Source organism: Panthera tigris, chromosome E2, assembly GCF_018350195.1.
Source record: "Panthera tigris isolate Pti1 chromosome E2, P.tigris_Pti1_mat1.1, whole genome shotgun sequence".
Lineage (NCBI taxonomy): Eukaryota > Metazoa > Chordata > Mammalia > Carnivora > Felidae > Panthera > Panthera tigris.
The window spans coordinates 17,593,569-17,730,509 of record NC_056674.1 but is presented as its reverse complement, the minus strand read 5'-3'; the positions used below and the strand labels follow the sequence as shown (position 1 = coordinate 17,730,509).

Here is a 136,941-nt window from a genome sequence, read left to right as displayed (position 1 = left end):
GGCCACATGTGGCCAGTAGTGGTGGCTCTGACACAGATGCTGCTGACACTTCTCACCCAAGTCTAACTTGCACGGATGGCTATGGACGGTTCCCTCTTCCCGCTGCCAGGCTAGGCCAAGGGTGCAGTCCCTGAGGCCTGGCTGTAGAGGATCGGGCTTCCCAGGGCCTGGGGTGTGCACCTTATAAACCCGGTTCCTGGGTCCACTTTCCTTCCCCAGGGGCCCACATCTCAAGAGATCGTCAACTGATTTCCCTTTCAGTCCTGGAAATCTAGTGAGCTATTCTGTTCCTTTTCTCAGACAGCAGCACTCCATGTAGGGAGAGTGGGCTCCATGGAGGGCCCCACACCTGATAATCACACAAATCCTGTCCACCTTGCCTGGCGAGGATGAGACAAGTGCTCTTCTAGATAGCCACCCTCTCAGAGACAATCACAGAGTTCCCTGTAACTCCCTCATTAAAGCAGTTGAGGAATAAAGCAGGTTATACAACAAGTTAAATCTCCCACAAGGTGCTCTGCTGCAAAAGGAAATAAGTAGAGTTGGGTGCTAAGGATAAAAGGAAATGGGAGAGGTAAGGATAAATAAGAACCAGGCAACAGAGATAAGAAGGGAATCAAGAGACAGAGCTGGAAGAAGAAATAAGGCAACAGGGAGAAAAAGAAATCAGCTGTGATGACTGAAGCACATCAGTTTCATGAAAACGGAGTCAGCTGACAGGGCTCACTGGAAAGCAGGCCCTAGATACAACAATAATAATAATAAGGCAATGGGGCTAGGGGGACATTCATTGGCAGGTTAGAAGGAAATCAGGCATCAGCAGCATGGGGGAATCGGGTGGTTAGATTAGAGAATTCTAGCTGTACGCTGGAGGAAAGTCAGGCAGTTGGAAAAGGGAAATCAGGCCCAGACTGGAGGAGAGGCAGATGGGAAAGATGGGAAGTTGAGCGAGGGTGTAGAGAGAGACTGGGGGGTGGGACTGGAGGGAAGTTGGGCAGTGAGGCTCCAGTGAAACTGAGCAGCAGAGCAGAGAAGCAGTGGGCAGCAGCCTGGGAGGGAATCTGGGCACTGGGGCTGGAGGGAGATTAAACTGGGGGATTTGAGCAGCAGGCGCCAGGAGCATAAGATGACCCAGAGGTTATCAGTCAGGCAGCTGAAGGGTATCAGATCAAAGGGAATTTGAGCAGTGGTGAGAGGGAACTCGGGGTAGCAGCAGACTGGTGGAAGGGGCGGGGGGAATCCGCCAGACTGCAGGGTTGGGGTAGAGTGCAGGGTGGGTGCCGGGCAGCCAGAGACCTGACCCCTGCCTACCTGTCCCTCCAGGATGATTCCCGCCGACAGCCGCTCCTTCCTGTTGTCGGACCTGGCATCTGGCCGCACCTATGACCTGTGCGTGCTAGCGGTGTACGAGGACGGCGCCACCGGGCTGACGGCCACACGGCCAGTGGGCTGCTCCCGCTTCTCCACTGAGCCGGCGCTGCGGCCCTGTGGGGCCCCGCACGCACCCTTCCTGGGCGGCACCATGATCATCGCCCTTGGTGGAGTCATCGTGGCCTCGGTACTGGTCTTCATCTTCGTGCTGCTCATGCGCTACAAGGTGCACGGCGGCCAGCCCCCCGGCAAGGCCAAGGCACCTGCACCCGTCAGCAGCGTTTGTTCGCAGACCAACGGCGCCCTGGGCCCCACGCCGGCCCCGCCTGCCCCTGAGCCTGCTGTGCCCAGGGCCCACACCGTGGTCCAGCTGGACTGTGAGCCCTGGAGGCCCAGCCACGAACCCATGGGACCCTAGCCTCGCACCCACCTCTACGGCCCTTCTGGCCCCAGGGGTGGGAGGACCCAGGCACCCTGTGGGTCCTGGCCTCAGACTCACCAAATTGCTCACGGTTTTTAAAACTCTGATGGGGAGGGTGTCGGGGGCACCGGGGCACAACAAGAAAGTCCTATTTTTCTAAGCTTGGGCCTAGGCCCTTGCCCTTGTCTCTGTCTGTGGGGTTTGGGGGGGGGGATTGTGCAGGGGTCTGGAGTTGGGAATGCCTCCTCTGGGGAGAGACCCCTGCTCCATTCTGTCTGAGGTTCCTGGATGAGGCTAAGGATGGTCATCCATTCAGTCAACAGAATTCCCTGAGCGTGCTCCCTGGGCATGCCCTGTGCTGGATGATGCTGCCATGACCCAGACAGCCTCAAGCCCTTCTCAGACAGTGACAGTTTGGAGCGATCCAAGATGTGGTGATGAGGGAAGCCTAGGAGATTACGGGAGCCCAGGAAAGGTGCCAGACTCAGCCTAGGGTGTGGTCAGGGAAGCTTCCTGGAGGAAAGATGAGATCTGAGCATGACCTCCGAAGGAGATAATTAGGCCAAGAAGAAAGGGAAAGCTGTTCCCAGCACAGGGCCCAACACAAGCAAGGACTTAGTAAATGCCAGGCAGTGGAGGTACTGTGGTAGAAACAAGGCAGGAGAGGTGAGCAGAGTCCAGAACCTCCAGGCTGAAGATATCAGACTGGCCTGATAGTATTGGTGATCCATGGAGGATCTATGCAGAGGAGGGACAAGGGCGGGACTGGGCTTTAGGAAGATCTTTCCAGCTGTCATGAGGAGGGTGGACCAGAGGGGAAGACTGAGGCTGGGAGCCTGGGGGAAGCCAAGGCAGGCACCCAGGTGGGTAAGGACAAGGCTGGAGTGGGACAGGGCTGGGGGAAAAGAGCAGGGGGTAGGTGAGAGAGGAAGCTGAATGGATGGGTTATGGAGCTGAAGGGCTTGTGGGGGAGGGAAGTGTCCAGGGTGAGGCCCAGGGCTCTGGCCAGGGGAGGGGACAGTGGAGCCACCTGATACAGAACCAGGAAGGAGGTGCAGGTTTGGGGAAGATGCTGAAGCCAGGGGGGGACTTGGTGAATGCGGGGGGTGGGGACAGAGGACGTCCAAGGGGTGGTGGCCAGGAGACCTCGGGACCCTGGTCTGAGGCTGGAGCTGGGAACAGAAAAGAGGCTCTATCATCCGAGATGGGGAATGGGGAATGGAGACCATCAGGGTCATGGGACAGCCTATGGGACTTCCCATATTTAAGGGACAGGGAGAAAAACCTGACAGAGACTAAGCAGGAGCAGCAGATGGAGGGACAGAGTGAAGCAAACCAGGCAAGTCAGACCCAAGTGACAATTGTGTTTAATGATACCAAGGCCACAGTGACCTCAGTGAGAGCAGTGTTAGGGGGCTGGTTGGGCAGGTGCCAGATTCAGCTGATTTGAGGGTAGGAAGTAAGAAAGTGTAATTAGGGAGTGTAGACCCTGTGATTCTGTGGGCCTAAGGCCTGGTCCAGATTGATCTGGACCTTTCAGCCCTATGTCTCTGCAAGGCTGGTCCTCACTCTGTCTTGGGCTGCCCTAGGTCCCTCTCAGGCACCAGACCTGGAGGTTTGGAAGCCCAAACCCTGGGCCTTGGTAACACCAGGCCTCATTGGAGATCCAGGAATGAGATGGGCAGTAAAAGGAATAGTGTTCTCTGGCCCCAGTCCACCTGTGGTGGTGGGTCCAAAGGCAGAGATGGGGGTGGGGGAGAAGGACTTAAGACCTCTGAGTGTTCTCTGGAGTGATGCTAGTGTGAGGGGCATGGTGAAGAGGGCCCAAGACTGGGCTGGCGATCCGCATGACCTGGTGCACATGACCTCGTCCTCATGGGATAGAACCCTAGATTCTTTAAGTTTTCTTGGTGGGTGTAGGCTTTGAAAATGATCTTCCATTGGCCGTGGGAACAACCTGAGTCCCAGGGACCTGATCTGACTCCCGAGCAGCTCCTCCAGCAGCATAATGAGGTCCTTGTTTGTTACCCTTGGTGGCTGAGGTCAGGTGAAGCCAGCAGGGAGCGTGAGGTGTCTTGGCCAAGGGGGGGCCTAGGGAGGGGGAAGATTGGAGATCTAGTGCCAGCTACAAAATACCAGTTGCTGGCATGAGGGGGAGCCAGAGCGCACCATTCCTCAACCCTTTTTTTAAATCTAAACAATTTAGTGTGTGCCTACTCGTGCAGTGTACTGGGAATTCAGTACTGAGAAAATATAGGCACAGGTCCTGACCTCACATATCTCACCATTTGGTGGGGAAACAAATGTTAAATAATCACACAAGCAAGTGTAAAGCCGCTGTGGTGACGGGGAGGGGAGCCTTCAGGAGAGATTCACGGGAACTGTGAGACCCTATAACCAGGAGGCCTGACCCAAGAAGAGAGATTGAGAGAGGCTTCCTGGAGGAAGTGACTACTCAGCTGAGATCTGAAGGATGCTCAGGTTGGAGTCAACTACACAGGGGGTGGAAAGGGTACCTCGTGCACATGCTGTTCAGAAGTGTAGGGGCTGAGGGATGCATGGTGAATAAAAGGGACTGAAGTGGGTGCTGAGGAGGGGTGAGGGAAGGATGCTGTGTTGAGGCTGGAAAGTGTGAAGGCGGAGATGATGCAGGACCCTGTAGACTGCTGGGAAGAGTCCAGGTTTTCTAAGTGGCATGAGAAGCCATTGGAGGTTTTGAACAGAGTCGTGCCCCCTGATCTTCAGGAAGCTCCAGTGGTAGGTCTATTTGCACACGGGGGACAGAAGTGAAGAAGGGAGCCCAGGGAAGGGGCCACTGTGGTAGTCCAGGCGGAAGGCTGACCCAGATCAGGTTGGGGCCTGAAGTGGATGGACTGGAGAGAGACTTGAGGCTACCTCACCAGAGGCCTCTATCCCCTATACGGAGGAGGACAGTGTGGACCCTATCCAATAACCTAGCTCTTAGGCAAGACTGCAGAGACTGGCAGGGAGAGCTGTAGGGCCCTGGTGTCTGATACCAAGGATCCAGCCCTTAGATGAGGAAGCGTGGGAATTAAGAACCTTTTCCAGGTTCAGGTACCAAGCAGACAGTGGACGTCGGCTCTCCAAGGCAGAGGCTGTGGCTGGTTGGAGGGAATGTGGGCACGAGGAAATGCAGGCCTGGAAGGGGCCGCACACCAAGCGGTAGCTAATTACAAGTTTGGAAGACAGGAATGTGGGAAAATATACATGCGGGCAGGCTAGTTCCTCTAGCATGGATCCCTCTGCCTCCGCAAGAGGGTGCCTGGACTATCCCCCAGCACCATGCAGGAACAGTACTACTATGGACAAATGGTCACATGTATCTAGACTTTAAAGTTAAAATGTAGCTTGTCCAACACTGCCCAGCGGGGTGCACCAATTTCCTGAACGTAGGGAGGGCTACTACTCCTTCCGCGGCCCACCCCCTGTGTGGCTTTCAGAATGCCTTGCATATTTTTGAGACCAGGTTCCCTGAAACCAAAGTTCCAGGCTATTGGAGCGTTTTCTTCGAAGTAACTGTAGTCCTGATACCAGGACACTCCCCCGTCTGCATGCAACCTATGTGTCTGGGTGTGGCTAATCTAACTCAGGCCCCGAGTGTCTCGGTGTCTGTGATCCCTTCCTTGCCGGGCCTGAGCTAATGCCAGGCTTTCACAGCTCTGTCCATGGGCACATATACGGGAGAGTCAGATAAAGGGATCCTCCGAAAAGGGATGTTTCTCTTCCAGGTTGAACATGAGCATGGCCTCTGCCTTTGATTCCTCCCTAGTGTCTGTCATGCTTCACAAAAGCAAGGATGGGTGGTCAGTGCTTGGTGTTGCCCAGACCTGTACAGGGTGATGCCGGGAACACGGTGGTGACCAACACAGCCCCACACCCCACCTTCACATAGTTCCAGTCCAGTGGAGGAAATACATCCTCACCAGGCAATGGCATCCCAGGGTGGGGGAGTGCCAGGATGGGGGAAGCACAGGCAAGATTGATTAGGACCTGTCTAAACCCAAAGGACTTTGGGAGCCCAGAACGGGCTCCTTACTGGGCCTGGCATAGGAGGTGGGGAGAGTCTATGATTTCCCGAATGCAGGGCCAGCTTCATAGCAGTATGACCTGTGCAGTCCCATAGCACCTCACATTTAGAAGGGCCCTGTGCTTGGCTGAACGCCCTGCTGTCGCCATCACAAAATTCTTAACAATTTTTGAACAAAGGACTCCACATTTTCATTTTGCACTGGGCCCTGCGTACGTGAGGAATATACAAAAAGAGCCAGGAGAAGAGAGGGTCTCCCAAGGAGAGAGAACATCGTGTGCAAAACACAAGAAAGGGAGAGAGGGTTGTACTCTTGGAGAGCTGGCCGAAGTTCTGTGTAGCTGGAGCACAGGGTAGAAGAAGGGGGGGGGGGGGGTTGGGATGAGTGAGCCCGAGGAGTGGGTGGATGCCAGCCACCATGCTGAGGAGCTGTGACTCCTTTCCAGAGGCACTAGAGAGCCACCGGGGAGGAACTGGGTCAGGTTTGGACTTTAGAAAGATCTAGCTGTCTGTGATGGGAAGGGTGGCTAGGGACACGTGGCAAAGAACAGGCAAGCCAGGGTGGGAGGCTTGGCTGCCTCTGGAAGGGGTCACTGTGGGCAGGCTATGAAGGGCCTTGAATACTTGGGTGACAGACATCCCAGTGCACCAGGAGACTGGCCAGGAGGCTCAGTGCCACAGACTGAATCTAGAGCTCCATTTTCACTTGAAGATTTTCACTGTTGGGGGTTGCACAAGGGTAGGTTAATGGGTGTCACCGGTAAGTACGTGAAAATCTTTATATGAGAACTCACATGGATAGGCTGATGAAAGTGAATGCAAAATTGGCAAGAATGGAGAGTATAAAATGTGAGACTTCAAAGGACTTTATTCTGGGTATATTCTGGCTTCAACTCTGTGGAACCCCTGGAGTGCACTTCAACCCTCCCCAGTCCTCTGGTTAAAACGTCAGATCTTTGGGAACTTCCTCTTCATCCTAAATGCTGTGGCCCCCAGGGCTGGGAACTGATCCCCTTCCTGCTTCCGCGGTCACCTCCTTCTGGGGCGTCACCTCTCCACGTGGCCCCAAGCTTCCGTTTTCCTTCTCTGCTGATGACCCCCACATCTCTGTCCCCAGCGCTGGCCCCTCTCCTAAACCTGGCTTCCCTCGGCTTCCTGGACAGCCCCCAGGCCTCTCACATCCACTGGATGCCTCATTGGCCTTAACCTCTTCCCAAACCTGCCCCTCTTCCCAGGTCCTCTCAGGGCAACCTCCACTCAGCCTCCTGAGCAGCCTTCCCACTTATTCTTCCTCCTTTTTCAACCCACCCCATTCTAGCTCTGGCCTCAACCACCTGGGTCCCTGTGTCTCCCCCTCCTGGGCCCCTGGCTTCAGTCTCCCACTCTGGTTCATAGAAACTTCGTAGAGCCAAACCTGACCCTTCTCCACACAGAACCCTCTATGGCTCTCCTGGGTTCCTGGGACAAGAGTTCCAGCTCAGCCTGGCGGTTTAGGCCTTCCCCCCCTGCCCCACTCCCCCAGCAACCAGCTCCCGGCTGCATCTCCGGCACATATGTTTCCCACCTCAGGCTGGAAGGAAATAAACACTCCCTGAAAGGTCCACCCTTTTACACACCAACGCTGTCCCCTGTGCCCTTGGTGGAGCCTTCCCTCACCTCCTCCGCTGGTATTGAAGAGCAGGGGAAGGATCTCAAGCAGGTGAGAAATGAAGCTATTGAGATAATTCCTTCCTGAATTCTCCCCCTACACTCCCTACCAAAGGCAAGGATTCTGGGGGGAGAAGGGAGCTAGGGCTGCAGGCTCCCAGAACCTGGGGGAGAGGGGGCTGGAAACTGTACCCAAGGTCCCTTGCCTTTCCTTGTCTGGAGTTCTAGCCTTGTCCGTCCTCCCGGATCCTCCACGGAGGGTGCAACTGCATTGTCCTCCAGCTCAGGACGTTCTGGAAGGAGGGGAGTCACGTGGAAGCCATTGTCTTCCCTTGGGGAGCTCCACCCCATATCCTCCAGACCTCTATATCCAGCACATGGTGTCCTCTCTTGCCTCTGTCACTTTCTCTGCCACTTCTGCCACCTAGGAGTTCAGGTCCCCGGTCCCCTCCTCCCTCAGACACAGAAGTCCGGTGTCTATTCCCCTTCTTCCTCAGAATCTAGGAGTCCAGGCTCCTGCCCCCTCCTTCCCAGGACCCCAAAAGTTCAAGCCTGAAGCCTCTCTGTCCTTGGCAGGCTCAGGAGTCCTGTCCCTCTTTTCTTGGAAGCCATGGTAGTCTTGCTCTGCCCACTTTGATTTCCTAATTCACCTCCCCATATCTGTCCCTCCCCTTTTTTCTCTGTCCCTCCCCCTCTATTCCTCCATCTGCCCCTTCTCCCCGCTCCCACCCGCATAATTAGACCTCATTACAATCGATGGCACCAAGTCAGAACGGAGCCAGTACTGATGGGGACATCCGGGTGTTGACCCAGGGAGGATGCTGAGGGCCAGGCCCAGGCATCTGGGACTATAAATGTCCCCACACTGTGGCCTCAGTCCAGCTCCTGCAGGTGAGACCTCCAGCCTTGCCTTTTTTTTTCCTGGGCTCTGAAGCCTGAGCCCTTCTCTGGGATTCCCCTTGTACCCTCTTCTGCTGCTGCAGTGCAAGGGTTTGGAGGCAGACTGGCAGGAGAGACAACCGACTGACCCATATCTGTCCATCCCCCCGCCCGGCCATGGATGCCCTCACACCTGCCCTTCTGTGCCTTGGTGCCCTGGGTTTCCTGTGGGGTAAGTGATCCATGAGGGATGCAGAAAACTGGTGAGCTGGTCTGGATCTGCAGCAGGGGACTGGCTGTGCTGGCTGGGGTTTGGGGCTGTCTGACATGGTTCTGTTAACAGAAAATTGACCACGGTGGAGCTTCGTGGGCCCTGGCCAGCTGAAACCAGGGACTATTTTGGTAGACTCTGTGGCAGGGAATTGGCCGAACCAGTTGTGGGAAGGGGGCTGAGCAGGCCTTTCTGTGACAGATGGTTCAAAGGAAGCAACATTACTTTAATATTTACCGGATATTGTTCCATGGCCTTTACATATATTATCTCATCTAATATTTTCATAGCTCTGCCGAGACCTCCTTTTACAAATGAAGAAACTAAGGCCCAAAGAGGTTAGGTACTTTGCCCAAGTTGACATGGCTAGTGAGTGGCAGTCAGGATTAGAACCTGATGTATTTGGTGGCCAAATCCAACAGATTGTGCTGACTCCCTCCTTTACTCTCAGGCCCAACGGCTGCAGTTGTGGATTTCCAGGGCCGTTACTTCATCACGGCTTTCTTGGAGAATGGGGGCGCCGACAAGCCCAACTTCCGGCTGTACGTGTCGCCACCCACGAAGGGGCCCCCGACGGCTGTGCAAGTGAGGGCGTACCCGGTGGGGGGACCGCCCTTTCGGCGCGCGCTGAGCCTGCTGCCAGGCATCACTGCATTGGTGCGGCTGCCCGGCGCCGTGGAACTGCAGGGCTCGCGGCGGGAAGCGGGCGGAGCGGTGCGCTTAGCAGCGTCGCGGCCGGTGGGAGTGACAGTGGTGAACGCACGTGGACGCGCCTCCCTAGACACGGCACTAGCGCTTCCGCGCCGCCTGCTGGGTACTCGCTACGTGGTGGTGACGCCGTCGCTGCAGCCCCACGACCGGCACAAGGAGTTTGCGGTGGTAGCCGGCGCTAGGCCCACGCGCCTGCGCCTCACGCCTCCCGTGCCCATCCTGCTGGATGGCGTCGAGCATGCTGCCAGCCGGCCCCTCCTCGTACATCTTGAGCCCTTCCAGGCGCTGCAGGTGCAGAGCGCAGGTGACCTGTCAGGCACCCGCGTCGTGGCCACTCATCCCGTCGCGCTGCTGGCTGGCCACAGTTGCCTGCAAGCGAGAGATAAGGCCTGTGGCCACGTGTCCGAACAACTGCTGCCCCAGGATTACTGGGGCCGCGTCTACGCCGTGCCCCCGTTCGCGCCCGCGGCTCCTGGACCCAGAGATCATGTGTACGTGGCTGCTGACAGTTTGGGCAGCCTGAACTTCTGGGGGGGCGGTGCCAAAGGGGCGCGGGCTCTGGGCCTTGGAGCCGTGCTGCACTTCGCGGTGGACCCAGTGCGCCCCCTGGTGCTGCGCTCCTCCGCCCGCCTGCAGGTGCTTTTCCTGGCTGCGGCTGCGGCCCGCGGGGGCGTCGCATACAATCCCTTTTTCGCTCTCTTGCCCCCGGTGGACGCGTTCAGCCGCAGCTTCGCGCTCACCGCGCAGCCGGGCTTTTCCAACGTGGCGGTGCTCGTGGCGCGTGAGCCCACCCTGGTGCTCCTAGATCGGCAGCCGCTGCCCAACCTGCACTGGCGCCTCATCCCCGGCGGCCCCGAGCCGCATCACGGGCAGCATTCTGGTCAAAGCCAGGCCCCCACTCAGGGTTTCGCCTGGACTGAGGTGGCATATGGGCCTGGGCAAGGAGTAGTGCACTTCCTGGAGACTCGCGGGACGCCCGTGGGCGTGCTTAGCTTCGGCACCGCCCCGGGCGCTGGCTTCGGGACCCAAGCTGCGCGGCAGCCAAGCGTGAGTGAGCAGCGCTCGCGCCCAAGGCAATCGGAAGGTGAGCAGGCGATGGGATTCCAGGATATCAGGGGCGGAGAAAATCATAACACTCCCTTCGATTGCTGACATAGCAGCCAGAGAGGCAGGTTTTAAATGCAAATCACTCCCTCCTCTACTCAGAATCTTTCCACGCAATTATTATTATACCCAGCAAAAGCAAAGTCCTTACAGTGTTTTATGTGGTCCCATACAATCTGCTTTCATTACCTTTCTGATCTTATCTCTTCTCACTCTTGCCCTTCCCTCACTCCATTCCAGCCATACTAGCCACCTTACTTTCTTCTCCCTCCTCCAGGGCCTCTACACTGACTGTCCCCATGATGTCTTTATGATAGCTCCCTCACCTCCTTCAGGTCTTTGCTCAAATGCCACCTTCTTATTGAGCTCAGATTGCTCAACTTAAAATCGTAATTTCTCATCCCTTACAAACTCTGGCCGTTCCCTGATTTCTTTCACAAGTCATATCACTTTCCATATACTTACTTATTCTTTTCCTCTGCCACCCATTAGTTCCTTGAGTTCAATGCTTTTTTATTTTAAGTAGGTTCTAAGATACACAATTAATTGTACAATTTTAAGTATACAGTCTGATGAATTTTTGCTCCCTGGAATTAGGGAGCTCCCCCCCCCCTCAATCTCTCCCAGTCTGGAAAAACAGTGGGGGACCAGGGAGGTGAGAGAAAAGAGAGAGGATAGTCAGAGAGAGACTGGAGTTTCTTAGAAATGAAAATGTGGACTTCAAATCACTTATTAATTGACTCAGAGTTGGATTTTGGAGCCAAAAGGTCTGGATTCAAATCCTACTACAAGCTGTGTGATCTTGGGCAAGTCAGGTCACCTCTCTGAACCTCAACTTTCTCCTCTATTAACTGTGGATAATAATACCAACACCTTCATAAGGTTGTTGTGGCATTAAAAAAAATGAGTTAATTGGGGCGCCTGGGTGGCTCAGTCAGTTGAGTGATCTACTTTGGCTCAGGTGATCTCACGGCTCAGATCATGATCTCGCAGTTCCAGCCCCACGATGGGCTCTGTGCTGACAGCTCAGAGCCTGGGGCCTGTTTCGGATTCTGTGTCTCCCTCTCTCTCTGCCCCTCCCTGCTCATGCTCTGTCCCTGTCAAAAATGAGTAAGTGTTAAAAAAAAATATTTTTTTAATGAGTCAATAGAAGAGTGCCTGGCATGCATAAATGTTTGCTATTATTAATTTTCCACATTTTTTTTTAGATTTACTTTAGGCTAGACCTGTTCTAGGCGCTGGAGATGCAACAATGTACAACGTAGAAATATTCCTACCCTAGGGAGCTGTTACTTTAGTTCATATTCTAATCCATTCCAAAACTCTGTATTCCATTTGAATGGGAAATATGCAAACCCCTCAGAACAAAGTTATTTCTTAAAAGTTCACTTTGTATATATCTAGCTTCAGGCATCAATAGCTATGAAAAAATAACTCCTCTTCCTGGGAAATAGGGTGATGGAGTGACTATCCTCACAGAGCACACATGCGCACGCACACACACACACACACACACACAATTCTTTTGTTGTTGTTGTTGTTGTTGTTGAAATGAATAGGTTTTTTTTATTTTTTATTTAATTTATTTTTTTAATTTACATCCAAGTTAGTTAGCATATACTGCAACAATGATTTCAGGAGTAAATTCCTTAATGCCCCTTACCCATTTAGCCCATTCCCCCCTCCCACAACCCCTCCAGTAACCCTGTTTGTTCTCTGTATTTAAGAGTTTCTTATGTTTTGTTCCCCTCCCTGTTTTTGTATTATTTTTGCTTCCCTTCCCTTACGTTCATCTGTTTTGTATCTTGAAGTCTTTATATGAGTGAAGTCATATGATATTTGTCTTTCTCTGACTGACTAACTTCGCTTAGCATAATACTCTCTAGTTCCATCCACATGGTTGCAAATGGCAAGATTTCATTCTTTTTGATCGCCGAGCAATACTCCATTGTGTATATATACACCACATCTTCTTTATCCATTCATCCATCAATGGACATTTGGGCTCTTTCCATACTTTGGCTATTGTTGGTAGTGCTGCTATAAACATTGGGGTGCATGTGCCTCTTTGAAACAGCATACCTGTATCCCTTGGATAAATACCTGGTAGTACAATTGCTGGGTTGTGGGGTTAGTTCTATTTTTAATTTTTTAATGACTTATTTTTTTAATGTTTATATTTGAGAGAGAGACAGAGCATAAGCAAGGGAGGGGTAGAGAGAGAGGGGGACACAGAAACCAAAGCAGGCTCCAGGCTCTGAGCTGTCAGCACAGAGCCTGATGTGGGGCTCGAACCCATGAACCGTGAGATCATGACCTGAGCTGAAGTCAGATGCTTAACCAACTGAGACACCCAGGCACCCCTCTATTTTTAATTTTTTGAGAAACTTCCATACTGTTTTCCAGAGTGGCTCTACCAGTTTGTATTCCCACCGGCAGTGCAAAAGAGATCCTCTTTTCTCCGCATCCTCCCCAACATCTGTTGTTGCCTGAGTTGTTAATGTGAGCCATTCTGACAGGTGTGAGGTGATATCTCATTGTGATTTTGATTTGTATTTTCCTGATAACGAGTGATGTTGAGCATTTTTTCATGTGTCGGTTGGCCATCTGGATGTCTTCCTTGGAGAAGTGTCTATTCATGTCTTTTGCCCATTTCTTCACTGGGTTATTTGTGTTTTGGGTGTTCAGTTTGATAAGTTCTTTATAGATTCTGGATACTAACCCTTTATCTGATGTGTCATTTGCAAATATCTTCTCCCATTCTGTCGGTTGCCTTTTAGTTTTGCTGATTGTTTCCTTCGCTGTACACACACACAATTCTTAAGGCTGCTAGACGTGGCAGGCTGGAAGCCCTCACTGGCCAAAATCGACCCACAGATATGTTTAGATTTACTGGCACATAGACTTTTAAATAATTAATGCGGTGTCTTTAGAGGGAGTGTGTGCTCTCCAGCTCATCACAGCTCTGTTCTGTACCCACGTTGTGTTGGCCATTTCTGTATTGTCCTTCCGCCCCACCCTTCTCTTTCTGCCGATATAGGCCCACTTCATTTTAGATTTGGAACCCTGATAGCTTATGAATGTTGAGTCTCCAATTCCAGGAACCCTGGAGGCCTAGAGCATAGAGGCAGGAAGGGGATGAGGCTAAATGCCAGGATCCAGTTCTGTTGCATCATTTCATATCATCTCATCCCCAGATATTCTGAGTGAAGAAGATCTGAACCCTCCCACAGAATCCTATCCCCTCATAGAGTCTTCCCTGATGATGCCACTCCGGTTCCCAGGATCCTGTAAGGACCACGCATGCTCCGATGGGACCACATGTCATCTTGTAAAGCACAAACCTGAGTGTGTGGCCAGCACGAAGACCACATTTGAGTCTGACATCGTGTTCAGTTCCAAGACAATATCTCTGAAGGACCTCGAAACAGCATCCATCTCCGGCTCTAAAACCATGGCAGTGGCCAAACCAGGATCAGAAAGCACACCTGAACCAGAACCAGGACTTGTAGCAGTGACCATGGCTTATCCAGGGTTTGCACAAGGGGCTTTGAATGAACCTCAGCCTGAATCTATAGCTTTGGTTGAACCAGAACCTGGACTTCTGTCTGTAAAAGAACCAATTCCCGAAACCCTGACTGTGGCTTTATCGGCACCTGTACCTTTCCCCCTGCCAATGCCCATAGCTGAACCAGAGTCCAAACCCAAGACAGTGTCTGGGTCTAGGTCAGAAACGGTCTCAGTGGCCAAGTTGGGGCTCAAGGTGGTGGCAGGGACTGAACCAGGCTTAGAGGCTGTGACTATGGCAAAACAAGAACTTGAAACTGTGTCTGGGTCCAAAATGGCGTCTCAGGCCAAATCAGAGACAGTGGGTGTCTCTAGTAAGAGGCAGGGGGGCATCCCAGGGGGTACCTGCTGGGCTTCCGGGCTACCATACATCTACACTTTTGATGGCTACTCTTTCCCTGTGCCTGGGGGATGTACCTACATCCTGAGCCATTGCCCTCAGGCCCTACCCAGTGGCCTCCCTGCCTTCCAGCTGTGGATCGCCTGCTCTGGAGGGAGGCAGCCCGTGCGCTTTGTCACAATGCGCGCTTTTGGAATCACCATCACTGCTGTCAAACATGAGTTCGGCTTTGTCCGGGTAAGAATAATTATGTGTGGGATCCTGGGAAACTGTATCCTTCTCTGTCCCTCATTTTTGTCAGCTCTACAGTGGAGGCAATTATATAGGTCCACAGTCCCTTATCCAAAAGGCTTGGGGCCAGGTGCATTTCAGATTTTGAAATTTCAAATGGTCATACCGTGCAAATGCCATATGTTACATGATAATCCCAATGGATGTCACATAATTACAAACATTAATATCTCTGCAGTGAAATAGCCGAATATTCACACTAACTGGGATAAATTAAGACCATAAGCGGCCACGTCATGAGTTCAGGTGAACTTTTGGTGCCAATTACATTTTCACATCAAACGCACGAAACATCTTTCAGTCTTCAGGCCGCTTTTGCATTTGGGGATTGTGGATAAGGGCTAATGGATCTCTAGCCCTACCTTACCAGGTTCCTATGAAGCAGGAACAAGTTAACATATGAAAGGCACTTGGAACAGAGTCTACCTCATGGTAAGTGTCCTGTGAGGTGGGTTTGCTGTGTTTCTTGTCTCCTGACACTGACAACTGGAACCTCTAAATCCCCTGGGCTTTGGACATATCCTAGGACCACATGCAGGTATGGACACTGGCATGTCCACAGTTTCTCCTCGGGAAAGGTTTGAAGGCATTGCTCTGATTGGAAGGTTGTGGAGACTAGACTACATTTAATCAATCAGGATTGCTAGAGAGAGCAAACCCATGAGGTTATGGACATACTGAGTCACTCCGCAGTACCATGTTAGAAAGAATGTGATCTAGAAACCTGATGGCCTGAGTTCAAATCCCAGGTTGACCACCTGTTATCTGTATGACCTTAGGCAAGTCATTTAACCTCTCTGAGCCTTAGTTTCTTCATCTGTGAAATCAGGATGATACAAAGACCTAAGTCATCAGACTGTGGTATGGATCAAATAGGCTAATGTGGGGCGCCTGGGTGGCTCAGTCGGTTGGTTTGTCGAGTGTCTGACTTTGGCTCAGGTCATGATCTCACAGTTTGTGGGCTCGAGCCCCACATCAGGCTCTGTACTGATAGTGTGGAGCCTGTTTGGGAGGCTCTCTCCCTCTCTCTCTCTGTCCCTCCTCCACTCATGCTTTCTCTCTCTCTCTTTCAAAAATAAATAAATAAATAAATAAATAAATAAATAAATAAATAAATCTTTTTTAAAAACGTTAAAAAAATAGGTATGGAAAGCTTAGAAGCATATGATGCTAGGACCTGATGCATGAGCCATGATGCTCCATACTCCCCTCCATATGCCACTTGGGAGCCCACCCTGTCACTCAGGAGTCAGGAGTTCCCCAAGTGCTCTTATGGCTCTCCAGAATCCAGCACCCCAACCCAGGTATCCAGTACCTTCAAATTCTCAGGACCTCAGATTTACACTGTCATCAAATAAGCCCCCATCTCCCAAGTACCTGACACTCCTGAGTTTCTTCATCAACTAAGGAATTTTTTAATGTTTATTTATTTATTTTGAGAGGGACAGCGAGAGAGAGAGAGAGAGAGAGAGAGAGAGAGAGAGATCACATGCAGGGGAGGCGCAGAGAGAGAGAATCTTAAGCAGTCTCTGTGTTGTCAGCGCAGAGCCCAACACAGGGCTCATCATGAAACATGAGATCACAACCTGAGCCAAAATCAAGAATTAGACACTTAATGGACTGAGTCACCCTGGCACCCTGGAATGTTTTATTATTATGTACCAGACCTTGTTTAAGGCACTGAGGACATATCAGTGACCAAGACAGACAAAAATCCTTGTTCTCATGGTACTTATATTCTAGCAGAGAGATATCAGCAATAAATATAAGTTAATTATGTAGTATTTTAGCAGGTGGTACATGCTAAGGAGGAAAACATGGAGCAGAAAAGTGGCATCAGGATGTCTGAGAGTATAGTCTTAAGTAGGAGGGCCTCCCTGAGAAGATGAAACTTGAGCCAAGTCTTAAAAGAGGTGAGGGAGAGAGCCATGTGTGTATCTGAGAGAATTCTAGGCAGAGGGAACAGCAAATGCCTAAGGTGAGAATCTGACAGGCACGTTAGAGGAACAGCAAGAAGTCCAGGCTGAAGCAGAGGGAGGGATTGTGGTACAGAGGAGAGCGAGAGACCATGGGGGGCAGATTGCAACAACTTTGTCTTTTATTCTGTGTAAGGTGGAAGCCAAGGGAAGGTTGTGTGCAGAGGAGGGATGAAATACCACTTGGGTGTTAACAGGATCCCTGTGGCTTCCCTGTGGAGACCAGACTATGGGGCTTGTTCAGGATGCACTGAGACCAGTGAGGAGGTTGCTGAAATTGTCCAGGTAGGAGATGATGGTTGGACCAGGGTGGAGGCAGTGAATGAGAGTAAAAGGTGAGTTGGTAACCTTCTTGGTGAACTGACACAAAAAATGGAAGTCCAATCCACATGACCTGGAAGCTCTCGGTGAAGGCTCTTGGTAATTGGGGGAAAGACACTGGGGTCCTGGATGAAGGCTCTCCTATTAACTGAAGTGGAATTACTTATCAAGATTCCTGAAAGGAAGACTTCTGAGTTTTGCACGAGGTCACATCTGGGTATTGGAAACAAGGCTCCTGGTTAGTGCATCGAGTGACATTCCAGCCAGAACAAAGCCTAAGAACAACGCCTCCAAACGTTCCCTGAGGAGAAATTGCAGACATGCCAGTGGCTGCATGTGGTCCCAGGAAAAGTCCAAAGCTCACAGAATTTGGAGGTTCCAGATGCCAGGATTAGGGGACATCAAACATAGCAAATCCTCCTCTATGACACTTAACCATGAGGTGGACTCCGTTCCAAGTTCTTTTCATACGTTAACTCATTTCCTCCTTACAGCTCCCAGACCCCCACTCCCTCGGTATCCCAACATCCAACCCCCTCAGCTTTCATCCCTCACCCCACCTTAAATGCTTAGGAATGTACCCTTTCTCTGGTGATTCCTGCTCTTGGGTCACCCCTGCAGGTGAACCAGCAGCGGCTTAGGCTGCCAGTGACGCTGCTCCACGGGAGGCTGCGGTTGTATTTCCGTAGCTCAGAACTATGGGCAGAGGCAGGTCTGGAGCAAGAGCCACCCGCACTGCGCCTAGTGTACGACTGGCAGCACGCCCTGTCTCTGCAAGTAACCGACGGCTACCGTGCACACGTGGTGGGCTTGTGCGGCAACTTCAACAGTGACCCAATCGATGATGTGGGCGGTCCAGACCTGCGCGCCTTCTTGCGCACTTGGACCCTGCAGCCGCCTGATGACCCGTGCCACTCCCTCTGGGCTGCTCCCTGCACCAAGCCGTCGTCCCCACCGAAGACCCCGGGGCCCTGTGCCATCCTGACAGCTCTGAACGGGCCCTTTAGCCATTGCCACCATGTGCTGAGGCCTGCACCCTTCGAGATCAGCTGCAGTGCTTGGATCTGCCCCTTCTCCAACAACCGACCTCCTCTTTGCTTGATGCTCCAGGTCTATGCACATGCGTGTCAGCGCCTAGGTGTCAGCATCAACTCCTGGAGATCCCAGACTGGCTGCCGTGAGTGACCCTTAGATGCAAAAGGCTATGGGCTACTAGGGAAGGGGATTCTGGGACTTAGGGGTGGCACTCCCTGCTGCTGGCTGGAGTTGATTCCTAGGACAAGGCTGCAGGGTCCCTGGGATGGGACTGCAGGGGCTCAGGAGGCAGGGTTCCTTGGGTCTGGGGATGGAGACTCCTCCACCCAGTGGTGGGATTTCTTGTTTCTGGGGGCTGGAACCCCTAGGTCTTGGGGTCAGGATTCTTTGGGTCCTGAGGGTGAAGGCTTCCAGGCCCTGGGATCCAGAATTAGTTAATTCTAAAAGGCAAGATTCCTGGATTTGGTGTATGGAAAGGTCCTCTAGGTAAGGAGGACTCCAGGGTCTGGGGTGAGAGCTCTGTGTCCCAGGGCCAGACTTTTAAGGTTCTGAAAGAGGACTTCTGGTTTCTGATGATAGAAACTTCTTTACTCTGTGAGATGGAGATTGCTGGAAAGCCTCCATTCTAGGGGATGAGGACCCCCAGGATCCTGGGCACGACTCTTGGAAAATGAAGGCAGGAACATCTCCATTCTAGGGATGGCTAAATACTTAGGTCTCTGGAACCAGACTGGGAGGTCCTGATGTAAACACTCCTTCCCCCTCCATCTTTCTCCCCTTCTCTCCCCAGCTATCGAGTGCCCCCAAAACAGCCATTATGAGTTATGTGGCTCCTCCTGCCCAGAGACATGCTTGGGGCCCTTGGGGGCGTCCTGCCCACTGCCCTGCGGGGAGACGTGCACCTGCAATGCTGGCTATGTTCGCAGCGGCCCAGCCTGTGTCCTCCGGCGCCCAGGGCCTGGTGGCTGTGGATGCGTGCACCAGGGACGTCTGCTGGCCCCAGGCGAGGCTTTATGGGAGGGTGTGGGCTGTACTCGCCGCCACTGCCTCTGCCCAGCCTTAGGAGGGAGCGTGATCTGCACTGAGACGGGGTGCAGGCCACATGAGCGCTGCGTTCTGTCACACAACCTGCGCACGTGTGTGCCCTCGAGCATGGCCACATGCGTGGTGGCTGGCAGAGGCCACTACATCACCTTTGATGGGCGCCATTTTCGCTTCCCTGGCTCTTGCGTGTACCTGCTGAGCGGCCTCAGTTCTTCAGCGCCACAGGAGCTCGCTGACTTCCGTGTGCTCCTGGGCACCAGTCCTGATGGCGTCCCGAATAGCCTCGAAGTACACGTGTCTGGATTCCATCTGAGGCTGGACCCCAAGGAACCCGGTCGTGTCCTGGTGAGAAAATCCCAGCCCTGCCCACACATTCACCTTATGTCCTCTGACCCAGAGTCCTCATCTCAAGACTCCCAAACCTGATCCCAAGATCCCCCTAACCTGACCCTAGGGTCATACCTTGAGTTTTTGTCCTGTGACATTGGACCTTAAATACAGTATCTTGCACCTCCTCCCTCTTGCCCCGTGATCTCTGACCCAGCCACCTAACTTAAACCCCCCCAAAACTAACCCCCAAATTAGAACTCAAGCCTTAACACTTTAGGAGCAAACCATCAGTCCAGAAACCCCTTTCCCAGGCCTCCATAATTTCCCCAGGAAAAGAAGTTTTGGTGCTGTTGGAAAGGCCACTCGGGAGGCACGCGCGCTAGGTGCCAATGAAATAACACATAATGCACAAGAGTCCTTTTAAGGTAGATACAATAGGCATTACCATTTTCCAGATGGAGAAACTGCCCCAGAGAGGTGAGGCCATTGGCCCAAGGTCACACAGCTTATAAATACGAGAGTTAGTATTTAAACCTTGGCATTTTGGGCTCCAGGGTCTCTTATGCTGTCTCTGTAAATCATCAAAAAAATACATGACCTCAACTACTCATTTGTGAAATGTAATTCCAAGTTCCCAATGACTCTGACACCACTTCAACATGACAAATTTTCTCATCAAGGTAGGAAAGACAAATAAAGATAGGGGCACTGGGAGAGGAGCTGTGGGGCTGTGGGGGTGAGCACCGGCCACAGAGGACAGAACCCAGGGGCTGTCAGTAACCTTCTCTCTGCAGTTTGCCTTGGCCATATTTTAAATTTCTTACTGAATTACCATTTTTAAATAGAGAAGGCTGGACTTATGGTATCTCTTGAGAAACTAGAAGCCCTGGCAACTAGTCACCTATTCTCATGGCCACGTATGTTTGGGACTTCCCTCTCTAGCGAGGGGCACATACTTTCTCTCTAGTTTGTCACAGTCCCCAGCACATCCCATCCTCTCCACTTTACTCATTTAGTTATTTGCCTGGCCCCTGAGTGAGTGAGGACCAGGTTTTACGCTTTTCTTGGGACCAGGGGCCTAGCCCTGGTTACGGCTTTATGGGTGGCCCCAAGGGACCTTAATCCCAGAACCTAAGACCTCTCTACTGCCCCAAGGAACACGGCCTACCCCAACACGTGCCAGGCACAATTACAAATCCTTACTTGATCCTTACAACAATTCTTTCCAATGCATATTATTATTTCTCTCATTTTACAGAGAAGTTAAACAAATTGCCAAAGTGAGACAGTTAAACAAACCAGGCGCCAAGATTTGAGCCCAGACGACATGGCTCCGAAGTCAAAGGACACTTAACTACCACACGTCACTGTCCTGCACATGTAGTTATTAAAATTGGACACGAAGCTGCCAATATTTGGTGTTTTTTCCTACAAATGTGGCAATTTCATATAGTTCAACCTAAGTGTTTAAGACAAATACTCCTGGCCTGGATTGTCTTGGAACAAAAACTCCTAGCCTTGACTCAAGAATTCTGGAACCTTCATTGTGAGCCCCAGTACTCCAGAGCTTTCAGTCCTGATTCTGGGATCTTGAAACTCCAGTCCTGACCCAAGAATCCCATTTATTCATTCATTCATTCACTCACTCATTCATTCAACAATCACTTACTGAATACCTACTGTGTTCCAGGCACTATTCTAAGTTATATGTGTTAACTGAACTTTAGACCCAACTCTAGCCCCAGTCCCGGGCACCCCCTAAACCCAATCCAGGAATTCCAAATCCCCAACTCCAAAAGCTTACAAACCCTCTTCCCAAATTCTTATACCCCCAGCCCCAGATGCTGTGGGCAAATATGGTTAGACCATGGACAGCAGCCTCAACATTTATATATGCTATGGACAGACCTCCCTTCCCTGAACCATTTGCATAGTATCCTAGAGCCCCTGCCATACCTAGAAATCCCAGCATCCCTAGGACTCTACAGCCTAACTTGACCTATGAGCCTCATTCACTCATCCCTGCATTAGCTCAACAAATATTTATTGACCAGACATGTGCCAGACACTGCACATGTGTCACTTCCAGAAGCTGTGGCTTTCAACTCCCCAAATCTGATCCAGGAATACTATAGCCCACAGTTCTCACCATCCAAGTATTTGTTGGAAAAAGTATCAGTATTGTGGACAGCACCCCAAGCTTTTATTTGTTGGGGTGGGGGTGGTCATTGTAGACAGTCCTTCAAAAAGACCTTCTGGGGGCCCTGCTCTTCTACTCTTACCTAGGGACACTGGCATCCTTGGTAATGATACGGGGTCCCTAGAGCCCCACCTTGACATATCCTCTTTGCACAGGTGAATGGTGACTGGCAGAATCTACCATTCCAGGCTCTGAGCAACAATACACTCATCTTTCGCCATGGCTGGGACACTGTGGTCAGCTGCCCCTTTGGCCTGCGTGTGACCTATGCCCCTGGGATCCGCGTAGTACTGGATCTTCCAGCAGCATATCGGGGCCATGTGGTGGGGCTGTGCGCTGACTATAATGGGGACCCCATGAATGACCTCCAGGTGCCTGGAGTCGTGCTGGGCACCAAGCTGCCTGAGGATGCAATGGCCTGGGCCTTTGGCCGTAGATATTTGGTGGGTTCCTCGACTGGGTGCCTGGATGCTGCTGACAACATGCCGCCACTGCCACCATCTTGTGTCACTCTGCCAACCACCAGCAGCCCAACCCACTTTGCCCACCCTTGTGACATCCTTTTGGACCCTCTGGGGCCCTTCCAGCTGTGCCATGAGATGCTGGCACCAAGCCCCTATGTCCAAGATTGCATGGTGGATGTATGCCTGGGCACTGGACCCTGCCCCATGCTAAGCCTCTACTGTGAAACCTGCCAGCTGCTGGGTGGCCAAGTCTTCCAATGGCGGAATTCAAGCCTGTGCAGTGAGTGCCTAGGGATTCAGTGTAGCGTCTCTCTCCATCTTTGCTCGTCTGGGGAACCTGGCCCCACTCTTGACTGAGATGTGGCTCCTTGGCTGTTGCTCATCCCAGAGTGCCAGCTCCTCCCTGCACAGTGTATCCCTGAGACCCTGTACTTCCCACTGCACCAGCCTTCAGCCATCCCTCCACTCCCCACCAGACCCTCAACCTTTGCCCATGCTAAAGTGGCAGGTGTATTCTGATTTAAGTCCAGCCCCCCAGCTCTTATCCTTCCCTCTTCTCAGCCCTGATTATGGCCCAACCCTTCAGCTCTTACCTTTCAGGGACTCAGACCTGTTCATGGTCCAGCCCCTAAGCTCTTACCCGTCCCAAGCCCTACAGATTAGCTATGCCTCATCAGAGGCATGGTTAACCACCGCATCCTTAGCTATCTGAAGGTACCTGCAGCTCTGCCCAGGTAGAGCTTTGCCCCGGCAGGGCCCCAGATACCCCATCCTAGCCCCAGAGTTAGGGAGTGAGAGTCCCAACAGCCACAGACCGCAAAGTAACCTTCCATTCCTACTGGTTCCGCAGGCCCGCCGTGCCCCGCACACTCGCACTACACGCTGTGCGCTCCGGCTTGTTCTGTCACTTGCGCGGGGCTGGAGCCACCACCCGGCTGCGATCGCGCTAGGCACTGCCGTGAGGGCTGCGTATGCGACGCGGGCTTTGTGCTGAGTGGCGCTACCTGTGTGCCCACTGCTCAGTGCGGCTGCCTGAGCGCCGGCCGCTACTTGGAACCCGGCGCCCCGCTGCCGCCCCCTCCCACCGCGACCGGTCGCTGCTGCCGCTGTCACCCTGGCGGCCGGGTGGCCTGCAAACCCTGCCGCGCAGCCCGGGGCGGCCCAGGCCTCTGCCTTGCCACAGACGGACTCTATTATCGCACCTTCGACGGCACCACCTTCCACCTCCCGGGCGCCTGCACCTATTCATTGGTAGGCACGGGCACGGGTCGACTTCGGGGTGGGAGGCCCTTCGAGGTGGTGCTGGAGACAGGTCCACGGATGCCCAAACTCCGCCGCGTGCTGCTCCGCGCGCATGGCCACCGCTTCGGCCTAGACTGCGAGGACTGGGGATACATCACGGTGAGCCCCCGCCCTGTCACCCGCCTCCTTTCAGCTGCCTGGCAGTCTCTGTTCTGCCCGGTGGGATCTCTGAGTATCGCCTTCCGGTTTTCTCCTCTCTCCAACAACCTCATTTCCGCTATCCTCCCCCTTCTCCCTTCTCTGCTTCCTCCCTCTCTCTGCCCCTTCCCCTTTCAATCGCTCTCTCAGTAGCTGGGTCTGCACATCCCTGTTCCATGCTGCTCAGGCTGTCTCTCCATCTTCCCTCGCCTCTTTCTCTGTCTACCACCCGTACCTACACCCCACCTGTCCCTCTCTCCCACCCCACAGTCTTCATCTCTCCTCTCTGCCTTTTTTCCTCCTCCACCTGGATCTCCATGCGCCCTCTCAGGCTCCACGTCTGCCATTACCTCTTACCAACGCCCACCTAGCCTTCCCTGACCCCTGCTCCAGGCTGCCCAAACCCCCTCTCTGGTGCCCCTACCTCACCACTGCCCTTCCTCTCCAGCTTTCCCGCTCTTTTTCTCTCCAAAGTGGTCCCTCTTCCTCTCTCCTCCTCCTCCTGTCCCCACATCCCCTCCCTCTTCTTCCCCAGCTCTACTGCCCCAACCCCCAGGTCCACAGATGCCCTCAGATCTCTCTTCGGTCCCTGAGTAAGGAATTTCCCCTCTGTCCCTGCACTCCAGGCCCGCGTCACCACTCTCCCTCCCCTCACTCTCCTTCCCCTCTCCAGGTTTCCCCACACCTTCCCACTATACCCACACCCAAGCACTGCCTTGAACGCCCTGCCCCTTGACCCCTCTCCTTCACCCCATGTCCTTCTTCACACTCCAGCAGTCCCTGCCCACTCTTCCCCTGTTCTGGCGCACCCACTGTCCGCACTACTCCTCCCCACTAGTCTTCTCCCAGTTCTTCCGGACCCGGACCTCCCCCCTGACTCTAGGCTGCCCCACCCCTGCCCGCAGGTGGACGGCGTGCGGCGCTGCCTGCCCTTCGCGCTGAGTGGGGGCAGGGTGCGCGCCTTCGCGCGCGGCGCATCCGTGGTCCTCGCGGTGCGTGGAGGCCCGCGCCTGCTTTTCGGGCTCTGCTGCCACCTGAGCGTGGAGCTGCCTGCGGCCTACCGCGGCCTCACACGCGGCCTCTGCGGCAACTTCAACGGCAACGCGACGGATGACCTGCAGCTGCCAAGGCCCGGGCCCTGCGCCGCGCCGCGTCCCTGCCCGGGTTCGGGCTGCCTCCCGGCCACCGAGGACGCGGGTGCAGCGTGGCGTGGCGCTTGCGACCTCCTGCGCGAGCCCAGCGGCCCCCTGGCACCCTGCCACGCATTCCTGCCGCCGGAGCCCTTCTACCAGGCCTGCGTGGCCGACGTGGGCCGCGCCCGCGGGAACCACAAAGTGCTCTGTGCCTGCCTGCAAGCCTACGTGGCTGCCTGCCAGACGGCTGGTGCGGATATGCGGCCCTGGAGGGCTCCCAGCCTTTGCCGTATGTCCCCTGCCAGAGGGCTTTACGAGCCGCCGCCGCGGGGTGGGGTCCCGAGGCGGGAGACTAGTCTGGTCTTCAGTCATAACGCAGGTGTTAGTTGAGGACCTACTATTTGTCGGCCTATTTTAAGGATACAGCACCAAACAGGACAGAGTCCCATGCACACTATGGTTGGGAAAACAGATTTGATTTTATCCCTTAGGTAACGTTTACAGGCACTCATTCAATATCAGGCACTGCGTTAAAATTGTTGTCCCTGGACCAGCAGCATCAGCTTGTTTACAGGGCTTGTTTACAATGCAAAGTCTTGCCCTGCCCCAGACTTAATCAGAAACTCTGGAGTGGTAGCCACCAACCTGTTTTAACAAGCCCTCCAGGAGACCCGGATGCAAGGCTAGATCTGAGAACCTGTATTGCGTGCTTGAAATCAGCCCACTCCATCTTCGAACTTTTCTCGGAGATGGGATAATTGTCTACCTCCTGTAGTTGAGAACACTGAGGCACGAAGAATCCCCCCAGATCTCACAGCCAGTAGGGGGCAGAACTGGCCTTTCCACCTGGCTCCAGAATCCTCTCTCTCAACCCCTATGCTATAGTGTTTCTCCAACAATAATGCAAAAATAGTTCCAGTAATAACATGAAAAGAACAGCTGACCTTACTGAATACACGTTCGGTGCTAAGCCCTCAATTCTCCCAACAGCCCCATCAGGCAAGTACCTTTTATGGATGAGGGAAACCAAGGCATAGGTGGTTAAGGAAATTGCTCAGTATCACCCACCTAGAAAATGACTTAGCTGGCATCTGAATATTTGTTCACTTAACAGGTTCTCATCAACTTCACGTTTCTATGTCCACGTGTATCTTCCATGATCCTCATGGACTCTTGGCCCCACCTTAATTTATCATTTTGGTGTCAGTGTCTCTCTCTTTCTGCCTCCAGGTTCAAATGTTCTTGGAGGGAATGTTTGGCTTGCTCTTAAATTACAGACCAATGGCCACCCTCACCTCTGTCTGTCAGGGTCATTTATCCAGCCCTGACCCAACCAGCGAGTCATGGGTACACAATGTGGCCACTATATCCAGCAGGACTCTTAATAGCGATGTCAGAATCCTAACTCAAACTGAGGGGAGAAAGAATAAATGATTTGGAGCACATATAACTGCAAAGACTGAGGGTGTTTCTATCTTCAGTCTTAGCTAGATTAAGAATTTTCAACTGCAGATTTAAAAAGTCCATTTTTCTCCCTGTCCATCTTCTTCTTCCCTTCCATTCTCTCTCTGTTAGCTTTATTCTCAAGTAGATTCTCCTCTTGTGGTAGCCGCAAGGCTTTGGCAACTTCAAGCTGACAATTCTACCAGCTTCAATGCCTTTGCAAAAATGTAACATCCTTTTCCCAGTGACCCCAGCTAAAGTCTCAGGCTCGCCACCCAAGGCTTCGCCTGTCCAATTATTGTGAACCAGAGGAGGGAAGAATAATCTGATTAGCCAGCCCTGGGGTTCTGTACACAACCCTGGAACCTGGATGTGGAATCACCTCAGTCCACATGTTGAAAGTAAGGATGGATAGTTGCCAAAAAGCAAGCGGAGGTTATTATTGTCAGAAGGGCAGAGAGGCCAAGAAAAGACCTCCACCACTAGAATCCACTGACAGGTTCCTTATGGACCCAAACAAGCAGCATAGGAGGTGGGATCACTTGGTGGTTCAAGTAATGGTCAACCCTTTCAACAGGGGCTGGGATTGCCGGGGAAAGACCCCCTAAAAGACAAAGAGCAGGGAAGCCACATTAGTCATATCTAGGATACACTTAAGTAGCTAGCACACTGCATAGTGCGCAGACAGCGTTCAATCACTGCCGGTTGTTAACTGCTGTTAGGATTAATCTAAGGGGAGGTCTTCCGGGAACGATGCAATCTGAGGGTGCCGGGGAAGCGGAGGGCAGGCCCCTGGCTTACCTGAGTCTGACAAGCCACCTCTCCACAGCCATGCGGTGCCCCCCACACAGCCACTACAGCCTGTGTGTGAACCCCTGTCCCGCGGCCTGTGCAGGTGTTCGGGAGGTGGTACAGCTCCCCACTCCCTGCGCTGAGGGCTGCGAGTGCGATGATGGATTCTTCCCTGCCAAGGGTGACTGCGTCCCTGTGGACCACTGTTCTTGCTTCCACAATGGCCTGTACTTCCCTGTGAGCATCCTCTTGGGCCCTTGTTAGAGGTTTATTTGGATCCTCTCATCTCAGAACCTTTGGCTACACCTTCCCTTCAATACCACCTCACCTTTCACCGCCTCTCCCTTCCTCCACAGCCTGGCCAGACTATCCTCATCAAGAATTGCTCCTCCTCCTGTACCTGCCACCTAGGGGAAGGTGTGGCCTGTGTCCCCTTCAGCTGCCCTATGGAGGAGGTCTGTGGCATCACAGATGGAGTCCTAGGCTGTCGATTGCAAGGTGCCCAGCGCTATAGTCTCAGGGGTCAGAGACTGGGGCATGACTCCTGCATCCTGGGAAGGAGGGGACTGGTGACCCAGACTCCTGGGACTCATAGGTCCTTGATCTTCTCTCTCCTCCACAGCCACCTTGGCCCCTGCCCCTAGCTCTGTGGCCCCACCGCTGGTTTCCCCGCCATTGCTCCCCAGTCCCAGTCCCCAGTGCCCAGAAAACTCCCGCTTTGTTCCCTGTGGGTCTGCATGTCCAGCCACGTGTGCCAACCCCTCAGCCCCAGAGCACTGTAGCCACCCCTGTGCTCCTACCTGCCAGTGCCTGCCTGGCTACCTGCTGCAGGATGGCCAGTGCATGCCCCCTGCACACTGCTCCTGCTTCCTGCACCAAGGCCGTACTTTCTGGACAGACAACTGTACTTGGCACTGCCACTGCCCAACCCTTGGGGCCCTGGTGAGCAAACTTCCCCAGTGTTGGCCTGACAAGTGCCATGGTCACTGCAAGGCCTTCACGGGTGGTTGGTACCACTGCCTGTCAGCCCAGTCCTCACCCAGTCCCACTGTCCTGGAGAAGCCACTGGTGTGCACTGCCTCTGGAGACTTCTACTTCCACACATTTGGAGGAGCTCACTACGAATTCCCTGGCTCCTGTGTCTATCGCCTGGCGGGTCTCTGTGACACAGCCCATGCCGACCTTGAGCCCTTCAGCCTGGATTTGACCCCACTGCTGCGGCCACGTGGCTGGGCCAAGGCCCTGACCCTCTTAGCCTGTGGCCTGAGGCTGGACCTGAGTCCAGAAGATCTCAACCACATCCGGGTGAGTTTTCAAAGACTCCATACGTACCTAACGTCCCTCACCATGCCCATTACCCACAGGTAACCTGTAGACCGCTCTTTTCCTGCTGATACCCCCTTTATCAACTCTCTCACTGGTTCTCAGAGATGTCTACTCCAATTTCCTAGTGGCCCATTCATTGACTTGCCTGTTGATCCCTTCCCACAAACTTTCTATTTGAGACTTCTACCCTTGAGTCTCCTATTATTCTCCCATTAACCTTCCACTGAGTCCTCAGTTGACTCCCCTTTAACCCATAGACTCAGCCTTGACTTCCCCCTTGGCCCTCTTTCTTTCTTTCTTTCTTTCTTTCTTTCTTTCTTTTTTCTTTTAATGTTTATTTATTTTTGAGAGAGTGCAAGCTGGCAAGGGGCAGAGAGAGAGGGGGAGACACAGAATCCAAAGCAAGCTCTGGGCTCTGAGCTGTCTGCACAGAGCCCGAGGTAGGGCTCAAACTCACAAACCATGAGATCATGATGTGAGCCAAAGCTGAAGTCCGACGCTTAACTGACTGAGCCACCCAGGCACCCGACCCTCCATTTCTCTCCCACTGAAAATCCCACGAACCCATTCATTGCCCCTCCCCCACTGGTCCTACTACAGTTATATTGATTTGCCCAATTAACCCTATTTACTGTCCTCTTGACCTCACCCCACACCCCATAGATCTGTACTGAGCTATTTGTTGACCTTCCTAGTGATTCACTGACTGGCCCATTAATGCCATTTACATCTCTGTGGATTTTTCCATTGAGTTCCCAAGCCATTCCAATTCTCCCATTGAGCTTCCTATTGATATGGATTCCTCCACTGAATTCTCAGGGCTTTCTAATATCCCAATTGAGCCTGTCTTTGACTGAGTCTCACTCTTTAAGCCTTCCTGAGACTATAGCATTAATTCATTGACTCACCTTCTGACTCCACCCCCTCATTAACTCTAATCATCTAATCTCTACCACTGACACACTCACCCATCCGTGGGATCCTTTAACTCACCCTTCATTTAGCCTCTACTGATGTTCCATTGAATCTCCTTGCGATTCCTAATGACTACCCTGGTTAACCGATGTTCCCCTTGATCCTTCTCTGATCCTTCATTGGCATTTCCAAGAACTTCTGCGACAGCCACTACATCCTTCCCCTGCTGATACCTGCATGCCCTCCCTTGTAGGTGGACGGAATTCTGGAATCGCTGCCTTTCTTTCACGGCCACTGCCTCCGTGCCTACTACCAAGGCCGCCAGCTCTGTGTAGACACGGACTTCGGCCTCTCACTCACCTACGATTGGGACAGCCTGGCACGTGTAACGCTGCCGAGGCCCTACGGACCCTACCTGTGTGGACTCTGTGCCCAAAGAAGCCCGAGCAGCCCCACGGTGCCGTTGCCCGACATCTGGAAGGTGGCAGAAGTGCCAGGCTGTGGCCCAGTCTGCGGGCCCCTCTGCCACAACCAGTGTCCAGTGTCCACGCGCACTCGATTCGCTGGAGACGCGTACTGCGGGCTGCTGGCGGGGGCCGAGGGTCCCTTGGGGCCATGCTACGCCGCGCTGGACCCGCTCCCATTCCTGGACAACTGCCTGGACGACGTGTGCCGCCACCACGGAGCCCGTCCCATCGTCTGCCGAGCCCTGGCCGCCTTCACTGTCGCCTGTCAGGCTCTGGATGTGCACCTGCGGCCGTGGAGGACGCCTGACTTCTGTCGTGAGTGTGTGGGGTTTGGCATACATAGTGGGTGAAGCTCCTAAGAGCTGGGATTTGGGACACCGAGGGACGGACGCGGGAGGACCAATGAAGAAGTTCAGGCCTGGGTGGGTGGAGCCAGGTGAAGAAGGGTGGGACTTGAAGAAGAGTTAGACCTGGATGGGGCAGCAGTTTCATTAACGAGATCTTCCTGTCTTTCGTGTCCGTCTCTTTTTCTGTCTGTCTCTCCCGTGCCTCTGTGTCTCTCTGTGTCTCCCTTTCTGCGCCTCACTATCTCTACTTGGTGTTCCCACTTTCCGTTCCTCGTCCTCTCTCCCCTCCATGTTGCTCTTCCACTCACCCCCACCCTCTATCCTCCCTCCGTCTCTGTCTTCCCCTCCGTTTCTCTCTCCCGGCCTACCCCTTTCCTGTCCCCCGCTATTTCTTTCCCGCGTCTCTCCATCTCTTTCATTTCGCTCTGGCCCTCGCACCCCCGCGGGTCTCCCCAGCGTTACGGTGCCCGCCGCACTCGCACTATGAGCTGTGCGGCCCGTGCTGCCCGGCCACGTGCGCGGGCAGCGAGAGCCGCTCTGGCCGCGGCGCCTGCGGGAGCCGCTGCTGTGAGGGCTGCGTGTGCGACACGGGCTTCTTGCTAAGCGGCGCCGCCTGCGTGCCTGCGGCCCAGTGCGGCTGCTTTCGCGCGGGCCGCTACCGAGCTCTAGGCGCAGTCTGGTACCCGGGGCCAGGCTGCGCACGCCGCTGCCGCTGCCGCCCGGGCGGCGTGGTGACGTGCGCGCCGCGGCCGTGCGGGCGCGGGCGAGTGTGCGGCCTGCGCGGGGGCGTGCGCCGCTGCCTGCCCGACGGCCGAGGCAGCTGCGCCCTCGCCGGGACCGCGCACGTGCTCGCCTTCGACGGCCGCACGCACACGCTGCCCCCGCCCGCGCCTTTCTCTCCTGAGAGCTGCCTGCAAGTGCTCGCCCGCGCCCCACGCCGGGGTCCCTGTTCCTTCAGCCTGGACGTGGCCCGCGATGGAGCCGGGCTACTCAGTCTGCACCTCAACCTCTCCGGGCACCACCTGCAGCTAGACCGCGCAGTTGTCGGCTTCATCACGGTAGGGGTTCACTGGACCGCGCCCACACCCCACCCTCTTCCTCCTGGAGGTTCCTCTGTTTCCCCCACCATATGTAACGTGGGCGTGGCTGTCCCTTAAGACTTAAGAGACGGTGCAAATTTGTGACAAGGTGGAAGCATTGCGTGAGACACAGTAATGGCTCACTAAAGGGTAGCTGTTAGATATGCATTATCACCTACTACCCAGGATTGAATAAAATTAGTCATTCAGGATTATTTCAGTAAATTGTTTGGAGAGTCTCTCGGTGGTCCAGGAAAGGCCAGAGGATTTGATGATGACTAAGTCCTGGGAGAGCTCACATTCCTCCAGGGAAACAGATGATAAGTATATAAATAAGTAAAATAGGTGGTACATCCGATGATGAGTTTAGAACTGTAATGAAAAATAGGGGCACCTGGATGGGTCAGTGGGTTAAGCGTCCAACTCTGGTTTCAGCTCAGGTCATGATCTCATGGTTGGTATGAGCCCCGCATTGGGCTCCACTACTGGCAGTGCCAGAGCCTGCTTGGGATTCTTACTCTCTCCCTCCTTCTCTGCCCCACCCCCCCCCCCCCCCCGGCCCCACCTCATGCTGTCTCTGACTCTCTGTCTCTCAAAAAAAAAAAAAAAAAAAAAAAAGAGAGAAAGAAAACTATAAAGAAAAATAAAACAAGGAAGAGAGAGTACAGAAACAGTGTAAAGAGGTTTAGGATTTTGAATAAGGTGATGAGGAAGACTCTACTGACAAAGTAACATTTGAGTCACTGATCTGAAGGAGGTAAGGGAGGGGTCCATGTGAACATCTGGGAAGGAGCAAACCAGGCAGAGGGAACACAAAGTGCGAAGGTCAGGGAACTGGGATGGTGCCTGGTGCATTGGAGGAATAGGAGGAAGTCAGTGTAGCTTGTGAGTGAGCAAGTAAGTGAGTAAGGGGTTGAGGAAGAGATAATGAGGTTGGAGAAGTGATGGGGCCAGATCACTAGGGCCTTCTAGGATGGGTGGGGATGAAAACTGAGGCAAAACAGTAGCAGAGAAAGCAGGAGTGTGGTGAGATTCGGCAGCCAGAAGTAGAGAGAGCTTCAAAAAGAAGTGTGGTGAGAACTCATGAGGAAGAGAAGGCCAGAGAAAGGGCCCTGGGACCTATTTAGTGCTAATTATGTGCTAGGCACTGTTCTGAGCACTACTTGTACCATCTCATTTAATCTTCATAGCAACTGTATTAGTCAGCTAATGCTGCATAACAAGCTCAAAAAAAAATTCTCAGTGACTTACTCAGCCAGCTTTCTCACACATCTGTGAGTTGACTGGCATTTGGGTGATCTTGGCCTAGGTCATTAAGCACTTCCCACATGCTGAGCATTTTTCTAAGTACTTTTTGTTGATTTATTTAATTCTCCCAACAGCCCTAGGAAGTAGGTACTTTGATCCTCCCATTTTACAAATAAAGAAACTAAAGTTCAGAGAGGCTAACTTTTCTACCCAACTCTCACAGTTCATTTGTAGCACAGCTGGGAGGGATGTCCAGGATACTGGGAGGCGTGGGAGCAGGCTCAACCTTCTCAGCCTCAGTCTTGACCCCTTTCTTCCTCCCCAGGTGGATGGTGAACACTGCCGGCTGCCCTGGGTACTGCCGGGGGACAGGGCCTGGGCCACATTGGAGGGCCGCCACGTGGTGGTGCACACTGCCTGTGGGCTGCATATCATGTATGACTGGGGCAGCCAGGTGCGCCTAACTGTGCCTTCCACCTTCCACGGCCAGCTGGTGGGGCTCTGTGGGGCCTTTGGTGGCCAAGTTGGCCCCCTTGATGTGCCTCTAGACACAAGATCCTGGTCCAGGGGCCTGGTCACTAACCCCTGCCCACTGCCCCAGCCCAGTCTTGGCTTTAGCATCAGCTGCCCCACGCAACTTGCCCAGATCTTCAATGCTCCCAAACTGTGTAGACTCCTACAGGCACCAGATGGTCCCTTTGGCCGCTGCCTGGGCCATATCAGCCCCAAGGCTTTCCTCAGGATATGCCTGCAAGACGTATGTCATACCCATGGTCAGGACCTTGGTCTCTGTGATGCCCTCACAGCATATACTGCCGCCTGTCAGGAAGCTGGCATCCCTGTGAAGCTTTGGAGGGGACCCAAGCTTTGCCGTGAGTGCTCTGGCTGGGTGTGGGTTGCCTCTGGGGCAGGTTGAAGGCAGCAGGAAAAGCCCCTTCTCCTGATGGGGATCAGAGCAGTCCTGATGGTAGATGGAATTGGCTAAGCAGTGTTGGGGGGAAGGGCATCTAAGGGAGAGAGAACTGGAATTTCAAAGGTGTGGAAGTTGAAAAATATCAGTGGGGGGCACCTGGGCGGCTCAGTCGGTTAGGCGTCTGACTTCAGCTCAGGTCATGATCTCATGGTTTGTGAGTTTGAGCCCCACATCGGGTTCTGTGCTGACAGCTCAGAGCCTGGAGCCTGCTTCGGATTCTGTGTTTCCCTCGCTTTCGGCCCCTCCCCCACTCATACTCTGTCTTTCTGTCTTTCAAAACTAAATCAATGTCTTAAAAAAAATTTTTTTTAAAGCAGTGGGAAGCTAGCCTGACTGGGGCAAGAGGCAATAGGATTGGAGAGGGAAACTTGAGTCCTAAGCACCAGCCTTTGCCATCCACCTGCAGCTCTGACGTGTCCGCCTCGGAGCCACTACAGCATCTGCGCACGGACCTGTGATGGGGGCTGTGTCCAGCCTACCAGCCCTGCTCACTGTTCTACCCAGTGCTATGAGGGCTGTGAGTGTGACCCTGGATTCATTTTTGACGGCACAGACTGTGTGTCTCAGGACCACTGCGGCTGCTTTCACAGTGGACGCTACATCCCTGTAAGAGAGGTCCCCAGGCATGGGTGGGTGGGTGCAAAGTTTCCCATATCTTGTCATAAAATGTTCCCCAGGGGCACCTGGGTGGTTCAGTTGGCTAACCATCTGACTCTTCATCTCAGCCCAAGTCTTGATCTCGGGATCGTGATTTGAGCCACACATTGGGCTCTGTGCTGGGCATGAAGCCTACTTAAGAAAAAAAAAAAAAGTTCCCTGGACCACACTATATCAGTCAGCATTTGCCATTGTAAATGAAGAAAATGATGCCAAGTATCTTAAATACAACAAGGAACAGACCTACCTTTAATTGTTTAAATCTGAGGCTTTCACGCATGGCTGGATTCAGGGACTCAAATGATGTCACTAGAACTCAAGTTTCTTTCTGTCTTTCATCCCTGTCTTTTCCTTTTTCTATGATAGCTTCTATATCAAGTAGGCTCTAGGTCCAAATGCTATAACAGTCTCAAAATTACAGTGGCTTAAATTTGATAGAAGCTTATTTCTCTCTCATGAACAGTCCAAGAATAACCAGCTTGACTCATCCAAGTCAGGGACACAGGTTTCTTCTATCATGTGGTTCTACCTCCCCTGTAGTATTGTGATCATCTACTCCCCACCACATCTTCATTCAAGCAAGTTGGCCAGGAAAAAGAAGGGACAGGGAGGTCAGGCCCCGCTCTTTAAGGGCATAACCCAAAAGTAGCACATATCACTTCTGTTCATATCCCATTGGCCACAACTTCACGAAGGGACCCCATCTGGCTGCAGAGGAGGCTGGAAGATGTATCTTTAGCTGGGTATCCCTGAATGCAGCCAAAAATTCTAATTCTGGGGAAGAAATGGAGAATGGATATTTGAAGACATGCATAGCCTCATTTTCAAATCACTTCTGCATGTTGGGCAGTGGTGGTCCCCTTCTTCTCCAAGTTTATGATGTACAGTTTAGCCATCTCAGTGGAAGGACAGACCCCTCTCTCAATAGTTCCAGCAGAAGTCCCAGTGCTGACTCCTATTGTCCCACTTGCCCATCCCTAAACCAGAGAGGCCAGGAGATATGGGGTACTCAATCAGTCTCTGACTAGCCAGACCTGGGGCATGCGCCCAGAGCTGAAGCCAGAGGGTAGGTATATCACTTAAGAAACTCCACAGACAGAAAAGTGGGGCTAATTCCCCAAAGAAACTGGAAGGCTGTTACCAGAAGACCACAGATGGATGGACCCTCGGCAGGCAAAGCTTCCTCTTCAAGGCTTTGCAGCTCCTTGAATCCATTCAGAGGTAAAGAAAAGCCCCCCAGGGGATGACTGACATAGTTGTCTTGGAGATTCGAGGCCACCAGATACGAAAAAATGATTGGTTAAACCCTAGTGGTGCCTGGGTGGCTCAGTCAGTGAAGCTTCTGACTTTGGCTCAGGTTATGACCTCACGGTTCGTGAGTTCAGGCCCCACATCAGGCTCTGAACTGGTGGTGTGGAGCCTGCGGAGCCTGCTTGGGATTCTCCTTCTCTCTCTCTCTGTCTCTGTCTCTGTCTCTGTCTCTCTCTTTCTCTCTCTCTCTCTGCCCCTTTCCCACTTGCACTCTCACTCTCAAAATAAATACATAAACTTTAAACCCCAAACCAACCCCAGGAATGAATACATGCCCACACTGGGAGGAACAGGGCATAAGAGCTGCTACAGCTGCCATCACATGTCCCCTCCATGCTAGTACTGACACTGGCCACACATCAGAACTTGCAGAGAGCTCTTAAGGTTTTTCACACACCAGTGAAAAAAGCAGAGGGATTGTCCCAGATTGAAACAGACTTTAAAACCACAATAGTCAAATGCAGTACACAAAGCTTGATTATATACTAGTTGAAAAAGAACAGTTAATAGATATTTGGGGGACAATTGGAGAAATTCATCAAACATTTTTTATTTTTGCCCATCTCAGAGAAAAACAGCTCAATGGATTTTTAATTTGTATTTGTCTTGTTAGGAGGTTGAGCATCTTTTCAAATGCCTAAGAAACATATTTTTCTATTAACTTTCTGAATAGCTTTGTTCATGTTTTTATATTGACTTATTGGTCTTTTTCTTTTTTATTTCTAGGAACTCTTTATATATTAAGGAACTTAGTCCTTCATGATATGTTTTATACATGTGCTTAGCTGTTTGTTGATACGGTTTTTTGAATTTGATTTTGAGTCTCTCCCTCTCTGCAGGTTGGGGAGGCACTGGTCCTGCCTGGCTGCCAGGAACGCTGTATATGCTTGCATGGTCAAGGCCTCCAGTGCCAGCCCTTTTCCTGCCCACAGGGCACAGACTGCATCCTGGATGGGGGTGTGCGGTGGTGTGAGCCCAGGGAGGGTGCTACATGTCGCCTAGTGCCCGGGGGCCTCTTCACCACCTTTGATGGCTTCAGTGGGCTCACACCCATTCCTGTTATGTCCTGTGCCTATGAGCTAGCCACATTGGTGGGTTCCAGGCCCCAGGATCCTGACTGGTTCCACGTCATTGCTGACTTCCTGCCCTGTCCTAGCTGCACTGCTCTCAAACCACGAGTGATCATCGGCTTCAAGGATGGCTGTGCAGCTGTGGGAACCAATCAGGAAATATGGGTAAGGGACTTCCTCAGTAAGAGCCGAGACTTTTTTATAATCTGGCACTGATCTCTGGGGCCTTTTGATCCCTCACTGGCATTCCATACCCTTTTAACATAGAACTCTCCCATCACTGTGCTCTCACATTGACCTCTGTTGGCTAAATGTCCTTGTCATGCTCTCCCATGACCCTCTCTAGACCCTATATAAACTTCACCTTGGACTTCTCAGGACCCACTGATCCCCCACATTGACTCAAGTGCTGCTCAACTCCTGGGAACTACTGACTGAGTAGTCATCTACTACTACTACTACTACTACTACTACTACTACTACTACTCAGAGCTCTAATAGGGGAAGCCCAGGTAGCCCAGGTAGAGTGATCAGGGCTGGAATGGGAGAAGCACAGGTAGACTGTGGAAGCCCAGAGGAGATACTCTCAGTTCAGGAGACCAGTGAGGGCTTTCTGGAGAAGGTGACAAATGAGCTGAGACCTGATTTTAAGCTTGGGAAGAGAACAGAACAAGGCCAGGAAAACAGAGGGAGCATATTTGGGGAATAGTGGTGAAAATGAACTGTTGAGTTTAAAATAGCCCACTAAATGTCTTTGGGCTTAGGGCCAGGGAGGTTGTTAGTGACTTAAGAAATCACAGCAGGGGGACAGCTCCTGGACTGCAGGTTTGAGGAATGGAGACAGCAGGAATAGACAGCTCTCTTGACAAGTTGTACATACAAACTGCCCTTGTCAAACAGGTGAGAGTAGAGATAAGCCAGGAAGAGGCAGAGGCCTTTTAAAACTGGTTTACCATTACGATTTTGTGATGGGAAAAACCCTGGGATGTTTAAGTGCTGATGGGAAGAAGCCAGACAAGGAGAGGTTGGAGATCCAGTGGGGAGAGAGGCCAGAGTGGAGAGCACCTGGCTCCCCCAAGACACGTGGAAACCAGAGAACAGCAGAACTGGAATCTGGCAGGCAAAATGGATACTGTTTATAAGTAAGAGGGAAACAAACCTGAAACCCCATGTTGAGAAATAAAAGGAGGCTACTGGTAAGAGTGGGAGGATGGTCCAGCAAGAGAGCAGCTAGGATTCTGCCACAACCCAGCTCAACCACAAAAAGTGGTGATTAGAATAGTGCCACATAGGGTAGCTGTGAAGATTCATGCAGAGTGTGTGGCATATACGAAGTGCTCAATAAATAGAAGCTCTTGGGGCGCCTGGCTGACTCCGTTGGAAGAGCTTAAGACTTGACCTTGGGGTTGTGAGTTGAGCCCCATGTTGAGTGTACAGAGTACTTAAAAGTAAATAAACTTAAGGGGCGCCTGGGTGGCTCAGTTGGTTAAGCATCTGACTTTTGATTTCGGCTCACGTCATGATCTCAGTTTGTGGAACTGAGCCCCAAGTAGAGCTCTGCGCCGACATCATGGAGCCTGCTTGGGTTTCTCTCCCTCCCTCTCTGCCCCTCCCCAGTTCTCTCTCTCTCTCTCTCTCAAATATAAACATTAACAAAGTAAATAAACAAGAATTTTTTAAACTGTGATAGCAGGTGCCTGGGTGGCTCAGTCAGTTAAACATCCTACTTTGGTTCAGGTCATGATTTCACAGTTCATGAGTTCGAGCCCTGTGTCAGGCTCTGTGTGTACAGGTCAGAGCCTGGGGACTGCTTCGGATTCTGTGTCTCCCTCTCTCTGCTCCTCCCCTGCTCATGCTGTCTCTGTCTCTCAAAAATAAGTAAACGTTAAAAAAAAAAAAAAAAGCTGTGATTGCTCTTGTGGTCACTTTTATATTATTAATGGAGAGGCAATATATATAACAGAATGGTCAAGAACACAGGTCATGAAATCACACCCCTTTGGTTCAAAATTGGCTTTGCCACTTACCAGCTATGTGAACCTGGGCAAGCTATATTACTTCTCTGGGCCTCAGTTTCCTAATCAGTAAAAGGCAAGAGGCACCTAGGCATACAGGACTGATCTACCCTGTCAGAGTGTTGGTGAGGATTTAGTATCATTTATAAATTTAATATCATTAATTACATAATTAATTTAGGTGACAGTATATTAAAATATCAATTACATTATATAATGCAATATACTGTCATACATTATCTTATAAAATAAATAACCAAATATTAAAGCACTTGGAATAGTGCCTGGCACAGAGTATGTGGAAACGGTTATTAGATTATGAAGACACAGGTGAGAGAAATGCAACTGGTTCTAGAGACTTTGTTCTCTAAAGCTCCCTTTTAGGAAAGAGTTTATTATGGAAAAATTCAAGCATCACAAAAGAAGAGAGAATGGTGTGTCATGAAACTCTGTTACAGTTACAAATGTTTTGCCATTTTTGCTTTCATCTTTTCCTCCCACTCTTTGCTTTGTTCGCGCTGGAGGATTTGAAAGCAAATACCAGACCTTTTTCCTCTAGCAAAGACCTGGGTATGCCATTTTGATAGAGACACCCGACAGGATTCACAGTAGTTTCAGAGCCCCGCCTCCGGACTCGGGCCCTAATCCCCGCCCTTCAGTCGCCTCCTCTCTGCAGGTGAATGGACAACCCGCCAGCCTCCCGGCGCAAGTGTGCAGGGGCGTGGTCGCACGCTGGGCTGAGGGCTCCCGAGTTGTCATCGAGCGGTCCCCCATGCTGCGGGTGCTGGTGGGGCCCGAGGGGGCTGTGTCCCTACGGGCCTCCCCCGCGCTACGAGGACGCCTCCGGGCAGCCTGCGGGAACTACAACGGAATTGCAGCCGACGACCTGATACTCCCAGGAGGACTCCGGGATGCCAGCCTAGTCGACGTGTTCCAGTCGTGCCGGGTTCGGGGCTTCAACAACTGGTGAGAACTTTACCTTCTCCTGCCCGGGGACCTGACTTCTCTCGGCAGAGGGCGCGACCAGCGCAACTCCCTGCGCCACAGGCTGCCTTTGGGGACTTGGAGCCCATACCCTCTCTCTGATGGTCTTCCCACAGCACGGAGAAGCTTGTTATTCCACCGTCTCTCTGATGGTCTTCCCACAGCACGGAGAAGCTTGTTATTCCAGCCGTGACCCAACACTTCACCGCCTGACGCCGCACCTCAGCGTGTGCCCAGGGCTGGGACTCGTCCACCCCCCCACCCCACCCCCCTCGACGCACACCTGCCCTGGGGATGGGAACCCACGGACCTTCCTGAGACTGTTTTAATAAATAATTTATGACCAAAACCTGCTTGTGCCTATATCTTCTACTTCCCAGTGCCCCCGCGCCCTGGGGGACACAAAGGGTCTCAACCTATAGTTCTCGTTTCCCAAGACTCAGGAGTTAGGTCGGGACCCTGTCCCCTTCCGACCCAAAACCTGAGTCCGAGCACCTAGCTCCCTCCTCCTTCGGGTCCCCAGAACTGCATTCCCCTCAAGGACACAGATTCCCTCTGGGGCAGGCGGGGGAACCTGCAGCTCCGCCCCTGACCCACAATATTGTGACGTAACTGCATCGACAGCCAACCCGGCTCGACGGCGCCAGCTAGCCAAGGCAGGAAGCGGAAGTTTTGAAGCGCGCGGGCCGGAAGTGCCTGTTGCCTTGCACGGCCGTGTCTCGCAAAGGTGGTGCTGCGCCACTGTTCTTCGGGCATTACCTGTGTGCGCCCTGGGCCCAGCTGCGGCCATGAGCCGGCCCAGCCGGCTGCAGAGGCAAATTCTGAGCTTGTACCGCGAGCTTCTGCGCGCCGGTCGCGGGAAGCCTGGCGCCGAGGCGCGGGTGCGGGCCGAGTTCCGGCAGCATGCTTGCCTGCCACGCTCCGACGTGCTGCGTATCGAGTACCTGTACCGCCGCGGGCGGCGCCAGCTGCAGCTGCTACGGTCGGGCCACGCCACTGCCATGGGTGCGTTCGTGCGTCAGCGGAGTCCAAGCCAGGAGTCCAGCGGCGCGGGGGCGCCAGGGACCCAGCCTGACAATGGCGATGGTCCGAGGAATCCCCTTGACGGAATGAGGTCACCGGAGACACCCCCCGATGGACGGTGACAGGACGAGGAGCTTACCCGATAGCGCAGGGGAACCGGGGGCCCGCCTGACTGTGTGGGAGGACTAGGGAACCTGCCTGATGAAACGTGAAAGGTCTTAAGACCAGCTCAATGGATTGGGGAATCGGAGAGCCCTCCTAGCGACGTGGGGTGCCAGCGACCCCCGTGATAGATGGTGAGAGATGACCGACCTTGCACGATCCATGACAACGGGTCGAACTCTCATGAGGGTTTGGAGTGGCTTGGTTGCCGGCTGGCTGAACTGTGTCAAGCTGAGAGCTCCTTACCCTAAAGCATGGGGAACCAAGACGCCTGCCGTCGGACGGAAAGAAGAGACACCTTTCTATTTACCTCTGGCTCCCCTCTCCTGTATTTAACTCTGAGAAGAGCAGACTTTTTGCTGAGAATTTTGGGAAGATACCCTGATGGATGGTGAGAAGCCCCGAATCCCCTTTGGAAAACTTTCTTCCCGTTAATTGTGGCAGACTAGGACCTGTGGGGAAGGGGCTGGGGTATCTTACCCCATCTGATCAACTGAAGACCCGTCAAGACCTATACTTGATGGTTCTGAGGGGAAACCCTGACTCCTGGGCCCTTCTCCTCCCAGGACTGTTGAACAAAAGGAATAAAATTGGAGATGTGATTACTTCCCTCTTGGTGGTCTTAAAGAGTTCATGTATTTGGGGATTTTTTTTTAAAGGCCCTCACAAACCAAGAAGTGACCCTCTGGGGAGGGGGAGGTATGGGGAGCTATCTGTTCTTCTCTGGAGCCCTCTGGACTAGCAGATTGGTTGAAGCAGCCTAGTTCATGCCCCTGGGCAGATCCATTGACCCACCGTGGTTTGACCCCAAAGAAACCCCAGTTGACTCCTTAATAGAAGGTAGGGAGGTAAGAAAGAAAATGGTGGAGCTCAGGAGGCCTGCCTGGAAACCCCTGAGGCAGTACTGGGGACCTCAAACCTGGCTGAAGAGTCCAGCCTCAGCTACAGGCTAGGACTTTTGTCAGCAAGGACCAGGTGTTGGGGAGGAGAGGTAGACCCATAGGCCCCAGGCGTACCTCCTCCCATATCTCTGTCCATTACATCTCTCCCGCATCACTCACCTCTCCCTCTTGCTCACTCCTGGATCCAAGATCTTGAGCCCTAAGGAGCTCCAGGATGGGAGCTTCTGGCAGGGCTGCAGGCAGTGAGCAAGTTCCCACTGGGGCCGGGTGACCTGGGTCAGGAGAGATGTTCTACCCAGGTACTACAGATGAACAGAGTCTGTGTGGTAGAGGGAGTGAGGGAAGGGAGTGCCTGATGTGAGGGAGGCAGTTGTAGGTCAGTGGTGATTGAGAGCGTGGACTCTGGAACTGGAATGCTTTCATTTGGATCCCAGCTCCAACACGTACTACTAATTATACGATCATGGACCTGTGATTTAACCTCTTCGTGCCTCAGTACCCTTATCTGTGAAATGGGCATCATAATAGGGCCGTCCTCATGTGGCAGTTATAATAGAGTGAATTAAATACATGGTGTGGCACCAGATGATGTCCCAATTCTGTGACCCTCTCGCCTACTTGAGTCCACGTGGAGCTAAAGAAGAGGAGGCTTCCTGCTGTGAGCTCCTGTGTCTGCTCCTTTGCATGAGGGCTTTCTGGGAGTTACAGAATGTGGGTTAATGCGCTCGGGAGCAATCCTTAGCCTGGGGGGACAGCAGTCACTGGATGAGTGCTCCAGCCTGCCTGTTGTCTGATGAGACGAGTGCAGGTCTATTCCCCAAGGTTCCTCAGAGGCCCCCTGTGGGACTGAGCCCCGGTCGCCCACAGCAGTTACCATTTCATGAGCACCTTTTCTGGCATATCCCCTGGCCTGTCTCACTCTCCCCACTCCCTAACTCCTGTCTCCTGGGATCATATCCCAAATAAACCTCCCCCAAGCCTTTGACTCAGAGTGTGCCAATGTTTACATATGGTTGATACTCTCTGTATTTGTGCTGTGTCTTTTTTTACTCTGCTAAGGCCCAGGGTCAATGCTTCTCAATCCCTTAGCCCTGTCAAACAGGAACCTCCTGGTCTAAGAAAATCGCAATAAAGGACTTATGGGGCTTGGAGTAATTTGGAGTATGTATTGTGGATTAATAACAGAATTGAATGGAGTGGCTAAATTTCCTGATTCTGATAACTACACTAGTGTAAGAGAATGCTCTTGTTCCTAAGAACTACACACCAGGGGTGCCTGGGTGAGTTGGTTGAGTGTCCAACTCTGGACTTCAGCTCAGGTCAGATCCAGGGTCATGCGATCAAGCCCTAAGTTGGGGGCCCATGTTGATCATGGAGCCTGCTTAAGATTCTCTCTCTCCCTCTGCCCCTCTCCTCAGCTGTGCTCTCTCTCAAATAAAAAAAAAAAAAATTAAAAAGAACTATACACCAAAGTATTTAGGAGTAAAGAGTATCAATCATGTCTACAGTGTGCTTTCAAAATGGTCCAAAATATATGCACATACATAAATATACTAGCAAGAGTGTAAATGGTGAAGCACATGGGGTAAAATGTTAGCCCGTGAATCTGGGTGAAGGGTATATGGGAGTTTGATGTGCTAGTCTTAAAACTTTTCAGTAATTTGAAACAAAAAGTTACATGAACACAAAGGCCAATGATCATTTACATTTGGGCACCAGAGATCTTTACACACAGGGCACATTTTTACAGCAGATTTGAAAACAGTAAAGCCTGTTATTTTGAGACTTTATAAATCTCTTATGCATCGTTTAAAGGCGTAGCTTCACAGATCTAGCAATCAATTACAATTAAATTTCTGGATTTTTTACCTTTTAAAAAAAATTTTTAATTGTTTATTTTTGAGAGAGAGAGAGACAGAATCTGAAGCAGACTCCAGGCTCTGAGCTATCAACACAGAGCCTGATGCAGGGCTCTAACTCACAAGCCATGAGATCGTGACCTGAGCCAAAGTCAGATGCTTAACCGACTGAGCCACACAGGTGGCTTTTGTGAAATAATATCTGGTTTCCCTTACAGATTCTGATCTCCGTTCTATTGGGAACGACAGTTCACTAGAATATGTTCTTGTCTTGGGTCCCACACTCAGCTGTCCCAAGGGGCCGAGCCAGTGACCAGGCACGTGAAGTGACCTAGTGTGGCCTTAGGGAAGTGTGGGAAACTCACAGTACCTGATGACGAGCCACTAGCCACACCAGCAAGTTACCGCCATAATTATTTTTTTTTTAAGACTTTATTTTTGAGTAGTCTCTACACTCAATGTGGGGCTCGAGTTCATAACCCCTCAAGAGTCGCACGCTCTACCAACTGAGCCAGCCAGGCATCTTGTGTTACCACCACTCTTGCTCAGCTTCCTCCCTCATACAGCACTGGACAATTCTGGATATGAATTATGTGGAAGAATGACTAGGGTTTTCTTTACAGCAGTAAAAGTATTGTGATTTGATTTTAAAACAATCCTGATCTGGCAGTACTCCATGAATTGCTCATGAGTAAAAGGATATGATGTCTAGAATTGGCTTCAAAGTAATCTAGAGAGAGGGGAGTGGGTGCTTGGGAGGATTGGCCCTGAGTTGATAATAACTGGAGCTGGTGATGAGCCCATGAGGACTTGTAATGCTGTCCCTTCTCTTTTTGTACAAGTTCAAAAAGTATCAGAATTGAAGTTGGGAAAACAAACTCCAGTGGTCCCCAGCCTAACTCACATCAGAAGTCCTCTCTGTGATCCACAGGGTCTCACCTGATCTGGCCCTGTCACTTCTCTCACCTCACCTTCTCCCACGCTCCCCCTCCACCACTCATGTTCCAGACACGCTGGCCTTCCCACATGCCAGACACACTTCCATCTCTGGGCCTTTGCACTTTCCCCCTCTACCTATTATGATAACTGGGAGCAACCTGGGGCTTGAGCATTTGAAATGTGATTAGGGACTAGGGAATTTTTAAATTTTTAAATAAATTTTGGGGCACCTGTGTGGCTCAGTTGGTTGAGCATCTGACTTTGGCTCAGGTCATGATCTCACAGTTTGTGAGTTCGAGCCCCACGTTGGGATCTGTGCTGACAGCTCAGAGCCTGGAGCCTGCTTTGGATTCTGTGTCTCCCTCTCTCTCTGCCCCTCCCCTGCTTGTGCTCTCTCTCTCAAAAATAAATAAACATTAAAAAATTTTTTAAATAATAATAAGGATAAACATTTTATAAATTTTAAATAATTGAGATGTAAAAACGAGCAGTGTAAAATGTTTTTTCCATTAAACACAATTTTATTGTTTTGGTAGCATTACCAGATTTCAAAGGCTTTGTAAGAAAAAATTATAAAATATTACATTATTTCTATATTGGTTACATATTATAATGATAGTATTTTGGGTCTATAAGGTTAAACAGTAAAAACTCAATTATTAAAATTAATTTTACCTGTTTCTACTGTTGACTATTAGAAAGTTTAAAATTAAAGCAGCTACTGAGGATGAGACCTCTGCCCAAATGCCAAAGATTTATCATTGTCGATATGTCAGGAGGGAATGTTGAGGCCACTTTTTAGGCAACAGGCTTGAGCAGTGGAAACTTGAGTGAAGCGAAAAGGCCCACAGTGACCACCAAACTGAATGCAGTCTCATTAAGTGACCTGCCTAGAAATAATCATAGGCCCTAACTGACCAATGGGCTTCCCTCAACCAGGCACAGTTACCAAAAAAAGGAAAATTCCTTATGTCGCCATACTTCATCACTCCGCCCTGTAACTATAGTCCCTCACCACCGCCTCATGGCAGACAGTCTCTCCTTTGCTGTCCTGGCCGCTGCTCCCTTGCAGTGTATTCAATAAACATATCTCCTGTAAGAAATAATAATAATAAAATAAAATTGTATTTGTACCTCATGTTACATCTGTCTTGGACAGCATTACTCTAGGAGTCCTGTGGCTTGTTTCCTCACTACAATTTGCTCTAATCACTTAATTACAACATAATCACATAATTATCTCCCTGATGCCTTCCTCAACCACCCTAATTAAATTGTACCCCCTTTCCCTTTGGCCGCTTTAGTTTTCTCCTTAGCACTTAATCACCAACTGACCTATTACAGATTTTACCTAGTTTTTAAAATTAATTTATTATTATTATTTAGTATTATTATTTATTACAGATTTTATTTACTGTTGATCCCCCCTATAGAATGTTGGCCCCATGGGGACGAGAATTTTCACCTGTTTTGTTCACTGCCCTGGTCCTGCTCTTTGACCAGGAACTGACTCAAAGCAGACACTCAGTTTTGAATGAATGAATGAGTGGTACAGATTTGTCCCATTACTTGGTCAGTTGGGTCAGAATTGCCAAGACTCTGCTGGCCCTATTTATGGTGACGCCAGGGAGACCATGCCTTTTCTTGGTTGGGGACAGAGTCTTGGTGTGGACAATATGCACTTGATGTGAAAACAGGTCAGGTTTGTGTTCTGGTTTTTCCAGAATCTGCTGCTTCCTGCCCCTCTCCCTCAGTGTCCATTCCCCCTTCTGGACAGCTCCTTGGTTTTCTTTGGAGACTCACTTCTCCCCCATTTTCAGCGCATATGATTCAGGGAGGGCTGACAGCAGGTGACACGGGCCAGGGGAGCCAGCTTTGGGCTATAAGGGAAGAGTGATTGTCCTGTTGGCTGCTGAATTGGTGGGATGTATGCTTAGAGGTTTTGAGGGGCACTCTGGCTACTGCTAGGTAAGAGTGAAGCCAAACCAGAGGAAAGAACTGGGAGAGATATCATTTGTGCCCCCGGATCCAGCTGTCCTTGCAGCCTGAACTTTTCAGTTACTCCCCCAAATCAGTTCCCATTCCACTTAAATCAGTGGGAATTGGGCTTCAGCCTCTTGCTCCCTGTGTGGCCTCAGGCCAGGGCTTCCCCTTTATAGCCTCAGCTTCCATTCTGTTAAGTGGGGACACACCATTGGGTGGTTGTGAGCATTAAGGAAGGGATGTGTGTTTAGTGTACATCCAGGAGCCTAGCAAGGGTTCTGCCTCTGTTCTTGAGTCTAGTCTTGTTCTACCTCTTGTCCTGATAGCATAAACTCTGAGGAGAGGATGAGCTTAGACACCTGAGGCTGGGGACTAGACTACAGGACTGAGCCCTGACAATTCAGCTTGGTGTCATCAGGACCCTGGGGAAGGGGGGTTTCATAATCCTACACCAGGGATGGCCCAGCCTGGGAGCCCGCCATGTACAATGTTTGAATGGAGAACCTGTACGGATGCACCTGTGCCTCTTTGCCTGAGGAGACTTGACAGGCAGAAGAGACTGGAAGTGGTGGGGAGTTAACATCTCTAGGAACAATCCTTAACCAATGAGAGATGGAAGCTGGTACATAAATGGCACAACTTCTTCACCCTTTTGGTGGACCAACTTTGAGTGTGTCCCACACAGTCTCGCAGAGGTCCCTAGTGGGATGGTGCCCCAGATGCCCAGAGCAGCAACCAACTCATTAACTGCCTTCCCTGGCTCACTTTCCCACTCCCCTATCAGTCTGCCTAGGGGTCACCTCCCTAATAAACTACTTGTGCTTGAATCTTTGCCTCAGGGTCTGGGGGACCCCAATCCAAGATGGGCTGATTCAGTTCTGTGCTGTACACTCAAAGCAAAGAGATCTGTGGAGGGGGCTGCCCAGACACCAGGACTGCATCCCAAATTCTGAGTTTTCAAACACCCAGTATCCTCTGAATGTTTGTGCCTCCCTCAAGATTCATATGTTGAAGTCCTAACACCCCAGTGTGATAGTATTAGGAGGTGATGAGGCCTTTGGGAAATAATTATGTTGTGACAGTGAATTCCTCATAAAAGGAATTTGGAATCCTTATAAAAGAGAGCTCCCTGCCCCTTCTGTCATGTGAGGACATAGTGAGAAGGTGACCATCTATGAAGCAGAAAGCAGGCCCTCATCAGATAGCCACTCTGCTGGCACCTTGATCTTGGACTTCCCAGCCTCCAGAACTGTGAGAAATAAACTTCATTGTTTATAAGCTACCCAGTCTGTTATTTTGTTATAGCAGACCAAATGGACTAAGACACATCCTTGGACATTGACCATTTATTACATATGTCTGGGCCATGTTCTCAGACTGGGGGGGGACCATTGACATAGCTGAGCACCAGATGAGGTGTCCTGGCCAGTCGGGCAGGAGAGCAGCAGGACCCCCCTGACGGTGGCAGGAGCAATGTGGCACCCACGAGGAGAAGGAAGAGGAGGAGAATGAGGAAGGTCAGGGACCACCTGGATGCAGGAGGAGGGGCTCTGTGAAGAGAAATGCAATGTTGAAACTATGGTGCGCTGCCACTATGAGCCCTGTACCCCCCACCCCAAGACCCATCTCCCGAGCATCTCACCCAGGGTCTACCTCCAACATCACATCCTGCAGGTTGGGAGATGCCTGCTTCTTGTCCTAAGGGGAGACAGCAGCCAGCAGCAGAATGGATGGAAGGGACACTTACTCTGGACTCTTCCTTCCTACCATAGACCTATGGGGCTGAGTTTATTTTTCCTCCTTTCCTGGAACCCTCCCAACCCTCTCCAGTGTAGTGGATATCTGTGCCTGCCCTCCATCCAGTCTTCCTTCTCCTGGTAACAGTGGCTCAATTTGTACAGTGGGTGGAGGGTATCATGCCGCCCCCCTCTCAGCCCTTCAGGTTCTTATGTGGCTGACCCCACACGTCTCTACTTCCATGACTGGGCATGTGAGCCAGATCTGGCCAATGAGAGCACTCCATCAGTTTGGCCACTGTGATTGGTTCAGCAGCACCCAGCCTTGTCAGTTACATGAAAAAAATTACATCCTCTTTTTTGTGTAATTCCATTTGGGTTAGGTTTCTGTCACCTGCCATCAAAATTCCAGAGTGATACAGCTGGCTGAGGACCATCTCACCTGAGGCTTCCGGACCAGGGAGCGTCTTCGCTGACCTGCTAAGTGTTTCCGGTGGCTGAAGCCCGACATGAGCATGTCCTGTAGGGAAATAAAGGTGTGGGAGTTCTCAGAGAACTAGTGACAGACACAAAGTTGGGCAAAGGCCAAGACGGGGTTGTCACAGAGGTGAGATTCTGAGGGAAGAAAAATATCTCAGGGAGAGACAAGAGAGGGACAGAGCCGAAGAAACCGAGAAGAGACATTACTTATTCATTCACTCAACAAATATTTAATGAGGGTCCATTACATGCCGGCACTGTTCTAGAATCTGAGGATGTGGTGGGCATGCAAATAGGAAAAGTCCTGGCATCCACGGAGCTTATATTCTAGCAAAGAGAGACTGTACATTAATAAATAAATGTACGATGTCAAGATGTGGTAAGTGCTGTTAGAAAATAAAGAGGTTAAGGAGTGATAATGTTTGGAGATCAGGACAGGCCTCTCTGAAGAAGTGAGATTTGGGGAGACACTGGAATGAAGTGAGGAAGTGAGCTGGGCATGTGTCTGGGGGCTTTGAAATAGGAGTGAATTTGGAATGTTTGAAAAACCAGGAGGCTGAGATAGAGGAAGACACAGAGACCGAGAGAGGCAGGGGGAGGGAGGGAGGACAGCATTGAGACAGCAAGAAAGAGACACTGAGAGAGATAGAGGGAGACACAGAGCCACCGAGACCCCCTTGAAAGGGAAGTACCCTACTAGGAGGCACACAGAGGTATCCCAAGGGTGCCTGTGGAGGAAGGGTGTCCCCTACCTGCTCTCACCTCAAGGCCTTGTCCCCTGCCCTCGGGGACCCTGTGGCCACATAGCTCACAGGGAGCTCCTGGTGTCCAGGCTGTCTTTCGCCCCAAGGGCCTGAGGCCTCCAACATCCCCTGCCGGGTCCCACTCCAACTCTGCAGGAGTAGGGAGGCTACTGGGTGCCCAGGGCCCCCAGGCCCCACCAGGTCCTGGCCCGTCCAAGTCCCCCTCAACTTCCAAGTCCTGGTCCAGTGTACTGGCCTCCTCGAACACCTGGTCAGAGGACAGAGTCGTGGGGGTTGTGGAATTGGTACCTTGGGTGGGGACTGCCAGGGTGGGCCATACCAGGCTGTAGCTGACCAGCTGGGCCTGCAGCCACCACAGTCGCCGAAAGATGCCGTCTCGGTGGGCTCTGAGGGCCCTCAGGACCTGCTCCAGGGATGCCCGGGCCTGAGGCTCACTCCGCTGTGCCAGCCCCTCACCGAATGCCAGCAGTGCATCTACACGCTCAGCTGCTCCACATAGGTCTGCCTGTAGCGCCTGGGGACAGAAGGTTGGACACCACTCCCACCCCCCACCCACACACCAGGAGCACCAGAGATCAGCTACCTGGAGTTGTATCCCTTCCGCCTTCTCTTACCCAGACACCTAGAACATGGAGTAAACACATTTCCCATCCCAGGAAGCTGGTACCCATTCCTGAGGCCCCGCCCACCCTCCCATACCGTTGCCTCCCACTGCCCACCTGCAGCTGGACCATCCCGCTCTGGGCTGATGCCCAGGGCCCCAAGCCTTGCTCTAGGTCCTGCAGCCGGAGGCCCAGCCCCAACAGGCAAAGGGATAGGTTGTCCTGCTCAGCCTCCAATACTTCCTGGCCAGAGATGAGGTGCTGGGGAACACAGGGGACTGAGTCAGGGTCGGTGGGCCAACCCAGACCTTGCCCCCACTTCCATTGCCACCCCTCTTCTGCAGGCTCCTTCTGTAGCAGAGTCCATCTCTGGTCTGCACCAGGGCTGCTCCCACCTGGAGTCCTTCCCAGTGGAGCCGGGCCTGGACAGAATCTCCAGGTTTTCAAGGCTCCTAGAAGTGTGGACATAAGGGGCCTGGGGGTCTGAACAGAGAGTGGGTGATGGGGCTGGATATCCCCACAAGGAATGGGACTGCACCAGGGTCAATGACGAGCTAATTCTCTCCCAGTTGGCAAAATAATAAAGATTTTCTATAGTGATTGGTAAAGAATCATTTTCTGGAGTGTCCCTCCCCCCACAGATGCCCAACACTTTTCCAGAATCATCACCTCATGCCCAGTTTGGAGGCCAGATTCTGGGGGAGAGGAGGTGGGGCTGGCACAAGGGGGCCTGGATCACCTCAGCTCACCTCACGGTGTCTGCCCCCAGCTGGGTCCTCACTGGAAGAGGGTGCTGGCAATCTCAGGGGACCAGCAGCAGGCTCAGTGCCCCTCAGCCCACCCTGGAAGTGTTCGGGAGGGTCCAAGGAGTCTTGCCCCAGTTTCTGGGCCTGTTCTGGTCTGGGAGGTAGGAGGCATTGACAGGCCTCTGGCTGAGCCTAGGTGTCCATTATCCACCCTACCCTACCCCTGTCCTTAGGTGCCCCTCCCATGTCCCTAGGTGATCACAGCCATAGTACCTCCCCCCCTCAAAATGCCCCTGCTACTGCCTCCACCCTTTTGGGACCTAAGTTCCAAAGCCCAGCCCCTACCTGATTCTCTTCTCTCCAGATGCAGGGCAGACGGTGCATCTAGCAATGTCCAGTTCCCTAGGGGCTCCAGCGGGGTAGTTGAGGGGCTCTGAGGGGAATCTAGGGCCCAGAGGTGGGGGGAGGGCCATAGCTGGGAGCCTGGAGACAGAGAGTCAGTGAGGATCCCCAGGGAGAGCTCTTTTCCTGGCCAGGGGCATCCCCCCAGACCTCCTCAGCAGGACTCACACAGGCCTGAGGCAGCCAGAGGCCTGGGGGCAGGCTCAGCTCCACCTCCTCACTAGCAGAACTGGACTCAGGTCATTTGATGCCCGGCTCAGGTGGCAGCAGCACCACTTAACTCCTTCTTCCCTAGCCTGCCAGTTAGCGGAACCTCCCAGGTTCACCCCACTCATCCCACCTAAGGGGTTTCCCGATACAACCCTGACCCCTCATGAGCCATGGATTCTGCCCCACTCAGGGACCTGTACATCTGACCCCAGGACCCACACCATCCAAGGTCCCAGACACCGTACCCCTCAGGAACCGGCATCTGCCCCCGCCACCCCCCGGGCCCCCCACTCCATCCAAAACCAAAGAAAGATTTTTGTTGGTTTATTTGAAATGGGGCCTCTTCCTGTAGTTCCCACAAAGTTACTGGGAAAATAAATAACCCGGGGGGGGGGGGAGGGGGGTTGCCATCTCTGCCCCAGGGTTCCAAGGTCACAGGGTCACAGCTGTCAGGAGGTGGAGAGCCCGGGAATGTGAGCAGGGCGGGCGCCTGGCATCACTTGCTGAGCAGGAGGCTGGTGCGCAGTACGCGGGGCACGCGGCGGATGGTCAGCGAGACGCGCGTGCCACGGACCAGGCTGGCTCCCGGCCGTGCAGACGGGCAGGCGGCAGCGTTGGGTGGCAGGGAGGTGGCGTCCAGCGCATCTACTCGGGCAGCTGCGATGCCGTGAAGGAGGCGCGTGTAGGCGGTGCCACGGAGCACCAGGAGGCTGCGCGGTTCCAGCAACAGCGAGGTGGTCGGCCGGGGCGGGGACCGGGGCTGCGGGACGGGATGAAGGTCAGCGGGCCCCTCAGAAGTCAAGGGGGGGTAGTGGTCAGCAGAATTTAATGGTCAGGGGGGCAAGGGTCAGCGAGTTCCCAGGGGCAAAGGCTGAGCGGCAAGTGTGCTCCCATGGAGTTTTGCAGGGGAAATCCTATGGGTCTCAGTTAGTGGGGGGGGGGATGGGGGCGGGGAGCGAGGGCAAGCAGTCTCTTGGGAGGGGGCAGGAACGTGGTTGCAGATGGGGGTGTCTAAGGGAATTGCAGCTGGGATCCCCAAGGGGTTGGGACTTAGACCCAGGGATCTGCAGTCCTAGGAAATGGTGGAACTGGACTGAGGGCTTGGCTGAAGCTAGGAAGGGCGGGGGGAGGGTAGTAACAGTGAGGTGGTGAGGAGCCAGTATGGTCTGGGCCTGTCTGCAGACATCGGGATGCTTGAGGACACCCACACACTGGAAGGGGATGTCAGCCTACCCAAGAGCATGTAGGGCTAAAAGGAGCAGCTGGGTGTTCAGGGGAGTTTCTGTGAACCATGAGGTATCAGAAATGCATCACTGAGAGAAAGGTCAGGGAAGCCACTGTCACGAGCAACCCCCACAGAAGGGAGTCAGTATATCTGGGGGGTCCTTGAGAAATGAGTCATGGGTTGAGGCCCCAAGAAGAATCTGATGGTGTCCTTCAAGGCAGATCTACACTATTGGAGTGGCAGAGAGGTCTGTGTTGGGGAGCCTTGTGCAGCGGGCAAAGAGAGGATGTCTAAGAGGATGTCAGGAACAAGCATGAGTAAATGGTGTTGGGGTATCCAAGGATATGGGTGTCTGTTGGGAGTATTGGGGAGTCTTACACAGGTTATATGGACCTTGGGCCATTGGAGCACTCTGAACATGTGGGGCCAGGGGATCTGTGGGGCATCGGGGCATTTATTTAGCAGGTGAGGCTACTGGGGTGTCTATAGATATCATTTCTAGGGCACCCTGCAAATGGATGGGTCTGGAGTCTGGGAGGATATGGGTGTACTCCTTGAGGGGACCGGGGAAGGTGTCTGGGAGAGTATCAGGGGTACCCTGGAAGCAGGAGGGACTGGGGCTTCTTGGAGGATGTGGGATGTCAGAATGCCCACAAGTGGCTGGGGCAGTGTCTCAGGGCCCACCTGCTCTGCGGGGTCATCGTCCTTTGGCTGCCGCGGCTCGTAGAGGTCCAGCATGGTGTGGGAGCCCAGGCTGATGGTGCTGACGGTCGGGTAGTAGAGTGGCCCGTCCTCGTGGGGCTGGGGAGTGGGCACCAGGGCTGGGCAGGGCAGGAGTCCACACACACCCCCACCCTCTGGGGCTCAAGGAGGGCACCCCAGCTTGGGATGAGGTGGTGAATGCCTGGTTGGGGTATGTGGCTGCTTAATGAGTAGAGGTGGGTCAACATAAGGCCCTGCCCCATGGTGGATCGGAAGTCTGGGGGTCGGGGTGAAGGTGTGTGGTTACCATGATGCCCTCCCCAGGCAGATACTGGTTCACAAGGACGTGGTTGGCTGGGAGACCTCCAAAAAGGCTGAGGTCAGATACTTTGTCCACGTAGCGCTGGAGCCACAGAGGCAGCCGCTCAGGAACCATCCCCCGGGGATGGGGGAGCCCACCTGGGAGAGGGGAATGGGGTCCTGAGGACACCCAACCAAGGAGCCCTGGCACCTGGAACCCCCATTAGGGATATTCTAGTGGTTGGCAGTACTCTGACCCTTGGGAACCTGTGACTCTGGAGATCACTACCCCACGCCTCCAAGGCTTCCTGACTTCTCCAAACCCCTGGACACTTTGAGATATCCCAACTTATCAGGAAATCCCTAACCTCTCAGAACCTCTCACCCCTCAGAATCCTCCTGGCCCTGGGAACCCCTTGAGCCCTCATGGACCCACCCAGTGTCTTGACTATCCAATCTGAGTCACCTGCCCCAGCCTATATCCCCAAATCACCCATGCCCCCAAGGCAGGGACACTTACCCCAATTCTGTAACTTCCTCCCAGAGAGCTGGGTCCACTTTGGCTTTGGGGCATTGAAGACCTAGGAGGTGGGGAGGGGATCAGTCCTTTTTCAGGACCACCCTCACTGATCCTACCACCCAGTTCAACATAGGGCCCTCTACTTGGGGTGGAAATGGGTCATCTCAGAATCTCTGGGATTATTCTCTGAGATAGAATGTTCCCAGGATTGTGTTGTTTGACCTCTACCCTGTGTCTACCAGGGTCAAGGAAAGGAACCAGAGCTACACAATCGTGGTCTGAAAGTACTCAGAGCTCTGGGCTGGACTGGACTTTTTTAACCCAGCAAAGTGTGCAGTCTGTAATTTCCTGAATCCTGGGCTATCTCAGCACAGCCCGACTTCTGGAACCTCTTTGCTCCTATCACCTGAGGGAGAAAATGTGCTAAGCTGGGCTGTCTCAGCATAGCAGAGAGTACTTTGAAAATGCTCCACTGCCGGGTGTCTGGGTAACTCAGTTGGTTAAGTGTCTTGGCTCTTGATCTCGGCTCACATCATGATCTCACAGCTCTTGGGATTGAGCCTCGCTTCAGGCTCAGTGCTGAAGAGTGGAGCCCGTTTGGGATTCTCTCACTCCTTATCTCTCTGCCCCTCCCCCACTCACACCTCTCTCTCTCTCTTTCTCTCTCTCTCTCTCTCTCTCTCTCTATCTCAAAATAAGAAAGAAGGGCGCCTTAGTGGCTCAGTCGGTTAAGTGTCTGACTTCGGTTCAGGTCATGATCTAGCAGTTTGTGAGTTAGAGCCCCGCGTTGGGCTCTGTGCTGACAGCTCAGAACCTGGAGCCTGCTTTGGATTCTGTGTCTCCCCCTCGCTCTGCCCCTCCCCTGCTCACAATCCATCTCTCTGTCTCTCAGAAATGAATAAATGTTTTAAAAAAGGAAGGATGGAAGGGAAAGAAAGAAAGAAAACTCTCCACAGCCAAGATCCCAAAGGTCTAGAACAGGCGATCTCCAAGAAATATGTACTCTATTCGATAATCTCATTCCTTTCACAGTTATGGGGCTGGAAGGGGCTATCTCAGCACAAGAGTCTGTGTTCTGTAGCTAACTTATTCCTGGGACTCAAACTAGACAACACTAGTTGAGATAGCACAGGGAAGATCTGTGCTCTACGACTAACGGTCTGAGACTCCAAAGGAGCTGAGCTTTTTAAATTCTTCTCTCCCTAAACCTTAAGAATAGAATACAGAATACTGGGCTATCTCAGCACAGGTGATTTGAGCATAGTAACCTTATTCCCAAGACTCAGAGTGTATGCTGAGCCATCTCAGCAGAGGGAAGAGTTTACTCTGTAGCATTCTGATGCCTGAGTTATGTCAGCACAGAAATCTGAAACTGCAAATTCCTAATTCCCCAAACCTCAAGGGCCTGAACCGGGCTATCTCAGCCTATGTTTATAACCTCCTTTTCTCTATGATAGCAGGATTGGGCTATCTCAGCACAGAGGGTATAAGATTTGTAACCGTGTTTCTAGCATAACGAATCTGATCTCAGTAACATCTGTTTTGAAGGCTGCACTGGGCTATCCCCGCACCGGGAGTCTGAGCTGCATAAGAACTACCTTCCTAAGAATCCGTTTGGTTTCTTCTAAGCTTCCTGGGAAAAGCTCTGACACACCCCAGCAGGTCCTGAGAGAGGAAAAGGGAAGATGAGGGATGGGTGCTGGATGTCACTCTCCTTCCTGCCAGGATCTTTACTGTAGCCTTAGGGACTCTCACACAGAACCTGGAGATTGGGGAGGGATCTGGGAAGGAGGGAAAAACAAACCGGAAAGGTGTTGGGGTTACCTGTCGAAGCAAATACTCCTCCTCTTCCTTGGAGATGAAGTCAGGGACATAGTAGATTACAGGTGGTGCCTAGGATAGAGATCCCCGTGAAGGTGTGGCCCTTCAACCTACACCGGGGCTCTAGTATCACTGAGCAGACCCTCCCTCTGAAGGGTCTCCAGATGTTCCCAAACAGGCTAGGGCCTGAAGTCAAAGGACTAATGCCCGTTTTGGGGGTGGGAAGTGGGGGTGAGGGTGGGGCTGTACCCTGAGGGTAAGAATGAATTTGGAGGGAAGGAGCAGTCCAAGCCCCCAAACTCAGGAGTCGGCCTGCCTATCCCCACTCTATCCCCCACCCTCTAGTCCCCACCTTCACCCTCTGCACCCCCAGTCTGACAACCTGTTCCACCCTGAATGGTTCCAGGGCTGGGACCCTGGCATCCTGATCCTCCATGGACACCAACTCCATGCACCCAGTCCTGTGGGGGAGGGGAGGATACTCTGAAGTCACCAAGCCTCCCACCCTCAGGCTATGATCCCATTTTCTGCTTTATCAAGGGCCAGGGCCTCACCTTGGCCCTACAGTGAAACTCACTTGGTTTCTAAAACCTGAGTCCTCAGCATCTCAAAAGCCACCCGGACACAGTGAGTACCCAGAACACTGCCCCAAACTTCATCCACAATGGCCCACGAAACTACACATTTCTGCCCCTTAAGCCTCTCACAGAGAATATCCTCTGACCTCACTGGGAGCCTTTCCCAAGAGCTCCACGCATAGCCTCCAGGGCTGCACCCCAAAGCCCCTTCAAACAGTTTGAGATGCCATCCTAACAACTTCAAACCTGCGACCATCAGTCTGGGTCTCTAACAACATTCAAACTCCCCATGCACCCTCCTGCCGCCTCAAGCCCTTTCAGATGTCCCATTCTGAACATCCGCGTGCCCCCAATCTGAGTCTCCTCAGACAGGTCCATTCTCAGTCTCCTCGGATCCCCCCACTCCGGACCCCTTCACACTTCCCCTCCCGAGCGCCCCTTCCCTGTAGCAACCTTGGGCCTTTAGTCCGGAGCTTGACTCCTCTCAAACCTTCTTCCCTACCTGAACCCCTTAGACTCTCCACCCCGAGTTTTCTAGAATTCCACACTCTGAGTTTCCCTGGACTCCCATCTGAGCTTCCCTAGATCCCCATTCTCAGCCCTCTTGGACACCCATCTCCGCCCCCAGCCACCCCCAAATCTGACCGTCCACCAGAGTACCCCTCCAATACCCGAATTAAACTACCCCATTCCCTTCCCAGTCACTTCCGCTCCACGTTTCTGACGCACGTTTTCTCAAACCAACGGGAACTCTCAAAGGTCCTAAGGGTCCGCCTTCCACCCAATCGGCGCTCTCACCCGCTACTGCCCCGCCCCTTCACTCTCGTCTATGATAGGCTGCACCTCCTGGCCTCTGAGCCACTGAGGATCCTTCGGAGACGGGCCTTCATCTGGTACTGACCAATCAGAATTCCAGAACCCAACCCGCCCACACAGTGGAGTGGGCCCAGATGGGAGGGGTACCCTTGGAATGGGGCCAGATGGGAGGGGAACCCGCTGGAAGACTAGACTATCACGACTTCCCGCAGGCTGAATCATTCCATACCCCAGCTGCAGGGAGGATGGTTTGAAGGAAGGACTTCCTCCCTCGTACTTCCCCAGCAATACGGAGGGAGGCCCACAACTTTCCAAATACTGACCGTACACAGAGAAACCATAGAAACATCTTTATTGAAGGGGACAGGGGTCATGCTGAATTCAGGGACATGCAGTGAAGGGGCAGTCGTGAGCTGTCCTTGGTGGTCAGGGCCCCGGGTCCACCCTGGACCCCCTGGGCCTTCAGGTTCTCCCTCAGACCGTTGGTCTGGCTCGAGTGCTGTGAGGTCCTTTGGGGCCAGTGACTCAGATTTGGTGTTTTGGACCTGTGACCAGAACATAGATTGAAATAGGGGGTCCAGGATTTGGGATCCCCTCAAGGCCTTGGGGCCCTTCATGTATTAGAGATGGAGGCTTTAGGATGTGGGGTTCCCTTGGGGCTGGGGCTCTTTGCATTTGGGTGTCTTGAGATCCAACGACTCAGGGCATTGAAGTGCTCCAGTTTCCAGGGATGAGAATTCCTGTTTGGGGTCTCCTGGTGCCTATGAAGTGGGCTTGAGGTGCCCTGGGAGCCCGGGATGCATATCCTCACTGCAGTCTCCTCCATCCCAGGCACAAGGACCTCCGTGATTGGGGTTTCCTGGGGGCTTGGGATTGAATTTTTTAATTTGGGATTCCCTGGGGATTTGGGGATTCCATGATTTGAGGATCCCTGTAGTTAGGGCCTTGGGATCCTCTAGGGGCTGTAGGACTTGGGGACACAGGGGAGTATGGGACTTGTACTCTGGGGTTTGGGATCCCGAGAGTCACAGAATGGGGCCTCTAAATTTTGGGGTCCCCCAAAGGGGGAAGTCGTTACTTAAAAAATAGAGAATTTTCTGGGAGCCTGACCAGCACAGGGGCTGTGGGCCATGTGGGGTGGGCTTCATACAAGGCACTGGGGGTTTCTTGAGGGCGCAGAGGGTAGGAAGACTTAGGGGTCCTGTAATTAGCACTTCCAGGACTGTTTTGGTGTCTGTAAATTGGGGGTGACAGTGGACTGGTTAATGTGTGTCTCTTTTGTAAGAACAGGGGTCTTTGTTAATGTAGGGAGTCTCTGATTGCAGTGTAAGCTTTTGGGGTGACCATGGGGGGTCACAACATCTTGAGGGGACTGATGTTAAATGTAGGTCTGTTACTCTGTTGCTCTGGAGGCATGACCTATGTTTATTTCAAGGGGACTTGACAGAGGAGGAGTCTTTGTTAATGGGGGAGGGTTCTGATCCAGTAATGAATGATTCAGGAATGTTCTGCTCTGGAGCATTATGTAGAAGTCACCATCATTTGAGGTGATGTGGAAATATGTTATTGGGGGTCTGCTCTGAGGGGTTGGGGATAGGGACTAGCCTGAAGGTGCTACACTCAAGGAATCTCTTTCTGGGTACCTTGGGGTCTGTATTTGGGGGTTATCATGAGGGAATCTGTTAATAATGGGGCCTCAGTGATCCAGGGCTGGCTAATGGGGTCTCTATTCTGGATGTGTTACTGGGAATCTCTATCTCAGGGTGATTCAGGGGCTCCTTGTGTCAGGAGATGCTAGAGGGGACTCTGTGACTCTGTCAGGTATCCAGGCCTCTAAGACTGCATCTCTGCCCTCAGCATCCAGGGAAACCAGCAGCAGAAGAGCAACCTGGAAAGGAGAATCATATCCATCACGCCTTGATGCAGGGAACATCTGGATTTGGCCTTTCTGGATTCTGTCTCTACTTGTCTGGCTATGCCCTCTCAGACTCCTGTGCCGTGGAAGGTGTTCTGCCTCCTCTACCTGCCCCATACGGGTGAAAGTCCCCAGAATTCAGTGTGGGAGCTCACTCCCTAAAAACTGTTTCTGGGTAGGCTGATTAGCCACTAGTTTTCCTAACCTCTATTTCCAGCCCCAACCAGAAGTCCAGATCCCTGTGTCCACCAGCCTTGTGCAACCTCTCCCTGAACATCCTACAGGAGGTGGGCCAAGGGTTGGCTACACACCTGGAGATGGAGTTCTCTGATGCGATGTCCTTTGGGGTCCGGACTGTCGTGAAAGTGCGTTTGGGCTGTGTCACTGAAGGAGAGGGCAAGGTCTCAGGTGACAGGATGACAGACCCTCAATACCGAACCAGACTCTTTGTCATTAATACTTGTCCATGTCCCCAGTACCCACCTCGACCTCACATTCCAATACCCATCTGGACCTCTTATCAATAATATTCTGTGTCCCTCAATACCTACTCATGTCCCCAGTGCCTGCCCAGAGCCTTGTTGTTAACATCCCCATACCCCATAGCACCTATCCTCTTTGGGATCCTGTCTCATCATTTTCCTGGACCCCATGTCCCCTGTGAAATACTGGAGATTTTGCCACCAGCATATACCTGAAAACCCATGACCCTCCTATCCCCAAACCTTCACTCCTCCTCTACCTCTTACACTCCAGCCCCAACTCACTTGTCACTTGATGCACTTTTTTGGCTCCCACATTGTCCCCAGGGGGGTCAGTGGATCCACCAATCCTGGGGAGACATAAGAGGAGTAGGAGAAGTCAGAGTCACAAGAGGAGCTGAACCCATGGGGCCTATGCAGAAAGAGCTATGGTGTGGAGGTGGGTATCCACACTGTCCTGCTGGTACAAGAGGAAGAGACATCTAACAGGGGAATCAGGGTTCTGGGAAGTGCCCTGGGTTTGGGTTAGAGTTTGGGCTCACCTCTGAATTCGGGATGCCGGTGCAAAGACTCCATGCCGCGGGGGACAGGTAAAGTACCGGACACCGAAGACAGAGCCATCATGCTTTCCAGTGGGCTGGTCTAGCTCAATGCCATACCAGTAACCTGCAGCAGTAAGGTGTCAGGATGCCTCAAGGTCCTGCCTGCCTGCCCCCACCCTACCCCCCAGATCACTGTCCTTACCTGGGGCAAAGTCTGTCTTCCCATAGAAGCGCACAATCCCTTGCTTCTGGCCAGCAACAAGGACTTGGTCTCCAACCTCAGCCTTGGCTCCCTCTCGCTGCTGCAGGCTCCCCAGAGATGGGGATGACGGGGGCTTCTTCTTGCCTGGGGTAAAGGGTACATGGGGAGGGAGTGGGGCCCCCAGATGCCAGCCCTGGGGACCCCATGCCACCCAAAAAGACCCAAGGTAGAAACTCTGTCCTGGCTCCTGTCAGGAACTCTAGAGCCTTCCCAAGAACTGGGGGGCTTTAGGCTTGAAAGGAAACAATCTCAACTGTAAGAAAACTGGGGGTGGGGGTTAGGCATGAGGGTCAAGAACCTGGAGAACCCCCAAATCCTTTCTCAAAGCTGAAGTTATTTGGGTCAAAAGAAAAACTGAGTCACAAAAGTAAGGAGCCCAGAAATTATCCTTTTAAGGTGAAGGAAGTAGGGGCACCTTGGTGGTTCAGTCGGTTAAGCGTCTGACTCTTGATTTTGGCTCAGGTCATGATCACAGGGTCATGAGATCAAGCTCTGCATCGGGCTCTTCATGGAGCCTGCTTAGGATTCTTTCTCCCCTGCTTCTCTCTGCCTCTCACCTGCATGTACATGTGCACGGTCTCTCTCTCTCTCTCTCTCAAAATAAATAAACATTTAAAAATAAATAAATAAAATGAAGGAAAGGGTTGGGTGTGAAGATAAATCAAGTCACTAAATCCAGGAACCCCACAGATTCTTCCCTAAAACTGGGGAAAAACCCTTGGGCCTGAGGGGAAACTAAGTCATAGAAAGCAGAGAACCCCCAGATCTTTTCAGGAACTGGGGGTGGGTGGGCAGTACCAAGTCAAAGGAGAAACAGAGTCATAGAAGTGAAGAACTCAAGAGATTGTCTTCTAAAACAGGAGTTTGGGCCTGAGGATAAACTGAGTCACTGAAGCTGGGCTACCTACAGAATATCCTCAAATTGGCTCTCCTCCTACCCAGAAGGCTCCCCTCTGACCTTTATGTTCCCTGCGGCCTTTCCCAGTGACACGGGAAAAGTCCATCCGAGGAGTCCGAGGTGTGGAGGTGACTGATGAGGGGGGCGCATCCACTACTTTGGAGATCTTGGACACAGAGGCAAAGAGACCTGCGGGGACAGAACGTGGGCTGGGAGCTGTCCAAGCCTCTGCCCTCTGCCCAGTCATCATCTCCCTACCCCCATTACCCAGTCAGCAGCATCAGAACTACTGAGTGGACCCCACCACCACCCCGTTTGAGCCCCAGGTGGGACTGACCCTGCTTGGGAGGGCAGATGAAGTACCGGACACCCCCAACACTGCCATCATTCTTGCCCTCGGGTTCATCCAGCTCCACGCCCACCCACTGGCCACTGGCGAACTCCGTGGTCCCGCAGAACCGAAGTGTGCCCGTCTGAGGAAACAAGGGAGGATATGGTTTGGCGGGGGTGGTCCTTGGGGGGCCATGACAGATCCCTGGCACATCCCTGGTGAGTGGATGAGGGAGCCCTAAGCTCAAATCTGTTTGGACATTACCATTTATTGGCTATATGACTTAACATCACTGTGCCTCAGTGTCCTCATCTATGACATGGGAACAGAAATCACACCTACCTTATAGAATGGTTATAGAGCTTCCCTGTCCAATGCAATAAACAGCCATTAGCCACATACAACAATTTAAATTAACTGAAATTAAAATTAAATTTAGTTTTCCTGGTTGCACTAGCCACATTTCAAGGGCTAGTAGCCACATGTGGCTTATGGCTACTTTACTAGACAATACAGACACAATATTTCCATCATCACAGAAAGGTCTACTGGACAGGGCTGTTATAGCCTCAGAACAGGGCCTGGTGCTGAGTGAGGGATCAGCGAGTGTTGACTATTACTGTCTTGTAACTTTGGTCAAATGACCTCCTAGGCCTTAGTTTCGTCTGCAAAATGGAGAGAATAATGCACCTTAGAGCCTGGCTGTCTGGTTGAAACATCTGTAATGTATGTAGATTTGTTTAGTTGTGGTGAGCCCTCGTGGCTATTAGCATCGTGTGAGGCTGCTTCACTCTCAAAGTTCTGGTTCCTTGCCTATAAAATGGGTGGATTAATAGTGCCTATTTTGGAGGATTGGTGTGGGGGTCAGAATAGTGCCTGGCACGCAGACAGCACTTGGAATGCACCAAGCCTTCTTCTAAGGGCTTTACAGATTTTAATTAGTTTAATCCTCATACAACCCGAGGCGGGTACTGTTACCAGCTCCATTTTACACATGAAGAAACTGATACCCAGAGAGGTGGGATCAGTGGCCGCAGGTCCCCCAGCTGGAAAGCAGGAAAGCTGAGGTTTGCCTGAACTTCTAACCACTGTACTATACTGCTTCTCTCAGAGGCAGATTGTCATTATTGTTCTTATCTTCAAACCAAAGGTTTCACCTCTCTGAGCCTCCTACAGTCTTCTGGGTTCTATAATGGGAAGAGTCAACCCATTCTGCTTTCAGAATTGTCACATGGATTTGACAAGATCATGCACAGAAAGCTCTACAGGCAGGGCTGATGCATGCCAAACTCTTGATTAGGAAATGCAATGTGACTTTTACAGTTTCTCACTGTGTAAGAAACTAGATTCAAATTCCTTCCGGTGGCCTACATGTCTGGTATGATCCAGCCCCCTACTGACCTCTCCCCTTCGTCCTCTGGTTATATTACCCCTTCCCTCCTCTTGGCCTCTGAACCTGCCGTCTCCTCTGTCTCCATATTGTTGTGTGTGAGCCCCCTCCTCTCTCAGCTCAGATATCAGCTCCTGAGAGAAGCCTTTGGAACACCCCAGCAGCTAAAACTGCATTCGCCTTCAGCCAGGGGAAATTTACTAAATCCAAACATTTTTAAGTTAAAGAAATTTTTTTTAAGTAATCACAGAGTCCAATGTGGCGCTCAAACTCATGACCCCAAGATCAAGAGTCATATGCTCTACTGACTGAGCCAGCCAGGCTCCCCTAAATCCAAGCATTTAATGGTTTTCAAAGCCACTGTTGCTACCAGAAATTATCTTAACTGTGGATTTATTTTATTGGCTGTCTCTCATTAGAAAAGAAGCTCCAGAAGAGTGGGTGTGGGCTCACACACAGCCCTTTATTCCCAAGGAGAGGCTGGGTCCGCATAGAGACTGAGGGACACCAGATAAATAAATAAGTCAAAGTTGGAATACCTGGATAAGTGAAGATTCTCTCTGCCCTTGGGGCCTTTATACCTGCTCCCTCTATGCGGGATCCCTTCTCCTTTTCTTCTCCTGGCTCATTCCTCCTTATCTTGAAGCGGGTGCCTCCATCCCACAATACCCCTGATTGTTCTGACCTGTCCTTTTTTCCCAAAGTGCTGACGCCTCTGGGAGCAGAGGTGGGCCTTGACTGGGGATCACAAGGCCCAGGGTAACTCACAGATGCAGAGCTGCACTGATCACTCTGTTTGTGCTACCTCATGACCGCCACGACTCTTCTGGGCTGTCACTGTCAACTGATAGATCTGTCTTCCCTCCCTGGACTGAGAGCTCAGCCTTGGGGCAAAAGGAAGCACTCACAGAATGACTGTTAGATGAAATAAATACTGTAGGAATGATGGGGGTGGAGGGGGTGGAGGGGTGGACAAAGGGGAGGGTCTACACTCTGTCCAAAGACCCATCTCTGAGGCACGAGGGCTGACTCCTGCTCTCCACACCTTTCCCCAGGCCCTGACCTTCTGGCCATCCAGCAGCACGCGGTCTCCCAGACGCAGGCCCAATGCACTGAGCATGAGATTGCCTGGGACGTTGTCATAGTTGGGTAGTGTGACCTTGGGGAGGGCACAGGAGAGTGGCACAGCCTCCTCCAGCAGTGTTCGCAGCTCCTTGGCCACCAGCGCTGCCTCTGCCTTGTCCAGGGACATGTCCATGGGGTCTGGGACCACCTCTGCTGGCACCTGTCCCTTTCGGTTCTGGGGGCCAATGGGAAAAAAGGAAGTGAGAATTCAGTGGCATAGGCTGTACCTCCACCGAGCCCAAGCTCCCAGAGACCCCTAGTCCATGTAAAGCAAAGGCAGATCCAGGCCATCCCTTAGGCCATCATGGGAATAAGAAGGGGTGAGGCATTAAGTTGTAGACCACGTCCCCAGGGAAGTCCACCGTCAACCTCAGGCTCGGGATTTCAAGTAATTGAGGGTGGAACTAGGGGTGGAGCCAACAGGGAATGAAGGTCACACTTCAGTCTGTAGGTCATGCTCTCAGGGAGGCCATGTTCCCAAAGATCCCAAGCCGGGAATGAGACCACGTGAGGGATGAAAATGGTCTCCTGTGGTACTGGGTCAGGTGTCCAACTGGGCCAATGGGGAATGAGGAGAGGCAGGGCTTCAGGAACACAGGCCATGTTTCCCCAGGATATCTGAGCCTGGAATAATGCAGAGTAACTGGTGTTGGAAATGGATGCTTTGGAGATCAAAGATCATACTGAGGGCTTATGGGGAGACCCAACCTTCTCATTCAGAGAGTCTCAACTTTTTTCACAATCCTGAAATATTATCTACATACAGCCCCAGGGTCAGCCAAGATTGAAAGAAGATATTCTTTGCTGGGTAACCCTGGATAAATCACTTACTCTCTCAGCTTCAGTTTCTCTCATAGGGCTCATAATAGAGTTCACCTGACATATCATGAACACTAAGTAAACACCAGCTATCATTTCATTTGTTGAATGTATAGTAGATGATTTTTGTAACGAACTTCTAGAAACGCAAGCAGTTCTGGCCTCCCTCTCCTCCGCTGGCTGGGAAAGGGGGTGGGGAAGGAAGGAGAAGGAAGAGAATGGGGGCTGGGACAGGGATGTAGTACCCGCAGCGCCGGGTTGGCACCATGCTCCAGCAAACATTTGGCTGCGCCCAGGCACAGGTTGGAGGCAGCGATGTGCAGGGCTGAGCCGTGGTTGAAGTCACTGCACGTGGAGTTCACCACTGGGGTGTGGGAGAGAGGAGGGTTCCGGGTGAGTGGACTTGGCACCCCGCCCCCCGTAGGCCACCTTGCCACCTTAGAGTCCCCCAGCTCAAGTCCATCTCTTAACCCCGCAGACCCGAGTGCCTCCCACAGACTCGTGTTGCAGAGCCCAGCCCCTCCAGAAGGGTCCTGTCCAGCCCCGGGGATGGATGGGTCATGGATATCTGGACCCTGTCTCTCACACCTCCTACCTCCACCCTACCACCATCGTCTCGGATCCCGGTTCCTTCTCCCTTCCCAGGCCAGACCTCAGTTCTGCCCCATCACTCAGCTGCCCTGCCTTCTTTACTTCATGTCTCCCCATCTCCCAGCACATCTTCTCCCGGCCTCCAGCACACAACAGAGGCACCCTCCTCCTGCTTCCAGCCCCCATCTTATCCTGCGTCCCATTCCCTCCAAGCCCCGACCCTCCCGCTCACCTCTCGGCCGGGCGCCCTTCAGCAGCACGCGCACAAGGTCGGGAACGTCGAAGTAGGCAGCGTAGTGAAGCGCGTTCATGTTGGTCCAGCGGCTGCGCAGTGTTACGTCCGCACCCAGCGCCAGCAGCTGCTGTGAAAGGCGCACAGCCGCCGCAGGGTCCCCTGCACGACAGCCCAGGTCAGCTTGCATCCCCTCCTCCAAAGCCTGGGCCCAGGGCATGGGGAAGGCCCTAGGCCTCAGGGACTGTGCTTTGGGATCTTAGGCTGCGGGTTCACGGTGGGGGGTCTGAGGGCCAGGATTCTGGGTGGTTCTGAGGGTGTCATGTCTGGGCGCCTAGGTTTGGGGGCTGGTGGCTTGGGGGTGTGGACCTTACCGACTCCGTGGGCTCCAGCCTTGCACGCATAGTGGAGCAGTGTCATGTCGGTCAGCCCATCACGGTCATTCACATGGCAGCCTCGACGCAGAATCTGGGACGGAATCAGGGAGGTTTACCCAAATACATGAGGGACCCCATCCTCTCCCTCCCTGGCTTCCCAAGTATCTTACCTCATTACCGATGACATCAATCTTGTGCTGGACTTGGGGCACCCACTGGCGCACGATGGCGAACAGCTCAGGGATGGTGGTCTGCGGGTCAAAAAGAATCTCCTGGCACGCCGGGTCATTGGGGTCGAAGAACGTGAAGGCTAGGGCAGTGAGAAGTTCAAAGTCATCCCAGGCAAGCTGATCCCCTCTTTCCATCCTGAGGCAGGGGAACTCTAGGCCTTTGCCTTTAATACCCTCTAATGCATGGTCTCAAACCACACGGTGCATGGGCTACAGGCATTTTCTGTTGGCCAGCATAAGGTTTCAAAATCAGGAGGTTTCACAGAAAACTCTGCATGCCCCATGTGTCTTGAAAAGTTGGAAGATCTGGCAATCCCACAGAGCAGCAAACTGCACCCCTGGAAATGAGTGTGGAGGGAGTGCAGTACCTCGAGTCTGCATGCCCCTGGGAGGAAGGAGGCTGCCACTGCTCTAGCCCACCGTTGCCCTGGCCGAGTATGGGCACAGTTTGGCTAAATCTCAAGTAAAAACAAAAAGCCAGAAAAGCTGGCTTTTCAGAAAAATCTCCCCAATTTTTCAAATACTGTGTAGAACACATAAAACGTACCCATGGGCAGGATCCAACCTGTGGCCAGCCAGGGTGGTGCCCAGAGGAACTTCCATCTCCCCCTATTAGGCCGTGATGTCTGTTGTTTTCTGTGGTATTGCCAACACCCAGCACGGGGCCTGGCGCAGGGCAGGAACTCAGTGCATACTGAGTGAGTAAATGAATACCCAAACGATTCATAGCTCTGGATGTGTATCCAGATGATACACACCCACAGAGACAGCATCTCCAGGAATCAGCCTTTGTGTTCCTCTTTAAACCAGTCCCGGCACGCACAGCCCCCCTTGGCTCAGACCCTGCCCTGGCTCCCACCACACTCAAAGCACCGACCACTATTCCCTCCACAGCCCACGGGCCCTGCACAAACCGGAGGCCAGTGTGTTCTCTGCCCTCTCGCCCTCACTCATTCCACCCAGCCACACTGGCTCCTTCTGTCCTTCCAACACGCCAGGCAAATTCCTCTCAGGCACTTTGCGCTCGGCATTTTCCTTGCCCAGGACAGTCTTCCCTCAAGCCTTCTCAAGGTGTTGCAGGTTTTACTCAGATGTCACTTCTTCAGGGAGGCCTCCCCAGACCACTCTGTGTACATCAGCACCTCTGCCCTTCTCCATCTCCTGACCTTTTTTATTGCTGTAATCACGGCACCTACCACTGCTTAACATTAACTTGTTTACTCCTTTTTCCTTCCCTTTCTCCTTCCCTCTTTTCAGGTCTCACTTGTCTCCCTTGCTAGGATGTAAGCACTGTGTTTCTGTGCTGCCTTGTTCACTCCCTTCTCCCAAGGCCCGGCACAGCAGCTGGCATGCAGTAGGTGATCAATCAATCTCTGCAGAATTAATTGTACAATTTTGATACACAAATAGACAAGTTCTTCTCAGAGCCCATCATAGCCCCCTCTCTGTCCTAGACCACATTTCCAGATTCCTTCATGTTCGGTGGTCAAACCCTCCTCGTTCTAGAAGCAAGATTCTGAGGGAGGTGAGGGTCAGGCAGGGAGCAGCCTACACTCTCTGACTTCCACCAGGGTACAGGCCCCAGCCACGTCTAGACACATTTCCAAAGGAGATTTTCCAGTTCCCTGGGGTGGATTCGTCACCTGGGACACCCAGATAATGTTCTTATTTTTCTATCAGACTGAAGTCAACTTGTAGCCTCTCTGACCCACCTCTAGTGGGTGACGTGACCACAGATGCCATCCCTTCTACCCTATCATAGTGATGCCCACTCTTTGAACATGGTGCCTAGTTTTTGAACTTACAGCTGCTGGGGATTCCCAGACAACATCTTCCAAAAGCCTCCTCCACCCTCTCTACCCAGCAGCCAGAGGGAGCTTTTAAAAATATAAATCAGATCTGCCACTCCTCTGCTTTTAAATACCTCCCTACCAACTGCTCTCTCCTCATCACACTTACCAAAGTCCTCGCAGTGGACGCTAAGGCCCCCCCAGATCTAGTCATTGCCAAACCCTCACCTTGACTCCCATCACTCCCTTACTACAGCTCCAAGATTGCCTTTCGTTCCTGGCCCAGGGCTTTTGCACTTGCAAAAGATAGCCCGGAACTATCTTTCTCCAGCTCTCCTATGGCTGATTCCTTCTCATCCTCTGGGTCTCAGCCTAAATGCTACCTTGTCAGAAAGACCCACTCTGACCACTCCGTCTCAAGGTGCTGCCCCCTGCCCCCCCTTTTATATGTCCAACTTTTATTTCTTTCATAGCACTCACTCCATCTGAATGTATCTGATTGATCTATTATTTGTTCCCTTCTGAGAGCAGGGATGATGCCTGGGTCACTCACCATTAATAGAAGATGATAGAGATTACCCAACATAAATCTTATCACAGACTAGTAGCAATGGATAAATATGCTTGGTGAATGATTAGACACTTTCAGTTTCTCCAAGAAAATACCCTCTCAGCTCCACACCTTCCTACCTTGGAGCCTTTACTCCTGCAGTTATCTCTCTGAGTACTCCCTTCCCTTGCCCCTTTCCCTTGTTAAACCCCAACTCATCCTTGGGTCTCCCTCAAATGTTACCCCTCATAGAAACCATGTCTTAAAAAGCTCTTGCAGCATCCCATTCTTGGCAAACACAATTCTCATCATGTCTTATAATTATATATTTATATTACTTTATACTTATCTGTGTGGTTGCCATTGAGGCCTGTAAATTCTCTCAGGGCAACAACTGGGTCTGTCTGGCTCCATGCTTTGCCCCAGCTCCTAGCATAGAGCCAGGTCCACCACAGGCTTTCAGTAAATGTTTGTTGAATGACTAAATGATTGAATGATGTGTCATGAATCAAAGATTAGGATTATTCCAATTTCGTTCTCCAACGGGTGAATGAATAAATTAACCAAAGGGGGATGCAATGGCCACCACTCACCCAGACCACTTTCAAATCACCCAGAATCTCCCCACCATCACCACCAGCAGAGCTCAGCCCAACCTCTCTGGCCACCCATGGCTCCAAACAAAATTGCAGGGTGGGGAGGATGGTTACCGTAGTCCTTGGGGAGGGGGGCAGGTGCCGAGGGGTGCACAACAGGCTTCTGCCGGCGCTCCTGGGTGGGGCTGGGGGCCTCAGGGACCAGCTCATCCTCTTCCTCCTCTTCTTCTTCCTCCCCGCGTGGTGGGGGGGCCATGGGAGCGGGATCTGTCTTAGTCATGGTCTTCAGTGGCCCTCCGGGGGGCGGGTGCAGATTTGGGGGCGGTTTTCAGGCCAATCCTGGAGACAGAGGCCAGTCACAGACAGCCCCCAACAGGGTCTAGGGTCTGAGCCCCCAGAAGCTCCAAGGCCCCCAGTGACTCCCACACCCCCAGCTCTGGATTTTGGGCAATCATAGCGACGACCATCAGCCGTCAGAGGACCCTGGTATGCGGGCCCAGCGCCTACCACTTCCCCCCTCTTCCCCAGGTTCAGCCCCCCATTCTTCTCCTCCCGCGTCAGGCCCCTCAGTCTAGGCCGCCCCCTCCCCGGGTTTGTTTATCTCGGGATGCAGGATGCTTCGCCCCTCCCCTTCTCCGCGGGCCTCCCTCTACCCATCTTACCTCGGACTGATGGGGCTGGGGACCAAAGCTGAGACTGGGGAGACTGGAGTAATGGGGTGTCAGTGTTGGGGGAAGTGATGGGGGAGGAGAGGGAGACAGAAGGGGACGAGGCCCAGACGCCGACAGGGGATGGGGGTGGAGAAGGAGGGGCGCTGATGCGCATGCGCAGTGATACCCCCAACCAGGCGCGGGGGCGGAGATACTGGGAGGCTCCAGGCTTTGATGAAAGGGCTTGAAGCAGCGTCGTCGTGAAGAGGATAGACACGGAGGATGGAGAGAGAAAAGAAGAGATGGCCACGAAAAAGGATGTGAGACATCAAAACAGAAAGAGATGAAGCAGAGACAAGGGCAAGAAGGAGAGGGATGGGAAAGCGGGCACAGTTTTTTGTCCGTCCCCCTGGGACAGAGCCTTCCTTCCCGCAGGCCCACAAACCAGGCCAGTTAGGGCAGGGGTCTCAGTGTGGTGGTGGTTATGAGTGTTTTCCTCTCTCTGAGATCTCAGACCTGACCCTTCTCCATGGTCACCGCATAGAAGGGGTGTGTCAGAGGGATGATTTTGTAGACTCCTTTCATCATCGAGGGTCATTAGTTACCGTGGTTATCATCACTGAGTGCTCAGAGAGCACTTACCAGGTTTAGAGAGGTTAAGCTACTTGCCCAAGGGCACACAGCAAGCAGATGCTGGAGCTAAGAAACCAGACAGCCTGCTGGAAACCAGACGGCCTGGCTGGAGAGTCCGGGCTCTTCATCACCATGCTACATATGGCTGTAGCAGTGTGTAGGGGCCAGATCTGCCAATGAACCCCTCCAACCCTCTCGGAACCTGTATCTCCCCTTGGGGGAAGACCTCCTGGAGCCAGCTCAGAGTCCAAGCCTTCCTGGCTCCATCACCCTGGTTTGGCTGTCACTCTTGCCTGGTGACCAGAGCTGGCACTGCCTACCACTCCAGCCCAAAGAGGACTGGGCTACTTTGCCTCCCGCCCTTCATCCTTCTAATGGGCAGGGGTAGTTTCATCCCTCACCCCCCACCCCGGCCCTCATCCTGGTCTGTCCTTCATCCTCTCCCACCTGGACTGTGTTCTCCCTGCTCCTCCCTTACCCCACAACTTGCTCCCTATAATGCAGCCACAGGGACCTAACATATCACATCAGGGCCCTCCTCCATTCAGAGACATCTGCTTGCTGCACCTCGCTCTAGATAAAAGCTAGTGTTCTCAACCACAGCTCACAAGGCCCTAGGTGGACTTTCCACTATCATCTCTCCACCCTCTCCTCCTCTCACTCTCCCCCACATTCACTGCCCACCACACTGACTTCCTTGCTCCTTCTCAGCCCAGGACCTTTGCACTGGCCGTTCCTTCTGCCCAGAATGCTCCTCCCCCAGATGCTTGGTTTCCTCTCTCCCCTAGTTTAGGATTTTACTTCTTGGCGCCTTTTCAGTGAGACCTTCTCCGCTCTATCTAAAATTGCATCCCCCACACATACTCCCTTCCCTGCTTCAGTTTTTACCATAGCAACACTGCCCTCCTCCAGCTGACACCCTTGATGTTGGGCACTTGCAGGGGGTGTGCTGCTCCCTGGAACATCCAGTCCGTATGCCTTCCAGGCCAGGTCCTTCTCACCCAGGTCTCTGCTCGAACATTGTCTCCTTAGAGTCCTCTTCTCCACCCATCTGCCAGTGCCACCCCCACTCCATTACATTTTCGTTTAGTCTTTACAGCGCTTATTATAATCTGAAATTATCTTGTTTATTAGTTGACTGGTTTATATTCTACTCAAGCAGAATAGAAACACCATGAGGGCAGGACTTTGTCAGCTGTGTTCACTGCTGTACACCCAGCTCAGCACCAGACTTCGCAAAGGGTATGAGAACCAGGTATAATTCTCCCCAAATAAACAACTCTTGTTCTGCTCTGAGACTGTTTTACTGACTGTAAAGGTTCAAACTAGGAATGGCAGGAACCTGGCACCAAGGGGAACAGGGACTGATGAGGCTTGGGCCTTGGTCAGCCCCAAGGTTCAAGGGGTCCCTTAGGAGGGGGTACTTGGAACCAGACCCTTGAGGGAGCTGCAATGGCCCAGGCATGGGTGGTGGGGCTAGGCAGACCCATGTATGATGAGTGGCTCTTCCTCTGTCTTCTGTCATCTGTCCCGCAACATCTGGTCCTTATGCACTGGGGGTCTGAGTGTCCAGGAGCTCGGGCTTGGCATCCAGTGTGAGAAGTGCAGGACTTTGGGCAAGGACCACAGCTATGTCAGACCCTCCACAGATAATGGGACTCCTCACATCCAGGGAGCTGGGCATTCCCAGACAAAGAGGGATAGAGATGGAGAACACAGGGGAATGAGGGGAGGGAAGGAGAGAGGGAAGGAAGGAAAAGGGGGGAAGAAATGGTGAGGAACATGGAGGGTGATGTGGGAGGCGGGTGTCAAGGAACACAGAGAGATGTGGGCAGAGATTTGTGGGGAGACAGGTAAACAAATGTGAGGCCAGAGAGACATTCATGGGGGAATAAAGAGGTATGGAGAAACAGGGAAATGGCGGGGGGGGGGGTGTCAAGAGACAGATATGGGGATAGGCAAACACAGGAGAAGACAGAGAGAGACATAGACGGGGGACACAGAAAGATGCAGGTGAAGAGAGACATGGGGAAATGGAGAGACAGGAGGGAAGAGAGATGGGGCAGCAGAAACATAAAGATGAATGTGGGAGGAGAGAGGAGGAGATTGAAACACATGGATTGAACGGGGGCAGGGGAGGCAGAGAGACACTGTCAGCCCAGGGACCATGGCAGGCTGAAGAATCCCAGACCTGAGTCTGAGGTCTATCCCTACACTCTGTATGTCCCTCTTGTGCCCCAGCATGGTTAGGCCACAGTCTCAAACACAAAGCCTCCAGGGGCAGCCACACTGCAGTTCTAGCTAACTGTTCCTAGCTGACTGCTGCTAAATCTGCTGAGCCTTCAGGAAAGACCAAAAATTATTTTAAAGCACCACTGAGGCCAGAAAAATCGTATCTGTTAGCTGTGTACAACCTACTGGCCAGCAGGCAGAGACACCTTAGCCACAGAGCTACTTTGGGGGCTCCTTTTTGAAACCCCTTCCTATCTCTTGTCCAGGCAGGGCTGAGAGCCCTAGGACCTCAAAGTTGGCCCTAAGGTTTGAAGCAGGGAAAAGGCCTGGTCAAACTTTTAAAGACACAATGCCCTCCTCCAATATTCAGAAGTAAACTATAGGAGCAAAAGCGCCTTTAGATAGGGCTCGGGAGACTCTACTAGATGGGCTGCAAACTCACACTCCATAGGGGCCAGGCAGGAGCTCTCTAACTGTTTGAATCGAGGTTCTGCAACTTACTGGCTGCTTGACTTTGGGCAAGATTTGTGCCTGACTTTTCATCTGAAAAATGGGGACAACCGTAGTACCAAGGTCACAGTGAGTCTTCAGTAAGTTATTAACTCTGTCTGGCAGAGAGTAAAGGCCCCTTAAATATTATTAATATATGGAACAGCCATTACCCTGCTCTGACCAATAGTGGGTAGGCATTGCCAAACTGACTTTTTTTTTCAAGAAAAGCCAGAAATGTGGAAACATGAATGAAATGTTCTGACTTTTAAAGGAAAATACATATGCCACGGGGGCCAGGTGGCCACATTCACCAGGCAGAGCAGGTCCTGGTGCGCCCAGCCGGCAGGCTCTCCTTGCACAGCTGCTGCGCCAGCTGTTCTAGAGCCCGCAGCTGCACCTGGTGCTGCTCCTGGCGCCGCTGCAGCCTCCGCACGCGACGTTGCAGTGCTCCCAGGATAGTGCCCAGCCCGGCCAGAGGGTGCTGGGCCTGGACTCCAGGCCGTGGCCTGGCAGGAGCAGGAGGAAGGATCAGGGGGGCCAGGAACACGGTGGCTGAGGCCTCGGGGCCTCTGGGTGCTGGCCCTAGTACCACAAGGTGCACAGGGCCAGGGGCCGAGAAAGCTGGGCCAGGGGTCGGGGGCGTGACGCCTGGTGGGGAGGGAGACACGACTGGCTTCTCGGTGCTTCGGGTACTCTGCTGCTTCTGGAAGACAAAGCATGGGGTGGGGGGCATCAGGGCCAGACTCCAAGGGGTACTGCCATCAGGTAAGGCCAGACCTCAAGGAGGAACTTCCCTCAGGAGAGAAGGGCATAGGGTCAGACTGGAGGAGGGACTTCCCTCAGGAGAGGAGGGCTGGGGATCAGACTCCATGGATTATTTCCAGGTGGGGAAGACTGGGGGTCAGACGCCAGTGGTGGGACCTCCCTTTGCTCACCTCAGTAGGCGGCGCTGGGGAGAAAATGGAGGGCACTGCATCAGGCCGCAGGTAGCGCACACCCCAGCGCCACTGGAAGCAGGAAGGTGTGAAGTGCTCACTGCACAGGTGCTGGTGGCAGCTGGGCACCCAGTCCTCATGGCCCATGTGCCGCAGCCAGGCCCGCAGCCGGGGGCCATCCTTCAGTGGGAACCTGCCAGGGGCAGTGGGGTTACGGGGTCAGTGGGGTTATGGGGTCAGCAATATCAGGTCCGGTCACACCCCTCCCTGAGGACACACACATCGGGAGGTCCCTGGGCTCCAGACCTCTGTCTCTCCAGGCTAGAAGCTGGCCCTGCCTCCTGCCCAGGCCCTACCACCAACCCACATCCCATTCTTCCACCTTTTAAACACCCAGCATCAGCCCACCTCTCCTACCTCTGTTGCCCCTTCCATTCAGCCTCCATCCTCTCCTGCCTGGGCTTTTGCAACAGCCTCCTTCCTGATCTCCCTTACCCACAGCGACTCTGCGCTCCCCCAACAATCTGCTCCTCTACATGAAGCTGAGAGAGTAGTTTATGAAACTGGACAAATCTACAAAGTAGGAGATTCTACATTCATGGGGGTAGGGTGGGGTTATAGGTTAAAAGAGATTTAAGGAACACCCAATTGCAGGTTATAGACCTCGTCTGCAACAAATCATTCCATAAAAAGCATTTTAAAACAGTTGGGGAAAATTGAGCATGAATTGGGCACTGGATAGTTGTAAGAAATTAATTTTGCTAGGTATGATAATTGTCCTGGTTTATGTTTTTAAAACAGTCATCTGTTGGAAAAACATTCTGAAATATTTATGGGCAAAAGAACTAATACCTGGAATTTACTTTAAAATACTGCATTAAAGGGGTGCCTGGGTGGCTCAGTCAGTTGGGCGGCCAACTACAGCTCAGGTCATGATCTCATGGTCTGTGAGTTCGAACCCCACATGGGGCTCTGTGCTGACAGCTCAGAGCCTGGAGCCTGCTTCCAATTCTGTGTATCCCTCTCTCTCTGCCCCTTCCCTGCTTGCTCTCTGTCTCTCTCTCTCAAAAATAATAAACATTAAAAAAAATTTAAAAAAAATAAATAAAATACTGCATTAAAGGGGTGCCTGGGTGGCTTAGTCGGTTGAGCATCCCACTCCTGGTTTTGGCTCAGGTCATGCTCTCACAGCTTCATGGGTTCAAGTCCCACATTGGGCTCTGCGTTGGTAACACAGAACCTGCTTGGGATTCTCTCTCTCCCCCTCTCTCTCTGACCCTCTCCCACTCATGCTGTCTCTCAAAATAATAAGCTTTAAAAATAAATAAATACTGTATTAAAGGTGTAAGTAGGTGGAGGGTAGATGAAAAAGATTGGCAAAATGTTGACAACTGGTGAATCTGAGCGATAGATATATGCAAATCCATTTATATAACTCTATTTTTTGGTGTATGCTTGAAAACACCTGATAAAGGTGGGGTTTTTTTTAATATTTACTTTTGAGAGAGAGAGTGCAAGTGGAGGAGGTGCACAGAGAGAGGGGACAGAGGATCAGAAGCGGGCTCTGCACTGACAGCAGAGAACCTGATGCAGGCCTCGAACTCACAAACCATAAGAGCATGGCCTGAGCTGAAGTTGGACGCTTAACTGACTGAGCCACCCAGGCACCCCTGTTAAAAGGTTTTTAAACAACTCAACAACAACAAAAATAACCCCATTAAAAATGGGCAAAAGACTTGGGGCACCTGGGTGGCTCAGTTGGTTAAGTGTCTGACTCTGGATTTTGGCTTAGGTCATGATATCCTGGTTTGTGGGACAGAGTCCCAAGTCAGGCTCTGTGCTGACAGTGTGGAGCCTCTTTGGGATTCTCTCTCTCCCTCTCTCTGCCCCCCTCTCTCTCAGAATAAACAAACTTAAAAAAAAAGTTTTAAATAAAAAAGAAACAAACAGCAGTGCCTGGGTAGCTCTCAGTCAGTTACTTGTCTGAGTCTTAATTTTGGCTCAGGTCATGATCTCACTGTTCGTGGGTTTGAGCCCTGCGTCAGGCTGTGCTGACAGCCTGCTTCAGATTCTGTGTCTCCCTCTCTCTCTCAAAAATAAACATTAAAAAAATTTTTAAATGGTTGATATGGTAGATTTTATATTACATGTATTTTACAATTAAAGGTAAAAATTAAAAATTAAAGTTTAAAAAAATGAATGAAATAAAAGCTTTCCCTGTGGGAGTGGGTGGGGATTATCTGAGACTCCAGACTGTCCACAATGGAGACCTCATTTTCCAGCTTCATTTGCAGTCAGGGGCGGCCACATAATTGAGTTCTGGACCATTTGTCCTGTGGCAGCTGTCAGAAACTGGGAGACATTAAAGGTTTATTTTAAGCCGTTAAATTTTGAGATAGTTTGTTATGTAGCATTAGATAACTAGTATGGTCAGTCATCCACATTCTACCTGCACAGTATCTTCTATATCTGCCACATGATTTACTTAATATTTTTCTTAAAACTGACCAACTTTAAGTATTTAACAAAGATACCTCAAAGAGAAAACTTTACACCACAATTTAAGATGGAAAAACCAGTATTGGGGCACCTGGGAGACTCAGCTGATTGATCTCTCAGGTCATGATCCCAGAGTTGTGGAATGGAGCCCTGTGTTGGGTTCTGTGCTGAGTGTGGAGCCTGCTTGATTCTCTCTCTCCCTCTGCCACTATCCCTGGCGCGCTCTCTCTCTCTCTCTCTCTCTCAAATTAAAAAAAAAAAAAAAAAAAGAAGTCATATAGTTCTGTTAAAAAAAAAAAAAAAAGAAGAAAAGTAAAGAAAACCGTATCAATTCCATGAACAGGAGTTGACCAAAAACAAACAGCTAGATACCTTCATCTGCTGAGGGCTTTGAGGCCTGCTCTTTGTTAAAAGGGCAGAGTAAGGGTGTTAGAGACTGCGGGACAACACGATCCCTAGGAGACAAGGTAACAAACTCGGGCACAAAAGGAACACTATGGAACCCTAAAACAGAACGTGGAGGCACTCAATGAACTGACATGCTATTGTCAGGCATACACGTTATCTGAAAAAAGCAAAGTTCCAAACAGAGCAGATCAGCTTTTAGTAATTGTGGCAGGCTCAGTAATGGCCTCCAAAAGATATCCATGTTCTAATCCCTGGAACCTGTGAATACTACGTTGCATGACAAAAGGTGTGATTAAGTTAATGGTCCTGAGATGGGAAGTCATCCTGGATCTTTCATCTGGGCCCTAAATGCAATTACAGGTATCCCTGTAAGAGGGAGGCTGAGAAGATGTTACCTCAGATGAAAGCGGAGAAGGTGATGTGAGCACAAAGGCAGAGATTGGAATGATGCGGTCACCAGAAACTAACTGGAAGAGGCAAGAAATGGATTCTCTTACAGCCTCACAGGGAGTGCAACCCTGCCAAGGCCTTGATTCTGGCCCAGTAAAACCGACTTGCACTTCTGGTCTCCAGAATTGTGAGAGAATAATTTCTGCTGCATTAAGCCATCAAGTTTGTTTCAGTATCCACAGGAAATTAATACAGTAATAAAGGGTGAAATTAGAACATATATTCAGATTTGCTTGTATATGCATAAAGAAACTGGGAAGGCAGGGGCGCCTGGGTGGCTCAGTCAGTTAAGTGCCTGACTCTTGATTTGGGCTCAGGTCATACTCTCAGTGTTCATTGGATCGAGCCCTGCGTTGGGCTCTGTGCTGCTAATGTGAAGCCTGCTTGGGATTCTCTTTCTCCCTCTCTCTCTGCCCCTCCACCACTCATGTATAAGTGCTGTCTCTCAAAATAAAGAAATAAACATTATTTCAAAATTAAGAAAAAAAGAAAAACAAACTAGGAAGGACATATAAAAAAGGAGTTGGGTAGGATGGACAGAGATGGGGGTGGGAGCAAGACTTCTCAGCCAAAAGGCAGACAGACAGGGCGGGGGGGGCAGGGGGGGGCACAGCTAGTGCAAGAGGACAGAGGGGCTGACTCAGAAGAGCTGTGGCACCCAAAGAGCAGAACCCCAGGGCACACAGCCAGGAACTCTGGCTGCTGCAGTCCCTTTCGTCTCTGTTTGGGATCCAAATCCTCTCATCAACCCCATTCTGCCTGGACACACACAAGAAATCTCTTGCAGCAGCCCCCTTCTTGGCAAACCCTGCCCCCTTCTTGGCAAACACTGACAAGTGACTACTCCACTTGCCCTTTTCTTCTTCCTTACTAGTGAAATTCCAACTTTAGTTGAGGTCATAAAGTGCCATGCTAAAAGACTATGTTTCCCAAGTTCCTTTGTGTAGGTGGGGCCATGTAACTAGGTTCTGGACAATGAATACTTTTGTGTTGTGTAAGAAAATCTGGAATGGTACCTGAAAGGCGAGGGGGTTCTCACATGGATCAGAGCAGCTCAAGGGGCAAAGGAGGAAAGTACAAAATCTCTTCCTAACTTGGTCTTTTTCTTATTCTTCTTTATTCCTCTGAATGGCAACATTTATAATGGACTCTAAAAATCTACCATAAGTGGGCAGTGTCCTCCTTTTCTATAGAACGGTTTAGTCTTGTTGGTCATCCTTCTAGATCATGAAGTGGTATATGCTGTTAGAAGTTCTTTTCAAAAGAAAAAAAAAGAAGTTCTTTTCTTCCTTACTAACAATCAATCCTAATGGTCTTCAGGGTGGTTAAATGCCCAGGTAAAAGACTACATTTCCTAGTTTCCTCTGTAGTTGGAGGGTGACCAATGATGGAGAACTCACCATTGGGTGGGGTTTCTGGGAAGGCTTTCTAAAGGGGGCTAATTCAGTTTGCAGTTGGAGCCCCTTTCGCTCTTCTTCCCTTTCTTCCCAGGAATGATACATGGCACTTGGCAGCCATCTTGGATGGAAGCAACATACTAAGGATGACAGGACAGAAAGAGAGGAACCTCAACCCTAACGATTGTGGACATGCCACACTGGTGCTGGTCTGTCAACCTCTGTATTTGTTTTATATGAGAGAAAAATAAACTCTTGGTAGATTATGTTATTGTTCAAAATATTCGCTGCCCTTCCTCACTTGAAGATTATATATCTCTACTCCAAAGACTTGAGGCTTGCCATAGACTTGCTTTGGCCAAATGACTGAAAGTGACATGGGCCACTTCTTTTTTTTTAATGTTTATTTATTTGAGAGAGAGAGAAAGAAAGAGAGAGAGAAAGAGAGAGAGAGTGAGCAGAGGAAGGGCAGAGAGAGGAAGAGAGAGAATCCAAAGCAGGCTCCATGCTGTAAGCTCAGAGCCCAATGTGGGGCTCGATCTCACAAATTGTGAGATCATGACCTGAGCCGAAATCAAGTCAGACACTTAACTTACTGAGCCACCCAGGTGCCCCTGGGCCATTTCTAAATATAAAATTTGTCGGGAGCCAATGGGTGATTCTCCCTACTTTCTCTTTTCCCCCTCCTATAAGACCAGCAATATTCCATGTAGGAGAGGCTCCTTCAGCCTGAGACCCCAGTTAAGATATTGTAGAGTAGGTCCACAAATGGTCTGCAGAGGACATAGTGTGAGTGAGAAATAAACCTTTGCTGTAGTAAGCCATTGAGATTTTGCATTTGTTACGGCAGCATAATTTAAACACACTCTATCCTATAATCTCCATAATCTTTTTTAGCCAGTAATATTTCGTGACTTTCTTACTGCCAACCAAATGCAATTCCTGATAGGTCCCCCATGAGAGAGGACTCTCATACGTGCCTGAAAGGGCCTAAAATAGAACTAATGAATGTTTCCTTTGGCTGCCTGGCAGGCTCTTGTTATTCCCTGGCAGCCACATCCCTCTTTGTTTCTCCTTCTCCTTTTGCCTTCTCCTGAATCTCCTTTGGAAATAGTCCCTCGCCAAACTCTTAACTAACTATGTGGCTTCTGCAAAACTGACTCGGGGTGAGTCTAGAGATGGAAATGGGTTAGCCTGTGTGAGGGACAGCCTGATTGCCATTGGTGGGATTTATTTTATTTAATTTTTTAAATTATTTATTTATTTTGAGAGAGTGTGGGTGCACACCCCTGTGCACATGTGGCAGAGGGGCAGAGAGAATCCCAAGCAGGCTGCTGCTGTCAGCGCGGAACCCAACAGAGGACTCGATCCCACAAACCATGAGTTCATGACCTGAGCAGAAATCAAGAGTCAGACATTTAACTGACTGAGCCCCTGGGCGTCCCTGACGGGATTTAAACAACACAGATATAAACTGATCTTTATGAAGCCATCTGGCTGCTCTGCACAGTCATTATTCTCATTATTATATGTGAAGCATTTAGAACAGTTCCTGGCATATAGTAAGTGCTCTTTAAGTTCTTGTTCTTGTAAGGGCCACAAGAGTGGAAGCAGGGAGGTCAGGAAGCAGCTCTCACAATGTCTCAGTAATAGATGATGACAATCTGAATAGCAGAGGTAATGAGAAATGGTCAGACTGGAAATGTAGGGTGTTTTTTTGTTATTTTCTAATAGTTTAGTTAGGAGTTTCCCATTTGCATTTATAACTGTATTGCCAAGGTGTTAGGGGTTTTATTTTGATTGGGTGGAGATGTGTTTGGGAGGTAAAGTCAAAGGATGGGTTAATGGACCTGACTGGGGCAGTGGTGCTGAAGAAAGGATCAGGAGTGACTCCCACGTTGTGTGTTCGGTTCTTCAATGTTTGACCCTTCACTTATCCATGAGTTGTCAGGACAGGAACAGGATCTCTCAGGGTCCTTTGTGTCCAGCAGGGATTTCCTTTCTCCTGGAGATACTGAATTCATAAACAATGCCAGAGCAATATATTTTATAAAGCAAATCTGGACACACTGATTTAGGTTCGAAGACTCCTCTGCATTATTCCTATTCTGTACCAGGGCCCCTCAACTGACATGGGCTGCTAGGTTTCCTTAGGAAAGCCATCTGAAATGCATTAATCGAATTCATCCAACCAATATTTACTGAGCACCCACTATGCGCCAGGCACTGTTCTAGGGCTGGAGAAATAACAGAGAGCAAGGCAGAGAAAAATCTCTGCCTTCATAGAGTGATATTCTAATAGGGAAGACCATAAATGAATACATCAAATATGTGACATGCCAAATAGTGGTAAGCATTAAAGGGAAAAATAAAACAGGAGGTGGATAGGGAGAATACATATGTTATCTGGGAAAGGGTTATCATTTTACATAAAGTGGTGGTCATAAAGGCAAGAACTTTCCATGCAGAAGGAAAAGCACACAATCAGCAAAACTAAAAGGCAACCGACAGAATGGGAGAAGATATTTGCAAACGACATATCAGATACAGGGTTAGTATCCAAAATCTATAAAGAACTTATCAAATTCAACACCCAAAAAATAAATAATCCAGTGAAGAAATGGGCAAAAGACGTGAATAGACACTTCTCCAAAGAAGACATCCAGATGGCCAACCGACATATGAAAAATGCTCAACATCACTCATTATCAGGAAAATACAAATCAAAACCACAATGAGATACCACCTCACACCTGTCAAAATGGCTAACATTAACAACTCAGGCAACAACAGATGTTGGCGAGGATGTGGAGAAAGAGGATCTCTTTTGCATTGTTGGCGGGAATGCAAACTGGTACAGCCACTCTGGAAAACAGTATGGAGGCTCCTCAAAAAACTAAAAATAGAACTACCCTACAACCCAGGAATTGCACTACTAGGCATTTATCCATGGGATATAGGTGTGCTGTTTCGAAGGGACACATGCATCCCCATGTTTACAGCAGCACTATCAACAATAGCTAAAGTATGGAAAGAGCCCAAATGTCCATCGATGGATAAATGGATAAAGAAAATGTGGTGTGTGTGTGTGTGTGTGTGTGTATATATATATATATATATATATATATATACACACACATACATACACAATGGAGTATTACTTGGCAATCAAAAAGAATGAAATCTTGCCTTTTGCAACTACGTGGATGGAACTGGAAGGTATTATGCTAAGTGAAATTAGTCAGAGAAAGACAAAAATCATATGACTTCACTCGTATGAGGAATTTAAGAGACAAAACAGATGAACATAAGGGAAGGGAAACAAAAATAATATAAAAACAGGGAGGGGGACAAAACAGAAGAGACTCATAAATATGGAGAACAAACTGAGGGTTGCTGGAGGAGTTGTGGGGGGGGGAATGGGCTAAATGGGTAAGGGGCACTAGGGAATCTCCTCCTCCTGAAATCATTGTTGCACTATATGCTAACTAATCTGGATTTAAATTTTAAAAAATAAAAAATAAAATTTAAAAAAAAAAAGAAGGAAAAGCACAAAGCCCCTGTGGCAACAATGTGCCTGGCATGCTAGAGGAACGTCGAGTAGCCAGTGATGCTGGAGAACAGTGGTAAGGGGGAAGAAGGAGGAGGGAGATGAGTCATACAGAGACTAGGGATCGAGCTCCTGTAGAGCTTTGTAGGCCTGTCTGCTCCAGCCTCACCTTGTCTTTTATGAGTGACGTGGGAGCCAGGGGAGGGATCTGAACAGAGGAGGACTCTGATCTGACTCAGGTGTACACAAGTTCCCTGTGACTGTGTGTGGAGATCAGAATGTGGGAGTGGGTTGATCAATGAAGAGGCTACTAAAATGGTGCAGTCAGGAGGTGGTAATGGCCAGAACCAGAATGGAGGCAGAGAAGGGGGTTAGAAGTGGTCAATTCTGGATAGATTTTTAAAGGGAGAGCCCACAGGATCTGCTGACAGACTGGATGAGGAATGTGTCCTGGCTGATTCAGACTAAGGCCCCCAGGGACACACCTGTAGTCAAAGAAAGTCAGGTTTATGTACCACAGCAATGAGGGAAACTGCACACCAGAGGTACTATAAGGAGTCTCACCAACAAAGGAAAAGACAGGGTTATTATTTGGATTTGGGGGAAGGGGTGAAATGTAAATGAAATTGTTTAGCTAGGCTTAAAGCAAAGCAGAATTGTGTGTGAAGGGATAAATACTAGGTCTGCATTGCAAAGTGAGTCCAGAGTCCTGTCTCCTTGGAAGCAATACAGTTTAGGTCAATGTGGAAAACTGTGTCCACAAATGCCTTACCTGAAGCTCTGCCCCTGGACTGTAAACTGAGGCTGCTTCTCATTGTAAAAATGACTTAACTCCCCCAGGTGTTCAGTGAGATGTTTCATTTTTACCGATATGATCTCAAACAGCAAAGTTTATCATCATCCATGTTTTTACAATGTTTTAAAAGTAGACTCCATGCCCAACATGGGGCTTGAGCTCACGACCCTGAGATCAAGTGTCTCTATCTACTGAGCCAGCCAGGCACCCCAATAGTCTAGGATTTTAGAGAACAAAGTTTCCTAGTAAAAAGCTCAAAGAAGGGGAATTTTTTCACTTACATCTGCTGCATGTCCCTGTGAAAAATATAGAAATATTTTTTTCCTATTAACTCTTCAGCCGGCCTTTCCCATGTCTTTTACTCCAGCCGGGGAATAATAAAGAGGAAGACAGATTTTTTAAAATTATCTTTGTTTTTTTACAGTTCAAGCTAATTTTTACTTTAAGTGTGAGGAAAGAAAAGAGGTAGGGAGATGACTCTAAGGTTTCTGGCCTAAACAACAGGTAAGATGAAGTAAGTTATTAACCGAGATAGGAAAGGTTGTGGAAGGTTTGGGAGGGAGACAAGATCAGGAGCTCAGTTTCCGATGTTTTGCGTTTGAGATACCTCAACTTCGTGGACATGACAAGCGGGCAGTTGTAGGCCCCTCCCTACGGTCCCACTTCTTCCGCTCGCCCCTTTCACTACCTGTAGTTAATCGTCTACACCTGCGTTTTAACACATCTGCGCCTTTGCGTGTTCTGTGTTTATTGCTGAGAATACCGTCTCTTCACTTTGCTAACCCTGTTTTCAGATACCTGCGGGCTGGACCAGGTGCCGGGCAAAGGGGCAGTTATCCTCGGGCCCCGCCCCCGCAAGCCCCGCCCCGCAAGCCCCACCCCACACTTGCGCTCACTTGTAGAAGCTCACAGGGCGGTTGTCAGCGCCCAGTCGGCCCGCAGTGTTGGAGCAGTTCGGAGCACGGCAATACTTGGGCATGGCTCTTCAAGCCCGTTGAATCCTGCCCAGTCTGCAGCCGCACTTTGCTCCTCGCGAGGCTCCACAGAACCCGGCCCCACCCGCGCGCTCTCTGCCCGCCTCACGTGATGGCCCTTGAAGCCTCATCACGTGCGGGGAAAGGGAGAGGGCGGCTGCGCACTAAGCGCCCAGTCGCGCTACCACAACTGCGCCCTGGTCACGTGGCAAATGGGGAAAAGCGAGTAGGACGGCACAAAGCCAGTTCTTAGCCACTCCGACCTTATCTTGTGCTGGGAGACAGGTGATGTCACGGCTTTTCTGAGCCTGCGCCAAGTGGTCGGTCTCTTTCGGCCCCACCCTACGCTTATATCCGGGTGACTATCCACTGCGTGGGCGGGGGAAGTGCTGCAAAAAGCGAACTGGGGGCTTTGGAGGCTTTGACCTTAGCTACGTAAAAGTTAAAACCTAAACGTTTGTTAATGATGAAAACAGGCCGCAATAAAAATGCCATTTTGTTTAATCAGGCATCAAGTAAACTAACTATGGATCCACCCTGCCAGACACTTCGCTCCGCCTCTCAGCCCTCATTGGTCAAAACCTCGGCTCGGTAGCCCTGACATTGGCCAGGCCCGGGGCCTACCGCGTCCAATGGGCGGCGGCGCCGGCTTTCCCGCGGGCCGTTTGCTCTTTGAGCGGGTCGTGGAGGCGTCGGCGGCAGTTGGGAAGTGCAACGGTTGTCCTGCTCCGGCGCGACGATGGCGGCCTTGGGGCCCGGAGGCTACGCACGGAACGATGCAGTCGAGAAGCTGCCATCCGTCACGGTGGGAGTTCCGGCGCGGAGGAACCAGTGCTCTCCGCCTCCCGCTCCCCAACTGTGTCTCCGGCGGCGGACACGACTCTCGGCGGCGCCGGAGGACACGGTAAACAACCGGGTGAGGAGCTGTTTGCCTTGCCCACTCCAGTTCCAGGCTCCCTCCCAAGCTCCCCTGGACCCGCCCTTAGATCGTTGGCCCCGCCTATCAACCCTCGGCTAGTCTTCTCTAGCCCGTTTCGTCTCCTACGTCCCGCCCTGTTAGCCAAGGCTCCTCCCACTCTCCCTTCTCTCTCAGGTACCCATCATTTCTAGCCCACCTGTCAACCCCGGCTCTCTTAGCCCTTGGACCATTTTCGGGGTTCTCTCTGGACCCTTACCTCAGTGTATTTTAGTTCTGCTGATCACCTCCTAGTCCCGCCTTCCTACGTATCCCTTCAGTCACCTTTGGATGTCTCTCTGGGCCCTTCCATTTTTGTGACCTCGCCCCACGCTGGATCTTTAGGGTCCCTACCAGTGTTCAGTATCGAACCCTACCTATCTAAACTGTCCCTCAGCGCTACTCCGCCTTCCCTCCTCACCTGCCTTCTCTTTACTTCTCCCTTACCAACGTGGGATTCTTATTCCATATTGCCACCCTAAATTATGGAGAACATGTGAATAATTGTAAAATCTCAGCAACGCTTCCTGCGGGAGGGAGTACAGAACAGTTCCCTAAGTCTTTAGACACAGGAACAAAGATTTTGGAGCAGATAGAAGGATTTCCATTAGCACAGCAGCAATTTAAAAAAAAATTGTTCTCCAACTCTCTGAGCTACGAAGTCTGTTTTTATAAAACAGAAGTATTAATAACCATACCATGGGGTTGCAGGGAGCAGAAATGAAATGGTGACTATGACCTGCTTGGCAGAGTCCAGTTAGAGAGTAGAAACATGGTAGCTGCTGGTGGATCTTCTTCCTGCCACATGGCTTCCTGCTGCGCTCTGATTATATCACCCCTTCCTGGCTGCAGTTCCTGGTGGCCCCTGCCCACCTCTCTGGCTATACCTCCATGGTCCTCTCTCTCAAATGTTCAGTCACACAAGCCTGCTTTCTGTTTTCCTGAGGCTCCAAGCTCTTTACCACCTCCTAAGTGTTTGCTGAGTCCTCTTGGGTTTTTGCTGCAGTCCATCCGACTGGCTCCTCATCCCTCAAGTCTCAGCCTGCATATCCCTACCCTGAGAGGCCTTCCCCCAGCCTAAAACAGACACTTACTTTAATCTCTCACCTAGCACCCTGTACTTCACAGCCCTTACCTTGTAGGTTCCTGGAAGTACCTTGTGAGCACTAAACTATGTATAAAATAGAGGAATGACAATAGCGATTTCAGAGAGGCAGTAAGTAATGTGCACTCTTAACGAGTGCAACCTCTGGACCCAGAATGCCTGGGCTTAAACCTTAATTCTGTTGTTGTTGTTCTTTGTCTCCCCCTCCTCTTCCTCCTCCCCCCCCTTCCCCCCCCCCCCTTCTCTCTCCATGCCCAGCATGGAGCCCAATGCAGGGCCTGAACTCATGACCCTGAGATCAAGACCTGAGCTGAGATCAAGAGTTGGACTCTTAACTGACTGAGCCACTTAGGCACCCCAGTTCTGTTCTTCTTGTTACGAACTTTTCTGTGCCTCAGTGTCCTTATCTGTAAGATGAAGATAATAATATAAATATTCCCTTGTAAGGTGTTTGTGAGGATTAAGTGAGCTCACACATGTTAAGCATTAGAACAATACCTGACGCATTGTAAATTCTCTATTAGTGGTAGCTACTACTGTTTTGATTGGGTATTTTTGGGTAATTGATGTCATTTATTTTTCTTGTTTGGTGGCACAGAGTCCATCTGGCTTACAAAAGATCTACTCTAAAAATGACCATTATATTATATTAATGCCCAGTAATGCTGATTGACAGATATAAAAACGATGTGAGTGCCATTGCCTGATTGCTTGGGTTAGAGTCCTGGTATGGCTCCTTCCTGGATGGGTTACCTCTCTGAGCCTCTTTATATCCTCGTCTGTAATATGGAGATGATGACAATAATGACCATATCACAGGGTTATTGTGAGTATTAGATGAGTCGGTACAGTTACAGGTATTTAAACAGTGCCTACCTCCTGGTAAATGCTCAGTAAGTGTTAGCTATCATTATGCTATGTTTGCCTCTCATTTCTGATACCAAGGACTTGCTTGAGAATGTTTTACTTTAATAATAATTAGAAACTAGTCTATTCCAGGGGTGCCTGGGTGGCTCAGTTGATTGAGCATCTGACTTCGGCTTGGGTCATGATCTCACGGTTCATGGGTTCAAGCCCCACATTGGGTTCTGTGTTGACAGCTCAGAGCCTGGAGCCTGCTTCAGATTCTGTGTCTCCCTCTCTCTCTGCCCTTTGCCCACTCATGCCCTGTCTCTCTGTCTCTCAAAAATGAATAAACATTAAGAAAAAAAAGAAACTAGTCTTTCGTTTTGAAAGAAAGTATGAAAGTATCACAATTCTATTAGTCTATACTCTAAATTGTTTTAATCAACTACAATAGAGATTTGCTCATTTAAATTACTTTGCTTAGAGAATTTTAAAATTTTCAATGTGATTGTTCACTTGTTTCTTTACTTGTTGAACCTCTAGACTGTAAATTTGTTGAGGGAATAGATGTTGTCCACTCTTGCTCACGCCTGTGTCTCCCCTGCAGGGCCCAACATATGGACTGGCTTTGGAGCCAGAGACTAGCTGGGTTTGTATCCCAACTTTGTCACTCTACAGGCGTGGGATCTTGGGCCTCAATGTCCCCATCTGTTAAATGGGGTGATAATAGTGCCTTCTTTCCTTGGGTTGTGAGGCTTCGAATTTTTCATCCTTGTAAAATATTTAGAAACTTATTCAGAGGTCACCTTCTCAATGAGGCCTTCTCTCTTCCCTATACTCCCAATCTCCTTCCCTGCTTTATTTTTCTCTTCTGCTCCTATCAGCACCTGGCATCTGTTTTACATGTTTGTTCTGTTTATTTTTTATGTCCTCCATCCCATCATGATTAGGACATGAGCTCCAGGAGGGCAGGGGTTTTTGTCTGTCTTCCTCATCGTTCTGTGTCCTTCAAAGGAATGTTGAGAAGAACAAATGTTAGCTGTTGGTCACATGACTGTAGAAGTTCGGTTAGTATTAGATGTAACAGGGACTGAATGGGTGGCTGAGGCAGTGGTGCCACGGAGAGCCTGCTGGGACATGTCCTTCTGACTTGGACATTTCCCCCACAGGTGTCGCTCGAGAAGGTGCTTGGCATCACAGCCCAGAACAGCAGTGGCCTGACCTGTGACCCCAGCACAGGCCATGTGGCCTACCTGGCAGGGTGAGTGAGTGGGCGGGCCTTGGCTTTTCTGGCTGTAGGATGCAGGTAAGCTGCCTACCCCTGAGGACTGTGGAGAGGCCCACCTGGGTCTAGAACAGCACCCGGCATGTGGTGAGCACCATGAAAGCCTTACTGTGACTGCAGATGGGAGGTGGTGGCGATTCTGGGAAATACCCAAGCCATGGTGTCAGACAGCCTGGATTCGTGTCCCAGCTCCACCGTGTGCTCTTCTGTGAACCCCTGCTGCTTCGTCCATAAAACACAACTAGGAATATCCTCCTTTTGGGTAGTTGAGAGGACTGAAAGATCTCCTCCTGTTTATTCCATAAATACTGATCTAGCCTGGCACTGTTCTAGGCGCCAAAGACCCCTCCACTCCTGGAGGGCAGGGGCAGATCTGTAGTCCTTACTAATGAATAATATCTGTCTGTCATTGAGTCTTTACAATGCAGTCCAGGATAGAGGACAAGGGTGGGCTCTTGAATCTGTTATGGATTCATATCCCCACTCTGTTCCTGACCTGCTGGGTGGTCCTGGGCAAAGGATTTTCCCTCTCTGGGCTTCAAGTTTCCTCATCTACAACAGGGGGCTAAGATTTCCGACTTTACCTGTCATTTGTGAGGATTTAAAGAGATTGTGCACATAAGGTCTTTATTAGCCCAGTGCCTGACAGAAGAAGTGTTGGTTTCTATTTAAGAATATATTATCTAATAACTTGAAGTGTCCTAAAATTCTCAGCATTAGACACCTGGAGAAGGAGGAGAGAATCTTCTGTTCAGAGCCTTATTTATGTGTGGGCTCTTCTGTTGGGAATAGAATCATCCCTGGACCCCAATACTCCCCTCAGTTTGGGCACATTTCCCTCTTTCTCCCCAGCTGTGTGGTGGTGATTTTGAACCCCAAGGAGAACAAGCAGCAGCACATTTTTAACACTGCCAGGTAGGCTGGGGCCTGGACATTGGGTAGGGGTGGGGTGAGGGTCCCGGCACACAGCCCCTTCCCCACATGGCTTGGGAGTTCGTAGGTGGGTGACTAACTCATTCACTCACCCGTCGGTTCAGCGACGTTGTTGCTTTGTGCTAGGTAGTGTTCCGGGTGCTGGGGACAGTGAACAAAAGACATGAGAATCTCTGCTCTTGTAGAGCTGACAGTCCAGCAGGGAAGACAGACTAAACCAGTTGACAAATTACTAGCCAACTCTGACCATCGCTATGGGGGAAATAACGAGGATGCGTTAGGGCACGTTTGCAGGCAGAAAATGAAGGAAAACCATATCAGAGGTCTCGGGGAGGGCCTCTTGGAGGCTGAGACCTGAAAGAAGTAAGGGAGTGACCCCCGCAAAAGTGTAGGGGGCGTCTTCCAGATAGAAGGAACAGCAAGGGCAAAAGGCCCTGCAGTGAGTAAGAATCTTGGTTTTTTGAGGAGCAGCCGGAGATTCTTTTGCCTGGAATTGGAGGAGGGGGCAAAGGGGAGAGGAGGCTGAAACAGAAGCTGCTTCTGGGTCTTAACAATTGTTTTAACTTTTCACATTGAAACCATTTTAGATTTTAAAGAACAATACAAAGAATGCCTGTCTACTTTTCATTCATTTTCCCCAGATGTTGACCTTTTACCATATTTGCTTTATCATTCTCAGTCTATATACATAGTAATTTTTTTTTTGAACCATTTGAGAGTAAATTGGGGACATGATACCCCTGTGCCTCTAAATATTTCAGTGTGGATTTCCTGGGCATGGGGTGGGCATTATCCTTCAAAACCACAGTACATTCAACAAAGTCAGGAAATTAAAACTGGTACATCACTACCAACTAAGCCTCTTTCAAGTTTTACCATTTACCCCAAGAATATTCTTTAGAGCAAAAGAATTCTGTCCAGAATCACACGTTGCTCAGTTGTCTCTTTGGTCTTCTTCAGTCTAAAGCAGTTCCTTTGTCTTTTCTTGACTTTTATGACCTTGACACTCGAGGATGACAGGCCAGGTATTTTGTAGAATGCTCCACCCTTTGGGTTTGTCTGATGTTTCCTCATAGATAGACTGAGGTTCTGCATCTTTGGCAGGAACACCTCAGAAGGAATGCTGCATCCTCCTCAGTGCGTTCTGTCAGGCGGTGCATGATATTGACCTCTCTTACGACCAGTGGTGTTCCCTTGGGCCCTTGGTTAAGGTGGTGTCTGCCAGGCTTTTCCACTGTGAAGCTTCTCTTTTCCCCCCGGTGACTAGTGAGTATGTTGTGGGGAGCATCTCTGAAACTGCATGTATCACCCTGTTCCTCACCACACTTTCGTTCATGCTTCTTAGCATGGCTTTGACATTTTTCAAAGCCTCTGCAGGGAATTCTGATGGCCAGGGCTTTGCCCTGTCAGGTAACTTGGGCAGGACTTCCCTGTGTTGAGGTCTCCTTGTCTCAAAACTGGCTGAGAGACCTGAGTTCATGGAGCATGCCTGAGGAATAAGTGCAGCAATGCCCATAGAGCATTTTGTGGAGGGCCAGGCGCAGGGTCAGGGCACACGACAGGCTAGGAGTGGCTGCAGTCAACAGAAACCCATGAGCATGGCTTCAAACACAAGGGCATGCTCTTTGTGCTCGAAAGAAGTCTGGAGGTGAGGACCCAGGGGCTGGTGTCTCTGCAAGCCTCAGGAATCCCAGTCTGCCTGTCTTCTTGTTCCACCGTGCCTGTTGTGAGGCCTCTGTACTTGAGGTTGTCTCCTGGTCCAAGATGGAGTTCTGGCTGTCATGTCCGTCATTCAGAAGGGGAACGATTGGGGATCAGGACAAAGAGTTGCCTTTGAGAAGCTTTTCTGGAAATCCCACATGCGTTTCAGTTTACTTCTCACCGGCCAGACTAAATCACGTAGCTGTACCTGTGTAGAGAGGCGAGGAAATATACTCCAGCTGGAGACACTGCCATTCTAATTAAAATTTGGCTTCTGTCGGCGAGGAAGGACGGGCAGGTGGTGATCGGGTAGGCAGCTTGCCTTGTCTGCTGCCCTAGGAGTGGTGGGAAGACACCAGAGAGTTAGGTGATGATGATAAGTGTTCTATAAGATTGTCAGAGACTCAGAGGCATTCGCTTAGTTACCTGCACACCAACTAACTCACATGAGGGAGACCATTACTAGACCATTAAGGAACACAGGTAAAATAGGATTAAAAGAGAGAGTGGAGGGGCACCTGATGGGCTCAGTTGGTTGGGCGACTGATTTCTGCTCAGGCCATGATCCTAGAGTTGTGGAGCCCAGTCCCACGTTGGGCTCCGAGCTGAGCGTGGAGCCTGCTTGAGAGTCTTTCTCTTGCCTCCTCTCCCCAGCTTGTGTGTGCGTGCTCTCTCTCTCTCTCTCTCTCAAATAAAAAAAGAGAGAGAGAGGGGAGAGGAAAAAAACAACGTAGTCTGGGAACCATGAAACTTGCTGCCAGAGAGAACATGCAAACTACTCTGGTCATTCAGTCCTTGTGCAGGCTAGAGAGAAACATGTTGGTTGTTCATGGGTTTTCCAGAACACTTTGAGTGTTTAGCAGTGGAGCACATGCTGTCTCAGTGTGATGTCTGCCAGCACCCCCCCCCCCGCCCCCCCACAGTTAGGACAGATCGGTACCATTTCCTGCACCTGAATTCTCAGGGTTACAGGGTGGGTGGGGCCTTAGGGAGCCCACCCCTGCTGAGCAAGAGGAAAGGAAGGTCCTTGTACAGCGACCACCCTATCTATGTTTGGGGACTTTGCTTTTACGCCTGGTTTCCTGTGCCACTGACCCTCTTCTGTCAGTGGGGAATGCAGGGAACGCGCTGTATGCTGTGCTGGGCACACGCGCAACATTGGCTCTGTGGGAGCTGCTGGCACTCACCTCTCCTGGCCTCTTTCAAGGCTTGGGAGCAAGGAGTGGGCAGAGTTCTGTGAGCACAGCCAGGCTGGGACCTGGCTGCCTACCCTCCTTGGAACCAATGACCGGCGCCTTTCCCTTCCCTCAGGAAGTCGCTGAGTGCTCTGGCCTTCTCCCCTGATGGGAAGTACATAGTGACGGGGGAGGTGAGTTGTGTTTGTGAGTGGGTGGGGAGGGATCTTGGGGCCATTCCTTCTACCCCACAGTAGGCATGGGAAGCCCCTAGAATAGCTTCTTCCTGGGCCAGAAAGCCCCATGGCAGATGGGGGAGGTGGCTTTGGGGCATACTGGGGCAATGCCAATTTTAGCCCCAGTAGCCCTTCCAGCCCCTCCTGGTGCAGATCCCAGCAGCAGTAATGGCCCCACCTTCCCCAGAACGGGCACAGGCCTGCTGTGCGCATCTGGGATGTGGATGAGAAGAATCAGGTGGCAGAGATGCTGGGCCACAAGTACGGCGTGGCCTGTGTGGCCTTCTCCCCCAATATGAAGCACATCGTGTCTATGGGCTACCAGCACGACATGGTACTCAACGTCTGGGACTGGAAGGTGAGAAGACTGGTGGGGGTACCCTGCAGCTCAGGCATTGAGCGAACTTAAATGAGATAATTTGGTAAAGTGTTCATTTATCCGGAAAATATTTATTGAGCACCTAGTGCATGCTGATCCCAGTTTTAGACACTTACTGTGAGGCATACGACAAGCTCTAACTAGTAGAATTACGTAATTATTCTCATACTGACCAGCTGTGACCTTGAGCAAGTGACTTTACTTATCTGTGGGTCCGTTTCCTCATCTGTAAAAAGGATACGTTAGCATCTCCCTTGTTGAGTTGTGAGAATTCAGTGAGTTAATATAATATGCACTGAAAGGCTGGATTTGGGAACAGCTAGGGGAGGACTTGGAGGTGGCAGAAGTGGGTGGCAAATCCTGGCTCTGTTCACAACGTGCTGTGTGATCTTGAGCACATGACACCACCTCTCTGAGCCTGGCAGAGGTGGGGAGAAGCACCTACCATATAGGACAATGGAGAGGATTTCATCCTGCAAAGGCTCTGCCACGTGTGAGCTGTAGAGCTGGGACTCTTGGGGAGAGCTCTGGAACTTACGCACGCATGGAAACCTTTCCAAACCTCAGTCTCCTCTGATTAGTAAAGATAAGAGTGCCACATGTAGGTTTCCCCAAGGGCCCAGAGGGCCCCAGGAAAACTGACCTGGAGCAGGGGATGGCTGAGTGATACAGGGCTCAGGCACAGGCACAAATGATCCAATGGCTGGGTGCTAGTGTGAACTTCTGTGCATTGATTCTTCCAGAAAGACATTGTGGTGGCTTCCAACAAGGTATCATGCAGGGTCATCGCCCTCTCTTTCTCAGAGGACAGCAGCTATTTTGTCACCGTAGGGAATCGGCATGTGAGGTTCTGGTTCTTGGAAGTCTCCACTGAAGCAAAGGTAGGTTTCTGCCCCTGTCCCCTTAGCCAGGCCTGGCGGTTAACCATTAGGGGCAGTGTGGACTCCTGTTTCTACCTGAGATTTGGAGCCAGTTATCTCAGAGGTTGTCTGGCCTCTGGTTCAGCTTCTGCTTCTGGGCCTGCTCAGACAGCTCAGGCACTGTCAGGCCCTGCTAGGAAATCTCCCGACACATGGACCCTGGGGCCAGACCTCTTTTCTGGACTGCCACTTTCCAGCCACTCTGCCTAGAAGTGTCTGTTCTGCTTTTTTCTTCCTTTCTCCTCCATTTGGAGGAATTCCTCCGAGCCCTTCTGTTTAGCTATGTGTCATATCGTCTGGGCATGAGAGTCCCATTGTGACCTTGCTGGGGTCGAGGCCATGCGGACAGTGTCTTACTATGCCCTGCTGTGCCTCCAGGTGACGGGCACGGTGCCCCTCGTAGGGCGTTCAGGCATCCTGGGAGAGCTGCACAACAACATCTTCTGTGGCGTGGCCTGTGGCCGGGGCCAGATGGCAGGCAATACCTTCTGTGTGTCCTACTCGGGCCTCCTCTGCCAGTTCAATGAGAAGAGGGTGCTGGAGAAGTGGATCAACCTGAAGGTACCCCACCCTCCCTGTCTGCCATCAGTGGGGAAAACACTCTTCCCAGGACATGTGTCTCTAGGGACATTCAGTAATGTCCCTGCCGGGTAGTTGATTCCACTAACTCTGGGTTTAACCTCTCAAAAGTTTTGCTTGTGAGACTTTTGGTGAGAAACTTTCCCTCAGTGAGCCTCAGTTTCCTCATCTGTAAAATGGAAATCCTGATGCCTACCTCACAGAGTTAATAAGGGAGTCCCATGAGATAATATATAGAAGGTGCTCAGCACAGTGCCTGGTACCCTGTCATGGGGTCAAGGTTACAATCGCTCTCCTGTCACTGTTTGATCCAGTTCCCATTTTTCTTCTTCACTGAGCACTCTTAACTGGTGGGAGGACTGCATTTTTTTTTTTAATCTAAGGTATGATTGACTTCATTTTTCATTCAAAAAAGACTATGTTAAAAATACATAACTTTTTTTTAAGTTTATTTATTTTGAGAGAGAGAGTGAGAGTGTGAGCAGGGGAGGGGCATAGAGAGAGAGGGAGAGAGAGAACCCAATCAGGCTCCACACTATCAGCACAGAGCCCATTGCAGGGCTCAATCTTGCGAACCATGAGATCACGACCTGAGCCGAAACTAAGAGTGGGGTGCTTACCTGACTGGGCCACTGAGGTGCTCTTAAAACATTTTATTTATTTTTTTAAAAAATTTTTTGAATGTTTATTTTTGAAGGAGAGAGAGAGAGAGAGAGAGACAGACAGAGCGTGAGCAGTGGAGGAGCAGAGAGAAAGGGAGACACAGAATCCAAAGTGGGCTCCAGGCTCTGAGCTGTCAGCACAGAACCTGACATGGGGATGGAACTCACAAACCATGAGATCATGACCTGAGCCGAAGTCAGACGCTTATCCGACTGAGCCACCCAGGCGCCCCCTCTTATAACATTTTAAACCAAAGGATGGGGGCTTCTGGGCCTCTCAGTTGGTTAAGCATCCAACTCCTGATCTCAGCTCAGGTCATGATCTCACAGTACGTGGGATTGAGCCCCGAGTTGGGCTCTAGGCTGACGGTGTGAGTCTGCTTAGGATTCTTCTCTGCCCCTTCCCACTCTCATTCTCTCTCTCTCAAAATAAATAAATAAAAACTTATAAATAAATAAATAAACAAACAAAATAAAGGATGTTACATCTATAAATTGCAGAACTACTTTTCTTCAGGATCTGAGGGTTTGAATCCAAACTGTCTTCCTGTTCTGAGACTGGATGCCCATTGGCTATCAGCAGGAACATAATGGTTTTCCCTCCTTTTCCTACTCCTGATTTTTTTTTTTTTTTTTTTTTTTTTGAGAGAAAAGAGCATGCGAGTCGGGAAGGGGCAGAGAGAGAATCCCAAGCAGTGCATAGCCTGATGTGGGGCTCCATCTCCCCTGTGAGATTGACCTGAGCTGAGATCAGGAGTTGGACGCTTAACCGACTGAGCCACCCAGGCACCCCATCCTACTCCTGCTCTTGTGGCTCCCCTCCAGAACTCACCTTTAGGGTTAAAGGAATGGTGTCAGGCCTGTGGAAGAATTCAGAGTTTCATCTGTTTTTCCTAGTTGGTTAAACAGCATTTGTTTTTTTCTCGTTTGAATCCTCTTTCTAGAACTTTGGCAGCTTAAGCAAGTCCAAAGCTTTTGACAGATGGATGGTTAGCCCCTGAGCAGTTGTCATAAATGACAACTTATAAATTAAGTTCCTCTAGACTTGGACAAACTCCTGTAATCTGTATCCAGAGGTCTGGCACTTCCTGCCCTGTCCATCTGTGTGTTCTGGCAGGATAGATGGCCCAATTGTCTTTCCTGTATACGGTAACATTTTTCTGTGTTGCTCTGAAGTATAATCTCTGAAGTTGTTTTCAAACAATAGGGAGTAAAACGTAAGCTTCAAATTCAACCCTGTTACTGCAAATTACCTATCTGAAGTCACAATCTGCTGAACAGATTATTTTCCACACACAGCTGAGTTCCTCTGTAGACAATAACAATTCTGTCATAATTTGTGCCTCTGTCTGCCTGCTGGCATGTTTCTTTCAATGGTGACTGCTACATCCTGATTTCAAAAGTCTTAAAATTTGCTAAAATAGACTTCTCAGACCCAAAGAACTATAAGGCTTCTCTGGAGGCTGTTCTGTTAGTCCCTGTGTCCCTGAACTGGGCCACATGGAACACCAAGTACACTTGTGTTCCCTTTGCCCCCACAGGTCTCTCTGTCTTCCTGCCTGTGTGTCAGCCAGGAGCTCATCTTTTGCGGCTGCACAGATGGGATAGTCCGCATCTTCCAGGCCCACAGCCTGCAGTACCTCGCGAACCTGCCCAAACCGCACTACCTTGGGGTGGACGTGGCCCAGGGCTTGGAGCCCAGGTACTGCCCAGCAGGGGGAAGGAGAGGAGCCCACTCAGTCTGTCCACTGACATTCACTCATGCTTCCGGCCCCATCTACCTATCTGGCCAGCCCTGGGCTGGAAGGAGACAGCTATAACGAGGCAGCAAAATCTCTGCCACCATGAAGTCTGCAGTCTAGTGAGGGAGCTTGATGATAAGCAAGTACACAAACGAGACCATTTCAGATAGTCATAAATGCTGTGGTGAAATAAAGCAGGGACTCAGGAAGGAAAGTGCCCGGGGATGGGGCTGTGTTGATTGGCAGCCAGGGGAAGTGTCTTTGGTGAGAGGGAGCCAGCTGTGTGGAGAGCTGGGTCCCAAGAGCAAGCGTAAAGACCTGAAGGGAAAAACACCCTGGGCTTGGTGTGTTGCAGGAACAACTAGGGACTGTGTGATCAGAGCCTAGTGTACCAGGGGAAGATGTTGGGAGACAGGTCTGAACATTTATGGAGACTGTTAGGGGAAGCTTCCTTCCAATAAAGGAAGTCTTTTCTGATGTCAGTGGGCAGCCTGATTTCAGGCATTGGCATTGGTTATATGGTCAGGCCTTGAGCATTAGATCCCTCTGGCTGCCATGTTGAGAGGGGGTGGAAGGGGTGAGCTGTGCTGTATCTTCCCCTTTGTTATAAGGCTGTTTGGTGTCTGTAAAACGTAGGACCTACCTCTCATGGAGACTGGGAATTCAGTGTCGCTAAAGCTCTCAGATCGGCGTGTCATAGATGCTCAGTAAACTGTAGTCTTTGTAGGGAGGCCCCAGGTCAGGGGACAGCTCCCCAGCCCCTTGCATAGGGATTTTTGATCACATGTTGGTGGGGCCAATGAGAGAGAACTGAGAACTGATGGTATGTGCCCATCATCCTTCCATGCTCAGAGAGAGGATGGAGCTTGGGTTGGATTAGATGAAGGGAGAGAGATGTCAACAGGAGTCAAAAATTCAAATGTTCTCAGGGGCCAGCCAGAAGCTTCCAGTTTACAACCTTTGGACTAGAAGCAAAAGCAAAGGAACTGGGAGGGAGGAAGGAGAAGTGGAGTCGGAGTGGGAGATGGACCATCCCAAATAAAAGGAATGGCATTGCCAAGCAAGAGGCAGCTAGCTCAGGTGTCACCAGGAGCAGCTGTCACTACTCACAGTGACATTGATGGTGACTGATGGCACATGTGGCCTTGTTAGCTTCCTCTTCCACAGAAAGGCAGAAGCAGTCTACCCGGATACGGTGGCACTGACCTTCGACCCCATCCATCAGTGGCTGTCCTGCGTGTATAAGGACCACAGCATCTACATCTGGGATGTCAAAGACATCAACAAAGTAGGCAAGATGTGGTCGGAGCTCTTCCACAGCTCCTACGTCTGGAACGTGGAGGTGAGTCCCTGTTTTCTTCCCTCTGCGCCTGCTCGGCTCCCATCTGGGGCTCATCTGGGGAAAGCTTCCGCAGTTTAGGGAACCCATTCAGCTCTTCCTTCACAAGATCCCAACTTTGTGCCAGATGCTGTTCTATCTAGGTGCTGGAGACACAGCTGGGAAGGAAACTGATGAAAGTCCTGCATTCGGTGGGGAGAGTAAACCCACACGTCATCAACACTAACCAAGCAGCACTACCTCTCCAAAGAAAAATAAAACAGCGTAGGGCAAAAGGGATCAAGGGTGCTATTCTAGAGAGGGGAATGATCAGGGAAGTCCTCTCTGAGGACATGACATTCAAGCAGAGACCTGCAGGAAGCGAGGCATGTGGCCACTGGGGAGAACAGTGTCAAGAGCATGTGTACCTTGGAGAGCTTGCTGTGGAGGCCATTTGTGTAGTTTAGTGCTTTTCTAAGTGTTGAAGTTTTCTGAGAATGAGTCTTTGGGATGTTTTCATTCTCTAAAGCTGTTCTAATTCCTTGCACATAAGACAACCAGTGGGGAAATAGTTATATTCTACCTTTTTTTTCTTTTTTTGTCCCTCAAATTTCTTACTGATAGAGCACTTGTCCTAGAGAAATTATGTTTTTGGTGGCCCAGTTCACAACTGGGAGAAATAACTTGATCCGTTTGAATAAGCATTATTTAGCCCTTTGACTGCTTGAATCCATCTGCCTTCGTAGATCTGAGTTTTCTGCTGATAGCACTTTTCTCTTAACAAGCATGTTGTTTAAATAACTTAAAATTTTTGTATATAAATATATTCTCTTTGAAAAACAGGTGAAATATTTCAAAGCTAAAGACTGTTTTGATCACTTCCCTATCCCCCAATCCTGCTCTCTCTCACCTTCACCTTTGTTGTTGGTTTAGTATATGCTCTTTCAGTTCATTTTCTTTGCATCCACCTGTTATTTATATATCTGTCTCTTCAACAAAAATATCTGTGGGTGCATCTTTTTATCAGTTCTGGAAAGAACAGCCGGTACAGACTTAATAATTGCCTCTACCCTGTTCTTTCTCTTCATCTGTAACTCCAATGTCCTGTCTCTATCCCTCATACTTTTTATAAATAGAACAGATCTAGAAAACCACACAAAAGAAATGTACAGTTTATTAATAATTGTTAGCAGCTATTGGTGCTCAATGCATAGATCCATTTATTCCTTGGGGGTTGCAATATGGTGATATTCTAATTCTATCATTTCTTTTTATTAGTTGGACTACTTATATGAAGAAACAATTCCCCTCATCTACCATTTGGTCACCCAGTGGTACACTTCATATAGGAAAGGCAGGATAAATGCTTGATTCTTTCCCTTTATTTACCAGTTTTCAAGATAATGAATTGGTTCCCTGTCCTCTAAAGGTAACTAGTTGTTTTTATTTAATATCATTCTAAACTCATATATGTAAATATATTGGATATATTTTATATATTGCAATTATTATTGCAATTATTAACATTATTAAAGCTCAAATTGTCCCATCTTTGACCAGTGGGAGCATCTTTAAGTTGGCTCCTGAGTCCTTTGGACATGACCCTAGTAATCTTTCTTTGGTAGCTTCCTTGCTATTGGAGATGACGAGATGTTCCAGTTGCGTCTTGTACGTTTCCTGTCCCAGACCTGGAATCAACCATTTCTTGAAGAAGCCCTGAGTTTTTGTTTTGTTTTCAGTGTGAACTGGTATTTCAAATCCACTGTCTGAGTGCTGGGGATGCTCATAGGTATTGGATTGATCCTTCCAGAATCCTAAAGACACGGGGGATGATGGAATTAGGATATCTCCCCAGTTAATCATTTACTTATTCCCACATTATATGTACAACAGTCTGAGAATGACGATTACTCAATTTTGAAAAGAGTTTAAAACTATTTTTTTGCCTATGTTCTCTCCATTCGCCCCCATTTTTAAAAATAGTTATACTATTTCTGTGTGATTTGATCATTATATACCATTATATACCACATTCTCTTCCTTATGACCCCATTTATTTGGGGGAGGGTAATAAGTGTACACATATATTGTGGTAAAATACACATAGCATAAAATTCACCATTTAAATAATTTTAAAATGTACAATTCAGTGGCATTCAATACATTCGCAATGTTATACAACCATCCCTACTATCCAGCACTGGAACATTTTCATCACCTCAAAAGGAAACTCTGTACCCAAGCAACCAATCCCTTTTCCCACTTCCCCAACCCTAATCTGCTTTCTGTCGCTATGAATTTGCCTGTTCTGAATATTTCATACAAATGGAAAAATAAAATATGTAGACTCTGTGTCTGGATTCTTTCACTTAATGTTTTCAAGGTTTATCCATGTGGTTACATGTTTTGGTACTTCATTCCTTTTTTAGGGTTGAATAATATTCCATTGTATGGATATACCATGTTTTGTTTATCTGTTCATCAATTGATGGATATTTGTGTTGTTTCCATCCTCTGGCTTTATGAATAGTGCTGCTATGAACGTTCATGTACAAGCTTTGTTTGAACATCTGTTTTCAGTTCTTTTGGGTGGTATACCTGGTGGGCAGAATTGCTGGGTCACATGGTAATTCTGTGTTTAACTTTTTGAGGAACCCCCAAACTTTTCCCAGCAGCTGCATCCTTTTACATTCCCACTAGCCATACTCCACATCCTTACCAACACTGGTTTTTTTTTATTTTTGAAGTATAGCCATCTTAGTGTTTGTGAAATGGTAGTATATTGTGGTTTTGACTTGCATTTCCCTAATGGTTAATGATACTGAATTTCTTTTTATGTGCTAGTTGGTAATTTGTATATCTTTGAAGAAATATCTATTCAAATATTTTGTCCAGTTTTTACTTGGGTTGTCTTTTTGCTTTTGAATTGTAAGAGTTCTTTACATATTCTGGATATCCTTATTAGATATATGATTTACAAATATTTTCTTCCATTTTTATGTTATTCACTTTCTTGTATCCTTTGATGTACAAAGATTTTTAATTTTGATAAAGTTCAATTTATTTTTTTCTTTTATTGCTTGTATCTTTGGTGTCATAACTAAAAAACCATTGCCAAATCCACAACCATGAAGATTTACTTTTCTTCTAAGGGTTTTATTATTTTAGCTCTTCCATTTAGGTCTTTGGTCTCTTTTGAGTTAATTTTTGTTAACTTTTATACTTGAAGCAAGGGTCCAGCTTCATTATTTTGCATGTGGGTATATAATTCCAGCACTGTTTATTGAACAGACTATTCTTTCCCCTTGGATAATCTTGGCACACTTGTTGAAAATCAATTGACCATAGATGTATGGATTTAATTTTGTACTCTCAGTTATATTCCATTGATGTATGTCTATCTCTATGCCAATGGCACAGAATTTTGATTACTGTAGCTTTGTAATAAGTTTTGAAATTAGGAAGTGTGTTTCCTACAACTTTGTTCTTCTTTATCAATATTGGCACTATTTGGGATCAGCTTTTCTGTTTCTGAAAAAAAAACCAAACAACAACTTTATCTCCATTGTAATTTTTATCTTCTTCTTGCCAGCCCTTGGTTTAGTTTGCTCTTCTTTTCTAGTTCCTTAAGGTGAGACATTATTGATTTGAGACTTTCTTGATGGAGGCATTTACAGCTATAAATTTCCCTCTGAGTATTGCTTTTGCTGCATTCCATAAGTTTTGGTATATTGTGTTTTCATTTTCACTTGTGTCAAAGTATTTTCTAATTTCCCTTTGATTTCTTCACTGATCCATTGGTTGTGTAACAGTGCGTGATTTAATATTCACATATTTGTTAATTCTCCAAATTTCCTTCTGTTATTTGTAATTTCATTCTGACTGTCATTAGATTGTTTGTGTGATTACAGTCTTTTAAAATGTATTGACTTCTTTTGTTACCTTATAGGTGGTCTATTCTGGAGAATGCTCCATGTTTACTTGAGAAGAATGTGGGTTATGCCGTTATTGGGTGGAGTATTCTTTACATATCTGTTAGTCTGTTTGGTTTATAGTGTTTTTCTAGTCCTCTGTTTCCTTATTGATAATTTCTTATAACTATCTTTTATTGAAAATGGAATGTTGAAGTCTGCAGAGAGAGAGGGAGACACAGAATCTGAAGCAGGCTCCAGGCCCTGAGTTGTCAGCACAGAGCCCAACAGGGGCTTGAACCCATGAGCAGTGAGCTCATGACCTGATCCAAAGAGGGATGCTCAACTGACTGAACCACCCAGGCACCCCCACTTGTAACAGTTTTTGACTTAAACTCTATTTTGTCTGATACTACTATATACATGCAAATTTCTTTTCTGGTTACTATTTGTATGGAGTATCTTTTTTTTTTTTTTTAAATATATGAAATTTATTGTCAAATTGGTTTCCATACAACACCCAGTGCTCATCCCAAAAGATGCCCTCTTCAATGCCCATCACCTACCCTTCCCTCCTTCCCAGCCCCCCATCAACCCTCAGTTTGTTCTCAGTTTTTAAGAATCTCTTATGCTTTGGCTCTCTCCCACTCTAATCTCATTTTTTTTTTTTTTCCGTTCCCCTCCCCCATGGGTTTCTGTTAAGTTTCTCAGGATCCACATAAGAGTGAAAACATATGGTATCTGTCTTTCTCTGTATGGCTTGTTTCACTTAGCATAACACTCCAGTTCCATCCACGTTGCTACAAAGGGCCATATTTCATTCTTTCTCATTGCCACGTAGTACTCCTGTATGGAGTATCTTTTTACATACCTTTACTTTCACCCTGTATGTGTCTGGATATAAAGTAGCCTCTTATGGACAACAGAGAGTTGGATCTTTTTTTAATGAAGTCTGCCAATAATTTCCTTTTTATTACAGACTTTAATCCCTTTACATTTAAGGTAATTACTCCTAAGATGGGATTTATTTTTATTTTCTTCTTTTCTTGCCTATCTCATAATTTTTTTTTGTTGAAACCTAGATATTTTGATTTTTATAATGTGATGACTCTGGAAATCAAATTCTTCTCCTCCACGCTGGGGTTTGTTGTGTGGGTTGTAGTTGTTTAGTGGTTTTTCTGAACTGTTTTTGTAAAGATTGTGTTCTTTTTCATGTGTAGTCACTAAAGTCTTTCCATTATCTGAGATGTCGGCTGTCGTGATTTGACAGCAGTTTCCTTAAATGTCAAAATGCCGCAGCTTCTTTCTTTTTTAAGCTCTCCCTGGTTATTGTAAGTTAGATTCCAGAGTTCTGAAAAAGTTGATTCTGACAGTTTTTTGGAGCTTAAGTTTGTTTTGGTGGAGGGATAGCTTTTTGGAGTTCTCCCCACTGTGCCGTTTTCAGTGATGTCACTTAACCCTCATTTATTCTTTGTTCTACGAGTAACTATATATTTAATCTATGTTGATGTCTCTAGTTGTTTTTGTTGTCTGGAGCTCCTTTTTTTTTTTTTTGAGAGAGAGCACGGGGGAGGGGCAGAGAGAGGGGGACAGAGGATCTGAAACAGGCTCTGCACTGACAGCACAGAGCCCAATGTGGACCTCTAACTCACGAGCCATGAGATCATGATCTGAGCCAAAGTCAGACGCTTAACCGACTGAGCCAACCAGGTGCCCCTGGAGCTCATTCTTTAGAAGATTTGTCAGGGGGCGCCTGGGTGGCTCAGTCGGTTGGGCGGCTGACTTCGGCTCAGGTCATGATCTCGCGGTCCGTGAGTTCGAGCCCCGCGTCGGGCTCTGTGCTGACAGTTCGGAGCCTGGAGCCTGTTTCAGATTCTGTGTCTCCCTCTCTCTGACCCTCCCCCGTTCATGCTCTGTCTCTCCCTGTCTCAAAAATAAATAAAACGTTAAAAAAATTAAAAAAAAAAAAAGAAGATTTGTCAGGAACAGTTCATGGGGACAGTATCTCCCAATATGAGTTTTTGCATATTGGTAAGTTTATATTTGCCCTTTATACTTGAAAGTCACTCCTGCTGGATAGAAAATGTTTGGCTCATGTTTTCTTTCCTTGTCTCTCTTAAATACATTATTTCATTTTCTTATGGTTATTGAAATGTCTGATTGTTTTCCCTTTTAAGTCACTTTCTGTGCTTGCCTAGAAGCCCAAAGGATTTCTTTCTTTTACTTTTAGGCCTAGTAATGTTACTCTAGAGTATATCTTGGTATTAGTTTTTATAGGTAGACATATTCCTGCTGTATACATTTTAGTATTTCTCTTCCCTTGATTTGGTTTTCTTCAGGGATTTCTATTATCTATATGTTGGATTCTCATTGCCTAGCTCCAGTAGTGTCACTTTTTCTCAAATCCTTTTAGTTCTTTCATCATTTGTTTTATTTTTAATAATTTCCCCCTTTTAGGGGCGCCTGGGTGGCTCAGTTGGTTAAGTGTCCGACTCTTGGTTTCAGTTACGTCATGTGATCTCATGGTTTGTGGGTTTAAGCCCCGCATTCTGCCTCATGCTGACAGTGTGGAGCCTGCTTGGGATTCTCTCTCTCTGCCCCTCCCCCTCTGGCCCCCTCTGTCTCTCTCTCAAAATAAATAAATAAACTTAAAAGATAAAAAAAAAAGCCCCCTTTTTACCTATTTCTTCATGCCTTACCTTTTTGTGTTTATTCGCTTTTGGATTCCTTCTAATTTGGTTTTTATTCCTGAAATGATCTCTTCATTTATTTCTAACTCTGAATTCTGTCATCTTATTTCTGAATTTCCTAATTGGGAAATTGTTTTGTTTTGTGGAAATATGTTTCTGGTGTGCTTTCTTTCTCTTCCTTTTATTTTAAAGGGTAACTTTGTTTGGGACTGGAGTTTGGTCCTTTCTTGTTTTCATTTTTAGAAATGGTATAGTTCATGGGGCACCTGGCTGGCTCAGTCCGTAGAGCCATGATCTGAGGGTCATGAGTTTGAACCCCACCTTGGGTGTAGAGATTACTTAAATAAAAATAAAAACAAAAGTTGGTGTAGTTGAGGGCAGATTTTCTAGCTTCCCAAGAAAGGATTCCATCTTCTATGATTTTTATACTATTTAAAAAAAATATGGCAGCTTGCTTTCTGATATTTCCTTATTATGTTCCTATTTATGTGTTGTGCCCCTACCTTTTTCTAAGCCTCCTCTTTACTCTGGCTCTCCAGTGTCTATCCTGATCAGTCTTGTTTTCCCTCTGGGTGGGCCTTTGGCCATGGGTGAGAGCCATGGCAGGTCAGTGTTAAGAGTTCACAGGATCTTCACAGCTCCAGCCCCTTCCGACCTAATTGCCAAAGCACACACTCAACCACTGTTGGAGTGGATAAAACCCTCCCGGTTTGAACTGCTGTTCAATTTGAACTGTTGTACTTTCCCTGTGAATACCCGTTGGCTACTTTGGGGTTATCCTTTGTTGGGTAACCACAGAGTTACTTAAAGAACAACAAAGTTGCTTCCTTCTGTGTTCTCTCATATACATGTTGACAAACTACTGGAGGTATTTAGTCCCTACCTGCTTGTATTTTGGGAGTTATGAGAATATCGCATCACCTAATTTTGCTGTAAGTGTTGTCTGTGGGGTTTTGGTTTTGATATCTGGTTGCTCATTTTGATGTGGCGATTTTAGATTAAAAATCTGTGCTACTGCTGTTATCATTTCCTCAGAACCCGGTTTTCCAGATTTGAAATCTCTCTATATGTCATCTTTTTGACTGTCTGACCTGCATTTTGCTTCTAGAAATAGTTCTATTTTGTTGTTTTTCAACCCTGCTTGGTTAGTCTTTATAGTTTATGGTCAGCTAGTCATACTTTTACTCTTGTCAAAGCTCTTCTATTTCTTTAAGCATGTTAAACATAGTTATTTTATGTTCTGTGTGATAATTCCAGTATTTGAAGCTGGATGGCTATTTCTGCTGCTTCTTGCTCATGGTACCTTGTTTCCTTTTGTGCTTAGTGACTTTTGATGGAGCTGCCCATTTGCCTTGGAAATTTACGTGTGGGGATGTTTCATGGCCTGGGCTGAAGATGGGGCATGGACAATATATAGTAGCATTCGGTGTCCTTGTTTTCTTGTTCATTTTTAACATAGAAGACATTATGCCATGCCTATTTATCTGCCACATACTTTTTGTCACCAAAATGCACTAGTATATCATGCTGCCACTGACATGGTTGTAATGAATTGCCCTTTGCCTTGTTCTCTGGGGACTGTAGGTGTATCCGGAGTTTGAAGATCAGAGAGCTTGTCTACCATCAGGATCTTTTCTTACTTGCTCCTCAGACAACACCATCCGCTTTTGGAACATGGATAGCAGCCCTGACTCTCACTGGCAGAAAAATATCTTCAGTAATGTGAGTGGCTCAATTATGAACCATATTTTAGGAGGAACTGAGACATACTTTAAGTAGGATATAGGGACAAGAGGGGGTCTTATGGACCTTGGTGTTAAGTTTCACTGAGGGCAAGAAGCAGGAAGCAAGACCGGTCACACTCTGTCGCCCTCTCTCTTGTCTCTCACTCTCTCCCTCTTTTTCTTTCTGAGGTAGTGTGGTCTGTCCTCTTTGCTTCTCTCTGCCCATCAGCTCCTGCTTTCTAGGTGTGTCAACACAGCTACTCCAGGCAACCTGACATATTCAGTAGAAATGAAATTTTTCCCCAGGTCTTGAGTCGGAACTCTCTGGAAGAACACCTGACAGACCAAATCAGGGAGGGGCTTCCCCTGTCTAGCTAACTGCCACACAGTGAAGCCTTGGGTGAGGGTGCTGGCAGCGTCCCAAAGAGAGCCATGATGTTGGGAGGGCTGAAGAAATGGTTGATATTGCTAGGTCAGTGAGGGAGCTTCTCTTAAGAGCTGAGATCTGATTCATGCATTCATTTATTCTGCAGATGCTTAGTAAGATCTATGCTAGGTGCTATGCTGCATGCTGGGGACACATCAGTGACTAAGACCCTCCTTCTGCCCTTGTGGCTCCCACAGTCTAGAAGGGAGAGGCACCAATAACTGCACAAATTATGGTATAATCATAAGCATGATAAGCATGGAAATAAATTGTGAAGTGTTAGTAGGATATGTAACAGTGTCATCTGATTTTATCTGTAGTGTGAGGGGCAGTTTCCTGGAGGAGGAGACAACTGAGCTGAGATGTGGAGAATAGGGATGAGCAAAGAGGGGAGGGGAGAGCGTCCTACACCAAGGGAATAGCCTGTGCAAAGGCCCTGAGGTGAGAAAGAGTTTGGGGAGTTGGAAAACCTGAGCAGTCACTGTGGCTGGAACAAAACAGGCCCTTAATGCAGGGTGTGTGTAGCAGGTGCCCTTTTACTCCCCTCACCCCACCCCCCCACCCAGTACTACCACCTTCTCTTCTGCACCTGTGTGATATACATGTTATATTTGTCTGCATACAATAGAAAAACTCAAAGCCAAGAGGAAAAGTTTGGTTTTCTGACTCATAAAAATAGTCTGGAGGTCACCAGTCCAGGCTGTTTTGGCAGCTGCAGGAAGCCCTTAGAGACCCGAGAGCCTTTAGCTGTCCACACTGCCATTTTGGAGTCATCCTTGTCCTTGTCATCCAGTATGGCTGCGGGAGCTCCAGGCAGCAGAACGGAGGAAAAGGAAGCAGAGTGTTCTCACTTGTTTTATATCTCATTGACCAGAATGTATCCACAGAGCCTCACCCAGCTGCCAGGGGGACTAGGAAACAGTCACTCTGAGTAGCGAAGGTCAGATTTGGAGTTCTGGAGCTAATGAAGGATGGGAGGCCGGCTGTGGGGAGACAGGACTGCAGAGGTGCTTTGGCGCTTCCAGAGCACTGACCTCAGCCCTCTCCCTCCGCAGACCCTGCTGAAGGTAGTGTACGTAGAGAATGACATCCAGCACCTGCAGGACACGTCGCACTTCCCAGACCGGGGGGGTGAGAACGGGACGCCTGTGGACGTGAAAGCTGGGGTGCGGGTCATGCAGGTCAGTCCTGATGGCCAGCACTTGGCTTCAGGCGACCGAAGTGGAAATCTGAGGCAAGTGAGCCCTGGAGGGTGATTAGCAGACACTTCCCAGCTCAGGCCTGGATGCTCGGTGGGGTGAAGGAGCCCTGGCTTCGGCACCCCCGCCGGCCCACTGGGAATGAGGGACTGTGACTAGCAAGCTGGAAAGCAGCTGTCCCTGACGACTTTAAGAAGCATCTTCCGGAGGGCTGATATAGGGCAGCCACGGGGACCTCCGCAGCTGGGGCTTGTGAACTGTGCCCGTGTTGTAGACAGGCACACATGTGTGACCTTAGGGTAGGGGGACAGTTCCAGACAGAGAGGATGCCAGCTGGAGCGTGGGGGGTCCTGGTGGCATGGGGGTGGGGGGGGCAGGAGGATGGGACATATGAGGGCTCAGGCTGTTTTCCCACACTGTAGAGGTTTTTTAAGATGTCACCGGCCCAATAGGCGCTGACAGAATATGAACCCCATCATGAGGTTTAAGTTGACAAATGTCAGCTGTGACCACTTGGGTGCTGAGACTGGAGGAGTGAAAGGGATAGGGAGCCGGAGAGCAGGTGCTCCATGAAGGGGCAGCCACCGTGTGGCAGCAGGAGTGCAGGCTGCATTGTCACATGTTCCCATCGTCCAAGTAGAGCAAAGGGCTGAGTTTTCTCTGTGAAATTCTTTGATTTTTAAATGCTGGCAACAGTTTGGACACCAATCACCGTGTGAGGCAAACCGAATGTGTCCGTGGGCCATTCACACTGACTGCGCTCTGCTGTGAATGGTGAAAACAGCAGCGAGCCAACGTGGATGTAGCACTCTTCCCTGGCTGGCCACTGGCTTGACACTTACTCCTTTCACCCACCCTCTGGTGGAAATGCTGCTCTTAGCAGCTGGTTTCTAGATGGGTTAACTGAGGCAGGAGAGGCCAGTGGCTAAGCTAAGATGACAGGTAGAGTGAAGGACCTGGAGTGACTGTCTCTTATGTCATCCTAGAGCGCATGTTGTTTGGTTTCATTTGGAGAGAATGAGGAAAGTTTAGATTTGAGAGTCTTTAAGAATGAGAGATAGGAATCAAATGTCCCATACCTATAGGTCCTATCCTTGAGCATGACCTCTGACCCCTGGCCCCAGCCCCACCCCCAGGAATCACCTCTGATATAGCCCTGTCCTAACCCCTGTTCTCCCAGAGGACTGTCCTAGTCCTGGCCCATGGAACCATAAGGGGCTGGGTGCTGCTTAGGTGGTCTAGGCTTGGCACTGCTACCTTTAAGATAGCTGGTTTCTAGAGGAGAAGAATGATTGGGCATCTAGATTAGCTGGCTGGGGCGGGAATTTCCCACATTGCCCGGCGGGTTGCTCTGACCTTTTCTAGCAGTTGCAGAACACCTAGCGCTGAGGGGTGGGGGCTCCGGGCAGGGTACAGCGGACAGTGTATGTCTCCCAGGATCCACGAGCTACATTTCATGGACGAGCTGGTCAAGGTGGAGGCCCATGATGCTGAGGTGCTGTGCCTGGAGTACTCCAAGCCTGAGACAGGTAAACCTGTGTGGGGTGAGGGGCAGGTAGGGGGAAAGCAGGAGAGCATTCCCCCCCTGGCCGAGCCACAGAAATGAGTGGTTGATGTCTCGTGGGGCTGTGAGTGACAGCTGGAAGTCCTGTGTGTAGTAAGCCCTGTCACTGGGTCCTGAGACCAGGGTAGCCAGGACTCTAGAATGCAAGACTCGGGCAGGCAAGACTGGGCTTGACTTGCTTACCCTGATCCCCAGTGCTCTGAATAGCTCTGAAAGAGGTGAGTGTTGAATGAAAGTATAAATCAGCTCATCCTCTGCTGGAAAAAAGAGAGCAACAGTTATATATCACAGATCAACCATATTATTTTGAAAAAGTTCAATGCCTACAGAAAAATTGCAAGAGTATTAGAATGAATACCCATATTCTTTTCACCCAGATTCTTCAGGGTTTTTTCTTTTAAATTCTATCTGACCCTATGACTGTATGTATATGACTTTACCTGTTTCCCCATCTCCACTTCTATCTCTGTGTTTGTGCACGTGTGTGTACCTATGCACACGGACATAAAATATTCTCACATACATTTCTTTGGGTAACCTGTTTGAGACTAAGTTGAAGGCATGATCTTTCACTCTTCTATGTGTCTGTGAGCATTTCTTAGGAATGAGGATATCCATTTACAGGACCATGTGCACTTATCAAATATGGAGGTTTCAAGGCACCTGGGTGACTCAGTCGATTAGGCATCTGACTCTTGACTTAGGCTTAGGTCATGATCTCACAGTTCATGAGTTCAAGCCCCACATCAGGCCCTATGCTGACAGCATGGAGCTTGCTTGGGATTTTCTGTCTCTTGCTCGCTGTCTGCCCCTTCCCTGTTCGTGTTCTCTCACTCTCTCAAAATAAATAAATAAACTTTAAAAAAAAAAAAATGGGAGGTTTCACTTTATATGGTTCTGTTATCTCCTCCGTGGTCCTTACTCCCAGTTTGCCGGCTGTCCCAATATTGTCCTTCGTAGCACCTTTGTTTTTCCAGTCCAGGTTCACAATTTAGTTTTCATAGCTCTTTTGTCACCTTTTTTTCTGGAACATTTCCACAGCCTTACTTTGTTTTTGTGATTTGACTTTCTCCAGAGTATAGGCCATTTTACAGAATTTCCTTCAGTTTGGGTTTGTCTGTTTTCCTCACGATTTGATTCTGCTGATACATTTTTGGCAGGAATAGAACATTTTGGCAGGAATAGATATGTTAGCAATCTTTCCCATACTCTTTTCTCCTTATTTGTTTCCCTGCACCCTCTGTCCCTGCACCCTCTGTCCCACCAGTTTTTCTTTTCTTCTCTTTTTTTAAGTTTATTTACTTTGAGAGAGAGAGAAAGAGAGAGAGAGCAAGCAAGCAGGGCAGGGGCAGAGAGAGAGAACCCCAAGCAGGCTCTGCACTGTCAGTGCAGAGCCTGACATGGGACTCGAAGTCAGGAACCATGAGATCATGACCTGAGCCGAAGTCGGATGCTTTACTGTCTGAGTCACCCAGGCACCACCCACCAGTTTTTCTTCAAATCTCTTTTCATTCGGTACATCCTTCATGAACTCCCCTCCACCTCAAGTCACGTGTTAGCCCTCAGACATGCGAGGCGACCAGGGTTGGCACTGTCAGAGGGGGCCAGCAGGGAAGACCCATTGGCAGAAGGAAGCGTGGCAGCGGGTTGTCAGTAGGGCCTGGACGAGACCCAGGTAGCCGGAGTTCAGAGAGTGAAGGAGCAGTGTTCCGGGGAGGCTGAGAAGTTGGCTGGGCTTCACATGGCAGCCAAAGAGTTGGCCTTGGCAGGAAGGAGTGCTGGGCTCTGCTGGGATGTCTGCTATGGGCACAGGTGGCAGAGCGTCCATGTACATCAAGATTCATCCCCCCGAACTGGGCGTGAGATGTGAAGTGCCAAGGTTTGAGGGGCTCTGGGGAGAGACTGCAGAGCTGGGGGAATGGCCCCTTGCGGGCTTTGAGGCCAGGTGGCTGCAGTCACAGCACCAAAGACCCCTTTTTCGAGGCCTGGAAAGCTCAGTCACATTGTTCTCTGGGAGGCCAAGGCATCGGGCAGCCTCCTGAGAACCCAGTGCCACCCTGTCCACTCACAGGACTGACCTTGCTGGCCTCAGCCAGTCGGGACCGACTGATCCACGTGCTGAATGTGGAGAAGAACTACAACCTGGAGCAGACCCTGGACGACCACTCCTCCTCCATCACGGCCATCAAGTTTGCTGGTGAGTCCTTTCCTTCCTGCTTCGCCTGCCTTGGTTGGTGCACCCCTTTGGCTACATGTAATAGCAAGACTCCCTTTAGTTTGAACAAAAAAGGGAAAAGCAAGCTCTGGATTCAGGCCCAGCTGGATCCAAAGGTTGATTTATTCTATTATTATTCTTTTTTTAAATCATCAAGACTCCCTCTGTCAGCTACACCTTTCTGTGGTGGGCAGCATCTGGGTGTCACTGTGCCACTCGAAGGAGATTTCCCCTCTTCCTATCAATTTTGGCAGAAATTGGGAGCTGAATTCCCTTGTGCAGGCTTGAGGCACCTGCCCTTTTCAGAACAGTTATCGGTGCCGGGGCTTTGGGGTGTTTTCTTGGGCCAGGTCTGACTCACGTGCCCCCAGCCCACACCTGCCTCCACCCCTGATCCAGAAGGACTGGCATTAGGTGGATGCCACTCCCCAAAAAGAAATCGGGGTGCCAATCCTGTGAGAGGACAGCGGGATGGGCACTGGTGACTTTGGCAGAAAAATAGGTGACTGCAAAGGTTGCCGGGAGCTAATTCTGTGCTGGGGAGGATCCTTGCACTGCAGTTAGTCCATTCCTTACCTCATTTACAGCGAGAGTCACACAGCAGTAGGTGCAGGCTTAGGATCTTGCCTTGGGCTGCCCTCCAAAGTGCATACTCAGCCAGGAAATCAAAGGGATTCCCTTTAGACTCAAAAGATTCAGTATGAAGGTTTGGCCCTAAGGAATTCCAAGGGGAGAGGAGGCAGGTCCTATGAGATTTAATTGATCAGAACCCAAGAGCATATTCAAAACTATATTCCAGAAGAATCTACTCATGAAGAGAATACATCTGTGTACTCATTCCAAGTTCTTGACTACGAAGAGTTTTTATTTTTACATATAATCTTGTGACTGAGAATGTATTAATGTCCCTTGATCCTCTCTGCTTTCTGCCCTACCTCTCCGTAGCCAAAACAAGTTAACAATGGACAAAAACAGGTCAACAATGTTTGACGTGTCTTGATGAAGACAACCAAAGCTGATCAGCTAAAACTTTCAGACATCTTTAAAAACCTGTTCATTCCATGGGATAGAGTTAGTTAGAATAAATCAGCAAGTCTAGCAGTTTGGCCAGCAGTGACATCAACTTTCACGAATGGTCTAGATCCAAGAGAGGTGATGACTGGCCAAGGGGTGGCCCAGGAGTTGGTCCTTAAGGCCATCTCCTGAAAGGTGTGGGCTTTCATTAGAACCCCCAGCCAGTCTGAGAGGATGTAACTCCTAACCCCAGTTCCTGAGTGCCCTGCTGTGGCTGAGCTATGCTCAAAACGCTGATAATTTTAGTATAAACTGGGCTCCAGCCAGTCGAAACCTGACTGAAACTGCCCTGCTAAGGTAAGATTCAGTCTTTAACAGTTTTATCTGAAAAATATCCAAACAAATGAATACAATACAGATAGTTTACAGAACAGTACAATGAACTTCCACATCAAGGTACTTAATCAGTACATATGAACTAGAACAGACACACCCATTGTTTATAACCAGTGACTTGTGTCCTAACAGTGCTAGGTCCTTGGACTCCCCACCCCAGGTTAAGAAGCAGAACATTACCAGTAACTTACAGGCCTCTTTGGGTCCCTCCCAGGTTACACTTCCTCCCCAACACAGGGTCACTGCCTTCTGTGAGCCAGTGACTCCTGCTTGAGTAACATCTTAACTTGTGCATCAGGCCTGAGCCCTTTCAAATGTCCTGCAGTGAAGCAAGGACACTGTGCTTAGATCTGTGCTTAGCAAGGCTCTAAGTGTTTTGTATCTGTTCTGTCTTTATATTCTCACCAGAACTCTAAGGTATTTGCTGTTATTATTCTAATTCTATAAAGAAAGAAGAAAAGCAAGGATATTTATAGTGCTTACTGGGTGGCAGCCACTGTTCCACAGGCTTCACACAACTTCGTGGGGACAAGGGCTGTCATAGTCCTGTTGTACAGACAGGAAACTGAGGCATGGAAAGGAAGCCTGGGTTTGGAGCACAGTGTTTAGCCAGAGAATGCCTGGGTCTAATACTGGCCCTGTCCGGACTCTCTGTGCTCTAGAACAAGGACTGTGTGACTCTAAGCCCCTGGGTTCACATTTGTACAGTGGGGTGGCTAGTGAGCCATCAGAAGGGGATGCGCGATGCGCATGTGGCAATGGGGCCTGGCCTGACGTACATGTGGGTGTTCTGATTGTTCATGATGGCATGAGCCTCCCAACCCTCTGCGTGTCTCCACTTGCTCCCCGCTTTGGTCCCGCCTCCACACTGCTGCCCTAATCACCTTTCCAAATCCCAAATCAGACGTGGTGCCCCTTCCGTGTCTCTGACATGTTTCCCTGTCTGCCCTTGCTCTGCAGAGACCTGCCAGGCCACTGCTCCACCTGTACCCCCCTCATACACACAGCTTACATCTTGGAGTCCTACCTGCACCCAGCACCCACTCTCCTCCGGGAATCCGGAGTTCCCTTGCAGTGAGTTCCCTGGCTAGGATCCCCTGGCCCCAGTCAGACTCAGCAGGGGCCCAGCCTTGCCTAATGCACTACCTCTTCCTCCAGGCAATAGAGACATCCAGATGATCAGCTGTGGGGCTGACAAGAGCATCTACTTTCGCAGTGCCCAGCAGGTAGAGTGGGTTGGCCTCCTTGAGGGCTGGGGTGGGAAACTTGTCAGGGGTGTCCTCTGAAGGCCCTGCTGCCCTGCCAGGCCTCAGATGGACTACACTTTGTCCGTACCCACCACGTGGCAGAGAAGACCACCTTGTATGACATGGACATCGACATCACCCAAAAGTATGTGGCCGTGGCCTGCCAGGACCGCAATGTGAGGTGAGGAGCTGGGTTCTTAGCCCAGCCTGGTTTCTGAGTAGGACCTGTGTAAGACCTAGTCGGTTCTGTCTGCTCATGATCTCCCTGCTCTCTTCCCCCTCCTCATCTGGACCCTAAAGAGCTGGGTTGGGTAGAGGAACCTAGCAAGTGTTTCTTAGGAACTGGGCTCACCCAGGCCCAGCCTCCGGGTCAGCAGAGGGTTCCTGCTGGCTCTCCAGAAGCCCATGTGGGGTGACTAGGAGGCGCTGATGTGGTTCATAAATTCATTCATTCACCTACATTCCCTGAGCACCTGTCCGGGAGGGTAGTGCAGGAGACACAGCAGTGAGCCGGGCAGCCCCAGGCCCTGCCTTCCTGGAGCTCACAGTCCAAGGGAGGAGAGGTGGACACCTCAGTAGACAGTGACACCAGGGAGCGGTCAGGGCGAGGGGAGCCCAGTGGATCTGGGGGACCCTGGGGAAACCCCTGATCCTACCTGGGGATCAAGCAGGGCTTGATGGAAAGAACATCTGAGCTGAGACTGGGAAGGATGTGGAGGAGTGAGCCGGGGGAGGGGAGAGAGGGATTGTGCAGAGGGGAGAGCATGTGCAAAAAGGTTCTCCACCCTTTCACTTGCTCATTCAGATTGAGTGCCAGCACTCCACTTGCTCTGTAGTGGGGAAGACAGATGTTAACAGACATTAACTCAACGGATACCCCAATACATAACTTCCCTGACCTCAGCCTGAGAGGACATCTCATTTTCTGAGATGGTATTTCAGTCCAGGCATCAGATGGGAGATGAGAGGTGGCAAGGGGCCTCCAGGAGAGAGGAAGATGGTAGGTAAGGCTAGGACCAGAATGCAAGAGGGGGCAGGTGGGCAGGGCCACCACTGGCCACATTATGCCCCCACCTCCCCAGAGTCTACAGCACCGTGAATGGGAAGCAGAAGAAGTGCTACAAGGGCTCCCAGGGTGACGAAGGGTCCCTGCTAAAGGTGAGTAGCCGGGGCCCCTGGCGTGAAGACCACACACATCCCCCCTGTCTGTCAGCTGCCCTCACGGGCCACCCGAGACATGTGTCATCCTGGGTACCTGATCAAAGGATCACAGGCTGGCACCCACTCCGGCCTAGCTGACCAGGGTTGCCTGGGAACTGGGGGTATCACAGACTGTTTTACCTCTATTTACTGAGCCCTTTTCCCAAGTGGGGACATTTAAGTGGCTTCTGTTTTCAGTGGCCACGGTGTGGTGGGAACAACCAAAGACCTGGGCTCCCTTATCAGACTTGCTCCCTGCTGTGTTATCAGGACAAGACTGGGGGACCTTCTCAGAGCCTCTGAAGTAAGGGGGGTTGTGTTGAGTTCAGGCTTTAAGGTGAGACTCGCAGCTCTGCCTTAGGCTATGACCTGGGCACGTGTCATCTCCTCTGGAGCCTGTCTCATCACCTGTAAAATGCAGCTAGAAAGAGCCCCTATCATAGGGTTGTTCTCTGGAAGAAATCAGTTTGCACACGCAGAGTGTTTAGCGCAGAGCCTGGGTGGTAACTTTTTCACCCATGAAATGGAGGCAGGAGTTCTTATCCTAAGCAGGGTGTATGTCCTGAGGGCACCTGGGACGAGTCAGCGTGCCAGGCATCCCGCATGAGAGGGTCCTCCGTCAGCAGAGGCTGTGACATTTGACCCAGGCCTCGCCATAGTGAAGAAGCAGGCAGCCTAACTGTCATGTGGGTCCTCTTCTCGGCAGGTCCACGTGGACCCCTCAGGCACCTTCTTGGCCACTAGCTGCTCTGACAAAAGCATCTCGGTGATTGACTTTTACTCGGGCGAGTGCATTGCCAAGATGTTTGGCCATTCAGGTGGGTGTGCCTCCCTACGTGGGACACCTCCCCATGCGTCCCCACACGGCCTCGTGACTCAGAAGGCCTGCGTGGCTTCTTTGCTCTGCTTTCAGAAATTGTAACTGGCATGAAGTTCACCTATGACTGTCGTCACTTGATCACAGTATCTGGAGACAGGTGGGAAAGGCCTGGAGACTGCCCTTGGCTGGCCTCCCCCTGGGTGTGGGCAGGACCTGTACTGCGGGGAGTGCAGGGGCTCAGACAGTGGGAGCACCGTGCTCCTGGCCTGCCTGTGCAGAGTTCCGCCGAGGGTTCCAGCTTACTGCTCTCTCCTTTGACAGCATGTACCTTGGTGTCACACCCAGCCCTGAGTTCAAACCCCACATCTGCCACTTAATTTACTTGTGACCTTGAGAACCTTGAGCAGGTCATTTCCCATCTGTTGTTTTTTTTCTCTCTCTCTTTTTAATGTTTATTTTTTGAGAGAGAGAGAGACAGAGTGTAAGTAGGAGAGGAGCAGAGAGAGAGGGAGACACAGAATCTGAAACAGACTCCAGGCTTCAAGCTGTCAGCATGGAGCCTGACGTGGGGCTCGAACTCAGGACCAGCGGGATCATGACCTGGGCCGAAGTCGGATGCCCAACCGACTGAGCCACCCAGGTGCCCCAGGTCATTTCCCATCTTAAGCCTCAGTTTGCTCCACCAACTACCTCAAAAAATTGTACAGTGAGAATCAAATGGGGATATAAACTCCTTAGCTCATGGTTGGTGACCAAGGAAGTCCCTTTTGTCTCTCCCTTCAGTTTATTTCAGTCCTTCTCCAGCCCCCTTCCTTGAGTCTTGAGGTCTTCAGAACAGGTCATGGTTTGGTGGAATGGTCTGGACCTACTCAGGGAGTAGACCTGACATGGCCTGGAACCCCTGCACTAAGGTGGTGGGGTGTGTTTTCTGGGAGGGGCCAGGGAATTGGAGTCTTGGCTATGGTAACGTAGGTGGCTTCCAGGGTCACATGGCTTCCGTGTTCACCGTTCCCCCTCCTTCCACATCTCTCTTCGGCCTCTGCAGCTGTGTGTTCATCTGGCACCTGGGCCCAGAGATCACTAACTGCATGAAGCAGCACTTGCTGGAGATCGACCACCGGGAGCAGCAGCAGCAGAACATGAGGGACGGGAAGTGGAGGAGCCAGCCCAGGTCCTGGCAGTGATCCGGCCGTCCCCCACTTGCCTGTCTGCTAGAGGAATGTCTTCCTGCCCTGGGCCCCGTGAGGAGTGAGGCTGAAGACATAGCCCTGGCCAGCACAGCCGTAGGCCCTGCCCTTTGTGCACCTGTGGCCGAACTGGGGAGACAGACTTTGAATAGAAAGTTATGGTAGTACATGTGAGAAGGGGCTTGAAGTGGAAGAGCGAAGTGCCTGGAGAGCCTGTGAGCACTGCGATGGAGGGAAGCTCGGGGGCCTTTGGGGACCAGAGGAGGCAGAGGAGGCCCCTGACCCAGTGTGCAGTGGGGAGGGACGTAGTCGGGGAAGGCTCCAGTGGAACTGAAGTGTCTTTTTGTTCTTTAAAGCCTTCATGCTGCAAGACCAGTTTTATTTGGAGTGAATTCATGTTCTAACTTTTGGTTGGGGGCTAAGTTTGGAGGTCTCAGCTGAGTGGGAGATTTGAGGGTTTATCCTCTCTTCTGCCTCTAGCGCTGTCCTTGTCTTTCTCTGTCTGGAGGCTTTGCCATTGCCTCCCAAAGGGACCAGGCCTTAACATGAGCTTCCTGTCCTACAGTAGTATTGGAGGTATTGCAGACCTAGGTACCAAGCGAATGAGCAGCTCCCTTTGGCTCCAGGTTTTGAGGCTTACACCCTGTCCTGGGTGCCCTCCGGTGCCTTCCTCGTGTCATGTGTGTTTTAGGCTCCTGTGCTCCAAAGGAGATGAAACCTCATTGCTACTCCTACACACACTTCCCAGAAGAGAACCCAGCAGCTTAGTACTCAAGTCCCACTATCTGCTGTGCTTTCTGTCCCATCGCTGTGACTCTGAGAGAGTTTATCTTATTTTTTGAGCCCAGCCTTGTTATATTTCATTCATTGTGGTGATGTTTCCAGCAGAGCGGGTGTGGCAGGTGAGACCTCCCAGCATCGTCTTGACAAGGAGTCAGTAATGAGTTCATATGGAAGCTAGCACAGGGCCCAGCCTGAGGCAGATCCCTGTCCCTCCCACCACCACCCCATTTACCTATTTCTCTCCTTGTTGTCCTCATTTCTGGCTTCAGGCAGGAGACCTATGCATCCGTGCCCAGCGAGATTTGCTCCTTAAGCCCTGGAGAGCAGACGGAGGATGAGCTGGAGGAAGAGTGCGAACCGGAAGAGTTGCTGAAGACGCCATCCAAAGAGAGCTTGGACCCAGGTTGGGAAAGGGGCCCATCCAGAGGGGCCCTATTTTGAACTTGCAGTGTAGGGATCACTGCTGGGTTTCACCCACTACTTGGTTTCCAGGGCCTGGAGGCGAAGTTCAATGATCCTATTAGTCAGTACTCTCACAGTGTAATAGCAACTGGACTCTCATTGGCTTCAGCTGGGAAGATAATTTATTGGGTCATGGACCTGAAAATTGGAGTATTGGCTTGGGGCAGTAGCTGGATTCCAGTCACCAGATGATATTAAAGAAACAGATTTTTCTCCGTCTTTTGGCTCTGCTTTTCTCCTATGTTGGCTTTGCTCTCAGGCAGACTCTACCTCTCCTGGGGGCAAAGATTCCCCCAGCAGTGCTAGGTGATAAAACCCTATATAGAGAAGAGAGCACCTCTTTCCCAGTAGCTGAAGCAAAATCCTGAGGTCGTGAGTCATGTTTCTGGTGTGAGTCCTGGTGTGCTTCTGAGTCAGTTGCCTTAATTGGCCAGGCCGGAGTCATGTGGTCATCCCTGAGGGCAGAGGTTTGACTCAGCTCCACTTGAGCCACCTGTCCAAAAAGGGTGGGTGGGGGTGTAAGGGCTGTCCCAGGGGAAAAACAGGGTGCTGTTGACCAAAAGACATCAGATTCTGTTGTTCAGGTGAAAGAATAGTAGCTCGATGACTTCACAGCAGGCCAGACTTCCTCTAAATTTCTGCCCTTCCGCATATCACCTTGGCTTAGGCCCTCATGGTTGCAAGATGGCTGCTTAAGTTGCAGGCATCACAGGCCTCATAGCACACGGCAGTCCCTCCTACAGTCTCCTCTAGAGAGGAAACTTGCCCAGAAGCCCCCGGCAGGCTTCTCTCGGGTCCCATTGGCCATGGTTGCTCCAGCTAAGAGAGGCCGGGTGCTGTCAGTGTGGGGCAGGGGCCTCTGCCAGCAGGGGAGAGCAGGCAGTGGCTGACTAGACAGCTGACTGATAGGCAACAGTAATGTAAGAATTCAGCCTTGGAAAAAAGGGTAAGCAAATCTTCTTTGTTGCCACCCTCACAACCAAATCCCATGTCCTCTGCAGGGTGGCTGTTTTATCAGTTTGGTATGAATCCTTATAGGCCTCTTTCTGAACATTAATGTACGTATGTACACAGCCATCAGAACACACCGTATTTATGTACATAAGTTGTATTCTACTGTAGACACCATTCTGTATCTTTTCCCTCTCAAAATTATCAGCCTGTATGTTGGTGGACACAAAACAGAGGCCTCCCTCTTTTAACCAGCAGAATAATAGGATATTTTTAAAATGATATTCACCTCTGGATGGACATTTAGGGTTTAGACTATACACCATTGCAAGTGATGCCATGCTGACCACTCCAAGGCCTACTCCTTGGGCATGTGTGAGTGTTTCTCCAGGACAGAGGCAAGGGCTGGCACTGCTGGGCCCTGGGGTTAGCACGTTTTTTATTTTAAGAGAACCCCAAAGGCCCTCCAAATCCAGCAGTCAGTGTTAAGCCATTCATTCTCCCACACTTTTGCCAATACTTGATACTATGAAGCTTTTTAGTTTGAGCTAGTCATGGGTAAAACATTGTGTGAATTTGCATTTTCCTGACAGTTAAGTTTGAGCATCTTTTGGTATGTCTGTGTTTCTTATAATGTGTCTTTGGAGAATTGCCTGTTTTTATATATGTTGCCTGTTTATCTGTTGGGTTATTTATTCTCTTTTCATGGATTCCACGTGTCTCTCCAGACCCTCGGTGTCTGCTGACCAATGGCAAGCTGCCACTCTGGGCAAAGCGGCTGGTGAGTCTGCCCGGAGACCGGGACACCCAGGGCTGACAAAGCAGGGGTGCTCTCCTTCATGCTCTTCATTCTTCTGGGAGCCCGTTTCCCTTTCTGGGTCTGTCCTTTCCATGTAGAACCCCATCATCCTTCCAGTCTCAGCTTAGGCAGCCCTTCATTCCTGTAACATACATAGTGAACACCTACCCTGTGCCAGGCTTATTCTGACCATTAGATACAGCAGTGAGCAAAGCAGACAAAATGTCGGTCTTCATGGGCTCATTTTCTAGTGTGGAAGATGGACAGTATCCACATTAAACAGGTAAGTTGTATAGTATTTGGGAAGCCGATAAGGTCTGTGGAGGAAGAAAAGAGAGAATCTCAGGAAAATAACAAGTGTTGGGGGAAAAGCGCAATAATTTTAGCATAAACAGAAAAGGCCTCACTGAGAAGATGCTATTTGAATAGAGTTGAAGCAAGGGAGAAATGCAGATCCTGGGGAAGAACGTTCCAGGCAGAGAGAATAGTATGCAGGACAAAGGCCATGTGGCAGGATTGTGCTTCGCATGTTCAAGGAAGTACAGGGAGGCCCAGCTGCCAGGGTTGAGGGTGAATGAGGGGCAGAGAGTGGGGAGAGGGGCTCAGAGAGGTAATGGGGGCCAGATGGTATGACACTGTGTGGGCTGCGGTGCGTTCCCTAAACATTCCTTATTGTCCTCCCCACTTATTTCTCCCCTCCCTGGCACTGAGTGAGATGGAGACAAAGGAGGGCTCTGAGTTGAGGAAGGCCATGACCTAGTGCAAGTGTGAACATGAGGGGCAAGTGGGGGACCGGGAGGGGACTGTTGGGATAATCCAGACAGAGGAGGTTGGAGGCTGGAACAGGGGGAAGAAACGGTTGGATTCTGGTTGGATGTTGAAGGTGGAACCAAATGACTGGGTGTGAGAGAAAGAAAGGGACCAAGATGATTGAATGGTCGATTGTTTACTTGGGGGAGGGGCAGGCTAGGAGCTGGTGGGTTAGAAGCAGGCAGCAGAATCCTACAGCCTAGGTTGGATGATTCATTTCAGGAATAATGCCAGCCCTCAGATTAAAACCTATTAGCTCCTCAGGGAAGTCCTCCCTGCCTTTCCCTCCCCTGCAGACCAGGTCTGTCAAGACCCCAGGCTTCCCCTTAATCAGTGAATACTACAAGTAGGGTTACATTCAACAAATATTCATAGCACACTTATTCTGCACAGGCTCTAAGTCTTTTATATGTATTATCTATTTAGTCCCCTTTGGAGTGTAGGAGCTCTTCATACCGCTATTTCACAGATGGAGAAACCGAGGCCCAAAAAGGTTAAGTAACTTATCCAGGGTTACACAGATGGGAAGTACAAAACGTGGGCAGGCTGGCTCCAGAGCCTGAGTTCTCAAACACCCACCCTCCGCTGTCTCTCTCAAGCTATAATCTTATTTGGAGGCAGTGCTGGGCAGGACCAGTGGGGAGAAATGGCCACATCGGGGATGTGTTCGGACGGCAGAGCTGACAGAATTTGCTGAAGAAATACAATGTGGAGGGGAACCTGGGTGGCTCAGTCGGTTAAGCGTCCAACTCTTGATTTCAGCTCAGGTCATGATCTCAAGTTTCATGAGTTCGAGCTCCGTGTTAAGCTCTGTGCTGACAGCTTGGAGCCTGCTTGGAATTCTTTCTCCCTCTCTCTCTGCCCTTCCCTCGCTTGCTCTCTCGCAAAATAAATAAACATTAAAAAACAATACAATGTGGAGTATGAGGGACAATATAAGAATGAAAGATGAGCTCAAGGTTTGGGGCCTGAGCAGCAGAATAACTGAGACAGGAAAGGCTTCAGGAGGAGCCGATCTGGGGGGAAGATCAGGAGTTGTTTTCAACATGTTCACTTTGAAATATCACTAGGAATCCATACAGATGTAGAGCAGTTGCCTATGCATTTCTGAAATTTAACAGAGAGATTCAGGCTGGAGATGTTTATCTGGAAGTTGTTGTTGAGTGGTGTTTAAAGCCTAGAGACTGAGGGGCACCTGGGTGGCTCAGTTGGTTGAGCGTCTGACTTCGGCTCAGGTCATGATTTCACAGCTCGTGAGTTCGAGCCCGTCAGGCTCTGTGCTGACATCTCAGAGCCTGAAGCCTGCTTTGAATTCTGTGTCTCCTCTCTCTCTCTCTCTCTCTCTCTCTCTCTCTCTCTCTCTCTCTCTCTCTCTCTCTCTCTCTGCCCCCCCCTGCTCACACTCTGTGTCTCTCTCTCAAAAATAAAACATTAAAAAAAAAAAAAGCTGGATGGAGACTGGATGGAGTCCATGCGGTGTCCCTGGTCCCCCATCGGAGTTGGTGAGCTCTTGGCTAGCTGCCTGACCATCCCCTGTCACCCTCAGCTAGGAGACGATGATGTGGCAGATGGCTCAGCCTTCCATGCCAAGCGCAGCTACAAACCACATGGCCGCTGGGCGGAGCGGGCTGACCAGGAGCCCCTCAAGACCATCCTGGATGCCCGGAACCTGGATTGCTACTTTACCCCCATGAAGCCCGAGAGCCTGGAGGACTCTATTCTGGATACAGTGGAGCCCCAGAGCCTGGTGGGACTGCTGAGTGAGGTACAGACCACCCCTGCCCAGCCAGCAGACCCTGCACCATGACTGCCCACCCAGGGCTTGGGGCCTCAGCATGCTTATTTTGAAAATGAGGCTAGGGGCGCCTGGGTGGCGCAGTCGGTTAAGCGTCCGACTTCAGCCAGGTCACGATCTCGCGGTCCGTGAGTTCGAGCCCCGCGTCAGGCTCTGGGCTGATGGCTCGGAGCCTGGAGCCTGTTTCCGATTCTGTGTCTCCCTCTCTCTCTGCCCCTCCCCCGTTCATGCTCTGTCTCTCTCTGTCCCAAAAATAAATAAAAAACGTTTAAAAAAAAAATTAAAAAAAAAAAAAAGAAAATGAGGCTGAGTATCCCTCTCTAGGGGTGCGAGGTGATTACATGACATGGTGGAAGGCAAGAGGGTGAGGCCCTGGGGCTGGTGCAAGTGAGACTTTCCAGGGCAGACCAGGAGTCTGGGAGGTGGGTCACTTGGGGGTTAAAAGCTTGGGCCCGAGAGCAAGCCTGTGCCTGGCTGGGGAGTATTTGAGCAGGTAGAGGCCTGGCCCTACCCCTTCCTAGCTGTGTGATGACTTACCTCAAGGCTTGCTTCTCTGGGCTTCTGCTTTCAAGCGCCTGGCTGACTCAGTCAGTGGAGCATGCACTCTTAATCTTGGGGTTGTGCGTTCGAGCTCCACGTTGGGCATAGAGATTACTTAAAAATAAAATCTTAAAAACAAAACAAAACAAGAAAAAAAGACTTCTCAAAAATGGTCATAAGAAGAACGTTCTCAGAAGGCTTTGATAGGAATCCAGTGCTAAGAAGAGGGCCTGGGCCCTCAGAAGTGCTTGAAGCAACTTCAACTCTTGTTCTCTTATCTTCCAAACAAAATTACTTTTTATTCTATTGTATAAACTTTCTTTTCTATTGTGGCATAATACACATACAGTTGTGTGTACAAACGCTATGCTGTTTGAGGAGAAGAGCTTGACAAATTGTTATCTATGTATGCACTTAGGTATCCACCACCCAAGCCAAAATAGAGTATTTTCTACCTCCTGGAAGACACCCCCTCTTGTGCCCCTCCTAATCAGTACCCCCTCCCTGCAGAGGCAACCAGCCTTCTGACCTCCTACCAAAGATTAGTTTGCCTGTTCTTGAACTCCATACAGACAGAATCTTAGAGAGTTGGATCTATATCGATTCCTTATCTGTAAAGGGGCTGGTGATCGTGCGGGAGGAGCATAGAATGAACTCAAGATGAGCACATAACTTGGCCCAGGCCCTGGCTCAAAATGAGTGTCCGGCAGTGGGGGCTGCCATCATGACCGACATCTTCACTGTTCTCACTGGTGTTGGTGGAACACCTGGTGGCTTGCAAAGGGCCCTGGTTGCCGTAGCTGCTTGAAACGGCTGTGCTCTCTTCATCCCACAGTTGGAGAGTCCCCAGGAGGATGGCTGTGGGCATCCCTCCTTCCTGCCCCTACAGAGGGAGTCCCCTGAGGACAGGGAGCTCATCGTCTACTCCCTGGAGGCAGAAGTGACGGTCACAGAGACAGACAGGTGGGACTCCTTTGCACCGAGGGAAGCCTTAGAAGAAGCCTGGGTTACAGGCATGCCCTGGACGAACTGCTCCCCGCTCTCCCAGTGGGCCTGTGGGGCAGGGCTGCAAGGTCTGAGGGGCACAGGAGCCTGGCCCTGCAGCCTCAGCCACAGCCTTAGCTTCCCTGGTTCCAGGCAGAAGGTGCAGGGAGCCTTTGCAGAGGAGAGGCGAGACAGTGCTCCCAGTGGGAACAGGGTGCAGATGTGTAGGGGTTCGGGTGGGGGCCACTGTATACTAACATGAGTGTGTTCGCTCATTTGCCCCACCTCCACTGGCGCTGCAGCAAGTATTGCACGAAGACGACCGAGGCGGGGCCCGGAGAGCAGCAAGGAGACGCCTCCCTCAGGGTCTCCTCCATCAGCTCCAAGGATCAGAGCCCACCTGAGGGTGAGTGGGGGCCAGTAGAGACCCTGCAGTAGTTTGTCCGTCCAGCCAGGCCCTCACCTGAGGATTCTGGAGCCCAACTGCCCACTGGCAGGAGCCCAGCTCTACCCTTTCCTTGAAGTGTAAACTTGCTGGTCCTTACAAATGGAGGGCGGGTATTATCACCCCCATCATCCAGATGGGAAAACTGAAGCCCTGGGAGCCTGAGCCACTTACCTGACTCACCCATTACGGGCCTAGCTTTGGGCTCCTGACTCCCGCTCTGCTCCTCCAGACTCGGGGGAGTCAGAGGCCGACTTGGAGTGCAGCTTCGCCACCATCCATTCCTCCCCTCCACGGCCAGAGCCAGACCCTCAGTTTGACATGATGCTGCCCCCCACACCGGGTAAGCAAGGGCCAGAGGTGGGGCGGGCAGCGCGTGGGGATGGTCATGATGCACAACCACTCTCCCCATGTCGGCCCTGCACTCAGTGCCCACTAAGTGTCAGTGTCCTCAACCAGGAGACAGAGCCATTAGCCTCTCGGCCTAGTGGCAGCAGGGTGTGTGACGGGCGAGTCCAGCTTTCTCCATTGTTAAGTGTCTGGCATGTTTGGGCGTCTGCCGTGACTCATGGTGTTGACAGTTCTCTTCTGCCCGCCTTCTCGCCTCCCCTTCGCCTCTCCCCAGGATGCCCAGGGACCGCAGAAGAGCTGTCCCAGCCCGAGGTGCCAGGCATATCCAACAGCTCCCTGCCCCAGACCCCTGAGCAGGAGAAGTTCCTCCGCCAGCACTTCGAGACGCTCACTGATGCTCACTCTGAGGGTAGGACGGTGCCTGGGCGGCCGTCCAGCACTGGGCACAGCGCGGGTGTCACAGGGTGGAGCCTCCACGGCTGGCAAGGGGGCAGAAGGGCTCACATTTTATCTTCAGGACAGAGCCGCACAGGCTCTTCTCCCAGCTGCGTTTGCTCCCAAGGCATGTGTGTGGTCGACTGAAGGCATTTCTAAGGGTCCACCTGCTGGTCTGCGGGTCTTTCTGGGTCCAGGGCTGGGTGGCTGGAGGGATTCTGAGGGCTCCCCTGGCATCTTCCCCTAGAGCTCTTCCATGGATCCCTGAGAGACTTGGAGGCCTCTGAGACTGAGGACTTCTTCAATCCCCGGTTGAGCATCTCAGCCCAGTTCCTCTCACGCCTCCAGAAGACATCCAGGTAGGAGCTGGTGAACCCCCACCCCACCTTCCAACTCTGTCCCCCAGGGCGGGGCCACGTCCCCTCAACAACCCCCAGGACAGCCACAACCACCTGGTCTCCTTCCCACAGGTTCACCCACACCTTCCCTCCCCGGCTGCCCCGGCACCTTGTGAAGTCCCCAGAGGTCAAACTCACGGACCCTGGGGGCAGTCAGCCCAGAGCAGAGCCCCCGAGAGCAGGCGCTGGCCACACCTCCCCAGGCAGAACCAACGTGAGTACTGGGGCCGCTCCGCCAGGACTTGGGGCTGGGAGTCCAGAGGCCTAGTCCTAACCTCATGGCTGTGCTTGCAGGTCCCCCCTGAGAAAAAGCCTGAGGAGCCCGTTGAGACCCTAGAGGCCTGGTGCCCACTGAGTGAGTGCTCCCATCCACAGATAAACAACCCCAGATGCCCATCTGAGCCACGGGGCGGTGGGGATGGACAGGGTCTACTCAGACCCTGAAGCCACCTGGGGTGGGCCCCTATCTGTCAGCCCTACAGTGGGACGTGAGAGTGAAGCAGCTGCTTCCTTTACAGCCCCCTGCCTCACAGGTCCGGCACCCTGTGCCCCCTCCTCCTCAGTGCTGCCCACCGACAGGAAGCCTTCCACACCCACAGCCCTGCCCACTCCAGGCCTGGCTCAGGGTGTCCACAGCCCCTCCATCCACTCCTACATGGAGGCCACTGCCAGCTCCCGTGCCAAGATGTCACGCAGCATCTCCCTCGAGGACAGTGAGGGCCCTGTGCTGGCTGAGCTGGCCAGGCCCCTCCGCAGGCCCTCATCAGTCGGGGAGCTGGCATCCTTGGGCCAGGAGCTCCAGGCCAGCCCCACCACGGCAGCATTCAATTCTAACAGTGAGGGCCGAGAACCCGTCCTGCCCTCCTGGGGCAACCATGAGGCCCGGGCGAGTCTGAAGCTGACCCTGTCGAGCATCTATGACAGGCACTTGCTACCCCCTTCCCCAGTGGAACCTGTGGCCACCCAGCCCAGTGTCACCATCGCAACAGCCACCTTCTCGGCCTCCAGCCCCGTGGATGCAAGCACCCTGGGGCTCCACAAATCCACCTTTCTCCCAAGGCTCCTGGCCCCTGAGCCCCTCAATACCCCTGCCCACCCCAACAGCACCCCACTTCCAGAGGCCAGGCCTGGGGTCCCTGGCAGCATCACCTCCGTCCTGGAGACAACCCCTGGTGAGTTGACCATTCTTGGGACATGGGATTGTCCCCCAAGTTCAGCCCATGTACCAGGTGGCTTGGCTCCAAAGGTGGGGGTGCTTGACCCAGCCACAGGGGCTGTGCCATTCATTCATTCATTTACTTAAATATTTAGCGAGCACTTCGTATATGTTGGGCTTTGTTCTAGACCCTAGACACATGGGGCCTGGTGGTCAACAAGACTGCAAAGAATTGACACCTTAACTGGGACCAGACTAAATGTAAAGGAAAACGTTAAATGTTTCACAAAGTGGTGTGTGCTAAGGACAGAAATAAGAGAAACAGTTTAGGGATTGGGGGCTGGGGGGGACAGGCAATGGTTACAGTTTTAAGCAGGATAATGAGAAAAGCTTCAGGGAGAAGGGGGCATTTGAGCAGAGTCCTGCAGGAGGGGAGGGAAGGGAGCCTGAGGGACTGAGGGAAGTGTTCCAGGCAGAGGGATAAGAATTGGGATCAGCCCAGCCACCCCAGCCTCTCTTAGACCAGCTAGAAAGAGGAGGTGCCTTTCTCACTCTGTCCCCTCTACCCTACCCCCAGATGCACTCAGTCTGGCCCAGGGCAACCTTGGACACTGGGAGGAGCCTAGGGTGCCAGCCAGGGTCCCGCCCTCAGCTCGCCTAGACCTGAGCACTGTGAGTACCATCGTGCACAGACTGCAGACTGCCTTCCAGGAAGCCCTGGACCTTTACAACGTGGTGAGCCAAGCCCCAGGGTCAGGGGAGAGGGCTGGGGGGTGAGGGGGCCGGACTGCCTGGACTGAGGAACCGCTGACAAGGTTGGTACCCCCTTGCAGATGGTCTCCCGTGACGAGGTGAGCAGTGAGCAGCAGCAGGCACGGACTGAACTGGCCTCCACCTTTCTTTGGATCCATAGCCAGTTGGAAGCCAGTGACTGGCTGGTTGGAACTGACGTGGCCCAGGCCCAGCCCAGCCCAAGGTCCTCTTCCCCACCTACACTGTGCCCCCTGGCCAGCCCAGATTTGCATGCCCTGCTGGAACACTACTCAGAGCTGCTGGTGCAGGCTGTGCGGAGGAAGGCACGGGGGGACTGAGGGCCAGGAGCCTGCTCTCCACTACAGCCCTGCTGCTTCTGAAGAAATAGACATTTTAAGCAAATAAACTGACAGCTTAGAGGAATGGTTCCTGGTGCCTGTCTGGTTACATCCACAAAGCCCCCTTGAGGTGGATGCGGGGAAGGAGGGTAGGGAGGAGACCAGCCCAGGGAACATGAGCGGATAAACTTTGGAAGGGATGAAATTTGTATGCAGCAGGTGTTGGCCTAGCATTGTAGCCTCACCTGCCCTTCCTCTTCCTGTCTCGCCTGGGGGACATCAGCCCCAGTGCCCTCCCTGCCCTGTTTCAGGACTCCATCAATGGGACCAACATTCCCAAGAAATTTGGGAACCGCAATAATGATCCCAGCACCTGGATCCATATTGCCTACGTAGCCCTCTGAGCTGCTGTGGGGTCCGTTGTCCTTGCCCAGTGAGGCCCAGCTATTCCCCAAGGAGCCGCCAGCGCTTCCTCTCTGCCCCCTACTGGTACCCAAGAACCCACTGGAGCCACTGCCATCACCGTGTGCCAGACCATGGTTCCCGGTACACACACTGCCACGCCACTGGTTCGTGGTCCCTAGGCCAAGCCCAGCTGGATCCTGTGAGGTCCAGGCTTTTGTCCCTAACTATAGCAGGGGAAATGGACCAGCAGGCTCGCTCACTGGACACTGGGGCAGCATGGCCAGTCCATCTAGCAGCTGGAACAAGTAGCTTCCCCAGCAGGAGGACTACAACTAGACTCGTCCCATGAGCTCCCAGCTCTGGTACCAGCTTCCCTAGGCAGCAGGCATCTGGCCATGTGGCGCATCTGCCAAGAAGGCCACTCTTGTGACCACAAAAGTCCCTGCTGTCCCAACTCTCTCTAAAAAGGAAGCCAGCAAGGGCAGGGTCCTCGCCGAAAGCACAGCCCCGCCATGTGGCTTGCTGTGGCCTGAACCACCACTTGCCTGAGTTCCTCTCTGCTCTGTTTGGTGGTCATGGCCCACTAGAAACAAGCTTAGACCCACTCTTGTCCAGGGTACCACAGAGCTCAGACTCAAACCTAGGCTTGCCTGGTGGCAGAGCCAGACACTTCAGCATAAAGACATGGCCCTGCACTGTCTCCATAAACAATTACACACATCAGAATCAACTGTGCAGTTCAAAAAAATCCTGCCGGGTACCTGTGTCGGTTCTGTGTGTGAGGGGTAGGGTGAGGAGCAAGACAAGATAAGCAAAGCATCTGCCCGCACGGCATTAGCCTTCTAGAGAGCAAAACCGGAATTAAGATGTCACTGTGCTGGCTTGGCTGTTGGGTCAGGGAAGGCCTTTCTGAGGTGACATTTGAGCTGAGGCTTCAGAGAAGGCACGGGTCATGTGGACATCTTGGGGAAGTATCCAGGCAGACAACAGTGGATGCAAATGCCCCATCGGGGGGATGAAATACATATGTAAGGAATGCAGTGAGCCAGGAGAGGAGATGGGAGGAAGAACAGGGCTCCAGGGGGCAGGGCCTTGTTTCACAACATTTAAATCCAAGAAATACAACACAATTTCCCCCCCCCAAATAAGATGCCTGGGCTTGGTATTTGAGATGTCAGGTGTTATTTCTCAAAGCTCCCTCTCCCTGCCCCAGGGAGCCCAGGAGGTCTAGGACTCAGGTGGGCTGGACCTCTGACGGGAGGTTCCCTGACCTGCCCAGCCCCACAGGTTACAGACCACTGGGGCCCACTGTCCTTGCCTCTGCCTAGCTTGGCCACGGTCACCTAAGATCCCTGATGCGAAGCTTGGCATCCAGGCCCCCGGACACCCAGAGGACCGTCTTGAGTCGTGCCCCTCCTGGAATGTACCCCTCCCACCCTGTATCATAATTAAGCCTTCAGCTCCCTAGTAGCAAATCACCGGCTTATGGGGTTCCAAGCTGTAGGGACATTTGCTACTCTTGACTATGTTCCTGCTCCATTAACCCCTGAGTCTTGAGTTCTGCCCTCCAGCTTAGTAGGCTCTCTCATAGCTGCAACATGGCTGCCGTACCAGCCCTCAGCAGTACACCTACCCAGCCAGGAACAAAGGCATGAAGGAAGGCAGCCACCAGCATAGTGAGAACAGTGCTAAGCCTCCCTAGACACCTCCCCTTTCAGAGTGATTGCAGGCAAGAGGAATGGAGATTGCTTTCATTTTCTTGGACCAGCCGTCTCTCCTGTCCTGGGCATGTGGCTGCTCAAACAAAATTGGGTTCTCTCAGCACAATAGGAGGGTGGGCTGGTAGGGAGGACCCAGGGTGCCTGCCACTCTCCACTTCCCAATGCCAAGCTCTTCAGCCCCAGAAGGACCAGACTTTCTCGCCTCAACAAAACAGCTGGTTAAGAAACCACTGCTGATGAATGTGTGTGAGTGTGGTTTGTGGACTGACAGGGTCCCAGGAGGAAGAGGACAGCATGCTCACATGGGATATTTCAGAGTTTAGTAAAGGGATCATTTGCAAAGAAGTGGGCAGGGAACAGGGAAATCATAGGGCTGGTACAGTACCCTGAGCTGGCACCAGAGGTGAGCTGTTCCTCCCACCCTGGCCTTGAGGTGCAAGGGAGCCAAATGGAAACCAGAAGAGCCAATACTGGAGAGAGGGCTGTCCTAGGGAAGCTGTGTCCCTGGCAACTCCATAGGGGGAGAGTTGGAGGAATCCTTTCCCCCATCTTCTGTGGGCTCCCCACTGTCAAAACTCTGGGAGCCAGGGGGCGCAGGAACCCAGATGATGCGGTCCACCCAGGTCGGTCTCCCAGGACACAGAGCAGGGAGGAAGGGGACAGAAAGGGCCTTAGGGAAAATAAAGACACCCAGCCCCGGATTTCTTCCCTAACGTGTTTTCAATGACACAGGAACCAGTTGCCCTGAAACATGCTGTTGGGCACGGAGAACTGGGCACCTGAAAGAGACAAAATGGCTCCACCTAACCATTTGCCAGCTCATTCTTCAGTGCAACTTGCACCCTGTACTCCACGCTGGACAGATCCCAGATACTGGGCTGCCAGACCTGTGCCGGACACACCAGTCATGGCTGCACGAAATCCAACAATTGTGAGATGGAGACACTGAAAATTCCGTTTTACAGATGGGCTGACTGAAACTCCGATGCTTGCCTAACCACCTCTCAAGACTTCCTAACAACCACCCTGTTTATATGCTGCATGCTAAGCATTCTCCCCACATGATCTACATAGGCCTCTGACACAAACCAGCCAAGGGAGACACATTAGTTCTATCTTCCAGATGAAGAAACCGAGGCTCAGCAAGAAGTGACTTGTCTGGGTCTTGCTGAGGTAAAGTGGAAAAACTCTGCCTCCCTTGCTGCCCCAAATGAATGAGCAGGACTGACTCTCAGGGAATGTGAAGAAATGAAATAATGCTCCTCTCACCACCAAGCCTTTATATAGACTGTTCCCTCTGCCTGGAACACCCTCCCTTTTAGCTGAAACCTTATCTTCCTTCAGGGCTCACACCCAGACAGTCATCTCTGAACCTTTAAGCTGGATCGGGAGCCTCTTCTGGGCTCCCATGAGCTCCCTGAGTTTTCTCTATTACAGTTTGGATCACTTTGCCTGTGCATTCCCCATCATAGCCTTGGTCATTCTGGGTTGTCACTGGTGGGTCTGTCTCCTTCACGGACTAAGTTATGTGCTCATTTATAACATTGAGCTACACCTGGCCTATAGCTGGAGTTCAGGAAATTGCTGAGTGGATAAATGAGAGAAAGTAACTGCACAGAGAATATTCAAAATCCTTAACCAGTGGTTAAGGGGTCAGACGATGATCAGTCTAGAACACAGACAAGACAGAGTGTTAGGGTGGGGTTCTGGGAGCCCCTGGCTGTGTCACGTGACCCCCTTTGGTTCCTGGACTGTGGGAGAGTGGGGGAGTGGTGTCCCAGGCAATCACTAGGAGCTGGACTATTAACACACCAATATTTTAATTTTTTTTTTTTTAACATTTATTCTCGAGACAGAGACAGAGCATGAACGGGGGAGGGGCAGAGAGAGAGGGAGACACAGAATCGGAAGCAGGCTCCAGGCTCTGAGCCATCAGCCCAGAGCCTGACTTGAGGCTCGAACTCACGGACCGCGAAATCGTGACCTGAGCCGAAGTCGGACGCTCAACCGACTGAGCCACCCAGGCGCCCCAACACACCAATATTTTAAAATCTGTTACATCTGAACAGTGTTTCTGGCTGAACGTCAGTTCTTGGCATCTAATAATCAGAGGTGGAGCTTCCTGCTGGAAGATACACAGCCCGTGTCCTCACTTTGTCCTTACCTACTGGACCCTGCTGTTCCTCCACCCTCTGGAGCAAGCAATCACAGCCACCACCCCCCTCTCCTGCTTCTCAGACAGCTGCTGTGATTTGAATAACCAAGCAGGTTGTTGGATGTCCGGTGGTGACTGATTTGCCTGGCAAACAGACCCCTCAGGTCCTTGGCCCAGCTGCTACTTTGAGAAGACAGCCTTCCTGGAGTCTCTTTTTCTTTTCCCCACATGCAGCAGCTAGCTAGGCTCTAATCTTGCCCTTGCTTGACCTTCTGGCGGGGGGGGGGGGGGGGGGGGGGGGGGGTCCCAGCACTTGGCTGCCCCTGGTGGCTGGAGAGTGCCCTCAGGAACCTGGTGTAGGAGAAGGGGGAGGAATGGTAGGTCCCATCTGAGGCAGAGGTAACTGAAGCCAGCTAAGTCCCTGGGCTTGTCACAAAATTTGCATGGAGAGAATGCAGGTCCTCTGTGGCTCCCCCTTCCCTTCCCTCTTCCCTCCTAGTCATCCTGGGGCTGAGGTGTGACCACAGGTGGAGGAGGCAGTCGTGCGTGGAGTGCCATCTCACCATTCCGGGAGGTGATGCCCCGTGTCTTCCTGGTCAGGAGTCGGCGTCCACAGCCATCCAACTGGGGCCACTTGCCTGACCAGCTCCGGGGAGATGCCTATGTCCCAGGTGGGCCCCTCACTGGGCCTGGAGGCGAGGGGCAGGTAAGACACAAAGCATCACCATGTCTGGCTTCTCTCCTCAGACTGCAGCAACCAGCGGGGCCCATCAGCACACCAGTCTTCTGGCCTTGGGGACTCTTGGGCAGCGGTGAGTCTGCAGCTGGACCACAAGACCCTGCTTCGTTTCATCCCTACCCACTCTCAGCCTGCCTCTCACTCCCTTGAGCCCATTTGCTCATGCCCCCTCCACCCCCCCAGCCTCAGGACCTTTCCACCTGTTGTTCTCACTGCTGGAAATGCCTTTGCTTTCTTGGTAGAGATGTTAGGCTTCATCCCAGGCACCCTTTCCCTAAGCTGGGCAGCCACATTTCCTATCCCCAGAGATCTCTCTGTCCAGTGGGAGCAGAACAAGATTCAAGCCAAGTGGATGGTGATTTCCTTTAGGTCAGGATCAGACAAGGTGACAGGAGCAAGGATGGGGGAAGACTAGGGACTCTCAGAAGGGATATTCAGCTGTGCATGCCCTGGAAGTAGGAAAACTCTAGCCAGAAGATAAAGGTGACAGATTATTTCAGTATTTATTGAAAGCCAGGAACTGTTTTAGGCAATTGCTATTTAGCAAGAATAAGACAAAAATTCCTTCCTGGAGCTTATAATCTGTTGGGGGCTTGACAAGAAAACTAGAAAAAGGTCACGTTGGGAGATGTATAAATGGAGAAATAAAGCAAGGTAAAGGCAATGGGGGTCAGGGAAGGCCTCGGAGACAGGGTGGCATTTGCACACACGAATAGCAGGCAGTCTCTGGCCTTCCCAGACCTCCTTGGTTCCTGGTTCTAGTTTTTCCATTTGCTCCAGCCAGGGGGTCTAACTCCCATGTCCCTCCCACAGCCTATGCAGGGCAGTCTGGCCTCCACTCCCAGGGGCCCTGGGACACTTGGCTGCCCACTCTGCCCCAAGGCCTTCCCTTTGCAGCGCATGCTGACACGGCACCTCAAGTGCCACAGCCCTGCACGCCGCCACGTGTGCCGCTGCTGTGGCAAGGGCTTTCACGATGCCTTCGACCTCAAGCGCCACATGAGGACTCACACTGGTGAGGAGTGGCAGGGACAGAGAAGGGCAGCTGGGTCCCGGGAGGGTCTGGGATGAAATGGAGAGAGGTGCCCAGGATATGGAGTTTCCAGTGTTTGTGTATATGGGGTGGAGACTCAGCCATCAGGAGACTGATCCCAGTCGGGTGGGTGTACGGTGACGCGAGGGTAGAGGCGTGAACAACGAGGACAGTAGTGGATACATGGATCTAGATTGAAGGTGCAAGGTAAAGCCTCCTCCTTCGCCCCTGGGGAAGGAATATCCTGATGAGGAGGGTGGGAACACAGGTATCTGGTCCTGTTTGTAGCAGGTGGAGGTAGAAGATGGTGGGACAGACCGAGGAGTCCGGACAACTTGGAGTAGGAATGGGGGAATGCTCATGGAGGTTAAGGTGGGGAGACTTAGCTTGGAGGCCATTGTCCTGTCTGTCCTCTCCCCCTCTGCCCACCTGTGCAGGGATCCGGCCATTCCGCTGTGGAGCTTGCGGGAAAGCATTTACTCAGCGCTGCTCACTTGAAGCTCATCTTGCTAAGGTGCACGGGCAGCCAGCCAGCTACGCTTATCGTGAGCGCCGGGAGAAGCTGCATGTGTGTGAGGACTGTGGCTTCACATGCTCGCGGCCTGACACCTATGTGCAGCATCGTGCCCTGCACTGTGTTGAGACTGTGCACCCACACAACACATGAGAGGCAAATAAATGCAGGAAATGCACGCACAGAACACAGTATTTATTACACGTGGGAAAGGATGATTCACTCGGTCCAGCGGTGGCCACAGTGTGGGGCCGTGCACACATAGTACAAGCGCATGGCGTCCTGGCAGAAAGGTTGCCCGGTTAGGAAGGGTACAACATGGAACCTCCATCCAGCAGAGCCTCACCCCAAGATAACAGGCAAAGGGGCTTTCCCCATTGGTAATGGTCCAGCTCAGTATGCCAGGAAGGGCAGGGTCCCCCCAAATGTCGGTATCCCCACCCCCGGTAAGGACCAAGCCTGGGATACCCAGAAAGCCTTCCTCCTGCCACTCACCTCGGCCCGGGCACTATGTGACTGGAAGAACACCGCCTCCTTGTGGCCACACCTGAGAGGGCAGTCAGCCACTCAGCCTACCATCCCCTTCCCTCCTCCCTTCACCTAGTGAGGACGAGCCACTCTCCATCCCCAATATGAACGGCGCGCTCACTTTTGGCACGGGTGGTCCTCGGTCCGCGGCAACGTGGGGTCCTGGGACACGTCAGCGATGATCTGGGTCAGTTCGCTGAGGGAACAGAGAGCGAATAATTATGCCCAGACCAGGTCTCTCAAGCCAACAACCCCTTCCCCAGGCTCTGAGTCCTGCCACTCACTCCACTTCGTGCGTGATTTTGTTGACGTAGATGCAGCTGTTGTCGGCTTCCTGCTGGTAATCACAATTCCGGCACTACGAAAGGGCAAGGGTTGCGGGAAAGGGGTTGCGGGAAAGGGTTTACGGGGAGGTCTCGGAAGGGATTGGAAGGGAAGGCTGGGTCTTCCCCAGAGGGAATTACTATAGCATGGAGTTTCGAAGCTGGAATAATGGGGTATACCGAGAATCACCTCGGGGATGGACAAGACAGTGGGGGTTAACTCGTGGGACAGTCAGGAGGCAAGACCAAAACACGTAAGGGGCGTAAAAAGAAGTAAGGGTCATGTGGAGTAAGATGGGGCCACGCTGGGAACAGGTGGATCCCTCTGGAAAGACCCCAGCGCTCCGTGGGCTCGTGCTCACCGCGTAGAGCAGAATGCGGTTCTCCTTGTCCTCCTTGGGGTAAAGCATGTTGTTACTGTGGGGAGGGAGGAGACAGAGGTCAGTCCTGGGGCCACTACTTGCCCCCCTTACACACTCGCAGCCCCGGCCTCACCATTCCTGGCAGAATCGAATACCCACGAAACCCGGCTCATAGGTCCCGTCCGGTTCCATAGCTACGCACCGCCCGCCAAGCCTTCCGCGCTTGCTCCACCGCGCGACCGGTCGCGGGAAGGATCAAGCCTAGTTGCTTCGCCAAGAGAGGGGCGGAGCTGCGCACATGCTCTGGCTTCAAGCTGCTTTGTGCTTGTCTCTGTGCTCCGAGGTTCGATTAATAACTTGCTTCAGTTTTTTGATATTCTGCAGTAACTGCTTCCAATTTCTGGGCCTTACTTCCCCAGTTTGTAGAACAGTATGGTACGAGAGCCAGGAATACGATGCTTCACGTAATTTGCAAAGCGCCGACCATAAATGAAGCCACGGCTCTTTGTAGGCTGAAGGCCAGTGCACATGCGCGGATGGGGTACCTCCTGCCAGTCCTTCCCCTGGGCTTCACCCTTCTCCCGCCTGGGCCGTT

The 136,941-nt window shown here is 50.9% G+C and overlaps 10 protein-coding genes across 25 annotated transcripts in view; 5 read left to right on the top strand and 5 right to left on the bottom strand.

The window, feature by feature from the left end:
- The window catches only part of LRFN3 (leucine rich repeat and fibronectin type III domain containing 3), a 6,309-nt gene extending 4,374 nt beyond the window's left edge, over positions 1-1,935 (top strand). The window contains exon 3 of the mRNA XM_042968961.1: positions 1,324-1,935. Within this exon, the coding sequence (XP_042824895.1) occupies positions 1,324-1,789 (466 nt within the window). The 3' untranslated portion in view covers positions 1,790-1,935. The remainder of the gene's footprint in view (positions 1-1,323) is intronic.
- A 17,100-nt stretch (positions 1,936-19,035) lies between these two features.
- Positions 19,036-20,791, top strand: LOC122234073 (von Willebrand factor-like). The gene is made up of 2 exons (XM_042969111.1): positions 19,036-19,371; positions 20,615-20,791. Exons 1-2 carry the CDS (start codon positions 19,135-19,137, stop codon positions 20,621-20,623), a joined length of 246 nt encoding a protein of 81 aa, XP_042825045.1. The 5' UTR covers positions 19,036-19,134; the 3' UTR covers positions 20,624-20,791.
- A 19,099-nt stretch (positions 20,792-39,890) lies between these two features.
- SDHAF1 (succinate dehydrogenase complex assembly factor 1) lies at positions 39,891-41,015 on the top strand. Its single transcript, XM_042969101.1, has one exon. It carries the CDS (start codon positions 40,009-40,011, stop codon positions 40,363-40,365), a length of 357 nt encoding a protein of 118 aa, XP_042825035.1. The 5' UTR covers positions 39,891-40,008; the 3' UTR covers positions 40,366-41,015.
- A 6,404-nt stretch (positions 41,016-47,419) lies between these two features.
- On the bottom strand, positions 47,420-51,314 carry SYNE4 (spectrin repeat containing nuclear envelope family member 4). 4 transcript variants are annotated; one of them, XM_042969059.1, is made up of 8 exons: positions 50,987-51,314; positions 50,762-50,899; positions 50,420-50,570; positions 49,788-49,931; positions 49,067-49,582; positions 48,267-48,344; positions 47,731-47,786; positions 47,420-47,638 (listed from the first exon to the last, which is right to left on the bottom strand). In XM_042969059.1, exons 2-8 carry the CDS (start codon positions 50,887-50,889, stop codon positions 47,461-47,463), a joined length of 1,251 nt encoding a protein of 416 aa, XP_042824993.1. In that variant the 5' UTR covers positions 50,890-50,899; positions 50,987-51,314; the 3' UTR covers positions 47,420-47,460. The 4 variants fall into 4 exon arrangements, with proteins under 4 accessions (XP_042824993.1, XP_007096868.2, XP_042824994.1 ...); XM_007096806.2 differs by having other exon boundaries at positions 49,067-49,315; positions 49,388-49,582; positions 50,762-51,312; XM_042969060.1 differs by having other exon boundaries at positions 49,067-49,315; positions 49,403-49,582; positions 50,762-51,311.
- Positions 51,315-51,336: 22 nt separating this feature from the next.
- ALKBH6 (alkB homolog 6) lies at positions 51,337-56,925 on the bottom strand. Of its 7 annotated transcripts, none has more exons than XM_042969075.1 (7): positions 56,904-56,925; positions 55,979-56,057; positions 55,600-55,668; positions 53,776-53,836; positions 53,263-53,435; positions 52,938-53,054; positions 51,337-51,788 (listed from the first exon to the last, which is right to left on the bottom strand). In XM_042969075.1, exons 2-7 carry the CDS (start codon positions 56,045-56,047, stop codon positions 51,525-51,527), a joined length of 753 nt encoding a protein of 250 aa, XP_042825009.1. In that variant the 5' UTR covers positions 56,048-56,057; positions 56,904-56,925; the 3' UTR covers positions 51,337-51,524. The 7 variants fall into 7 exon arrangements, with proteins under 7 accessions (XP_042825009.1, XP_042825006.1, XP_042825007.1 ...); XM_042969072.1 differs by lacking the exon at positions 56,904-56,925 and adding an exon at positions 56,846-56,897; XM_042969073.1 differs by lacking the exon at positions 56,904-56,925 and adding an exon at positions 56,628-56,835.
- A 394-nt stretch (positions 56,926-57,319) lies between these two features.
- CLIP3 (CAP-Gly domain containing linker protein 3) lies at positions 57,320-71,087 on the bottom strand. 2 transcript variants are annotated; one of them, XM_042968986.1, is made up of 14 exons: positions 69,783-71,087; positions 69,235-69,459; positions 66,125-66,264; positions 65,952-66,045; positions 65,578-65,739; positions 65,000-65,118; positions 63,856-64,110; positions 61,427-61,562; positions 61,150-61,278; positions 60,132-60,275; positions 59,930-60,053; positions 59,673-59,737; positions 59,217-59,289; positions 57,320-58,878 (listed from the first exon to the last, which is right to left on the bottom strand). In XM_042968986.1, the coding sequence occupies exons 2-14, from the start codon at positions 69,398-69,400 to the stop codon at positions 58,824-58,826; spliced, it is 1,662 nt and encodes a 553-aa protein (XP_042824920.1). In that variant the 5' UTR covers positions 69,401-69,459; positions 69,783-71,087; the 3' UTR covers positions 57,320-58,823. The 2 variants fall into 2 exon arrangements, with proteins under 2 accessions (XP_042824920.1, XP_007096872.2); XM_007096810.3 differs by having other exon boundaries at positions 63,874-64,110; positions 69,783-71,085.
- A 2,289-nt stretch (positions 71,088-73,376) lies between these two features.
- On the bottom strand, positions 73,377-84,345 carry THAP8 (THAP domain containing 8). Its single transcript, XM_007096813.3, has 3 exons — positions 84,059-84,345; positions 74,063-74,255; positions 73,377-73,830 (listed from the first exon to the last, which is right to left on the bottom strand). The coding sequence occupies exons 1-3, from the start codon at positions 84,139-84,141 to the stop codon at positions 73,435-73,437; spliced, it is 672 nt and encodes a 223-aa protein (XP_007096875.1). The 5' UTR covers positions 84,142-84,345; the 3' UTR covers positions 73,377-73,434.
- On the top strand, positions 84,333-128,651 carry WDR62 (WD repeat domain 62). Of its 5 annotated transcripts, none has more exons than XM_007096812.3 (33): positions 84,333-84,421; positions 84,645-85,052; positions 88,212-88,303; positions 89,180-89,242; positions 92,273-92,330; positions 92,560-92,730; positions 93,495-93,632; positions 94,050-94,232; positions 96,454-96,614; positions 97,807-97,996; positions 106,158-106,295; positions 107,780-107,958; positions 109,361-109,452; positions 111,559-111,684; positions 114,271-114,338; positions 114,419-114,540; positions 115,442-115,517; positions 116,266-116,377; positions 116,473-116,536; positions 117,425-117,550; positions 118,619-118,752; positions 120,491-120,543; positions 122,918-123,136; positions 124,542-124,669; positions 124,993-125,096; positions 125,368-125,478; positions 125,761-125,895; positions 126,169-126,280; positions 126,392-126,533; positions 126,614-126,674; positions 126,838-127,491; positions 128,053-128,210; positions 128,309-128,651. In XM_007096812.3, the coding sequence occupies exons 2-33, from the start codon at positions 84,876-84,878 to the stop codon at positions 128,564-128,566; spliced, it is 4,605 nt and encodes a 1,534-aa protein (XP_007096874.1). In that variant the 5' UTR covers positions 84,333-84,421; positions 84,645-84,875; the 3' UTR covers positions 128,567-128,651. The 5 variants fall into 5 exon arrangements, with proteins under 5 accessions (XP_007096874.1, XP_042824810.1, XP_042824811.1 ...); XM_042968876.1 differs by having other exon boundaries at positions 84,386-84,494; XM_042968877.1 differs by lacking the exon at positions 84,333-84,421 and having other exon boundaries at positions 84,662-85,040.
- A 4,498-nt stretch (positions 128,652-133,149) lies between these two features.
- Positions 133,150-135,286, top strand: OVOL3 (ovo like zinc finger 3). The gene is made up of 4 exons (XM_015544152.2): positions 133,150-133,518; positions 133,595-133,659; positions 134,400-134,601; positions 135,057-135,286. Exons 1-4 carry the CDS (start codon positions 133,425-133,427, stop codon positions 135,284-135,286), a joined length of 591 nt encoding a protein of 196 aa, XP_015399638.1. The 5' UTR covers positions 133,150-133,424.
- Positions 135,287-135,307: 21 nt separating this feature from the next.
- POLR2I (RNA polymerase II subunit I) overlaps positions 135,308-136,941 on the bottom strand; it is a 1,699-nt gene continuing 65 nt past the window's right edge. The window contains exons 1-6 of one of the 2 annotated variants that reach the window (XM_007096816.3): positions 136,549-136,941; positions 136,347-136,401; positions 135,946-136,019; positions 135,783-135,857; positions 135,629-135,680; positions 135,308-135,415 (exon numbers count right to left, since the gene is read on the bottom strand). The exon at positions 136,549-136,941 is cut by the window's right edge and continues 65 nt beyond it. In XM_007096816.3, the coding sequence (XP_007096878.1) occupies positions 135,353-135,415; positions 135,629-135,680; positions 135,783-135,857; positions 135,946-136,019; positions 136,347-136,394 (312 nt within the window). In that variant the 5' untranslated portion in view covers positions 136,395-136,401; positions 136,549-136,941 and the 3' untranslated portion in view covers positions 135,308-135,352. Of the gene's footprint in view, positions 135,416-135,628; positions 135,681-135,782; positions 135,858-135,945; positions 136,020-136,346; positions 136,402-136,479 lie in introns of both variants that reach the window. The other variant, XM_007096815.3, reaches the window with a different exon arrangement.

Excerpts from the sequence above, each read along its gene's own strand:
- LOC122234073 (XM_042969111.1), top strand. The coding sequence starts at position 19,135 with ATGGCCACATGCGTGGTGGCTGGCAGAGGCCACTACATCACCTTTGAT.
- CLIP3 (XM_042968986.1), bottom strand. The coding sequence starts at position 69,400 with ATGACTAAGACAGATCCCGCTCCCATGGCCCCCCCACCACGCGGGGAG. Across the intron at positions 66,265-69,234 it reads CCCCCTCCCCAAGGACTACG|CCTTCACGTTCTTCGACCCC; the intron begins GTAACCATCCTC and ends TCACTGCCCTAG. Across the intron at positions 61,563-63,855 it reads AGGTCAGGGCCTGGGGAAAG|ACGGGCACACTTCGGTTCTG; the intron begins GTGTGGAGAGCA and ends TTGTTTCCTCAG.
- THAP8 (XM_007096813.3), bottom strand. The coding sequence starts at position 84,141 with ATGCCCAAGTATTGCCGTGCTCCGAACTGCTCCAACACTGCGGGCCGA. Across the intron at positions 74,256-84,058 it reads CGCCCTGTGAGCTTCTACAA|GTTCCCACTGAAGGATGGCC; the intron begins GTGAGCGCAAGT and ends TGCCCCTGGCAG. Across the intron at positions 73,831-74,062 it reads CCCCAGCGCCGCCTACTGAG|AAGCAGCAGAGTACCCGAAG; the intron begins GTGAGCAAAGGG and ends TTTGTCTTCCAG.
- WDR62 (XM_007096812.3), top strand. The coding sequence starts at position 84,876 with ATGGCGGCCTTGGGGCCCGGAGGCTACGCACGGAACGATGCAGTCGAG. Across the intron at positions 107,959-109,360 it reads GACCGAAGTGGAAATCTGAG|GATCCACGAGCTACATTTCA; the intron begins GCAAGTGAGCCC and ends TATGTCTCCCAG. Across the intron at positions 128,211-128,308 it reads CCCTGGACCTTTACAACGTG|ATGGTCTCCCGTGACGAGGT; the intron begins GTGAGCCAAGCC and ends ACCCCCTTGCAG.
- ALKBH6 (XM_042969070.1), bottom strand. The coding sequence starts at position 56,430 with ATGGTCGCAGGTTTGAAGTTGTTAGGATGGCATCTCAAACTGTTTGAA. Across the intron at positions 55,669-55,978 it reads AACCATTCAGGGTGGAACAG|GCACCACCTGTAATCTACTA; the intron begins GTTGTCAGACTG and ends TCTCTATCCTAG. Across the intron at positions 53,055-53,262 it reads TGCCTGGGGAGGGCATCATG|CCCCACGAGGACGGGCCACT; the intron begins GTAACCACACAC and ends CCCACTCCCCAG.
- SDHAF1 (XM_042969101.1), top strand. The coding sequence starts at position 40,009 with ATGAGCCGGCCCAGCCGGCTGCAGAGGCAAATTCTGAGCTTGTACCGC.
- OVOL3 (XM_015544152.2), top strand. The coding sequence starts at position 133,425 with ATGCCCCGTGTCTTCCTGGTCAGGAGTCGGCGTCCACAGCCATCCAAC. Across the intron at positions 133,519-133,594 it reads GGGAGATGCCTATGTCCCAG|ACTGCAGCAACCAGCGGGGC; the intron begins GTGGGCCCCTCA and ends TTCTCTCCTCAG. Across the intron at positions 134,602-135,056 it reads CCACATGAGGACTCACACTG|GGATCCGGCCATTCCGCTGT; the intron begins GTGAGGAGTGGC and ends CCACCTGTGCAG.
- SYNE4 (XM_042969059.1), bottom strand. The coding sequence starts at position 50,889 with ATGGCCCTCCCCCCACCTCTGGGCCCTAGATTCCCCTCAGAGCCCCTC. Across the intron at positions 50,571-50,761 it reads TCTGGAGAGAAGAGAATCAG|ACCAGAACAGGCCCAGAAAC; the intron begins GTAGGGGCTGGG and ends CCTACCTCCCAG. Across the intron at positions 49,932-50,419 it reads CTGGGGGCAGACACCGTGAG|CACCTCATCTCTGGCCAGGA; the intron begins GTGAGCTGAGGT and ends TGTGTTCCCCAG.